Source organism: Tinamus guttatus, unplaced genomic scaffold, assembly GCF_059628265.1.
Source record: "Tinamus guttatus ecotype Peru unplaced genomic scaffold, ASM5962826v1 Tinamus_guttatus_pri_ptg000107l, whole genome shotgun sequence".
NCBI lineage: Eukaryota > Metazoa > Chordata > Aves > Tinamiformes > Tinamidae > Tinamus > Tinamus guttatus.
Window position 1 is genome coordinate 79,987 of NW_028288641.1, and position 144,179 is coordinate 224,165.

At 40.6% G+C, this 144,179-nt stretch overlaps 6 protein-coding genes across 10 annotated transcripts; 1 reads left to right on the plus strand and 5 right to left on the minus strand.

Annotated features, from left to right (window-relative positions):
- Positions 1-3,494: 3,494 nt before the first annotated feature.
- Positions 3,495-34,401, minus strand: KCTD5 (potassium channel tetramerization domain containing 5). Of its 3 annotated transcripts, XM_088520968.1 has the most exons (8): positions 34,337-34,381; positions 34,124-34,195; positions 25,770-25,878; positions 24,547-24,638; positions 22,768-22,863; positions 19,466-19,582; positions 13,635-13,760; positions 3,495-5,727 (listed from the first exon to the last, which is right to left on the minus strand). In XM_088520968.1, the coding sequence occupies exons 1-8, from the start codon at positions 34,364-34,366 to the stop codon at positions 5,698-5,700; spliced, it is 672 nt and encodes a 223-aa protein (XP_088377094.1). In that variant the 5' UTR covers positions 34,367-34,381; the 3' UTR covers positions 3,495-5,697. The 3 variants fall into 3 exon arrangements, with proteins under 3 accessions (XP_088377094.1, XP_010220364.2, XP_088377093.1); XM_010222062.2 differs by having other exon boundaries at positions 34,124-34,401; XM_088520967.1 differs by lacking the exon at positions 19,466-19,582 and having other exon boundaries at positions 34,124-34,401.
- Positions 34,402-38,754: 4,353 nt separating this feature from the next.
- PDPK1 (3-phosphoinositide dependent protein kinase 1) lies at positions 38,755-67,412 on the minus strand. The gene is made up of 14 exons (XM_088520959.1): positions 67,290-67,412; positions 53,879-54,148; positions 51,129-51,171; positions 50,806-50,943; positions 49,461-49,605; positions 46,308-46,405; positions 45,288-45,363; positions 44,626-44,694; positions 44,019-44,115; positions 42,623-42,796; positions 42,095-42,312; positions 41,431-41,488; positions 40,174-40,326; positions 38,755-39,620 (listed from the first exon to the last, which is right to left on the minus strand). The coding sequence occupies exons 1-14, from the start codon at positions 67,311-67,313 to the stop codon at positions 39,513-39,515; spliced, it is 1,671 nt and encodes a 556-aa protein (XP_088377085.1). The 5' UTR covers positions 67,314-67,412; the 3' UTR covers positions 38,755-39,512.
- Positions 67,413-74,294: 6,882 nt separating this feature from the next.
- On the minus strand, positions 74,295-79,703 carry LOC148595371 (interleukin-9 receptor-like). The gene is given in 9 exon segments (XM_088520952.1): positions 74,295-74,324; positions 74,327-74,848; positions 75,850-75,934; positions 76,757-76,871; positions 77,140-77,314; positions 77,396-77,532; positions 78,143-78,336; positions 79,098-79,206; positions 79,622-79,703. Coding segments are annotated over 9 exon segments (1,446 nt in total). The 5' UTR covers positions 79,701-79,703.
- An 8,204-nt stretch (positions 79,704-87,907) lies between these two features.
- IL21R (interleukin 21 receptor) lies at positions 87,908-97,360 on the minus strand. Of its 2 annotated transcripts, none has more exons than XM_088520966.1 (8): positions 97,273-97,360; positions 95,507-95,612; positions 94,668-94,864; positions 92,827-92,978; positions 92,253-92,430; positions 91,643-91,736; positions 91,336-91,417; positions 87,908-88,835 (listed from the first exon to the last, which is right to left on the minus strand). In XM_088520966.1, exons 1-8 carry the CDS (start codon positions 97,325-97,327, stop codon positions 87,921-87,923), a joined length of 1,779 nt encoding a protein of 592 aa, XP_088377092.1. In that variant the 5' UTR covers positions 97,328-97,360; the 3' UTR covers positions 87,908-87,920. The 2 variants fall into 2 exon arrangements, with proteins under 2 accessions (XP_088377092.1, XP_088377091.1); XM_088520965.1 differs by having other exon boundaries at positions 91,643-91,739.
- Positions 97,361-109,036: 11,676 nt separating this feature from the next.
- Positions 109,037-120,046, minus strand: IL4R (interleukin 4 receptor). Of its 2 annotated transcripts, XM_088520961.1 has the most exons (9): positions 119,921-120,046; positions 116,175-116,310; positions 115,246-115,397; positions 114,037-114,191; positions 113,319-113,475; positions 112,413-112,512; positions 111,748-111,817; positions 111,546-111,622; positions 109,037-111,446 (listed from the first exon to the last, which is right to left on the minus strand). In XM_088520961.1, the coding sequence occupies exons 1-9, from the start codon at positions 119,988-119,990 to the stop codon at positions 109,097-109,099; spliced, it is 3,267 nt and encodes a 1,088-aa protein (XP_088377087.1). In that variant the 5' UTR covers positions 119,991-120,046; the 3' UTR covers positions 109,037-109,096. The 2 variants fall into 2 exon arrangements, with proteins under 2 accessions (XP_088377087.1, XP_088377086.1); XM_088520960.1 differs by lacking the exons at positions 114,037-114,191; positions 116,175-116,310; positions 119,921-120,046 and having other exon boundaries at positions 115,246-115,394.
- A 5,399-nt stretch (positions 120,047-125,445) lies between these two features.
- NSMCE1 (NSE1 component of SMC5/6 complex) lies at positions 125,446-143,618 on the plus strand. The gene is made up of 7 exons (XM_010222056.2): positions 125,446-125,610; positions 130,905-131,026; positions 139,173-139,250; positions 140,512-140,658; positions 141,861-141,977; positions 142,752-142,872; positions 143,362-143,618. Exons 1-7 carry the CDS (start codon positions 125,493-125,495, stop codon positions 143,430-143,432), a joined length of 774 nt encoding a protein of 257 aa, XP_010220358.2. The 5' UTR covers positions 125,446-125,492; the 3' UTR covers positions 143,433-143,618.
- The last annotated feature ends 561 nt before the right edge of the window (positions 143,619-144,179 follow it).

The following is a 144,179-nucleotide window of genomic DNA, read 5'->3' on the forward strand; positions in this document are numbered from 1 at the left end:
GTCACATCCACTTCACAGAAGCAGCTGAAAATAGGTGCCATCTGATACTTGCTCAGTTCAGTGATCTCAGTTAAGTTCCAAGCAGAGGTGGGCAATACTTGTTTTACAATGTCTTGGCACTTGCTTCCTCTTAGCAAGCCAAAGGCTAAGTTAAGTTAAGTTGCACATAAGCTTTTGGAAAATCTTGGAAAGGAGCAAGAACGAAATACAAAGATTCATCAACTCATGCATTTCAAACAAACAGACTTTGGAAATCTTATCAGCTGTTAAACTGGGTCCCTTCTCTGAGGGAAAGGGAATGCTGTTTCAGAACCTTCACCCTTCCACAGCAGCCAAATAGCTTTCTTTTATATATATATATATGTATATATATTCTTCATTATGGTAGTGATTAACACTGAAAACCCTAAACAGAACCCTTTTTGGTAGAATGCCTTGGTAGACTTTGCCAAAGGAAAGTAAAGTTAAATAGCAAAGGAATATTCAGTGATTATTTCCCGGAATAGAATCTTCCTAAGAATCTATCTACTGCCAGTTCTGTTCATAGAAACCATTAGATTTCAACACTGGATATAATAAAGGGACGGGCAGGTGCGTTCTCTTTCACTGTGTCCCTATATACACATATCTGCAATTGGTTTAGCAATTTCAAAAACAATTTTAGTGTGAGTTACAGGAAAAATGGAGTGTCTCCTTTTCAAAACTTATGTATCTGAAACTTCAAATTAGCCCTGGAAAGCATTATAGCCCTTAGTATTTCTGCCCCACAAATGGAGAGTTATTTCTGTTAGACAGTCACTTAAGCAAACTGAACAATAATAAAGTGACCTATTTAGCCCTTTAAAGCCTCAGTTCAGTGAGAAGCCTTTAAAAAAACAACTCCCAATTGCTGCAAGCCACAAGAAAGGATATATTACACTGATTTCACAGAGAACCTCGTCTCTCTCCTTTTTTTTTTTAATGGAATATTTATGGTACATTTAGAATCTGTAGTTCTACACACAAACCCAAGTAAGATCCTTAAAGGAGGGAATAACTGCAGTCTAAACCAGAATGAATCAAATAGGGCGCATCCTCAGACCTTGTGTATTTCAAAATTGCTGTGTTAGAAAATACACTTCACCAGTGACCTCCAGAAGTCTAACTATCCTGCTATGACAGGTACTATTGAATGGGTGGAGAGCAAAACCAAAATCCCATCTCTCCTCAAGGGCCACAACTTTCAGGACTGATTAAAGAGGCTAATTTGAAAAACCTGAAAGAGATTTTTGATGAGAATAAGATTGGAGAATGACACTTCCATTTTTATCATATCTCAAGTGAAAAAAAAAAAAGCGCAAGGTTCCGCTCTACACACTTTTTCACTTGACTTTGATCTTCACAAATAATCCAGTACTTTTTGTTCTGTTAGTATTTCTCAAGACATGTGCTCCAGTAACCCTGAATGAGTGGACAATATACATTATAACAGTTTCTAGATAATTTCATTCAGGGAGATAGTATTATATTTTTCAGCCCAAACTAATTTTCGTTAACACCAATAAAAATAGAAAAATTGTAATTAACATATTTTAATTTTCTGGTGGTAGCTCCCTACAATGTTTCACTGCTTGAGACCGGCAACTTTCAACAGCCTCAAGAGAGGTCCATGGAACGCAGTGCTCTGTTCTGAAGGGTGGTTTTGTGGAAACACGTCATCCAGTAGGACCCGGATGGAACAGACCTGTTCGGTTATCGTGCCTGTAATCAGGTTTTATTTTGTTTTGACCACTGCTAATTGATCATGACTGTGTACGCACTGTACTGGAAATGGAGCTACAGCTGCAATTATCTGAACAAGAGCTGAAGACCAGAGGGGGAAAAAAAAAAAAAACCCACTGTACAGCTATCTTCAGCTTTATTTGTTCAGGAGTATTTTTATTAAAGCTAAGGTGAAAGATGAAAGGAACTTCTATCATTACCACAAGCCTGGCTGGATTTGAAGAAACATGGTACTTTTTCTCTAGTAAACGGAGCATATGATGCCGAGGACTGAGAAGTTCCGTGGAAAATCAGTTTATGCTTCCAAACACAATTAGGCCTTTGACACATGATTAAGTTACCGTGGAATAGCAAGTTAACATTGGCCATAATCCTTGGTAACCTGACAGCAGACAGGATAAAATTCCACATAACCATGTGTCTTTCACTAAAAGAGCTATTTCATATTTACTGTGAGTGGCTGAGTCAGGCTGTATTTTTGGACAGTTATCATGGACCAGAGGACTCGGAATGAGCTGTTCATCAGGACAACAGATAAAATTCCATTTAATCACTGCTTGAAGAAAACCAAAAGCATTTGATTCACAAATCAATCATCTCCAATATCAAAAATTATCCTCTGACTAAATTAAGCCAACAGTACTACCTGTTTCCTAGCTTAAAGCAAGAAATTGCTATGGTAAATTTGAATTTTTCATTTTTTAAACAAAGTTATAAAATACAATTGTGTAAAAGTCCATAAAGATTTCCACTGAAAATCCCTTAATCATAATGATCCCATAATCATTAACCTCTTGTTCCATCAACAACATTTAACAACTTCACCAAACACAGACAGAAGAATATTTATATAGCAAAGGGGCATAAAGTTAAACTTTCTATAGAGTTTATATTTTAATGAGATGTCATTTCTATTAACTGTAGAGTAGTATCCCACCTTTCTGCTTTATTTCCTCCTGCTGTGATCTCTTCATGCTCGGGATCTTAACTTTTAACCTGGCATACTGTTTTGATTTAAGGATAGAAAAAAGTGTATAAATCCAGAGTCCACACTTCGCCTCGAAGACTTTCACAGTGGAGCTCTTCAAGTATGCTCTCTTAATGAACGTTTGCTTTACATAGTTATATGCTGTTCTCCTGTGGTAAACATTCCCTAAATGATAGAAAAGAAACAGACATAGGACTCCTCATCATGCAAAATGCTAACCAAAAAAAGCACTGTTCTGAAAACTTGATGTAGATCCAAGTCTAATGCAACTACCTTGTTAGTGTAAGTAATTTGATTAGAAACTACATGATGCAAATAAAGAAAAAAGAAATTTCTCTAAGGATCAACACCCAGTGCCCTGAAAAAGGCATGTGATAATACTTCAAGCTATCAGAAAGATTCAGGTGTGTTTTTTTTTTTTTTTTTTTTTTTAAAAAAAGACAATAGGAGAGTAGTTAGTTCAGGAGGTCTCATGCAACAGCATATGAAATCATTTACAAGCTCCTGCCTGTTAAGGTGGGATTTTTTTCTTGGTGATGGTGGTTTTTTTTGCTTTGTTTAGTTTTCTTCTTAAGATCTTCTTAAGATGAGGTATTGGAAAGAAAATGCAAAATAATTAACCCTTTATTTCCCCCAAGTTTGCTACAGCAGGGATGCAGCATAAACTAGATTTCAGGTAATCCCACCATAAAAGCACGTTGTTGAACTAATGATACTCCAGTGAAAAAAAGCCATTCTTAGAAAAAACAAAATCCTTTTACCTACTCTAAATTTGTTCAGTTTGCTCAGTTTGTTACTCATGCTTTGCTGTTCTCATTCTTTCAGCTGATGAATTAAAATGTTCTGTCTTTTTGTGTTAAAGAAAACAGAAGACAAAAACGGAGATTCAGAAGGATTACTATACAGTTATTTTAGGCATTAAAGTCCACTCGGGCCAATGCTGAATTACTCCGTAGAGCACAGCAAGGAAAGAACAAGAAACCTAGTTGGCTGCACATCGACGAGCTAGAGAGCCCAGAGAATATGATGGAGTCATACTGCTTAAAAACGCAGCGACTACTGCAGCAGAAGAAATGTTTTAATATGCAGTTAACATAGACAACCATTATGCTTATTTTCAAATACACAAGATTATCTGTTACTCTTTAGGGGAAATTTGAGTGCTAAATTGAAGCAGCTAAAATACGGGTGCCTAAAAAAGTATAAAAGTATAAACATTTTCCCCCTACATAATTACATTTTAGTAAATTCAATTCAGTTTTAACATCTTAAAAAAAGACAAACATTTTATGTATTGTGGAAAGGCCAGCAGCTTCCTGTGCAGACCACATCCAAGTGGCAAAATGCACTAATGCTTTCTAGCACTAGATGCATGGACAAAAACATTTAGCCCACTGCTTAACCTGCTTTGTAGAAATGTTTTTACAAATTATTTCTGCCCAACTTTTATCAATATACAATAAGTTTAAAAAAAACAGGCAGACCCTAGGTGCTTCACAATCAGGTTTGTATGTAAAGGATTACCTACAGTATATGCTTAAATTCCAAACTTACTGAGAATGAAAGTGGTTTTTTTTTTTTTTTTTTTTTTTTAGAATTCTAAACAATCTTACATGTTTTTCATGTTTTTGAGACTCATTTCTTCTGCTTTCAGCTACATATGTTAATGAAGCTGAATTTTATCCTATTAATTATTTCCAAAATGTGCTGAAGATTTTGCCTAAAACATAGTATATTAAAAAGCTCCAGTCTGGGTATTAGCCTTTATCAAGGACATAACCTAATAAAGCTGCACCAGATGTTTTCAAACAGTGTTTTTTAACTGCATAGTTGAAACAGTATAGAAAGATGGACTGATTTTAAGTATCCTGAATATCCAAAGCAATTACGATTTTTAATTGGATGATCTTGTGTTCACACTCAATGTTGATCTTAAACCCCCTCACAGAGATAAGAACCTAGGACTAGCCAGTCATATTTCTGCACAATCTCCAGTTCTCTTAGTAATCTTTACCAAAATCCATAGTGAGATCAACACCTGTAGCCATTCTTAAAAATATAAACACACACTCGTCTACGAAGATTTCAAAAGAAACAAAATGCTCAGTTGTTCGTTTAAAGCGAATTTTGATTCCCCTTCCAAACACCTGGCTAAGACTGGAGCATAACTTTTACAGGAGAACACTTTTGACAGGAGGAGTATCAAGAATGACTCAAATGAAGGACATTTTCTCTGACTTTCCTCTTCCCTTTGGGTATTAAAATATGCCATAAACCCAGTCAATAAATCAATATATACATCCTTCCTTGAGAAAGAAACACTTCTGTCTGTGGTGTAACATTTTATGTGCTAGTTTCAGTTGATCTCCTAGGTTGTTCTGCTGTTGTTACATGAGAGAATATGTCACAGAGCCATACGGAATGTGCAGTGTAAGAGTCACCTGGGGCTGCCACCGATTCCAAAACAACATAGGCCCCAAAATTTGCATTTGTGGCCTGTAATGTGTGTGTGTGTGTGTGTGTGTGTGTGTAGCACCAGTTACATTGTCCTTTAAATGTTTACAATGACTAGTGAGAAAAACTCTTCAAACTGATCGACATTGGGTCATCCAGCACCAGGCATTAAGTGCTACATGTCTCAGAGAAAAATATGAGTGCATGGTCACTTCTATTCAAATGACCAATGTCAGTCAGCCCATAAAAGAGTACAACCATGCACTACAACCAAAACTTAACACACACTCTCACACCATCTATTCCCACTAAGTAATCTTGCAATGCTTTCAGCCAGTTTACACCAGCTTATAGGCAAAAATGGTTGAACCCAGATCAACAGAAAATTGTCTAAATCAGATTTTTTTTCTTTTGCAGCCAAGCCTCTTCAATGTGACAATTCACTGCTTCTTGGAATAAAAGAGAGAATATATCTTCAGCATTCAATACCATCTTCACATCCTGGAACCTCTTTCTTGCAAAATCTGGAAGAGACCAATAAAAATAATATATGTATATAAATGAAAATTCCCTCAATATTATTCCTAAAGCATGGAGGACAAAGTACAGCATGATCACGACTTTAAATAACTGATGAATTGTCATGGAGCTGGTTCAAGAACATTCTTGAAGCTTATGCTGTAAGGCTGAAAAAAAAGGAAGATTGATACATACAATATCCCCTAACGAACACCACTAAAACAGATGCAAAACCTCTAGGAACCGAGTCTTACTAATATAAGCAAATCTTTAGTGTTGGTATATATAAAAGCTAAGCCACTTCACCTCATCGTAGTTCTGACAATACTTAGGTCCCTATATGGTAAATGAACTCAGTTATTTCATTAAAAATTGGGATTTAATTTTCATTTACCCTGACCTAGTAAAATAGTCTCAACTCTGTCATTTTAGCTGCTGTGTCCCATAAAAACAGTACTGAAAACATAAATTAGCAATTTAAAATATGCACTTAGGATAAGATGACACAAGTACTTTTCAAAGGCTGATTATGAGTCTACAAGAACTAAACCAACATTTGGAATAGATGCCTAAGCTTGATGTCTTGCATGAGCTAAATTCAGCCCACTACATTTCTTCAGACTTTTGCTATACTGTGTGATATATAAGGCTTAGCTGTTGAAGGCTTAGCTATATGTGAAAATAAGTACTACGTTGAATTCGGTTTTAAAATACTTTTACGTGAACATTATTTGGTCATGCAAGATCTCGTAAGTCTGCTAAGCATCCTTGTCTACATGAAAACTGTGTCTTTGAAGTCAGGACATAGCATGTTACACTTATCCCATATTACTTCATCCAACATTGTCCCTTGTATTGCCCAAGACAGGGAGTTGAGAGGCAGTGAAGGCTGTGATTCATAAGGAGGAATAGGTTTCTCAAAAGTTCCGTCCATGGAATTTCATCTTCCTATTGAATTGAGATTTCCATGACAGCGAATAAAAGCATCTGTTAAGAGCTTTTTGATTGATTTTTTTTTTGATATTTTTGGGGGTGCTAAAAAGAGTCAGTTTGTTAAATAGTAATTTTAAAAGGCATATTTTAAAAAGACTAAAGTCTAATAGAAAAAATATGCCCTTGAACAAACAGGAATCCTCATCTATAGCATCTTAAAACATGGAAGGCCACCTAGCCTACTTCTACCTGGACTATTTTTGCCTTTTCTATTTCAATTCTCTTCAGTTCCTCCAGTGAGGAAAGGATCAAATGCTTAGGACTAACTAGCAACCACATTCTTGGTTGACCACTCTAAATTGAAAGGCCATCAGCAATAATGAGATTAACTAATGCTGTTTATTACTAACAACGAACTACAGAACTATAGTTCTTTATAAGCAAACTATAGAACAAATCATGACAGTAGGAAAAAAAAAAAAGACTAAGCGAAGCTCCAAAGATACTGAGCATAAGCACTGAACAACATTCACCAGTATGTGAAATTATCTAAGACACTGCATTTTATTTTGTTTCTTGGCTGTTTTCCTGATGTTAGGGCAGAGCTCTTGATTTCAAAAGCTGAAAGAAAGTAAATGCATGAACGTCAAGAAATGCTCATAGTGGTCTTCAATGTAGAATTTCCTTCTATGGTGATTATCATATAGTTTTGTAATAAAACAAAAACCTCATGCTAATACCCAGTGGTACATTCCATCCCAAAGGATCCAGTCTGATAGTACACACAAACTCTTCCATCTTTGTGCCTGTGAGGTAAAAATTAGCAACCACTTAACATAGCAGTTTCATACAATTTTAAATGAAAAAAAAATCTAGGGTTTGGTTTTCTTTTTATTATTATCTTTTTATTATAAAATGTTGGTAATTTAATCCCATCATCCCTTATTAATCATCAAGCCTAGTAAGTCTTTCATCGGGACTGTAGTCAGGTATAGAGTCTTCCCTACTCTGCATAGCTATATAGGATTTTTCAAGACTTTAGTTCATGAAGACCCTTGCCACCATTTGTATGCCTCACAAACATTTGAGTATTAACTTACTTCCAAGAAAATCTACTTTATCCCTTGCACTTCCTGCAGTACTTGGATTTTACGTTGTAGCTAGGAATTTCTTTTTCATCATAATCAATACTACTGGCATTCAGAAGTTATGAAACCAGATGACAATGCAGATGCTTTGCTAAAGTTCCAACTGTGAAACATTTTAAGGCATATATTGTAGCCAATATTGCTTATTTCATGAAGATAATTTTCTGTGTGCACTAAATGACATGCATTTTGATAAATGCTTCATACTTGAACTCTTTCCAAAAATATTTGCAGTTGGCCACAGCTGAGAACAAGTATTGGGGTAGATATCCATATAGTGGGTATTGCTCTGACATAACAAATACAGTTGGCAAGTGAAACAGTCACTAAGAGAAGCAAAAACATGGCTGAAGCAAGTACCTGCACATTAGAATATAGTACTGGTTCAAATCATTTTATAAATCTTTCCCATTTAAAATGCAATATTTGAATTCATTCTTTCCTGGAAGATAAATAATATTTTAAAGATTAATAGAGTTAGAACTACTTTTTTGTACTTCAAGAACACAGGAAATAGGATAAACCCAATCAGATCTAGATGCTGCACTTAACACACTTTGCTGAGCCTGCAATCCAACGTAAGGCAGAAACCTTCATCAGATCAAGATATATTTTAACACACACTTTAATTAATGCTTCTTCTACAACCTCAACCTTTATTAAAAAGAAAAAAAAATCTTTTGATTAAGAAGGTCTCCTGATAAATATTCCCTCCATGTCTCTTTAGAAACTGAAAAATGATCTCTTATCAAGAATAGTATCACTCAGGCTTATTTCTTAGATACTGAAAAGATGATTTTGTCTCTTTTGCAATTTAAAATTTCTATTTCTTTTCTGAGAGAAAAAAAAAAAGAGAGAGAAAAAAAGAAAGAAGGCTATTCTTGAAAACACTAAAGGCTTATCAGACAAAAATGTTGAGAGATGTCTCAACACTTTACATGTCACTTACATTTGAAAATAGTTATGGTAGGTCTTCCCCTAAACTGCCAATATCTAGGACTGAGCAGTACAGTCTTTCCCACCTCTTTTTTTTCTTCTTTTGTAAATCTTTTCCTCAAAGCTCCAAAGCAGAATCAGGTACCAAAGAAGTCTTTATCTGAGAATGTGCTCCACACTAGCGAAGGCCTCTGTAATGTTCCCCTACCCTTACATTTTAGACCTTTTGCCTTTGGAATTTTCTGTTCTTTTTTCCCTCCACGTTCAACAGGCTCAAGTTGACTTAGAAGTACTCACAGAGCTGAATAAACTCTCAAGTTCTAAGGGGCCTGAGTGCAACTGCTTTTTAGAGAAGCGAGCTTGAGAAGACTTCTTCCCATTCTGAAATGATTTGCTGCTAATCAAAGAGCTTCTTAAGAGACTCTCTCTCTCTCAAGCAGCCTAGGAATCCTGCGTTCAATTCCACTACAGGACTAGTTTACTTCCCCACCCACCCACCCTAATACAGGTTCAGATTTTTGCCCTTCCTTACAGTCATTCCTGAAGGCTTGAGGGAAGAGCACACTTTACCTCAAAGTAGTTTCTACTAGTACTCATTAAGACAATAATTTAGCTTTTTCTCCAACCATGTTGAGAAAAAAAGAACTTCAGAGGTAAGTATAAAGCTGCAATTATAGAAGGAAAAAAAAAAGTGTACAGATAAGAAGCTGAAACACGGTCTCATGCAATTACAAGTATATAGAATATATATGGATTCCAGTGACTATTTGTCCATCGTGTCATTGAACTTTCAAGGCTAAGTTATTCCCCAGAAGCTGAGTGGCAGGACAGATGGGAGCAGTGCTTGTAGGCACTTTAGAAAAAAGTTGTGGAAGTTGTTCTTTCCAATCCTACTTTAAAGGTCACAGCTAGAAAATCACATAAGTACCTTGATCTTCAATAAGATTAACTAATCTTAACAGTAAGAATAACTAATCTTAACTAATCCTAACTGTAAGAATAAAATCATTTCCTTGTATTTGTCCGGCCTCAATTTGAAAACCAGAAAACATTTTGATATAGCAAAAACAAGTCTTATCAGGTAAGACTTTTGATTATATTGGACTTTTGATCAAAAAACATTTCCTTTCTAGAAACTATAGGAAGAGCTTTTCTCAGCACAACTGTAAAAGACCTGATCACAATACAAATAACAGCAGCATTGACTCAAGTCTGTCAAAGAAGCGACAAGCCAGAGCAGATATTCTGTCATTACTAACTGTGCCGTAACTATAACCACAAACAAATACACCACCAGGACTAGCCAACGGACAGCACTAGTGGGGTAAAGATTGGATGGGGCTTGAAAAAAAAAAAAAGCATGTGGGTAAAATCCTAGGGCAGCTAGTGCTCACCATGACATTTAAACTTAATCTGAGTCATTCATATCGTAATCCGTCTCTTCATCCTCGCTCTGAGTAGCATGCAGCATGCAGCAAGTATAGAGAAAGGAAGGGAAAAGAAAAGATTGCAAGTGAGTCAGAGCTGCAACGAAGTACAGTCCACTTAAGCTTGACGCAACTGAGGTGACATTTGCTTATTTTTAACTAGACACCCACTCTTCACAAAAAAATAACACAGAAGACTCTTTTAAGCGGGAACATTATAAAATTCATGAAATTTTCCATTCCAAGATATCCTAAAGTCAGCAGACAAAAGTCAATAGTGGTAAATAACATAACACAGGGTCCATAGAGACAATTTAAATCCAACTATGAAACTGGCACCTTAACTGTGTTTACTCTCCACACACATGGAAGGATAGCACTTGAGAATCGAACTATGGATGAAGGAATATGAATTGGCCTTGGTCATTCCTCCCAAGAGTGGTAGGTCAATAAAGTAGAATGAAAGAAAGTAATGCTCTTGGCAACAAAGGTTGTCCTGCTAGTAGCAATGACATCTCAGAAGAAGGCATTGAAATGCTCTAAGTCAATGTCACAGAGGGGTTAATTTCCTTCTTGATTTTCAAGAAGGGAGTATACATTCACCAATGTATAGTACAGTTAAGCACTGTACAGATTTGCCAGCTGTTACAGACTGCACAAATCTTCCACGGATTCTGATTACTCAGGCATCCCATGTTTCAAAGTTTTAATTGTTACCAATTCCCTACACTAACCTACAAAGGCAAACTGTTCCCAAAAAAGGAGAAAAAATCTCTTGGAAGGAATGAAGGTGAAATTTGATTAGATGGTCTGCTCAGAAAATGCTTTTTCCTGTTTTGAGAGTCGAATACTATTAATTGAAATATTAGTATCTTGTGATACACACAAAACTGCGTTCTCATAATAGGAATGATTTCAGAAGCCATGGCAAAATCTCACTAACTACTACTTCTGCACTAGCGTGGGTTACTATATAATTTTAATGAGACGTTTCAATTTTAATCACACGATGTTCTTTAAAACCAATTCAGACACTAATAAACAGACCACAGATTGGAGGATTAAAGCTGGCTAAGCAGGAAACTACTGAGACAACTGCTCTCAAGGATCAGTCAAGATTCGTGTTCACAAGTGTAATGAACTTCTCAGTCAAAAAGGGTAGATGGTCATCTTTTGTTTGTTTGTTTTGTATTTTTCCCCCCAAATGTATGATATATAAAGGATATATTAAAAACAAAATACATCAAAAATGATTCTTCAAGTGTTTCCAACTCTTCAGAGCATCCCTTTAAGACATTCTCTCTCATATTGCAGGTGATGAGCAAACTTACACATTAACATACGTTAACGCATTAACATTACACATTACCACAAACTTACACACAAGATTCCAGTAAGGTGGGGTTTTTTTGGTTTGTTTGTTTTTATAATGAATTCCTATGTTTGGGTGTTATCCACACACTGTTAAAGAGATTCTCCATGTTATACTTCCAAATGGTATATAACCAGCCAATGTCCGAGGATAATTTAATCCATTTGCTTTCTAAGGTGACTCTCATCACAAAGAACTTGAGATTGGCAAATGAAGTTTCTCAAACTTTGCAGACATGCAACCCTTTTATTCTCACAGGACGCTCCTATCTGCCGCTCTCTCTCTCCCTGCCCACCCTTGAAATACAACCACCAGGTATTTCTCTTTGAAAAACAAATACTTCATTTTACAGCTAGCAAGCTGCTTGTAAAGAAACAGTTTATACTAATACCAGACACAGTTCCAGGTAAACTTGACCTTTCAATATACCACCACCTCATTTACCACCTCTTTGCTGAGAGAGCAGCAGTGCAGTTCCTTCTGCCTTACGGAGTGAAATGCAGCTATAATTATTGATTATAAAAAGTCTCTATCACACAGGAAACTGCTTATTGCCATTATTTACTAGCAACAGCTCAATTATTCCAGAGTGCTTATACCTGCAACTAAAGCTTAGCACTAATTTTTACTCTTCACCCTGATCCCAAAATGCTCTCATCTTCTCCGAAATGATGATCAAGAAGGTCTAAGATTTAGTTTTATCTCAGAGCCACTGCATGTAGTATGATAGGAGTCATACTTTACTCTGGACTAGCTTTTTTGTTCATCCTTTAATCATTTTATTTTCTTCATATTTTCTACTAATTTAAGGATGCAGTACAGCTCTGGAAATTACTCTAGTGCTTTCCTGCCAAAGATTACAATAATTTCTTATGAAGATGTATATTACATTCAAGAATTACATTTTTTATTTCAGGTACAAATCCCAGCCCTGAACTATTACCATACACCTCTAACTTGGCAACTTTTCATTTTTCTTGTAGCATTATAGCAAAGGCAGACCTGTCTGGGGTTTTAGAAAAAAAAAAAAAAAAAAAGGCACCATAGACCAAGTTGACTGTTCACCCTTGACTAAATTAATCCTTCGTAACTAAAGTTTTGTGTATTTTTATAATTTCTTTTGCAAGAGAGCAACACGATCAAGTGATCAAGTTACAAGACACAGAAAATACTGAAATGTCTGAGTACACTGGAGGTCCCAGCAAAAAGACCCAGATTATGTTTTAGCATTATTTGTCTCTTGAACCTGAAGATTTATTTCTTAGAAGGTGATTTTTGAAAATGCAACCCTTTATGCTTAACCAGTTGTTTCCCCTTTAAACATACCAAATTAAAAGCTTCTAAGAAGCTTCTACAGAAGTAGCCAATTTGTCTGTAGCCTTCTCCTCACACAAGGCAACAGTATCATGATAGAAACAGTTTGATACATACGGAAGAGAACAATATAATTCATTACAAACAAAACTAGGCAAACTTCCTACAGTTCAATTGTGTCTTTTTTTTAATCTTTTGCTTTAGAAACACTGAAAGATGAATGATGAAACTGCTAAGACACTACACCCATTACAATCTCTTTGTAAAGCTGGTTACAGAAAGAAGAGAGAACTAAGTGGAAACCTGAAAATAGCAAGCAAATATCTTCATTAAAGAGGAACATATCTTATAAATTATTGCAGAAGACTATTTTTCAGAAGGAGTATATTACATTGGCATTCTTGATAGTGAAAATTCTTCAGTTGAGCGCAAGCAAGAGAAATGTTTTTGAACTGTTTAGGTGGCAGAAAAAGAAATCTCTCAAATGCGTGAGAAATGAAAGGTAGATTCTCAAATGGAAACAGCAGATGTTTACCACTACTCAAAGAACACGGCAGATATCAGGAACAGTACAGAGTAGTCCATTTAAAGAATCTATTTTATATTTACAACAAATGCATGTTGACTGTACCATTTATGTTTTTTTGTACATCGAACCAGGAACCATTATTCCTCGAGGGGAAGAAGGCAATTAACGGTCCAGAATACAGGTAGGCCCAGCATGACTTGGCCAAGTCTGCCTGCTTTAACATCATTCATTACTCTATTGTCTAATAACTTACCTTTGCTTTTTCACTGGGTTCACTGGTTGTGCCATACGGAGTGTTATGCAATTCTTTTGAGACAACACACAGAAATTCAGCCTGATCTTCGTTGCCATAGTTATAGGAAGAACCAATACTAACCAGCTGAAAGAAGAAAAAAAAGTCAATTGCATTTCCACATAGAATAATTTCTATCAATTATCCTCATTAACACAAACACCCCTCATTCTTCAGACTGCTGACTGTGCCTGAAGCACGATTCTCCACTTCAATACAAATATATTTTAATATTGACAAATACATTGACATTCTACTGCTAAGATAGACATAGTTTTTCTTTTAAAACATTTACAAATTGAATAGTTTAAGCTTATTTATGATTGCATTGTCAAAGAAGAGGCTACAGACGTAGGCCAGTGGAGAAGCAGCCTGTGTCCCGTGATTTCTTGGAAACTTTCCTGTCCTCCAAAGTTAATTTTTAAAAGGTTTGTATAAGGTGTCTCAATATGGTGTGATTTAACATGTAAATGGCTACATGCACGAAGCAGTCTAGCCTAAAGAGACACCCACCATTTCACTTGCAGAACGATGGTCCTTCTATTGGAATATATTTGGAGTGGACAAAGCTGAAAACAGCGTTTGACTGGAAAATAGCAAGACACAGCATGGTGGGACACTAAGACTAACACTGGAAATTCATGTGTGCTCCTACAGGGAAGTTAGTTAAAGAAGCATTACAAGCAGAAGCCATGTATAATGAAATGTGACTTATTTACAAGCTTCTGGAAATCTCAGTACTGAACGATAACAGTTTATAGAGAAAAAAGTATATGCTCAACACCAGTATTACATATGTATCATGTTTATCAACTGGTAGTTTTATATAACTTTCCTTACTTTACACACAGTACACTTGCCTAATGCTAGAAGTTTTACATAGCCTGCCTTCTTCAGACAGTATCAATCCAGACGTAGCTACCTTAGTTTTGTAAATGTTTATTTCAAAAGTATGACAAGATTATCTATGGTATTACAATTACTGACCCAAATCAAGAACCTAAATGTCAACCTGTTGCACAGACAGTGCATCTAAGTGTTATTACCACATCTACACTAAATCTACTTAACAAGCCACCAGAGACACATAAGGCTGTTCTACTCCCCATTCTTCAGTTCACATACTAATTTCCAAACCCTATATGACAGAAGTTATTAGTCCAAAACCCAGATCAGTAATCAGTCTCAATTATCTTAATACTGTGCCATAATTTTAGGTCCATAGAGAAAGCTGTCTAAAAGCAAACTGAGTACTTACATCAGCCTAGCAGAGCAAAAAAGAGAGTAAAAGACTTCTTAAAACAGAGAGGGTGCAACTGTAGGATCCATACTTGAGGGATAAGACTATTTTTCCAAGTGTAAACCAAGGTTAAAAGCAGCTTCCACGGAAGCACTGTCATGAGAGTACAAAGTCTCACGGCACTTTTAAGAGGAGATACAGGACAGAGATGCTCAGATACAATACTACAGTAGGACAGCCACGCAAGCATCTCAACAGATGGATACAGACCATGCGTACGAAGAGCAGTAGGCACTATGCCTACACAATGAACCAACTTGATGGCAGTTCTAGGCAATGCTGAAATTTTTGGACATGATGATCTTACAGTATCCTCCAAATCAGGCTTAAGTCCCCCTCTTCATTGCCCAGCCTCTACTCCTACTGTATCCTGCTCAGAGCTAAAGCAATGTTATTTACAAGGCCTCTCTTATTAGGGAGGGGGAAGTAAGAGCTGTCGGAGGAAATCTGAACGCTTTGCAGTCTCCACCACAATGTATTTGTCTGATACAAAATCACAAACCCCATAAAATAACAGTTGCTTAGTTGCACAAAATGGACTAAGAAAGTCTACCATGGGTGAGAAGCCAATCCAGAATTACTTAATTTATAGAGATGATTTGTTGATTCTCTTCCCTATCAGCAAAAAGTAATGTACACAAATTTTCAGGAAAAAAAAAAGCTGCTCAACTAGCTCTAAGTCCATTAAAGCAGCACAAAATTTAGATTTAGCAATATACAAATATATCACTATATGTCTGCATTATATAGCAATTGTCAACTATATAATACAATTACAATAATTACTTCAATTCTCAAGGTGAAATGTAAGGAATATTTTAAATGGTATTTTTAACTCATTTAAAAAACAAAATAATAATAAAAAGTTGGATAGGTGTTTAAATAAACCCCCAAAATGTATCTTCACCTAAGGGAAATTTGAAAAATAAAATTCAAGCATATGATTTAGTTAATAGTCACCTTTTTTTCTTGTGAAATGGCAAGAATTGTATAGCAGATAAACTATGATAATTACTATAGTAATTATACTACCAGAAGGAGGAAAAACTGGACTTCACTCATTGACACTCAACACAATTACATGATCTCCCTCCAAAAAAGATACAATACGAGCCTTATTATCAGCCAAATCATGAATCCCAATTTTAACAATGAAACGTATTGAGTAGATAGCTACTTAAAACCCTCCATTCATGCTTTAGTTGACCTTTTGGGCATGACTCTTTTTAGGAAGCATGGTAAGCTATTAGCTAAACTGTAGGCTGTTAGCTAGCAGAATAAAAGCTATTAATTTTTCTGGCTGTGGTAAGTCTGGACAACTTTTTTTTTGATATTATTAAGCAGTTGGTGCCTTTGAAAATACAGTTCCCTTTGTAATGTTAAGTAACATTTATTCAAAATTCAGTTTCACTATCAATTCCATACACCTACAACTGAGAATATATTACTTGTATAATGTCAATAGTATGCTTGAAACTGTTGTAGCTTCTTGAGATGCATCAGTAGCAGAAAGGGGAAAGGCAGAAAAAAAGCAATGGAAAATGGTTGCAACTTAGAACTGAATTGTAGTGCCAGAAAATAACAATTAGAAATGAAGCGATTTTATGCGTTGATATTCCAAAAGTCATCTAGGCATTCCCAGTATCGGTAAGCATGCTTTGAAAAGGATGCTGAAAAATGACAAGTTGTTACTTAATTAAAAAACAACAATAAATCAGAGTAATCTGAGGTCTGCATGTAAAGCATGTATTACAATAAATAGCAAGAGGCTCTCAAGTTATCCAGCCCAGCGTGCCTCAAACTTTCGGAAAATACAAGCCTTTTCTGGCTCATGGGTCCTAAGCAGCAGAGCTCTAGCGACCAAGAACTTAAGGGAAAAAATTATGGATTTGGGTGCTATTTATATGTATTTTTCCTCTTTTAATGTCTATGATATTTCATTATACTTTTTACTAACACATGGTGATCCTTCTTGAGGCCGCTGTGAGCTCCAGTTGTGCCCGTAAGTGAGTATTGTTATGTTAAATATCAAGAAAATTCACTTGATTGAGATCTATTAACTGTTTGTGTAGAATAATGTTCCTGACACTAGTAGGCTGAGAGCTGCAACTAACAAAGGCAGTGATGGAAAGCATTTAAGTATTTTTTTTAATTAACAGAAATAGAGTTATTTGCATTACACTGAAGATAGAAACAAGTGGAAAGCTCCTGTCCTCAAAAGCTTGAATTATAAAGTAAGATAAAAGATAGTCATCAGAAAGGTCCAAGGAAAAAAAATGGCCTAAGTGATGATTGACAGAGACCACCTTATTTTCAGGCTTGTTTTCAAGAAAGTAAAGAGTTAGTAACGATTTGGGATACAATAATGAAGAAATTTTTGAAGATATTTCCCGAGTCTGTAAGAAAAAAGAATGCGTTTTTAAAATGTAAGAAAAGCAGACAAAAATTGGTATAGCTGACAGAACAATTCAGCTACAAGTAAATCATTCCTGCATGAAGTTATCCAATGGCAGCAGAATATATAAATCTCCTCCAGTCCTACATCAATGACTGCACACCAGAAATATCCTTATGAGCAGGCTCTACCTGAACAAAATGGTTGGTGCCTCACCTTACTTCTGAAGCGAACAAATCTTATGCCTGCTTGAATGCCAGAACTAGGTCTCAAAGCCAGTTACATTTGATAGCTTTTTTTTTAGTCCAGAATCTACATACCACTTCAACTTTTACAAACAATGTGTTTCCTACCTGCCTTTGCCTTCTTACCACAGGAGTTACTTAGAGTAACTATCCCTTCTACTTTCTGACTACTAATGCCCTCCTTTCTCTGAAGGTCTGATTCTCATACCAGGGAAAACTCAAAATTATTTTCAAATTTTATTTAGCTTAGACAATTACTGCTTCTATTTCAGACCTGGAGAACTGCTTGTATATTGAAATGCTCATCCTTTTATTATACTAATAATAGTTGACAGAACAAAATAAATTAGTTCTCTCTTTTTTTTTTTTTTTTTTTTTTTAACCAGATCAAGTTATATAATACAAGAACAACCTCCACTCCTTAGAGATATATTGTCTTCATTCCATTGCCTTTTCAAAGAGTTTGCAAAAGACTATTAAAATATGTACACATCAGCCTTTAAACTTAGCACTGATGACTGACTGAGGACTACAAACACATCGATTTCAAGTCTCTTATGGATGAAATTTACCAACTGTCAGACCTCAATCGTAACAGGAAGGACAGTTTATTCCTTTCTAGAATCTTACAGATTTTATATTGCCTTCATTTTTTTCCTGCCTTCTGCAATCTCCCATTTGATTACTTAGAATTTTACTTCATGCTCTCTAGGACAACATCATGGTGCCTGTACCCTAAGGCATCTTTAGAAATAGCCCAGGTACCCTTCTTAGTTCCAAGAAGCTGACAAAAACATTGCATTAACTCCACATTCCAAATTGTACCTATACAATTGCAAGAAACAGAGCCTCCTTAGTGAGTTGAAAGTACATTTCAGAAGATACTTAGGCAGCAGTTTAGGTTTAAAATTTAGAATTGCATGACTTAGTGACCATGTAAACATAGGCATGTTTCTGCTCACAGAGCCACTTCACTGACATGTTATCTTAATGATGTTTCACTAGCTTCTCAGACTGAAAAACATGTAGCAAGGAAAATAAGAAGTTTTCTCTGAATATTTTTCTAACAGAAAATGCTACAAAACACCAGTTTCCCAAATAGATGCACATAAGGCACTTCAAAATGACGCACATCAAGGTAAAGAAATGGGTACTGCTTTCAGTGTTACTGCTTAGCAAAAACAACCCTCCCTGGGAAGTAACACAGCAATTTAAAGAGCAACAACTTGGTAGTGAGGGGAGCAGAAAAGATGAGATAGCCTAAAGAACAAGTGGGTGAGCTTACTATTCTTAAGATTTCAAGAAAGTTTCCCAAGGAAAAGAACAGCATATTTTCTCCTCTTGATAAGGGTTTTAAAACAAACTGCTGTTTTTGTTCTCCCCTCCCTCCTGTGCCTTTTCAGAAATAGAGAACTTAGTCAAAATTTACTCGGTTATTAGATGTATGAAACATATTCAAACTAAAACAATAAATACCAGAAATGTCTTTTTTTTCCCTGAAATCAGTGAGCTCAGAGTTACATTTGCACAGCTCCTGATGTTTAAACTGTACATCTTTTACACAAGTACGGATCAAAGGCTGTTAACTTTGGAGGAAGATATAAGAAGATAAGGATTCTTATTAAGAAAAATCATTGACTCAAAAGTTTAAATAACTACGATTTTTTTTAAACAACATGAACATTTATGATGAGTAATGAAATACCATGAAAATAAATAAAAGCCAGTCACAAACACACACAAACTACTATGTGCTGTACACCCAGGAATATAGTGGAATGATTTGAAAGCAGCAGAAATGCAAGGAGGCCAAGCATATTGGTGTGAGGGCAAAAAGAACGGTGTGACACACCTCACTGCAGCATTTCTGGAAGCATCTCTCTTCCCCTTTCACTTCCCGTGACACTATCAGCAGATACTCTGCCTGCTGGGCCCGACCACAGCCATACTGGGAACCTATACTGACAAGCTGGAATAACCAATCAGAGCAAAACAAAAAAAGAAACCTTTGTAAAGCTGAAGCACAGAACCATTACCCACATTGTACAAATAACAAATGAGCTCAAATGTTCAGGTAATATTTACTTGCCACTAGAACAGATTGCTATCAAGCCACAACTTTAATCCCAACATACTTGGATTTTTATGGAGGCAGTTACAAAGTCCTTTTTAACTTCAAGGCAAGTCAGAGTTACTGACAGTAAATCAGAAAACTCCCAATACCATTGTGAAATTGCCAACTATTCTGAAAAAAAAAATCTAAACAAAAATTATGAAAGCACTATTTTCCTGTCATACACACCAATTGCAGAAGGCAGCATATAGATAGAAGACCATAAGATGTTACATAAAGCACTGAATCCAGTCTAGGTATGCAAGAACCTTGTCTTGTTCCAGATGCTGGTAAAGCAAATATAGCTATGGAAACGTATGGTCAATTAGAAGAAAAAGTTGAGAGTTTATAAACTGTTTTTAAAAGGGATAATTTACAGAAGAACCAAGACAAGATCTCTAGCGTAAAACATTGTCTGTCTTGTTTTCAAGAAAGTCAATATCAAGAAATTTGTTCATAATTGCCAAATCACTAATTATCTAGAAGTTCAGAACAATGTTAGTTAAATTTCTTAGCTTCTCATTACAAAAAGTATTTTATCTTAATAATATGTTGCAATGTTTAACCCAAATTAAAGCACAGCCTGGCAGTGCGCTTAAGATCAGAGCTTTCAATTAAGAACTGGACAACGAATGCCTAAACAGAGTACACTTTAGATTAGTGATGATGAAAAGGCTCATGATCAGTGAAGTTATTTACATTCTGCTACTGTTACATGGATAATTTTGAGGGGAGTAGCTAAATACTGTCCTCCTCAGGTATTTAAGACAGCATTGTAGTACCAGACTCAGGCTACATTAATCATTACATTTATATTACCTTATATGACAGGCCTATCTAAAACCTCTGCATTTAGAAATTCTGTATAACCCACAGTTTCTTATTAAGCAGTAATGCCAAAATCATTATTTCCAATTTTCCTGCGGAGGTAACAATTAAGGCTAAAGCCATCTGCAGAATAATTCAATGAAATTTAAAAAAGTGGGGCAGTATAGCCACTTTTAAATACTTTGTTCAAACAGAGAATATTTCTTTGGGCTAGATTTTTGACTGAACTGATATATAATCATAGTTTGCTAGCATTACTTTCACTCATTTATCTTCTCTGGGAAAGTATGCATCCTTGCTAGGGTATCAGAAGTTTAACACGCTCTTGTTTAATTATCACACCCAATTGCATTTTAAGAAAACATTTTCAATTGTTCTGAGGGAAAGAAACATTTTTAATCAGAATCAACCACAGAAACATGTTACGTGGGCCGCAGACCACAAGGACTCTCAAATCACAGAAAAAGTCTTCTCTGAGAAAGTAGGTAACTTCTGTCCCACCAGTGATATATATACTGCATGGTAGGAGCCATCACAGAGATTACTTCTGGAGAACACTGCTAAGTAAGAAAGATCTACTTAGGGGAAGAAAAAAGGAGGAGAGAGGGGAGAGGGGAAAACAGAGAGGGGAGAGAATGACAGAAATGCCACCCTGCTCTCAAATATTTACAATAAAACCGTCTGGATGATAACAAATATTCTAATCATGTTGCAAGTGAATGATATCTACTAAAATCAGGCCTGCTATACAACCAAAGCAGAGAATGACATAGATTGAGGTAATGAAGTTGAATAATAAGGGACCATACATCTGTTGTGTTTATCAACCTCAAACTACACACTCAAGTGAGAAAAATGTGGGGAAGAGAAAGAAAGAGAAAGCTAGATGAAAGAAGGAAATAGTACTCAAAAATAAAAAAAAATAAAAGGGGAATTTTCCCAAAATGCAAATTCCAAAAGGGGTTGTAATAGTTCTTTCTACAGTTGCACTGTCAAAACAATATTACTCCCAAATACAATACTCCCCCAAAATACAAGTTTTTAGGACAGGTAAAAGATATAGTACTGTTTAATCAGTTAATAAGTGAAGAATCTCCATTTCTCATGACTAAGAAAGGCCCAGGAAACTTTGTCAATGCATTGGTCAAAAAATGGTCATGTGAATTAAGTGAGTGCTTTTTTCAGTGACCTAAACAATATTTAGCTCTAGCATACCAAATAGATCTTTAGTACTTGAGGCAGGAAACTGAAGCATAAGAAGTTTTCCATGTACTGGGGTAATTTACTCGATCATGGCCTTTTCTATGACATGAGTCCCTTACACATTCCACTAAAAAACAAAATGCTCTCAAACATATTTGTGCTATTTTTTTCATGTCACTTTGTGGTTTTATTGGGAGACAACTGCAGAGGATAAAAGGTTTGTGTTTACTCCATTCTCTCCTACCAGAGAGGCACTAGTCATTGAGAACAACATTTGTTGGGCCCTTGTGTCTCACTCGAGAGTTAACAGATTCATTGTTCTGATGCAATTTAGATATTCTGGTAAGTTATGATCATGAAGGGCAATTATGCCATATAGCTAGTTTCTTATTTACAGTGATTATCAAAGATAATAACAGAAACTACAGATTATTCTTACAATTTATTCTTCAATATACAAACATATATTTATGCAGTGCAGAGAAGGAAAACATTTACACAGCTCACATCCATCCAGCTTCACAGTTGCACTTATTAATTACTCCCTCTGATGGGTATCAGTCCTTTTCCAAAAGAGCCATTATTTGGGCCTAAAACACATTTATTTTCCATGATCCTCTTTTAACAGGAGGTCTTTATATCTGACCTACCATTAGCACGTACTCATAATAGGAGGGTCCAGCCCTTTGGTTTATTCAGCTTTCAAATGTTCCCTTGTAAACCCTTAGGAATTACATTTGAAACATGCTGTAGATGTTTTTCTAGAAAGTCATCCAAGTAGAACTCCAGGAGACCTACAGATCTTGTGTTTTCTAACAAACAAGCATACAGATAGCAGATTTTAATTTAAATACATATCTTTTTATCTGTCGAGTTTCTGATGAGAATTCTAATTTTAGAACTTTCTGATAATATTCTAAAAAGAACAAAATTTACTTTCTACTCTTCTTTCCAACCATAACTGCACTTTTTGGAAGACTTTGTAATTACACCCTGTATGTTTTTGTTACCTGTTCAAATTTCCAGCCATCAGACATTGTGGAGACCATTTGAGTGAGCTCCTCTTCCTGGCACTGCAGCACCCTGTACACATGCTTGACTGGCACCTTCAGAAAGAAATATAAGACACTCAATACAGAATAGAATTCACCATCTTTGTAACTTATCTGAAATCTCTCTCATTCTACAGAAATAATAAGCAGCAACACCTTGAAGAACACAAGATCAGTGACTGCTTATTCCTCAGTTATGCAAGTGTTATGTTTTAGGCCAACAACTCCTTTCTTAATTCTGGGTTCAGAATCTTGCAAAGAATCTGCAGCTCCAGAATATCCTGAAGTAAGCTGCAGCTAGGAAATTTTTATTATTATCGTTTTTGTTGTTGTTGTTTAGTTACTGTTATTATTAGAACTTGTGGAAATGTGATCTGTTCAGAATGACATTACAGAAGATTCACATACAGTAATGCTACATGAATGTTTCGGGGATGTAAAGAGATAAGTTATGCAAATATTTTAGTACCCAAAATAAATATACTCATCAGTTATAACAAAATAATCTTAATACTTATTTATAAAGGGATGACCTTCCTACAGTGTTCCAAAAAGTTCAGACATAGTGTCTGCAAAATAGCAAACCGCATCATTAACACAGGCATCGAAGCTACTTAGCAGAGACTTAGCAAGTTTTCTAGTTTTATGGACTGCCTGACTCTATTCTAAAACGTCTTTTATTCTCCTCTCAAAACTTCCACTCCAAAGCAATAAGTAGAACTTTGTCAGCTTTTAGAAAATGCTAAGAGCAACTCTGTTACCCCATGACACAGTCTCAAGAGAAATTGGCAACAATAACAGTTTGTAGTATCTTCATGAGGATCCAGTAACTGGAAAAGGCCAAAGCAGAAGAGTTGGAGAACCATCACAAACTTGGCCACTTTTCTTAATTAACAGTTTCTCTGTTATATTCACTTCATTATTATGAAGACATATTCATGAGCTGAATTGAGGCTGTCTTCTCAACTACAGGTCACCACAAATAAAAAATAACTTTACTACAAAAGTGTGCAATACAAGCTAGAAAAAGAAATACGCAATAGACTGTATTAGAAGAGTGATTTGTACATACACTATCAACAGAGATTTGAAGAAGAACTGAAAGGATAAAATCTTGGGCCACTGCAGTATACATAATAATGTTTTAACCTGTAAAGTTTTCTTAACTCAACTGCAGTCTAATGTTTGAGGATGTATCTACTTCCATTGGGAAGTGGCTTGAAAGAGGCAGACATCAAATACCCTTCCTGCTATAGAATAGTTTATTTTAGGTAATAATGCTCCAATGGCTGAATGTATCCATTTCAACTCTGGATAAGATTTCGAAGATAGTAGTTATGCTACAGCTAGGCAATCTTTTCATACTCAGACTATTTAGAAGCATATGAGAGTATTACATGCTACCCAACCTGTTTTCTAAAATGACTATTTCCAGAAATAATATTGCGATAGATGCCAATATCATTAGATATTTTTTTTACCAATTCTTCATAATGTTTTCAGATTTTGAAGAACTAGGGCTCGTGCCCTACATGCTGCCAGGTACTGAAGGTTAGAAACATCAATCTTTGTGTACTAAAGGTTCCAGCTCAGTTTATGAAGGAGACAGCCATTTAGTGTCTCACTAGGGAAAAGAGCAGTTAAATGCTCTTTTCTGAGCATTCAACTCATCCACTGAACTCATCCACTACTTCCTATAGAACAAATAATCAGAAGCACAGTAGAAAATAACCTCACCTGTGAAATTTTGCTGTCTCTTTCTCTTATTTTGTCCTTTACCAGTTTTATTAGTGATGTGATGTTGTAAAATTCAGCCTCTTCCAGTACACCTAGTATGAGAACATTTTTTTAAAAGAAAGTGTAAACAAAGGTACCAGGCCAAAACCACCAACCTGTTCCCCCAAATCACTACAGGTGTAGAAAATGATTTATTTTACAAGCTGGATTCAGACCCACATATTTCAAGGCTTAGATCATTCTGAAGAACTGTCCTAGGAAAAGTCTGATGAAAACTGATACCATTTCACATACAGCATTAGAGGCAAGAAAGAAAGAGCAAAAAGGAGCAGAAATGCCATTGCACAGCAGACTGATGGACCATCATAGTTCAGGTCCTGTCTCAGGCAGAAATCATTAAGAAAAATTCAAATACTCTACTGAATAGCTCTGCAACAACCAGCATGCAGAATGTTGTTCTTCATAGCTCTCATTTGAGATCTTACACCCTGAAAAATATCCTAAAAATTCTGACTGCTACAGTACACTACAGTCTGCACCAACTTATATGTTCAAGCCTTATTTGTCCTCCTTTACCCATACTGTGTGTTTAGCAATGCATGTTCAAACTATATTTCACAATATTGACTGCTAATATTGTTAGACTGTAGTTTTCTTTGACCAATTTCTTCAATATCTTATCAGCACAAGCCTTCTTACTACATGGTTTAAAAGTCTTCCTCAGTAAAACTGATACATTGGAGTCAGACAGGAAAAAGCTCAGGGAAGAATTTACTGTTTGAAAGTGTATTTCACACCTCTGAACATCTCAGAACTTCACTTATTTTGCTTTACATCTTCTAAAACCTGTTTTCCAGCCAGCATTCTTTTGCTTGAAGAGGACTGAAAGCAACTATTTCACAGGGTTGCACAGGAAATACGCAAGATCATATAAAGAATCTGCCCACATGGTTGAATACTCATGCTTTTCTTCCAATTAGGGCCTGCATCTGTACTTTTGAAATTAAAATCATACTCAAAACCTTCAAATAACAGTATGTAGTAGAACTATGGCATACCAATCATCTCTACCTGAAAACAATTGAAATGCTAAACTGAATAAGATTAACCAACAGATGAGTTGCTATTTGGTTGTTTTTTTTTTTTTTTTGACTTGCAAAATTCTGAGAATGAAAAAGTGGAGGAAAAAAAAAAAAAAGGCAAGAGAATTAATATTGTCCTACCTTCCTCAGCTAGGTCCTTGTTAATAACCAGTTTCCCATGTCTGAGATAATTCAGCACTGGCCCAAAGTAGGTTGGGTCTCTGTCTATTAAATAGGCACCTGTTTCATCCTATATTCAAAGAAAAACAAACAAAACAAAACAAACACACACACAAAACATACACAAACACAGCCAGAAAAGCATAATGATTTGAATGCCCAAGCAGGTGTTCAGATACAGTTATGATACTTAAAATCAAATTTAAATCATTCAACAAGGTATATATCAAACCAGTCACTGAAAGAACTTATCACCTGCTGGATGACTCCACCTGATCAATAGCCCCCTATCAAGAGAACGAGCATGACTAACAGCACAAAAAGGAACAGAGATAAGTGCTCTCTCATTAAAACACCCAACCATTGTTAGTATGAAAGATATAAGCAGTAAATGAGAACACTGAGAAGTAGGCTTAAAAGCAATACATAAAAGCAAGGAACTAACATTTCATTTGGAGAGCTGAAGAGTCAGAACAAAGATATCCCAATGAGGTTCACAGGCTGGCTGTCTTCTATTTTTTTTTTAATTAAAATCAAACAAACCTACCTTTTCTTTTTAACTTCAACATTTTGTTCTATTTTTTTTTGTTTCTGTCTTATCTCAGAAGTACAAAATCTAAAAAGGTACTGAGGACAGCTGCATACCAAGCAGTGGCTCTAGATTCAACTTCTAAATAAATAAAAGCTGCAATTCCTACCTCATGCAAACAGAGGAAGAACAGATCAAACTGGAACTGGATTCTCAGTTTACTGAATGTAATAAAGCATTCAACGGAATACAGAATGCAATTCAAGATGTTCTCCTAGTACCTGACATTACTGACAAGGAGATGGAGAAGCAAAACTTCTTTCTTATAAAATTTGAAGTTTAAGTGTGATCAAGTGTGATCAATGCAGCACCGGCATATCTTGTGTTGACCAGAATTTAAGGAAGATGATTGGTAATGCAGATGTCTAACAGATCCATGAGTCCTTCTTACTATCAAGTGGATCACATTAATCCTTTAGTTCCTACAGTTTCACTGTAATAGATACCTTACAAATAAAAACTGTATCGTTGTGGCAGCACCTGCAAATATTTTTGTTTCTTTTAATATTCTAGTAAATTACAGGAGACAATCAGCAGCTTCAATGCAAAGAATCCTAGCTAAATTTGAATCAATCTCTCTCAGAGCTATATGTGATACAAGAAAAATTGCACTGACCCAATCCCCTGCATTTGGAAGTTAACGTTGATATGTAAACATCTGATTACTGAAACTGTGATAACTGAAAACTCTCCTTACTTAAGTAGATGTACTTTCACCAGGGGAAAAAAAAAAAAAAAAAAAAAAAGACTGTGGATACAATTTCAGGCATGCAGATCTAGTTTCTGGAGAGCTGTGTTTGTCTTATCAGGCTTATCAAAAACTACATCACAACCTGAACTATCCCAAAAAAACAAAACAAAACAAACACAAATAATTAAGTGAATAACTAAGTGAAGGGATGCTACATTTTACATAAAACTCACTATTTTAATCTATGAAGACATTCAAGGAAATGTATAAAAACGTCCTGACAGTTAGCCTATATTCAGAGCAGACACAGTTTTTTCTACAAGATAAACTCAGTCTCACAGAAGTGAGACTATGCACTAGTCTGTGCATCAAAACCAATAGATAGATGACATTCATAAAATGGCATTTTTTAAATGCTTTCTATTTAAATATATTTACATTATCCAAACACTTCAAGAATAGATGATCTACAAACATAACCTAAAGAAATTAAATTAGTTGATTATTGTATAAACTATAAACTGAAGTGCACTATTTAATACAGGACTAAAAACCAGGTAAGTTATAAATGAAGAACTAAAATGGATTAAAAAAAAAGATTTTAGTCAACAGTTTGAAACAATTTAAGAAATACATGGACTTACAAAAATCAAAAGTGATCTGAATTAGAACTATTTTGTTCTCTTACACTATGGTGTTTTTCTCATATCACTCTCTGAAGCAATATTGCCTTGGGTTTTGACTTGACATTAGAGATAAACAGGTGGAACACACAGAAGAAAAACACAGAAAAGTTTAAGTGAAACTTCAAATAACAACAGTTCCTTCATTCCTTGCACAAAAGACATAAAAATCTTTTTTTTTTTTTTGTGCATATAAGCCATAGCATCTGAAACTATTCCTAACAGAGTAGATTCTTCTACACTAACTAGCTGCCAACAAAACTTATCTTTTCAGAAACAGAAAAGGAACAAGCTATGTCAAGCCTTCTCTCTCAATTCTCACCTAATGATTGGCCATCAGCAACCTGTATAACCTGAGTTAATTATCCTAGCGTACACAAAGCCCATTAAGAGCACCAAACATGCTTATGCCTACGGGCAGCATCAAGTCTATGAAACATTAGACATAGGGTTAAAACAGCCAGAAGATAAAAGCAACTTTTCTCATCATGCACAAACTTTTTTTCCATTCTACCATTCATCACCTCATTTTCTCTCCGCTATTATATCCATTAATTTCCTAACCAATTATCAATGGCCGAAGTTTAAAAACTGTTAACTTCACAGAGCGGGCAATTCAAATTCTGTCAATAGGAGAGATTGGCCTTAGTATAAAAATTCCATGCAAAATTATGAAGAGACTAAAAAATTCAGAATAACTGGCTGCCCTCTTACTTAGCTTACAAATATGAAAAAAATGCATTCATAAGCATTATCCCAATGAAAAATATATGTGGCTTGGACTTTATTCCTATAAACTCCCAGGTACCACAAACTAGTGTCAGAGTCAAGACTCAAGACGCAAACCATTTGATAAAGCATATCATAACCATACACAAAAGATGCATGGCTGAGAGGCATAAAACTGACTTCCTAAACTTCTTTCTGCAGAAAATACCTTCTCGCTCCTTTAGAGCAAGCTGCCTTCAATGTTCTTCAATGTGCACTGAGTACTTGATTTTGAAATCTCTCCAAGAAAAGCAGCTTACACTAAGACTTTAGGGAAATGTACACAAACATAAATCAGACCCTCTAATACTGCAGTCACCTGACTCACCTAGAGCTCTCAAAGTATTGATCATAAGAGTGCTCGTTCCACACCTTCAGAATATTAGGTCAGCACTGGCTTCATCCGCGTGCAATGAAAACGCTTTCATACTCCCATGTGCAAACAGTATTTTGAGGAATCTTTCTAAAACAGTTTTAAGACGAGAGAATAATACACTTCGTACATGGCCCAGACAGTTCAAAAGTGTTACTACTCTTTGCGTAGACATAATTCAACCAGCTTTAAGCTTGCTAGCTTGAATGTTAATTCTGTATAGTCCCACCTTTACCACTTTATTTGCTAATGACTTAAGTATGATTCCACCAGCTTTGGGCAAATTTGAATCTTCACTCTGTCACAACCAGAGCAGGTATTTCGAATTTTTACCTCCCAACTTTCACAGTTGCCAGACCAATCTGTATGGTCTCAATCTTGTTTCTTGTAGATATACTCTCAGTATTCACACTGGCAAGTCCTAGCTCAAAAGCTTTTCTCCAATATATGTCCTAAAAACTGATATTATTTATATCTATTTGTATTATTTATATCTACATTGAGCAAGCAGAAGTTCTGCTAGTGGTAGTGATATGCCCTTTAAAACAGAAGTATTTGGCACCTTAATTTAGGACCCTGATTCAGGATCTAGAAACAACTTTTCACTGGCTATCCCACCTTACTTTGAGCTAGATGTCCAGAACACAATATTCTCAAAAGATGTGCAGTTGTTCCAATGCCCAATTCACAATTGTTGTATTGGTACTGATCAAAACTGCACTTATAACACAACACATGCTCACCCAACTAGTCAGAAGTTCCTTTAGAAATAAACATTATCTTAGTTATATCTTAAAATAGTGACTACAATTAGGGTACTTTTCTTTCTCTGATTATTTAGCACTAACGGTTCAGGATGTGCTGCCAGGAAGATCCTGTTTCTTTTTCTTAATATTCAGTGCTTCCTTTCCCCTTCCTTAACAGATTATGCCTCACTACAATCCCTAACTTTAGAAAGACTTCAAAAAAAATAAAACATGAGCACTGATGCCAAAACTATTAAAAACAGTCTCTTGATTTGACAAAAGTTTAAAGAATGATAAAACATTCTGCAAAGCAAGAATCGGTATTCAAAGAAAATAAGAAGGTACTGAAATCAGCAATTATCTACCAGTAAATCAAACAATACAAATATTAGAGAAGTTAAACAAGGATGAAAAATTGAGCATTGTTTTCCAAGTACTCAAACGCTGCTTGTTTATTTTTGTGTGTTCATCTCTAAAATAAGGTCTAAACACTGAACACAAATGCCATTGTGAGTAGTAGGTATGACTGCTACCACTTACGTATTTGTTGAAACGAGTAGTTCTTGAATCCTCCTCTTAAACTGAAAGACACATATCATTTTGTGAAACACATGGCACTGAGATTCAACACCTCACAGCCTCATTCCAAACACTACTAAATTTACCAAGGCGTGCCCATATTAACCTTCCTTCTGTTGCAACTGGAAGCAGATCTAATTCTAGAAAACAGGCTGCATGGCCTTGCTCAACATTAACACCTGTAGATAATTTGATGACAAACGTGATGCCTTTCTTTAAGCCTTTCAACTCCTTTTAGAAGCAAGAATTGAAGAAATATTATGATTTATGTAGCTAAACAACAAAAAAGTGTACAAATAACAGCAGAGAAAAATCACTTTATACACCAATTACATTTATAAAGCATAATCTATGAGTAGAGTCATATTTCAGTTTCCTATCCCCACTGCTAACAAACCCATCTAGTTATCCTCTTTTATAACTTCTTAACGTACCAGTGCTATCAATTTTTACATGCTTGACACATTTAGGTAAAGCCAGCTCTCTTATTATTATATTTTGATACAGATATATTCTCATATATATTCTGAGATAAATACTTTCCAAAGCAAAAAGGAATGTGAATCACTTTTTTTCCTCAAAGACAAATATTTACTGGTGCATGAAGTAATTTAATTGTTGGCTCATCTTGCTCTTACTCCTAGATACGCAATCTCCCTCTCTCCCTTTTGTCACTTGGAATAACATTACAACTTTCAACAACTTTTTCAACTGACTTAAGTACAAAAAACAACACCCCTCCTCTATTTTCTGCTGACAGCTTTCAAGTTTAGAAGTAGGTGTTTAAATCTCTTATGATCTTTAAGAGGAAAATGCAATGGAATCAAAAACAGGGAATCATAGTTCGGAGACCAGCTCTAACATTTCAGGTTTTGAGAGCAGGATCTTAGTATTTTAGCTGCCTCCTTGAAAGAGCTACTGTTTTATGAGCACAAAATCACACTGCATAGCACAGTTGCCATGATCAGCCTTTAGTACACGGTTATGAGATAGTACATCTAATCGCTATCAAGTTACAGCTCTTAAAAGGATCCCAATGTGAACCTAGAGGAAAAAAAATCCATCTCTACCAGGTTTTGATTTGCATAAATAGGGTTAAAGAACTGAATCTGAATCCAAGATGTGTACATAAACATCATGAATAATTCCCTTGAAATATCTGTGGTCATCAGTTGGAGATATTTGATATTTCAGAACTAAATCAGACAGTTATTGTATAAACATGCTATTCTATCAAGATACTCTCCACAGTTTGGTGAGGTGTCCCTTAAAATGACATCTACAATATTGGAGAAAAAGAAAATAAAAATAGAAAAAAAAAGAACTACTTGAATAATTATTTGTGCTTTTCAAAAAACAAAGAGTCTAAAGGCAGATTCTGAATCAACCCCCTAAAGGACAGATCCCATGCATTTAAGTAAATTTAGGCATAAGTATTAATACAGTATGATAATTAGACTAAAATATAGACTTACTCTCTGTGTCTGAAACTCAGGCATGACAGTTGACTACAGAGAACAGGTTCTGAATGAAGTGAAAAACCAGGAACTGGAGTACAGATGGTCAAAACAACAGGGCTTGAAAATCTAATGAATGTTGTACTATAAATAAGTCTATAGAGAATATTTAATAAGAAAAGCCTTTGCTTTTGATATGTCAAACTGAGGACATAATGGTTCATATACCCAGAGAATGCATCTCCAGGATTTTCCCCAAACTCAGATTTTTTACAAAAATTGGCAGTTTTTTTTCCTATATCAACTGCTTGCCTCATGTCACCTATCTGTGAAATAATCTACTACAGTTGTCTATACTACCTACTAAATTATGGAAATATGAAAAGAAAGTAATATTGAATCTTAAACAAGGCATATTTACAACTACCTCCCCCCCCCCCCCCCCAAAAAAAAAAAAGGTCTAGTTATATAACACTGGACAGAGGGGCATCATGCTATATTCCTATCTTGCATTGCAAATCAGTTCCAGTCCTGTTCCACTTTGGGTTCAGCCAGGCTACTCACAATTACAGAACAATGCAATCTGCTTGCAACGCTTTACAGACCTTTCTACTGGCCAGAAAGGAGACAGCTGGAAATATGTCAGCAGCTCTGATAGTATCAACATCTTCCCTTGAAACAGAGGTACATCTTCCTACACCTGTGACTGCAACCCGCTTTAGGTTTTCAAGTACATTGTTACAACTGTTACAATTATAGTCTACTTAAGTATAGAAACTCAAAAGGAATACACCAGGTCTCTCCATACCCTACCAAATAGCTCAATAAGGTTAGCATAAATTTGTTTTTTTGTGATTTACGATCCACTGATGTAAATATTGTTGTTTTTTTTTAAAAAAGACTAGTAGATGCATGCACTTTTGCAAGCTATAAACGCTTTACTGATTATTCTTGTTAAAGACAATTTAGATATCAATTGATCAAAAAAGGTCAAAATACTTCATTTAAAACTAAAGCACATCTTCTAAAATGCACCTCCTCTGTAAAGACATCAAAAAATAGCAATTCACAGCTTCTTGCAGTACATTAGCTGAAACACATGCCTGATTTATTGAAAGTATTATTTTTTATTTAAGAAATTTGAAAAAGCTTTCCCTTTCCCTACTGAGTAAAAACAGTTGTTGAGTCTCAAGTCACCTAGACTTTCTTCTTTTATTAGCCTGAACTAATCCTCCCCAGAAAAAAAAATAGAAAGAAAAACAGAAGCAGCAAAAACCAACATCTAAACTGCCATACTGTAAGTTGTTGGGTTTTTGTTTTTGTTTTTTTTTTTTTCCCTGCAACCCTAGGAAGTTATTTAGGCTCCATTCTATATTTTCTCAACTGTTTCTACATCTTTTCTAGAAGCCAGGAAGAAGAGAATGAAAAGATTTATTACTGTTCTCACTTACACAGATGATACTTATATTTACAGATGATACTTACTATCATCTCTATTCTTAACTATTCTTAACATGGTGTTTGTGTGTTCAAGGATCACAACTTACTCCTTTCTCTTTCTTAAAAGTGCTACAGTGTAAGTCAATTTTTAGTCCAATATATTCCAAAATCTCTTTTGGAGCCAGTGCCGTCGAAGATGGTCCTCTGTACTATTAGTATATTTAGTATTCTCTGTTACCAGATGCATGACTTTGCATATCTATCCGCTCAGATCATTCGATGTTTGCAAAGGGCCAGTTTTCTAAGTAATCATGATTGCTTATCTGAATACTTTATATGTGTTACTACTTACTACCACAAATAAAATTTCAATCAGTAGCTTTTGTTTTCCTATTAAAAAATATTCCCAAAGAATATACAAATACCACTCGTGATCCAGCCCATGCAGCATATATGTAACACTCCCCTGAAAACCTGCCGAGATGCAAAAGACTACAAACAAGCAAGAGGTATTCTTCTATCATATTGAATGTCTATTTCACGCAGCATTCTTTAACAACAAGCAAAAAGACTCATACAGAAAGATAGCTTGATTCAAACTGAACCACAGAGTCATGACAGTGCAGAAATGGCATGATATCAATGCAAGCACAGTCCATCAAAAAGCTAAAACTACACCCATAAGGCAAAAAAACATGCACTTTAAATAAGCACATCCTACACTCCCTTTGAAACATCCACGTAAACGTGGTTATTACTCAAGGACCACATCAGCCTGCACCCCTACAAACAGCGACTGCGTGGGGGAGGCGGCTGCTTCGGAGAGCCCCGTAGCGGCAAGAGAGCCCGGGGGTCCCGCGGAGCGACACTCGGACGAGTCCTCGCCGGCCCGGGCCCGCCACCCCTCCACGGCCCCCGCCCCAGCGGGAACGCAGCGGAATGGGGGCGGGGGAACCCGGCCCGGCGGCGCCGCGCGGCGCCTCGCTCACCTTGTCCGAGTCGAGGTCGGGGTCGGCCTGGCAGAGGCGGAACAGGAAGGACTTGGGGTCCCTACAGAGCGTCTGCCGAGTGGTCAAGAAGCAGGTGCCCCCCACGTTGAGCCGCACCCACTTGCCGGGCACGGCGCCGGGGGGCGGCGCGGAGCTGCAGCGGCGGCAGGGCGCGCCCGGGCCGCCCAGGCTGAGGCCGCCGAGCGGGGGCACCGCGACATCGCAGTGGTTCTCCGCCGCCATCCTCGTCGCCGCCGGAAGCGTCCGCCGCGGCTACGCGTCCCCACACGCACCTCCCACCGGAAGCGTCCCTCAGGGAATCGTTCCCTCTTCCCCCGCCACGGCCCCCCGCGGCCCCCGCCCCGGAAGCTCCGCCCCACGGCGGCCCTCGCTCGTGCCGCCCCGCGCGTTGTAAGGAGGAGGCGGAGGCGGCCGGACCCTACATGCCTTTATTACAGACTACCGAGCAGAAGTGAAATCCATCATCCAGGCACTAGCTACACATCTACAGCACAGAGAGCTGTCGAAAGGAGGATAAACAGTCATTAAATTATGAGATATGATTAACTCATCGACCAATAGAAAATTTATAATAAAGCCAGAAAAAGGTGTAAAATATAGTTTACAATAATTATTCACATTCAAGGCTGTACATCAATACATACAACACTATGGCCCCAAACATGAATTCAATCCAAATAATTCATATATTAGAATTTAAATAACACAGACTGCTAGAGGCCAACAGGAGCCAGCAAATAACCTTATAAGAATAAAAATACAAAAGTGTGCATCTTACCCTTGCATTATTTGTTTCCATTTTCATAGGTCCTGGAGGTTGGTAAGTTTTGCAGGTGGGGGTTATTTTGGGAGGTTTTATTTTTATTTTATTTTCTAAACACTTTACCTGTACATCACAGTTACAGCTACAAACCAGATAAGAGTATTATACACAACTGACTGTCACCAACCTGAAAAAAAGCTAGCATACAACTATCAAAATGGATTTTTTTTTTGTCAGATACAGCAATTGTTAGTTCTGCCACCCTCTAGAACATTTGCCACATCCAATCAGAGTTAGTACATGGTCAGAAGAAGGTTGTCAAGTGATAGCCATCCAAATTCACTGTCTAGGTTACTAGTCTAGGTTACTGGGTGCTTAACGTTACCCTTTTCACTGTAAAAGTCATAGCTCTAATACAGAGAAAATTAATTCCTATATTAATCACAGTCCTCATCTTAACTGAGACCTTTGGGCCACAGAATGCCTTGCTGCAAACTCACTTGATCAGCAGATGGGCCATAATGTGTGTCACGAAGTTTTGGAGGAACAATTCTTTTTGATTAATAGAACACTTGCCTAAAATACTACAGACATTCACCAAAAATTCAGATATAAATACCACACCTATTTGTATAATTTCCCTGTAGAACAAATAATCAGAATCTGCAGACCACATCTTTAAGCAGCTATTAATACAGAAGTTCTTCCCATAGATGAGGTGTTCAAATCAAGTGTCAGACCAAAGAAAACAGTTCTTTTGCTTTCTTTAGAAAGTTTTACTAAATCATTCAGAAGAAACAGTTTAATTTATGTGTGGTAAATTCCTAAGATTCTTTAAAGCTCTCAGTACAAAATTTAGTGATGTCAAGCATATTCATTAAGTGCGTTGAAAAAGGAGTAGATGCATTTTTTTTTCTCCTTCAGTTTACTGAGGTTCTTCTAGGATTATATATAACAAATACCCTTTGCAGTTAAATCATGGTAGGAGGAGATAAAGTTTTAGGAGCGCACTACTACTTGAGAGGTTACTGTGTCTTCAGCATTTACCCCTTTGCAAATGGAATTGCAGCAGCCCAGGTGGCATTTAGTCTGCTCACAATGCTTTTGCATCACATCTGAAGTTGAAAGAGGTACAAAAATAAGTCTTCTTTAAAATATGTCCTGCTCAAAACTGGACTTTAAGGCCCATGACAATAAAGTAATTTCTTCATTTTTTCAAAGAATTTTTAGCATTTCCTTGACTGGGCTAGAAACTGAACAGTATGGCTCCAAACTCCTTTCAAACAATAGTACTTTAGTCTATTAGTTGGAACTTAGAGACAACTAACACAACAACCAATTTCCTGAATTTTGCATCCAAACAAAACATGAGTCACATCATCAACGACCAGAATCTTTACAAATGATAGATATGTGCTCAAATTGCAACAAACTGAATTATCAGACTTTAACAGATTTGCAGTGAGGAGCCTGAAGTGTCTTTCAGTGACTAATAACCCTTCTCTGCTCTGAAAGGCCACAAACCACAAGCAAAGAGATTAACCAGTTTGCAGCTTTGAAGATTTTGATTTCATGAACTCCCATGAATCACTGGAGTAATCTTCAAGGCAATGTTTTGAAAGTACCCCATCCTTCAAGTATACACATCTAAACTAGGAACTTGACCTTCACAGAATGCAGCACCTTCCAGTAGACATTTAAGTGAGCAAACTGAAAACCTACTTAAATTCAATTTTTTTTTTTTGTCTTGCCTTACCCTACCCACTAAGCCTTTCTGCTATCTTCCCAAAACTACAGCTTTCACCTAAAGTTAGAGCAAGACAAACACCCCTCCCAGGAAAGTTTTGGTCCCTTCCCCACCCACCCAGCACCATGCTCACCCCCTCGTCCCCTCACCGCCCCCCCAGCTCCCCCCCCCCCCAAAAAAAAAAGCAGCAGTTAAGGAAGACTCAAATTGAAACATTTAAGTTCTGAGGGGAAGGATGCCAGTAAGTGAGGTCCACAATGATATTGTCCAAACCTCTTTCCCCACCCCACTAAAAAAAATCCCAAACCAAACATGCACACACACCATAAAAACCCACACCCACTAGAATACAGACATCAATTTCAACTTCTGCAGCTTACTGCTGTGAAGATTTCTTTGGCTGAAAGTTTTTAGGGGTAGGTAGGGACAAGGAACAGCTAAACAGAGGATTTTCCAGTGTGAAAAGAAAAAGGAAGTATTTTTTTTATGGCAAGATGACTTCACATCTAAATGTTACAAACACATGTTCTATAATTCCACCTATTTAGCTGAAGTGAGCAGGCCAATAGAGATCACTTTGGCTCCTCCTGAAGCTAAGGAATTCACTGTTAGCAGAACTTTGCCAGAGATTTTTGAAAGCAATGTTTTGGCACCCTGAAGAGCTGCTGTAGCATCATGAAGCTCATCTCTGCTAGACTTTCTGGTATGAAGCTGGGAACATCTCTACATCTCTATAACAAAGGCTAAATCCAGATATGTAGAATTCCCTCTAGTGAATCTACTTATGGATAGAATTCAACAGCTACAGAGTAAAGGGTAATTGGGTAATACCACAACAAATTCAGAATGCACATCACCTTGGTTATGACAACTAACTTTAATAAAAGGTGTACTGCGCTATTCAGATTTCACTGACACGGAGTCTGCCTTCTATGTAGTGAAGTTTCTTATGATAGAAAGTGAATGGTCTGTTTTCCTCATCTCAGTCACTTTCAAGACACCTTAGCTCCACTAACAGTGGGCACTGTAAACTAGTGATTGACTTTTCTCAAGCCTGTGTATATGGTAGGATAATATAACAGATGACTGCAAGAACATATTTTTCTCTAAAGAGAAAAAGCAATTGGACTCTCCTTTAAAGACTGGAAGAGACTAAGAACTGAACTGTCATCAAATTTAACCACACAACACCATTTTGTTTAAAATCCACAATAAATCTCCCTCTCCCAGCACAAGTAAATCCATCATTCATGCATCTTCTGAGACACCCCGAAAAGCCACAAAATAGCCCATTAGTTTTCTTAATGTTACAGTAGAACTTTTTTTTTTTTTTCTTCCCTCCTTTGGTGGAAGGAAAAACACTTTATAACAGACCTCAAGAGGCACGCAGATGGTATTTGCACAAGGTTAATTAATAGGTGTGATGTTTATACTGCATTTAAAACAAGGAAGGAATGCCTTTGCCCATACCTAGGTCATCCCTCTCCGCAACGTTCACAAACATGAGTGTGTTGAAAATGCCATTAGGGAAGTAATTTTAGCATGTAGAAAGTTATGCCTTTCCTACATTCTAAGAAACGTGTGACCACACACACACAGAAAAATCTTAATTTGAAAAGGATAAAGGAGACTGATATGAAAAATATTTTCATTTTATAGATATGCCTTAAGTACCATACATTTTTCCCTTTGTATCAACATTTTCATTTGAATCCCATCCAGATTACTGTATGGATCTAATATTTAAACTGTTTTAAACTTTTTTCAGAGTTGCTAAAAGGTCTGAAGTATTTTCCCAAAGAACAAAAATAGGATTATTTGTACATCTCATTATACAAAGAGACAAAAATCATTGTACAAAGTTTTCATACTTCCTTTTCTACCCGGGTAAATATGTTGGCCCCACTAAAATGCACAATACATACACACCCTGGAAAGAAAGCTCCTAGTCCTCATCTTCTGAAAAGGTGAAAAACTATTTACTACTTCAATAGTAACTTTTTTTTTTTTTTAAATAACAACTGGTTAATTTTTTATTTAGCATTAGTTAAAAGCATGCTGCTAAGTTTGTTGTCCCTTGATTAAACACACATATGCAAATTAAAATTTAAAGTTTTAAACTTTATATGCTTCAGAAGCCAACATTTCAATTTTAGAAAAACTTTCAGTGCCAAGTTCATCATTTTACTTTCTCACAACCTTTATCATCAGAGTCTGTCTGCCAGGCACATACATCTGATTCATTCACATAATTATTAAAGTACCACGTAAATCCTGCAACCAGAACTTTATCAGGAGTTATGCAAGGGTGCAACTGACCTGGCTACAAGTGCCATATACCAGTAAGCTGGGGAACAGCAGGGAACAGAAGAGAAAATGAAGAGGTGGTGCTTAGGAGAGGCATATAAAAGCTCCCTGATGAAATACAGTTTAATGATAATTTGAAAGTCACAGAAAACACCAGCCCATAAAATGGAAGGCTGGTACATGATTTGGGGTGTGTGCGTGTGGATTGGTTTTAACTGATCTTAAGTGAAGCTGGTAATGCAATGTCTATCCACTAGTTTGCAGCAGAAATTGAGCTGAAGTGCACAAAAGCAAGATCTTCATTGCAATGATATGCATGTGGAAGCCTCAACAGAAGCATAAAGAGCAAGCAAAGCAACCCTGAATTCCATTAGGTTTTTGCTTTCTTAAAAAAAAAAAAAAAAAAAAAAAAACACACACAGAACAGAGTATTTCAGACATATGCTTCCCCTTGAGATGGGTAATAGGTGGGTTGGGAAGATTCCTCTGATCGGCTGCACGTGGAGTTCTAGCAGCAAGTAGGGAGACTGGGAAATTTTGGATGAGCTTTACTATTTAGCAGCATTCTGGTGGTATCTGTGCCGCCAAACTTCATGTATCTTTTTGCACCATTTATGAGCATTCCCACTCGGGTCCATCAGGTAATATGTCCTGTTTGGCTACAAGTGAACAACATTTCAATGAGTATTCCAAACACAGTTAAACCAAAAAGCAGCAAGTATTCTGCATCCACCAATGAGTATTTAGAAACAGAATTCAGAATCTTTTCAAAGGTTAAATGTAATTAAAATCATAAAACAGTATATATTAGTGAGATACAGAGTCAAAAAGTTTTCAAATTGAAATATATTGTTGGCATACTTTTTGTGTAGAGTTGTGATCCACTCTATATAAAAAAGGCTATATTTCAAGAGTCATTCTTAAGAACTTTTCAGATCACAAAATCCATTTGAAACACTTAAATAAAATGTAAAACTTATTTCACGGAAAAATGTTTGCTCTCTTTCTTTTTTTAATTATCAAGACTAGTAACCTACAGTCAAAGTAATCCTGCAATTAATACCTGTATTCAAGGAATTAAAACTTCCCTTAGTAAAAGAAAATTTCCTTTTTTTTTTTAATTAAAAAAAATTAATTAAAGAAAAAAAAAAAAGAACTCACAAGAGTTTTCCAAGAATCTTAATGTAACCCAAAAAAATAATAGCCACTTACTGTGTGAACAAAAAAAGTCTTAAAATTCTTGGCTTCTGGGCGCAACTCTAAAGACCATGGAATTTCTCCTTTTAGGACTTTGTTGACAGGATCTACATAATATAGATGGGGCCCTTCTGTGAGCAGCAATTGGCGTCGACGTGCAAACAATCCCTAATGAGGAAAATAACAGCAACACAAAATGCATAGAATTAAAGAATAAAACTACTTTAAAAGAACAAATATGTTATTTTACAGTCCGTGGGGTATCTGCATTTATACTGAAACTCCTAAAATGAGGCTTACCATGAGATAGATAGGTTATTTAGTGAGAGAGATCTATAGACTGTAAAACCAGCAAAATTAACATGCTCAGTTTCACAGAACAGACTTTTTGTTTGACAGGGAAGGCAGGGGAAGGTGCAGATGTAAAATCATAGATCTCTGAACTTGAGAAGTAGAATTGAAACAGCTTAAAGGATAGTTTCATTTTGCTACAATTTCTTTTGCTTTACATATATGACCTCAATCTTTTCTCCTGCACATCAGTGCATTTAATACTATATGGCAATACATAAGCAGTATTTTAAGAAAGCATCTCTGAGTAATGATAAGGCAAAACTAGTTGTACAGTTCTTTATACAGAATGAAGAAAAACATCATCTTTATCAAAGATTCCTGCGCAGAAATAGCCATGGTTTTGTGTACAAAATAAGGAGGAAAGTGGTAATAACTTAGACAAAAGACAACCCACATTTCTGTAAAGTTGACAAAAACTAAGCCTATTGTTGCTCCTATGTACCATATTATAGTTCATATCTGAAGCTATTCTGATACCACCGTCTCTGCCTCTGTCAGGATATAGGCACTAAGATGATCCAGGAAAAACAAACAACAATTCAAGGCAACATTTAAGCTCCAAATATTAGTTACTCAGTCCAGAGGCAGACATGCATCCCAAGTATTTAGTGGGTCATCAGAAAAGGAAGGGGGGGTAGGGGAGGAGGGGAAGGGCAAAATACTGCAGTTTACAAGTGAAAGCACCAATAAACACATTCACTTTTTGCCTTATCTAAAAAAATCAAGAGCATATCACAAAAGAAAAAACATCTTACAGGAAAGCACTACATCTTCTATTAAAATAAATTAGTTTGACACTTGCAATTACAATAAACAAGGAAGTTTTAGAATAGATTCCTCGTTGATAGAGCAATTGTAGCAAAAGTTCAATTGTCTCTTTCACAGGGGATTTAAAAACAAACAAACAAAAAGCCTTACCTTTCTTTTGTCTACTGGGCCCATTTTTAGGATTAAGTTGTTTTCTACAAATTGATGCCTTAAAAGAAAGAAAATAACTATTACTCCACAAGTATTTCTTCTGCAGTACAGCCACCATTATTTTAATGGAGTAGTTTTCCATGTCTTTAGTGATTTTCTTTTCCCGCAGAGTCCTGAACAGCTTTAATAGACTGATTTATTCCATCTATACTCTTCCTATTCCATCCTAAATAGCTATTTGCTAAAATCTGCCAGGAAAGTCACAAATGGGAACTCTTCTCAAAAGTCAAGTGCTACTGAGCACAAGATCTGAAGTTATTTTGGTTAGGCATCAACAGAATAGCTTCATTCAAAAAAACACTCTATCAACTGTAAGAAAGAAAGAATCTAGCTAGTTCTAGGACTCTGTAGAGGGGCAGACTTCTCAGCAATGGCATTGTGTTACTTCTGTCTATTCTGTACACATATTCCATGTCTTTTAGAACTTGCAAAATTCAAAAATGCAGTATTACAGTTTATGCTACTGCTTTAAAATTAGACAGGAAAAATTTAGTTGCTAACTGCTCACTTGAACATATCAACGTTCACAAAAATGTGAATCTAAGTAACTTTCCTCAATTCCTTACTTTGATGTAAATAAATAACTATATTTCAAAGATCTTACCAAGGGTTTCCACCAGCTTGTTTTGCCAGAAGTAACCTCTTTTCATCCTCAGAAAACTGCAAGTCCAACTCAAAGGAATTGTTGTCAAGATCATGAATATACTGTTCAATGTTGCCTCCTGATGTCTGTGGGGGACTTGTTTCTGGGGCAGACAAGGAATGGGAAGAGGCAGAACCAGAAACTTGCATGCAACCAAACTGACTCAGGAGATTGTCATACTAAAGAAGGAAAGAAATGGAAATTAGTGTGGCTTGCTTGCTTAGAAGTTGCTTTTGCTACAATAACAGTGGCTTTTAGTTTAAGACATTGATATGTTTCAGCACATTTCTGGGCACAAAGTCAGCCTATTCTATAGATGACAGGTGCTTCAACCTTTGCCCAATAATATTTTTTTTGATTTCCATTAATGGAATCTTTTCATTAAAATATAACCAAAGGTAGTTTTAATGCAAATATTTGATAAATTAATAATTAAGCTTTATGACAATCTCAAGCAGCAGAGCTGATTATAGCAAAAGACAAACATACATTTCCATAACAATCTTCATCATCCTCTGACATGGCAGGTAGGTATGCTGTAAGTTTTGGAGGGGTCTGAAGATGTAGGTTCTCCCATGCAATGGATTCAAAGAAGGGATGAGCCTTAAGAGGCTCATACCCTCCCATTTCTTCACATCCTAGTCTGTTGGTAGCATCCAGAACCTGAACAAATTAAAATGAAGTTAGTGTGCCTAAAATGAAAAACAAACAAACAAGCACACCTCTTGAATAAAGACTGAACACTATTCGCATTTGTGCTGCTACAGACAAAAGCTCTTAAGTTGCTCTTACTCCCTTAAACATACAGGTATGGAATATGAGGAGACTGATTAAAATACAAGATGTTACTTGTCAGTATGCCTTGTAGACATCATTTGTGTTGGTTGAATCAGCTTGCACAGCTAGAAAAAGGGACTTTTTTTTTGGGGGGCGGGGGGGAGAGCAAGGAGGGCGATGGAGCACACTTTTTTGGCTTTGTTTTGTTCATAAAGACAAAGCCAACAGACTAGGCCTAATGGAGCATTCCTTTAAGCATGGCCTAGTACCACATGCTGGTGATGCAAGACAGCTGTTGCAGCGGTAGGTGGTGCCAAAGACTAACTTCTCAAGCACCTTAAAACACGTTGACACAACCTGAACCTCACCACCCAGGATGCACTACATCGGCCATAGAGCTGGCATGGACACAGGAACCCTTTACAAGGACTGGGCTCATTGCTATCCACAGATGCAAATCACACGAGGACTTTTTTTTTTTTTTTTCCAATGCTAATACAGCATACTATCCACCTTCAAGAAACTTAAACCTGCTGAACTGTTTTCTGCATACTCATTTATTCATTTTAATATCACTGCTATATCTGATTAAATCACAACTTTCCCCTGTCCCCACCCTCATTTTATGTCAAACATTCACATGGACAGTAACTATTTGGCTGATATGGTAATGAGGCATGGATTAAGTGCTCTAAAATGCAAAACAAGTTGATTTCTATTTTGACAAATATATCCCCATGATATAGAAAACACTGTTTTCAAGGAAGTATAATGTGTTATACAACTGGCTAAGAAATAAGCTGAGTATTGTGTAAGCCTGAATATTTGAATCTTAAATTTTATAAATTCTATACAGTACTTAGAATAATTTGTTTCCACTTCCAGAAGACATATTTTCTGTTCATACTTTAGAATTCAGATACAAAAATGTAAGTGCTGCTCAATCATAGGCATCAACTCCCCTACCCCTATGCAGTCAGTAATGCTAAGAGTTGATCTTACTATATGCCTTGTGATAGAGGCGATAAAACTTTCAGGAAAAAGGAACTACATGATATGTTGAATGTACTCAGTGTCATCAAATTGTTTGACATGAGCAAATATTTACCAACAGCTTTTCTACAAGGTCTTTAGCCTTGGGAAAAAATTTCTCTGGAAAGTCATATTCCAACTTTATTATCTTCTGGAATATAAGATACTCATTTCTGCAAAAGACAAAAAAAATAGCTCTAGTTATTAGTTCTCCATGATTCTTTCATCTTAGTAGCGCACAGGTTGGATAAATATTAAATAGGATATCTACAAGCTATAAGCCAAGTTCCCATAAATCTCTCTGGCATATAATAATGGGAAGCAATCTTCTAAAAATGAAACTGAAAGCATTAGATACTTTATTAACAGGGAGAAAGGTTTAAACAGTTAAACACCCCCATTTGAAGACAGTTTCATTGATTACAAACTATAAAGGCAATCTTAAGATAAATTCAGGAATATCTCCCAGAAGAAACTCTATCTATATTTGTCTTTGCATTTGCATTAATCCAGAAAGGAGTGTATGGAGAAAGAACCAAATATATATGTGTGTATATATATATATATCACACCAATTAAAGCAGATATGTCAGTAACACTGAAAGTATAGTGTAGTAAGTTACACTTCAGAACTGGGAGTAAGGTAAATAGCACAAGTCAGCATATTCAGGTAACTCTCTTACCCAGCTCTAAACGGAGGCAATCCAGCTACAAGCTGATATATTATACATCCCAGAGCCCATAGGTCAGAGCTTTGGAAGGAGAAAAAAAAAAAAAAAAGAGGGAGGGGAAAAAGAAAATATAGCAGTTAATACTTTTCTATAATACGCATATAAACTATGCAAAAAGAATGCAAAGTTTCTGCTACTTAGAACACAGCATGAATAAAGCAGACAGACCTTCCATTTATGATAATTTTTTATATAATTTTACTTCACTGCTTGACATTCCTGCATTTATAGCACACATTTCCATATTAGAGCCAGTTTATACACAACAGAATTAAAGGGATGATTTTTATTTTGATAGAACAGAACTACTTTCTTGCTTATTTATGGGGGAAGTGTAATTAAACTTTTCAGCACAGACCACCTTCTCCTAGAAGGACCTAATCCTATCTGTAGGACTTCAAAACGTAGGAATCACTGAGAAAACCAGCATTCAGACATTTAGAACAATATTGGGCAAGGCAAGGAATAATGATCCCTAAGAAAAAAAAAATATTTTATACTCCAACATCTTTACAGTCAAAGATGTTCTTTCTTTGAAATGCTAAATATTCTTCCATTTTATAGTGTCCTGATGGAAGTCAGTACAATTCACTGAAACAATATGCAGGCCTCACCTTTTACAGGCAGATTTCTCCGTCAGCAATTCTGGAGAAACATACTGTGCTGTCCCTACAAATGAGTTTGCCCGTGCTGGGAAAAAAAATTGAAAGAGATAAGTAAACACATACTTACGAGGTAGACAAATGGTGGGGAGGGACAAGGAAAACTACTGAAATTTATGTAATGTTATAAAAAACCAACAGAGTTTCTTTTCCCTCCCTTCCCATCCATTCCTTTCCTTCTTCCCCCAAAAAATCTACTTGGACAAGACAAATCAGTTTCTCATCAATAAGTATTGATAAAAAAAAAGAAAAATTAAAAAAAGTTTAAGAGAAACAAAATAAAAATCTACCAATACAAGCTTAACATATACTGGTTAAAAAAAAGTCTAGTACAAAGAACATTATCTTTCTAATATATCATAATTATCCCATTGCATAAATATTCAGAAACTGGAATCAATCAGTTGAACAATCTCTAAGTGGTGTCCAAGGATAGCAACAGATGCTGCTAGCTTGTATTCCTTTGAAATGACTCTCCATTTCTGCTAGATGTTACTCAAAAGCAATCAGATTTTGCAAATGAAAAGCAGTTCAGCCTTCTACTTTCAGGCACAATTTGCAACATCAATTCTTTGCAATTAACAGTAAGCAATGAAGGTAACAAAAACAAAAAAGCCTAACCTCTATATTTGAGGTACTTCAGTATTAACTAGGGCTTAAATCCATGAGCACAGAGTAAGTCTGCTGTTTCATATAAGCCATAGTAAGTATTTGTTTAGTTTGGAGTAATTAAGCTCTCAAAGAAAATACCCAATAATCAATAGTTTATCTGGCCATACCACTAAACCAAATATTATTTCTTCTGACAATCTAAGCAGAATGAAAATTATTTTAAGAATCCTAAATATTTTTTGTGGGCTAAGGGGCAATGATGGTCAAAGGTTATAATTGTATAAATTCATTTCACGTACATTTTGAGGAACCACTCACTAGTTAGTTATGCCACATGACAAGAAGTGAACAACTGCATACCTTGTCTGCTATCTGCGGATAGAACTTTTGCTGTTCCAAAATCTGTTATTTGAATGTGCATGTCCTCGTTTAGCAAAATGTTCTCTGGCTTAAGGTCTCTGAAAAAGGTTTATAATTTTTTAAATAAAAACAGCACATAAACTAACATTGCAAGACAGACTGGATGCTTTATATACATAATCACAGAATGGTTGAGCTTGTAAAGGATCTCTAGAGATCATCTAGTCTCCAAAATACACATAATCTGTAAGCATTATTATGCCATCTTGACTTGTAGTTGTCAAGATGCAAACTTCTGTTAGCAGATTTTGCAAAGTTCTTCCCCCCCCCACTCCCCCCCCGCAAAAAAGGCCTGAAGCATCACGAAGTATACTCAGTGTTTGTTCAAAATCCAAAAAGCAGTTATTCCCAGGCCTTAATTTAAATTTCTGACAGACTGGTATGGCAGTAAGATATTCTAGACCCAGTTATTCATGGTGCAGAACTCCATTTAGTCAAATGAGGGCAAAAAGCAGCTAATTAACCTAACTGGCTTCTAACAGATGAAATCTGTAACACATTCCCACTCAGAGTGCCACCTTTACCTTTATCAGTTACAAATCCCTATGTAATCTATATTTCAAACGCACCCATAAGATTTGTATATCCCCTGTCCCCGGTTGTGCATAAAACCAAACCTCAGTTTCACACACTCACATGTAACCATGTATAGCTAGATGTTCAGAGTTTCACTTTGCAATACATATATATTAACCCATTAGATAACACTGTTACAAGAATAATTACCTCATACTAAGTTCCCTCAATTGACAAGAGGCCCATGTACTGCCTTCCTAAGGAGGATATTTGGATGCCCCTAAAGATCTAGAGGCTGGCGTGGGGCACAGCTGTTTTTAGTTAACCAATAAGGAAGAAAAAACAAAATCACTACAAGTGCCAGGCTGTTTCTATTGACCACTGTGCAGTATTATTTTCCTTAGATTACATCTAATTACCTGCTGTTATTAAAAAACATTGAGTTGTACAGTTGTAACCAGTACTGGGATTTAAAGAACTGTGAACCAGCACAGAAAACTGTTGGAATAAAGTAATTAAGATACTAAACCACAAAATAACCCTGTTTATTCTCCTATATACCTATATGCCAAAGTTTGAGACTGGCAGAAGGTATACAAACGGAATATCCTTTTAACAGTTCTGTTCAGTTTATTTATATATTTATCACAGAATAGTTGGAATGATGTTTGAAAATCATCTGGTCCACTCTTTCTTTTCAAGGAGGGGCTACTAGAGTAGGCAGCTCAGGGCAGTGTCCATTTGTGTTTCTATTATCTCCAATTATGAGGACTCTGCAACCTCTCTGGGGAATCCTTTCCCATGTTTAAACACCCTAATAACAAAGAAACATTTTCATGTGCTTAGATGGAATTTTCTTGTTTAAGTTCACACCTGTTGCCTCTTGCCCTGTCCCTGGGCACTACTGAAAAGAATCCAGCTCCATCTTCTTTACATTATCCCAGTCAGGGATTTGTAGACACTCAGATGATGCCCACTTGAGACTTCTCCAGGCTAAATCGTTCCAGCTCCCTCATCTAGCTCTGTGTGTTCCTTGCTAACATTATGGCCCCTTACTGGACTCACTTGAAGTCCACATTGCCTTTCTTGTCCTGGGGAATCCAGGACTGGACATAGTACTGCAGATGGGACCTCACCAATGCTGAGTAGTGGGGAAGGATCACCTCCCTCAATCTGCTGGCAACACTCTTCCTGAGGTGGCTCAGGATACTGCTGGTAGTCTTTGCTACATGGGGTACAATGCTGGCCCACATTCAGCTCCGCAAAACTGCTCTTCAGCCAATTGGCCCCCATCTTCTACTGGTACAAGGGATTATTCCTTCCCAGGTGTAGGACTTCACGCTTCATCTTCTCAAACTTCATGAGGTTCCTCTATTCTCAAAATTTTAATATGCATATATGGATAAATATTATACATGTACCTCCATACTAACTTTTTGAGAGGAGGCTGTCATCTTAAAGTGGTTCTGTCTGATATCATATTTCTTTAACAGAAAATGTCAAGAGCTTTTAGGTAATGCTAGTGTTTTGATCTTCTAATTAAACTAACTGTAAAATGAGGTCTCTGATCACACAATTTTACTCCTATTTTGTACTTCTCATGATGATCCTCATACAAGAAGTGTTACATTTACCTTTGTATTATAAAAGATTTCAAATATAGGCTTGGTAAGACTGACAATCATGCTATATTGATTTGGGAAGCCTTTTATACCATATTAGATAGTATAAAAAAGATGAAATTGCACATCTCAACTTTTTGTAGTATATGCTCTATTTCGAATTCCAATTAAAAAACCCACACTTTCAGTGACTTCTATACAAAGCCATTTTAGATTCTGTTCCCAGATAGAAATAGATATTACAGAAAGATAAAGAAAATATTTTGTCCTTTTAAATATAAAGTAGTAAAAATGGTATCAGAATTATGATTAGCCAGCTTTCTGACAACTATCATCAACTGTTCCATAAGCAATTGTTTGGAAACTTACAGATGCAACAGATTATTTTCCAAAGCCCAGTTCTGTGGCTCACACTTCTCAAATTTGCAAGTTCATTTGAATATCACACCAATCAATTTTAATTTAATTTATTCAATATTGACAAAATATGTTTCCAAATATGTTTATTCAGATAATAACATGAACACAGTGGAAAATTTTCAGCATTTACTTAGTTCTTGTCCAACTATGTGGAAATCGACCACTCAGTGAAAACTGGCTTACATTATTTACTTTTACCGATGATGTGCTAGGAAAAAAAAAGTTACCAAAAATCCAATCTCTGTTTTTAGATCATCTTTTAGAGAAAAGCTTTTAGGAATCTAAGTCCTATGACAGGATATTTTTCTTATTTTTCCAGCTAAATCAGCTGGTCTACTAATAAGAGACAGAATCTCCTAATAGAGTTTGCTTTGTTTAGCAATCTGTGTAATCCTAATAGTACCGTTAATAATGAGACACTATTATGTTCTCATTACATTTCATAAAGTCCATGTTTGATTTAGGCTTAAGAACATTTCTAGAAAAATACTTTGTGCACAGTCAAAAGCATGTTGATCTTGATTTTTTAAGTTACCTGTGAATTATTCCCTTCCCATGCAAATACTCCAAGGCTGACACAATTTCAGCAGTATAAAATCTGGTACAATTCTCATCAAATGAGCCAATTTTTCGTATATATTTCAGAAGCTCTCCATTTTTGGCATAACTAAGCCCAAAATCTGAATGTAGGAAGTTAAGGTATATCACTAAGACACTTTAAAACAAAATTAGAACCTCACAGCTCATCCTGAAGAATCAAAATAATGAACAAAATGAAATAAGCAATAGGGAAGTTGATTATTTTGAAATTTTACATTGCAACAACCCCAAACATTTTCTTATTAAATGCACTCCAAACCCAGAACGAGTCCTAAATTAATAGGACAGCTAGGCACTAAATAGGAGTTAAAATTGCAATTTTTCCAGAGACAATCATCTGAATAATTCTTTTAAAATGTATATATAATTGATTAAAAGGTCATTTACAATCATAGTGAACATTCAATCCAAGCTTATTTTTGTCCTTAATCTGGAAAGTTACAAAAAAGTTAGTCTTGTGTACAAGGAGTGTTTACATTACAGAAGACAGGCCCTTTTAGGTCCTGTCAGTGCATGCATACTTGCATATACTGTCGTTTATACATAAAATCTGTTAGCACAGTTAGCAGTATCTGCAAAAACAAAAAAACAAACAAAACCCCAAACCAGCCGCTTACTAACCTCTTAGCTTTAGCAAAGCCAATTCCACACAGGATTTTTAGAAGGAAATTCACATTACAACCCCTTCACAAGAAAAAAAATCATACAAACTCAAAAAAAAAATCTAACCAAACTGACTGTAAATGATAATCTTTCAAATTGAAAATGCACTTTGCAACTACTGCTGGGGCAAAGACTTGCGAACAGTTGCTCAACAAGGTTTTCGGTGTTCTGTAGTTCAGACTGTTCTGTAAGCACTTACAAATATCCAACCTTAAAAAAGGTAATTGTTTAAATGAGAAACAACAATAAATATAGATGGGTTACTTCAATTTTAAATATAAGAATTTTGGTATTTTAACATATGTATCAGAAAAAACTTCACACACATCCCAGGAAAACCCACTCCTTTATATGAATTGTTACAATTTCTTCTTTATCATATGCAACATGAACAGAAATAATTTCTATTCATCTTTTCCCATGCCCACCATTCCTGCTTCTCCTGAGGCAGCACACTCATTCTATTCACTTAATTTTTATTATTAAAAGAATGACTGCAAAAAATGCATCTCAAATATTTGTCTCTTGAATACTTGATTTTCATTGTTCCAACAGCTGATGTTTTAAAGGATTTTCTAAGAAAGTGTAATAACAAATACTTGAACTCAAAAGGATACAGAGCTTTTCATCATCCTGAAAGGTGAAGTAGAGTTTCACAAAAAAAGGGTGATCCAGACGGGACATTACATCTCTCTCACGAGTCACATACGGTACCTTGTTTTCTTTTATGATATGACGTTTTTCTAGAATTTTAACTTAGAGAAAAAAAGAGAGTGAAAGTGCAGAGGAACAGCAACCAAATGAAGTTCACCTAAGCAATTTTGGGAAACTTCCCCTTGGATAAAATTAGCATAAAGACCTTAATTCTTACTTTAACTATATTGATATACTATCTTATATTTTAAAAAATAATGCTCATGTTGAAGGAGTCAATACTTACTGGCATATTCTCTAGAACTTGACAGTTCTCGAGCCAAGACAACCTGTTGTGATAGCAGAGAAAACACAATGTAGTCATTCAAAGACATATAACAACATTGATTTTGAACTTGCAGTAAGTACTTAACACATTCCTTAGCAAAAATATTTAAGCATATGCGCATATTATGCTGAGACCTCTGCAGAAATTCAGTTGAGCATAAAACCACTTGTTTTGCTAAAAAACCTATAAACCCGATTGGGTAATCACTAGTTTAGATTTTATTTTGTTTTCATAAGACTTCTGAAGATTGCAACACAAGCCACAATAAACTGTGGAAGTTCCTTAAGGAAAAAAAGAGCACTTGAAAAATATTTATAAAAACTCAATTGCCACAGTACTTTTTTTTTATAATAAATGGCAATTTTTTTTAAAAAAAAGTGAAAGATTAAAAGAAAGACAGCTTGTGTCTTGCAAGAAGCAGCTTTTAGCTTGCTTGTAAATTAAATATTGCATACTCTCAGTTTGTCCAGAAAAATAAAGAACTAAGATTTCCAAATAACAAGCAAGGGTGAAAGTTTTAACCAAGCAGTTCTACATTTTAAACGAAAGATTTCTAAGAGAAATACAAATTAACTGTCAAGAAACAGAAATTGCCTTTCAAGAAAGCAGTCCCATAAAAGGCAACTTTAAGAGTCTGAAAAAAAATATCTTACCTGAATTAAGGCAATGACTTAGTTACAACATTACAAGATTTTTTTCAACCCCCTCCCCCATTTTAGATTTGTCACTATTCCAATACATTTTGAGAATGTCAACATTACGCAAAAACAAAATATCACCATACATATACAGCATATACACACACACAGAGCTTGTTTCTAATTCACTTCTCTCAATTATATCCTAGCCTCTTTTTTCTAAGGTGGGGCGGGGGGGGGGAAACGGGAGGGAGGGGACACAGACAGACAACACGCTTCTAAATAAGACCCTTTCCAGAGGAATTTATTTTTCAAGGTAAAAAGAAGTGCATAGAGTTGCACTCTTACAGGATTAGATAAATAGACAATTTAGTTAAATTTCTCAAATTGGAAGAAAGCAAGACCTCCGATTTGGAAATTTAATAGAACCCTCAAGAGAAGGTTACAGAAAATAATTGCCAGGATATCTGGAAGGCGACATCCAAGTCAAATTCTAAGCTTGAACAAATATTTTAGTATTTAGCCTGAAAGTCTCCAAGGAAAGACCCTATCAGCTATCTAGGTCTTGAGTAGGACAACACGTACATCTAAGCACAAAGATTTTAATTCTGCCATGAGAGAACAGATACTAGTCCAGGAGGAACTGAGCGCTGTCTACAGATCAGGCAGATTTTCACTACTTTATAGAGCAGAGCAACACCTGGAGGGCCCCAAAGCAGTGTTTGCCTACACTGGTATAACCAGCAATAGCAATTGCAGGTCTAAGGACAGTTCCTGCTGCAAAACTGCAAAATGCTCTGAAGAAAAAAAGCAGTCTAAGGCCAGGTCACACACATCTCTAATGAATTCCAAATTTAATATTGGCACCACATGGAAACTAGAGTAGTTTAACAAAAGTCCAAGCACACTGAATTGACTCATAATAGTGCAGAGTAAATAAATATATATATTTTTAAATGTCCACGTTACCAAGCTGTCACTGAAAGCATGGAAATATCAAGACCCCTGTTTTTCAAGATTTGGATGAGTTCAGTCAGAGCAGTAGTGAGGATCCTGAGGAGCATCAACAGATCTCTTAATCTGCAACCATTTTTATTAAATAGCTGTCTGCAAGATGTTTTAAGTAGTAGTGTGAAGATGCATGCCCCACAGATCAACAGGAATAAGCTTCCTTCTTGAAGCAAATTTGAAAGCTACTTGAGCTTCAAGTTTTTGAATTAAAAAAAAAAAGAGTGGCTCAAGTTCAGATTTGTCATCACTCCCTCACTCCACTTTTTAAACTATTCTTTTGTAACTTATTCAATGTCCATAAAAAGAAAGCACTAGCAAGCATCTCCTGTGGAGTTATTCCTGAAGAGAATAATTGAAACTGATTTGTCCTAGGTGACATATCAAAACTGTTGATGAGTTTCTAAAAATCATAGCACGGAAACAGCAAACCAGACACTGATATAGCTGACAGAAGACATGATAGGCAGAGCCAACTAACTCCTGACCAACTCCAGCTCTAACTGCTTTTACTAGTGCTACCTAGGTCCTGTTGCCCACCTAAGTGGACACTTGGGCACATGACACTTGCATCCTCTTCAGCAGAGCTGCTACCCAGTCAGTACCTCACCTATATTGTGGCAAAAGATTATGCATACAAAGGTACAGCTGATATTATAAAAATTAAGTCGTATGTTTTGTCTCTATGTCTTCTGTAAGTCCTTGCCATGACAGACTGGCTTATTATCCCAGTCCAGTTCCATTTCTTTAGACAGTAGACTCTTAACATAATCCTTTAAGCTATCAAAAACTTGCATTTGAAAACACTGTCTCCTAAAAATCCAAACATCAAGTCTTTAAGACAGAATAGAACTATTTATGAGTCAAAAAGATACACAAAATCCAGTGCCCATATTCAGTGCAACACTTCTTAATACTTAAATTTAGAAACATTTTATGTCCTTCCTATTCACTCTACAAGCTGTTTTCTCCAGGTGGAAATCTTAGAGGTATACAAGTAATGCCTAATTTGGAGGTTTTCTAGAGTATCTGGCAAACAAGTAGAACTTTTTATAGAGTTACCGTAGAAAAAGATCCTTCACCCAGAATTTTCCCAAATTTGAAGTCATCCGGTCGTTTCTTTCGAGGTTGTGAAGGCTGCTGTCCTGTATGTTGCTGCAAAGTGTTTGAACTAGATCTTGATTCAGCTGCAGTGCCTTCCATGTTAGATCCCTGTCTGCTGCCACAGGTGGAAATGACAGGTGGAGTGTTCGAATCTGTCTGGTTCCTCACCATTGATGGGGATGGACAGGAGCATAATACCACGCTAGACTGGATTGGAACAGCATCATACTGAAAAGAAAAACAGACGATATATTATTCTCAAACTTTGCAACAATTCCCATACACTTGAACTTTGTTTCCATGTCTCAGACACAGCCCTACCCAAAAGGCGACCAGTAAGCATCTTTCTGAGCACTTTTTAGAACATCAGCTCTTGCCTTGTTAAATGCAGGGACAGGTGGCACACAACACCCATATAGCCAGAAGTCAAAAAACTGAAAACTTAAGTCACAGAACAGTCTTTTCAGACTCCTACAAAACCTGTCCTTTACAACAAGCTATTAACTTCAAGGTATGTTCTCCTATGTACAACACACTCGTTTAATTTTTTTTCATGCTTACAGTGTCCTCTGGCCTGAAATTGGTCAGAAAATACAGGAAATACAAGAGCTCTGTTCGACCTTTTCTGATTATAAAAACCTGAAGTACAATTCAAGTAGATGGAATATTTTAGAAAATAAACACCATATCTGAATATGGGTTTTTAATTTCTGTATTTTAAAACACAACCTTTATTTTCCATATTTTAAAATAGCAGAACAAAATAATGACTTGGTATCTCCTCACCCCAGAATGTATGTATTGTACAATTCTGACCTATCCTTTGACAGAATTTGTGTAGCTATTCAAATAGCTATTCAAATTCAAAAACATTTCTGTTTTTTTTTTTAAATCCATTTCATAGACTACATTTTGATTCAGAACAGTTTTCTGCGTTTCTATCTGAATCCACTTTAGAAGGATATTGGACCTGCAATCAATTGTTCACTTGGGTTTAAAGTATGTATCTCAATTTTGGAGATTTTATAAAAATCATTTATACATTTTCTGTGCAGAGCAGCTCTTTTCCTGTAAAACCTCTTCAGTCTCCTCCCACCCAAAAAAAAAAAAAAAAAAAACCCTACAATTCAAACAAATACTTTATTTACTTGCTTACTGACATTACATAAAGAAAGGAGAAACAAAAACTCCTAAGCAAGTATATGCTTTTAAAATTCGGACTAAAGTAACAGGGCCTTAAAAATGTATTATTAAAAATCTTCAAAAAAATATGGTACATTCAATTTGCAGATACCAATTCCTGCAATATTAACTTTTATTAATTATTGGAAAAAGTATCTTCCAAGAGGCACAAGGGAAAGATTTTATTTCCAATCTGAGTACAGCTTACTTGATTCAAGAACTCTACTGCTCCACTGGGCTTTTTCCAAGAACTAAAAGTAAACTGTTAAGAGCAACAGATCAAGAGCAGATAATAGCTCCTTTCATTAAATCCTATCTACATCCCATGATAATAAAATACTGATGAAGAATCTTTTATGATAGCTACTTGTTACATCTTGTGCAGTTTTTGTGAAGAAAAATAGATGGCAGGTAGAAGGAAGACTACGAGATAGATGAGAGGAAAACTGCTTCTGAAAAGTTCACTAACTCTTCAGAGAATTACAAGGACGTAGCATTCTTGTCATCGGCTGAGGTAGCCTCTGAAAAAAAAAAATACATTCATGTTCTTACTGCAAAATCAGTATACATTTTAATCTATGCGAACTATGGCGCATAGTTCCTTAATGCCTTCATCTATGGGGTCTATTTTAGCCGACACTCACAAGTCCAGTCTATCATGTTACTATCCTTCACATTTTTATAACTCAGTTGAAGTTCCTTTCCTTTAGACAGCTACTCAAATGATAGTCTGTAAAGATATTATGCAGTGCCTAGATTTCAAACAGGAGTGTACACTCCTCTTTCTAGACGCAGCAAAACACGCAGCATAAGCAAGGCGGTTCAACAATTTCAGTTATACAGATGTAAGAACTTCCAAGAACTGAAATAAAGTAAATATAAAATATGTACATACAACTGACAAAATATTAGGATTTAAATGATGAAATGGTTCTCATCTGCAGTGTCCTAGATCAACTGAGGGTGTGGAGGTAAACGAAGCAGCGGCACTGTAGAGGATTCTTATTCTAGCAGAATTGCTCAGGAGGACAGCAGTGCCGGTATAACCATGTGCACATACACACAGACCACACCAAAGATCATGGAGAAAATGAAAGCGAAACAGGAGTTGCTGGATATAAAGTACTTTCTGAACAGTATCCGAAATTTGGTTGCAATGAGTATCAAGTATAGAAAAGCCTGAAGGGAAGAACAGAAACAAAGTCAAGGACTACGTAGAAAAACAGTGTGAGCAAAGTTGTCTAGACCCCTGACTTTCTCGAAGAAAAATCAGGATGAGGAACCAGAAGGACAAAAAGAGGCAGAATACTTAATGTAATGATTTATTAGCAAATGACAAAACTCTTCAATTTATAAGCATCTTCATTTGTACAGTTATAGGAGATATCACACCTGTACTAGCTTGTTTTTCCACACTCACCATATTATTGTTCAGTACTTTGTGTCCTGCATTTATTTTAATTTTAGAAGATTCCTAAAAAATGTCTGCAATGAATAAAAGAGCCTTTCCACACATAAGCTCCACACATGAGTAGGTATACAAGCTAGATCACCCTTAACTAACCCAGCAGAGCTACTCTTTGAAAAAAATCAGATTAAAAAAAAAAAAAAAGAAAAAAAAACACTATTTCTTCAGGTTCAAGGAAGTTCTGAGATAGCAAGTCATTCTGAAGAATTTTAAAAGCTTTCTCTACTGCATCTGATGTCTTCAAAAGCTTAACACTGCTCTCCTTTCAGCAAGGATTTACATTTCTCAGCTGACAACTCAGTGAAAACAGACCCTTGCATAATGACAGCAGGCTTGTTTCCTTTATGTGTTGCACACCATGGATCACCATGGACCATACTGCTGGCTGCTGTTCTAATCTTCTTAAATCTACTTTAAGAAATTGGTCTCTAGCACTGTCTCTTTTCTCAAGCTCATGTGGGTGGTTTTTAATTTATTTTCACAGAGACATTGCTCACTTCTTAGTACATGCTGCAAGCTTGAAAATCTTGAAAGGGAGAATAAAACGAAGCTGTTGAAGGCAAGAGGAATAACAGATGAAGTCATACGAAAATCTTCAGTATCTAATTTTTGCTAAGTCACTAGTAACTTTTATTTACAGAGCGCGTGGAATATGTGCTTACACAGTTTCCCTCTTTCTTGTAAACAGCACAAATAAACAACAAGAAAACATGAATCAATGCAAAAAGGCAATCAAGTTACAGAAACACCTGCAAAAACACTCATACAAACTGGGCCTTCAGACACTACCAGTATCCCTTACTCCTACGCTAACATGTTACTGAGTACTGAAGGTAACTGACAATCTCCCCGCTACTCCTGAACCTATACTAGCAAAATCTCACTGCTGACAGTCAGTGTGATTAAGGTCCTAACCTATTGCTTATCTCCTAAACAAGGCTCAGTTTACCTGCAGTCTTACTGAACTCTCTGGGCTGCCTGAAGTCACATGGCAGCAATAATTCAAAAAGCCTTTCCATCCACTTACCTACAGCCGTTTTTTGGGGAACAAATCTTGCTACCAGAAATTTCTATTTACACAAAACATGAGCACCTCACCGCAACTGGCATCCCTGTTTTGATTATAAACAATGCTGATGAGACTGAATATACCAGAACATTGGCACAATGCTCTCATGCATATGTTTTGTAGTAAACTGTATTACAGGTCTACTAAAAAATAATGCAAATGGAACCCATGCAATGCTAGGTTTAGCATTATGTAACACCTGAACTGCACACTACTGTTCAGAAAAAAAGGTCAATAGAGAAAAAAATTCTAAGTCAAATTGGTTAACAACTGGTTACAACAATTGGTTGACTGAGTAGTCATCGGAAAACATGGATCTCTTCCAGCAACCCCCGGACATATTCTCAAAACAAGCACACAAACAAACAAAAGCTGAAAGAAAATAAGAATAATTGCACAAATTTAAAGACAGGAGAAAAAATGCATACCATTTATCCAGAAAGTACATCTCAGCCTACATTCTTTGAGAAATTAGACAGTTAGCAAGACCTTGCTATTGTCTCTACCAATGTATTACTACAAATCAAAATATAGCCCAAGAATTTAGCAATCATAGCAAAAACCAAGTAGACGAGTATCCACAAAGATCATAAGCTAATTCATCCCTGAATATACAAAATTAGAAAGCAGCAACTAGGAGAAGTGAAGTCTTACTGCTGCTATTTACTAGGCAAGCATGACAGAGAAAACCTAACAAAACCAGTTTCAGAAGAGAAAGATGCTGAACCCCGGAAAAACATCTAATCATCTGACTAGACTGAGCTCATTAAATCTTTGTTTATTAAAGAGTACAACACTCTAGGCCCTGTGGTGCAAGAGAATACAAAACTCTAAAGCAGCGGATGAGGATCACCTATGATTAAACCCAAGTCACACTGATATAAGAATTACTGAGTGGTCTATGCTACAAGTGTCAGGCTAACTCATAGGGAATTTAAAGACTATCAAGAAGATGAACCAATCCAAACATGTATGCCCTACATCAGCAGCAAAGTCTAACTGACAAATGATCCGATTCAGAAAGCAATATAGCTGTGCTCTAGGATCTATATGAAATACTTTTACACTTGAAAGCCTCGCAAAATCCACATGAAAAGTGATACTACATGATACAGCATAAAATCTTTCCCTCTCTATCACAGTATCCTCTTCCAAACACAGTTTTCACATCTCTGCCACCCATAATCCTTTGATGGAAAAAGAGATCTGAGATGGATACTCAATTTACATATAAATAAGCTGGTCTTCAGATCAGAATATGGAACTCATCAATTTATTTGTGCATCTAAGAAGGGACAAAGACCTTCATTTCACGTGGAGAGGAAGTTTTTACTTTCACTGGACTGAGATTTTCTTGTTTTAGAGATAAAGCTTACTATATTTTAATACTGCAATTCAGCCAAAACAGTCAAAAGTTAGATAGGCTAAGTCTGACAGGCATGTAAATGTTGATATTTTCATCCAAGCAGAAAAATCAGAAATTAAAGTGTATTTTATATTGCTTATATAATAAACATTGAAAATGTGGTGTGTCCTAAGACTTTATCTGCAAAATGCAAAGGGAAAAAAATGATCAGATAGATAGTTATATGTAACCTTTCTATCACACACTGTTTTGTCAGAGGGTTGACAAAGACGCAGCAGCTGCATCTCTCAAACAGCTTATATCTGAAAAAGAAGATAAGAAGGGGCCACTAACTGATTTTAAGCTCAGCTATCCTACTGGCTTCCTTCACCTCATCCCCAAATGAAAAAGTTTACTTTCCCCATCTTTTCCAATACCTATTTTGGTTAGCCTACACTGGTTAGAGCACAACATGCCCACATCTTCCAAAAAAGAAAACACTCATCAGTCAAAATACTGGGCTTGAATACATATCTTCAAACTATTCTTGGTAGTACCTAAAAAGAGAATTTAGGTAAAAGCAGTAAAGTTCAGCTACAAGACACATGAGTTATAACACAAAGAAACAGAGTCAGAAAAAAAAAAATATCCCACTAAAAGTCTTACCTTCCAGGGCAGAGAAACTGTACATGAGGCACTTTTCCTTATACGTCCATTCCTTCCAGAAGAGATGATGATTGTCATGAAGATGGATATTACCGATACGGATCACACCACCAGTGATTCCTTTCATAACCCAGAACACTATTAGTGTGTTCTCATAACCTGCAGGAAACACTAGTTCCTGCACATTTTTTGTCCACTGTTTTTGTTCTGGACCCTTTGAGTGGAAATGGACTACCAAATATTCGGCAAAGCAACCTAAAGCATCCTCTTCCTATTAACTGATTGCACATGTGTGTCTACAAAAAACAATACAGTACACAATTCTAAATTCTGTTATATGTCAGCATCCATTCATACCCACTTAGAAGTCTGTCAACCAACTTAAATAGGCTTATTGTTAAATTATTTAATCATTACTATTATAACCATTAAGGAATTAAATTACTTAAGAAAAAATAAAATCCATTCACATGCCTTAACAAGTGTTGCTACATGCTGTCAGACTAAGTCTTGTGATTATAATACAAAAGTCAACTATGTGATAGATACCACACAACTCTGAGATTATGTTAAACTACAGCAGTAATTTTGTTTATTCTGAATGTACTGTACAGTTAGAAAGCTATTTGGTTAACTTTGACATTCAAAAATGTACATCCATATAAAAAAATGTAAAACACCACAGGAACCAGGAGATATTGAAAACATGTACTCTGCTCACACTTTCAGCCTCACAGAAGACTATACCTCCCGAACCAGGAAGGCTCATGGCTAGACTGTAATGGTAAGAAAATCAGAACTAGAAGCATGCTTTCAGATTCTGATATCTGACAAAAGAAGAATGCCAAATACTTTAAAGAACTGTCAATCTGCATATACTGAAAGGAAAAAATATATACTTTAAAAAACAGTAAATAAATAGTACATTGACAAATTCCTAGAGCTTTCCTGAAAAGAAAACATTAAAAATCTTACTACTTCTGCAAGTTCTCTGTGCAGCAAAGAACTAAATTAAAACCACTCGTTAAAAAAGGCCATTAAAATGGGGCTATTAAAGCTAAAACAAAGAAAGAAAAAAACGACATCCCCCCAGCTAAAAAAATAAGCGAACAAAACCAACCAAACAAACAATCCCCCTACACACACACACACTCCACAAGGTGCTTTTGAAAAATGTACTAAGTGTCAATTACACTTCCTCCGGACAATAGGATTTTTTTGGTCTAGAGAAAAGTTGTTTAAAGATCATACTAAGCTGAAGTCTTCAAGTTGCAGGAAACAGAGCCCATTTCAAGTTTCTAGCTATCAGTCAATATAAAGCAGCATAAAAATAAAGCATTGGTCTTAAACATAAAACCACTGTATTATCTATGTTGCGGAAAGCTCCATCAGCGCTCTCAAATCCATTCTCCATATGGTATGTAAATATCAAAGAGAACTCAATCGAGGTCACAATCAAATTGCTTATTAACCCCACGTATCTTGAAAACCAAAAAAAAGACTGTTGCAGCTAAAAAAAAAAAAACATTGATTTGTCTACAGCTAAACAATTTACCAACATTTATAAATTTTCATCCAGATTCAACCCGGAAGGTTTATCCATAACTGACAATTACTGCATTTAAAATAACAGCATAGAAATTTCATGCTTCAATTATAAAAGCTATTGTAACACAATTTGGTTTTATAAAGGAATTAAAGTTGTATAAATCTATCCAGAATTAAATTGTTCAATCTCAGAAGTTGTCACATGACAAATACGTTGCTTAAGAATTCTTACAAATAAACTATACATCTTTCTATACATATATATCAGTTACATAAAAAGGAGACTGTCTTATTTGATTAAGCTGACTGTCATGACAACTGCCTGATGAAACAAGTCCGGGCTATGACTCACCAGAACTGCTACACTCACCTTCACACACAGCGTCAGTGGCTCAACTGAAACCACTCAAACACATCGAAGATAAGCATGCAGTGAAGTGCTAACACTGTAAAAATCTGGTCCAATTTTTTTTCTTCAAAAAATTTTGATTAAAAAAAAAAGCAGCATTTAAGAGAAAAGAACATTTAAGAACTTTTTTTTTTTTTTTTTTCCTGAGAACAATGCCCTAGTATTACCTTTCAAGACGAAATATTACGAGCATTAATGAAAGCAGTAAGCCTGGAGCAGACAGTTCTTCAAAGCCACTGATCTACCTTAACTGTCTGGGAACTTTGATAGAAGAAAGCGGAGCTTTGGGAAAAAAATTATCAAGGTGGTATAGTCTCCTCAATATTTTAACGGACCTGATTAAAGTTTAAGAAGTTACGGTATTATGAAGGCAAGGCAGAGAACACTTGCAATTACTGTATATTATGAAAATGTATTATCTCGATATATAACAATATATATTACAGTGTGTATATTATACATACATGACAATATATAACCCTTAGCTAAACCTGAAATAATGTCACGCTGCAACCGCTTATCAGAAATTGTTCAGAAAAAAAAAGTTTTCTCGGGGTATTTTCTTTGTTTTACTGTAGGGAACAAGCAAACAGTTAGAAGCCTTTAATAAGCAATTGTATCTCATGTTTAAAACTCAGGCTTAGAAGATATGACAAATCATAGATTCATAGAACCAGTAAGGTTGGAAGAGACCTTTGGAGATCCATCTAGTCCAACCCCCCTGCACACACAGGGTCACCTGGAACATGTTATGAGACTGCATCCAAACAGGTTTTGAAGATCTCCAGAGAAGGAGATTCCACAACCTCTCTTGGCAACCTGTGCCAATGCCCTACACTACCCTCACTGTCAAGAAATTTTTCCTTAAGTTCTTGTAGAACTTTAGTTTCTTCAGTTTGTGGCCATCCTCTTGTCCTATCACTGACCACTACTCAAATCTACCCATTCCTCAAAGTACTCCACAAGATTAATTTTGAAGTGATGTTTCAAATCTGCAGAGGCTTTTTGCATATATGCTCTCAAAGAGTTCATGGGGTGCAAAGGAGTGGCTTTAAGCTTAGGAAAACATACTCTACTCTCATACAAAAATCCTCCCCCCCCCCCCAAAAAAAAAAAAAAAAACCAACAAACCTCATCTCTGACTTTCATATTCTTAATAACTGAACTGATCACCTACCACTGAGCCTTTACTTTCTACTACTAATGCATAAGGCAATTTATCTGTAAGCAGGTAATGAGGAAATCAGATTCACATAATAACAGCAGTATAACTCACGGAAAGAAGAATTAGGAAGCACCAAGAATACTCATACTTTGCTAGAATTGTTTTGGTTTTTCACAAAACTAAAAAAGGTATTTTATCCACAAGACTGATTATGTTTCTACGAAAATGAATTTGTTCCTTACAAACAGAGCAATACTGACTCAAACTTCTTAGTTAAGGCAAATGTGTCTTTCTAAACTTGACATCCTTACATATATGCATGGTATTTCCTGTCACTGATTTCCAGGATTCTAATTCCTAGTTCAGGTAAGGATTAAAACTAATGAAAGGATTTGTGAGAACCAACATACCAATCATTTACCCTCTAACCTCCTCTACAGCTAAGCAAAGCACTTAGGTTCCAAGCACGTTCAGGAACAGGGACTACTTAAGGCCCACCCTCCAATCCTCAAAACAGATCTGAAACAGGAAACCACAAAAATCTCTAAGCATCTCAAGTCAGTCTACAGCCCAAATAGCTATATATGTAAACAGACCATTGAGAATTCATTTCACACAAACAGATTCTGGCCAGCTCACAGGAAAACAAAAGCTATCTAGTCTCAATCACATCCTACATATTAAGTACCTGACGATACATGCTAATATTAAGCAGGTGTGGTACAGCATGGACTGGGGCTTGTGCTAATAAATGCTAAAGATTTCCTACCCTCAGATGCTTGCTAAGATTTAGGAGGTAAAGAGTTTTGGGTCAGGAGTGGATAAACAATCATTACCAGAGGCAGCAGTAAAAAGACTGGAGAGTACAATAGAGGATTGTAAATGAAGTGCTTGAAGAATTATTAAAGAACTAAGCATCAAATTTAATACTTTCAGAAAAAAATGCTATTCAAGTTACTCCCTGTAACTTTTCACCATAAAGTATTATAGAATATTTGCCAGGTGACATATTTATAGCTCATCTTTTAAAGCAGAAAGACAGTCTCAATTTCAGTATTTCATCTAACAAGCCATCTTATTTCTTAGAGCACTATTGCATAGATTCCGTAAGGTCCCAAAAAGTAGATTCTACACCAAACAACAGAATTTTTCCATGTTGTGCCTAGCAGTATTATATCTAGGCCTTTCACGCACCTTAGGAACTTTTGATAAGCTTTTCTGCAAATAAGGGAGGGGACAAAGAAGAAAACTCAGCTCCTTCCCTTTTCTTTCTCCTTTATCAGATACACATGACATACCTTTACTACCAATAATAAAAAAAGTTTTTCCTTTTTGCTGTATCAAGCACAATCATTCCTTGGCTCCATAAAATTCTTGCAAGTTTCTCATATTAGAGCTTTTGAAAGAATTTGTATCTTCTAAACGCAGCATTTTACAAATTAAAATGATTTTTTAAAAAACTTTCCATATTAAAATTTCTCATTTGCATTTTTTTCCTGTTGCTACAAACATGCTAGTTCTACATAGAGTCTTCTGAGAAGAATTGTAGATAAACTTCAAGTTTAGTATTAAAAAAATAAATGCTTACAAGAATATTTCCTGACTTTACGGAGCAAGCGTATTTTTTATTACTTTGCCAGCCATACCAAATTCTTCAGTCTAACAAAGCAACTGCACTTTTGGTTTCATGTCTTCTGTACTGAGATTCATGCAAGCACTTCAACAGTCAACATCCCCTTCTGATTTCATCCTGCAATGTTACTTTTCAACTTTCCTACTGATCTCCTTTAGAGAACTGAAATCATCCTCTGAAAGTCTGCAGGGTGTCACAGGAGGTTCAACACAGCAACAGCTACATGAAAGAGATATCACTTCTAATACTGTAAGTAATAACTCAATTATTCAAAGAATAATCTGAAATAAGCCAACCCACAGTGTTCAGTAGAAAGTTGCCATTACATTCAGATAATTCTCTGCATGACTGTTTTCTTTTGACTAGCTACCAGTACTTCCTATGTTAGAAATACTAACACATGATATTGCTTAGGCTTCTTATACCTTTTTCCTTCCAGCACTATCTTCAACTCGTGACAGCTGCATCATTTAGTATTTTCTGTTATTTGAGTCTGTTTAGAATTACAGAATTACAGAAGAATTACAGAAAAACTACCACAGTTAAAAGCTTATGCATAAGTGATGAAATTAGCCTCAGCCTTCTGATGAAAACCTAAGAGCAGAAAATGTGAAACAAAGAGGCATGTAGGAGAAAAACAAAACAAAAGCCCTCAAAAGCTTGTCTGAAAGTTTTAACCTACATCAAATTACAAGCCTAAGTGTTACCATGGCCTACTTTCTAATGTAGATACAGAACTTATTCTGTTTTATTAAGAATCCAGATCTTTCAAGAGCCAAGGTTTATATTAGCTACACAGGCAACAATAGCATGCGTATATATACACACATGTATATAAATGCAACATTTTTGTTCAGACATATTCATAACTATACTACAGATTTGATCAGCACAGAAAAACTAGTAGCATGGGACATGTCTTAATAATTGCTAGAATAGCTAAACTTTCTACTGAAGATGTTGCTTAAGCTGAAGAGCTAATGAACATTTTTCCTACTGTTCACTTCAAAACTTTTTATATTAGTGAAATCCAATACTCTTATAATTAGCAGCAAATAATTAAGACACATTGATACCTGTAACCAAAGTAGGACTAAAGCTACTTCCTTGCTAAAAAATGGGGTTCTCAACTTCATATCACATCCTCAGAAAGCAGTTGAATGATCTAGGTAATTCCCCACAACACATGTGCATGCACACAAGAAAATAGTTATTTTGGCAAAGGAAATGCTGAAATACTCTGTTCAAAGCTGGAGTTTAATTTCTTCTCCGAGTCTTTTGGATTTCTAGCAAAATAATCACAGAAGTCACTACTACAAATGTCACTACTTTCATCACTTGGGCATTAACAGCACCCCATTTAGAGTTTCAGAACTACTCAATTCTCCATATATGATACAATCTGAATTACAGAAACTTAGCTGAATCAAGCCATCTCTGTCCACTAATACCTGTCAGTACACTTGCCTGAACAGAGAAATTGCAAACAATATGGAAAAATAAGTCATTTTTTTCTTTTCGTAGATGTGATGGTTAACTCTCTTCTCTATTCATCTCTCTACATATATCTTTTGCAGACAGGAATCTGATCTGCATATGAAAAATGAACAGAAATGACAGTGTTCAGAAAGAAAATCCTAGAAAGATAAGTAATGAGCAAGAACAGAATAATAAAGGAACAAACACATGCCTCTCTTTGGAAGCATCTATGAGAGAAGTCATCTACCATGTACAGAAACAGCTATATGGATCTCTACAGAGTGGCAAGAAAGAAAAGCTAATTCCTTTCTTAATCAGGCATTACTTTATTTCATAATCCTTGATACAATATCTCATATCCTCCCCTGCAAGGCTATATTACATACTAACTGTCATTTCTGGTTAACAAATATAAACATTTAGAACCCTAGATGGGGGGGTGGGGAGGAGCACTGTACGAAGAGGGCAGTGTGCTGTGAAACTGGACCTTGAGAATCAGCTGAACACCACCACAGTCACCCTTTGCAAGGCTCTCCTTAGCCAATACCAGTTCACAAAAGAAGAGTTTAGGTGCTGCAAAACAGAACCTAGCAGTTTTCAAGAAAAAGAAAACACAAGCTGGGGGTCGAGGGGAAGAGAGAAACTCAAGAGCACAACATACACGCAGGGATAAAGAGTGCTTCACTGCCAGCTGGCCATACTGACATCACTGAATGCTGATAGCTGTTTCAGTTAAAAGGGCACTTTTTTCATAAGAGAACTTCTACTTCAACTAAAAGGTGTTGCCTGCTACATAAAGGAAAAAAGACCATTCCCACCTCTGTGTGCAAGCAACGTTCATGTGCTGCATTACCCAGCTACCACAAAACACACAAATTGCACACCGTGAGAGGGGACAGCTCTGGTTGAAAGGGGCCGGCGCAGCTTTCCGGGGTCGCTGAGGGCACCGACCGGCGGCTCCCCTGGGACAACGCAGAGCCTCGGGGTAGGACGAGGAGGGGGAAGAGGCGGCGACTCGGGGGAGGCCGGCAACGCTGCGCACCCGGAACCGCGAACCGCCTGCGCAAGGGGCCGCGGGGCGCCCACCCGGGCCCGCTCCGCTCCCTCCCTCCGGCGGGGCGTGCTCGAACCTCGCCGCCTCAGCAGGCCCCACCAGTGCCCGGCGATCGGCGGAAGGAGGCCAGGAGGGGCAGCGCCTGCCTGGCCCCGCAGCAACCAGGCGACAGCGACTCCCCGAGACCGCAGCGCGCCGTGGGGCCTAACCGCAGCGCGCAAAGCGCTGGGCGCCGTCCCCTCACAGGCGCTCGCCCGCCCGGGCCGGGCCGGGCCAGACCAGACTAGGCCGGGTCGGGCCGCACCGTGCCTAAGGTCGCCTCCCCCCGGCGCGGGCCCCGGCCGCACTCACCAGGGGGCTGCTGGTGCTGGCCATGGGCCCACCCGGCCGGCGCGGCCCCTGCTCCCCTCGCCCTTTAAGAGCAGAGCGCACGGCCGCCGCGCCCGAGCCAATGGGGCACCCGCATCCTCCGCCCGTGACGTCACCCACAACAATGCCCCCCCCGATATGGGCGGGACTTCCGCGCACCTCGCCCTCCCATTGCTGCTGGCAGCTGCCCCTCAAGCACCCGCCCGGACAGAGCGCCTGCGCCATCAAGCTCGACGGCCTCAGTAGCTTTGAGCATGCGCAGTGGCGGGGCTGACGCCACCGGCTTCACTTTCTGCCAGGAGGCTGAGCGGGGCGACGCAGATAGAGGACACGGCCGTCTGGTAGCGCGCCCGCGCCAGCCGCCATCTTGCGCCATATCCGGGCTCGTGCCTCGCCTGAAGGGCATTGTGGGAGTAGCATCATGGCAACGCCCATGGGGGCGCTGCGCGGGGCCCGGCCCGCTGTCCCGCGGGGGCGCCCGAGGGCCGCGGGTGCAGCCGGGGCCGCGCACGGCTCTCGCCCCCCGCGCCTGCCTGCGGGCATCTGCTGCGCGTGCTGCAGCGCTCGGTCCTCCGGGGCTTTCTGCTGCGCTTTCCCTGCCTTTGCGGCCCTTGCATTTGTTCACTGGGGACATTCGGTCTTCATTACAGCAATAAACTCAAGTGCACAGTAAATACAATTTAATTACAAATGTAATTAGAAATCTGATTCTTCTCAGAAAACAATGTGATTTCCCAGTGTATCTTGAAAGTATTCCCTAGATTACATGCAGATGCCATCACAAGGCTTTCCTTCGCAGTCAGACTAAATGATTATTAATAAATACGACCAATAAATAAAGCACTTGACGCTTTGTTTTTCAGTTAGTGCATGGTATAGCTCATGCAAATGTACTTCTTTTGGATACGTGCACAGGACGCACATGCCCAGCCACTCTTCTCACGCAGCTCTTCACCAATCGTAAAAGTTTTTTGTCGACAAGAGTCAGACAGACCCGGCCCTCACCACTCACGTCTCTGGCATGCTGAGGATGGCGGGCTGTGTGCTGTGTGCGCAGCACACTGCCCCAAACAACTCAATCATTTTTTTTTTTTTTTAAGATTGTTTAAAAAAAAGCAAATGCTGACAGGAACTCAGGAACCTTCTGGTTAAGGCTAACAAACCGAAGCAGAATCTACAATATACAGATAACTAGCTTCAAACAAGGGATTGGGATCAGTCATAGTGTGTCCCAGTGTTGAACTACTTTAATTTTAGAAAGATTTTCTTAATAGCCACTCTAAACCATCTTTTCACATGATGATTTTGCCTTTGTGTTCTTCAGGGAACAAAGAGAGTAACTGACAGTCTTTATAATAATGGGTTTTTTTGATTGCTTGTTATTTGTTTTTTCTCCATACATTCACCCTTCTTGTTTTCAGACTATATCCATATTCCTGGGCTTTCTCATAGCCTTTTTTTTTTCCTTCTATGACTTTATTACAACTGATTTATATCTTCCTGAAGGTGCAGTGCCTAGACCTGAACGTACTATCTGAAGTCTCACTTGTGATAAATGCAAGGACGTAATCACCTATCATTTCCAAGTGATGTCTTTTAATATGTGCAAGTATAATTTTGCAATTTGCAGTAGCACCTGTTTTTTAGCTCATTATTTATCTTATGGTCACTACAGCTCTCACATACTATTTCTATATGTTTCTGCTAAACTAGTTACTCCACAATGTGTATTCATGCAGTTTCATTCGCTTTTCAAGTATAATACTTTGTACTTTATTGGCTTTCATCTTATTTTAACAGTATTTATAATTTCTCAAATCATCCCCTCCTCTGATTTCTTCTTCTACAAAATGATTCAAACCATTCCCACAACAGTGTCACAATGCTACAAGTATATTGTATTTCTTCACCACAAATGTTGAAAATATTGAGGAGGACTATAGATCCAGCCAGAATAGAGTCTCATTTGAAATGCCCTTTCAGTTTAGTGGGGAATTATTAATGATCAGTTGCCAATGCATTTTACAAAAAGAGTGTAATCACCCTTCCGTAAGTCTAGGTGGTGTCATTTAGGCCAACTCACTTCCTCTGTTTTCTATTAAACTGTGTCAAAAAAAAAATACTACTAGAATTATGTAACATTTACAGTTTCTCCTCCATCAACCAGTCAGCTATCTTGTCAAATGAGGAAGCTGATGAATCACTTTAGATTGGTTTTCAGCTTTTAAACTTCCAGAGTTTTTAAACATTTTTTCAGTAAGTTAGTCCAGAATCTTTTTTAAGGAATTAAGTTAGGCAAGTTGATTTATCTTTCTTTTGGAGCACATGTTTCTAATATTTAAAAATGTTACTGTTTATCCTTCAGCAGTCCTCTGGATCTTTTGTTCTCTGTGTCTTTTCAGAAATAACTTCCATTGTTTCTGAGCCTGCTGCAGGTGGTTAAGTTTTGTTTGTTTCACAGGGATGCTTTAGGGTAAAATACGCCTAGCCCTGTAGAATTTAGTGTACTTGTGTAAGCTGTTTAACACAGATTGTTTCTGTCTTGCTGCCATGAGTCTTATTAATTATCTTAATAATTAAACTATTTGGTGCTTTTAAAATGATAAGAAGGTGCTCTGTCCTTCGATATATTACATCATTGTTTATTCCTTCCCTTCCCCATTCTGCTCTTCCTTTTCCCACAGACTGCTGACATGCTTGTAGTGTTTTTTGTTTTGTCTTTTTCTATTTATTTTTATTTCTTCAAATAGTTTTCAAAAAAACTAAATTTTGTAAATAAAAATTGCCGCTGTGCAGGTTTTCCAAACACTGCAAGGTGAAGCCATGGACTTCTGCAGCAGTGTCTCCCACTCAAAGGTCCCTCAGTGCTCATCTCTCCCAAGGGAAGAGGAAGAATTCCAGGCTGAACAGCTGTTTGCAGTGGTGAAGCAGTTTGAAATACTATTGTGCACTGCACTTAAGAGCCATTCCTTGCTTTTTTTTTTTTTTTTTGTAAGGAAAATGCTATGGTTTGTTTTGTTTGGTGTTGCTCAAGCAGCATAATTCAGTAAATAGTGCCTGAAGTGATGCTGTTTCTTGTTTGTCACTCAGGTTTGCAGGGCTGATTCCAGACTAGCATGGTAAGCAGTGACACAAATGCATCAGATGATGCCCATCTAAGTTAACCTTACTGCAGTGTGGAGTGAGTCTATACAGAACTACTTTGGTACGTAGAGCTTAAGTGAGTAAGCGAGTAATGTTATTATAAGCCTGCTCTTCATAACATCTTCCTTTTCTTTTTGTTCACAACTCACAGTTGTATAACATTTGCAATAGCTGTAAATGCATCCCTGCGAGATCCATAACTTTTCCTAGTTTCCTCACTTTCACTAAGAACCATATATTCGGCATTGTTGTTTTTTCAAGAGTACTTACTTTTCATTATTCTTGTTTATTAACAACATTTTTAAAATAACATAAATCTTCAGCCCAGCCTTTATGGATCTGAGGTGGTTCTTTTGCCCACCAAACTGAGTAGAACTCTGCAAGACTTTATACCCTCAATGCTACCGCTCAGAAAAATGTCTAAGTAATTTTCCAACAGTCAACCCTATATTCAAGTGCAAATCCTTTGCAGTGCTGGGCAGTCTCCTTCATCTGCCACAGAACCTCCAAATTGAGACAGAGTTTAGAAAAATACCTGTGCTAGCCTTATTTGTGCCTGGACCAAAATGCCCATAAAAATGTTGGTTTACTTTCTGACAACTACAGTTGATTTCTTCTGGAGTGCTTTTACTGAGCACTTGACAGGTATTATTCATCTTTCACAATGCAATCGCTGTAAGCTGTGGAGGTCACGCTAACAATATAATCTAACTACTACTTTTCAGATGTAGTTTTATTTTCTTCAGTTTCAAACATCTTTGGAAAATAAGCAGTGTGTTGCAATCTACATCAAGAAAATTAAAATGGGAAGCAAGTTCTCTGCAAAATACAGAAAAGATTAAATCAACAGAAGCAGTAGTAGTAGTGCAAATAAAATTCACAAAGCAGGTGTAACTGATTTAGTCTTTCACCTTTAAAATTAATATAAGAGCACTTGTAAAAGGGAGACAAGTTAGGTATCTCCAAATTATCTTTCCTTTTCTGTCTGTAGAGAGCCTATTTTTAGGGTAATTTAAATTCCTATGGTCCACAGTTTTCAGCTGGGAGCATAACTATGGTTTATGATTATTCAAGGAGAGTCAAGTAAAGTATGTCATCTCACTTTTGGTCAAAAAAAAAAAAGTAAAGAGAAAAGAAGGGTGTTGCAGCATCAATTATTGTCAATACTATGGGTCACCAGAAATTTCTGAATATACAGTATTTCAGAAGTATATAAATATACTAACTCTCCTCCTAGAGCAAATAACAAACAGCTTACTGCAGTGTTCGGAGAGGGGTGCTGCTCAGCTGGACACGTCTCACCACAAAATAAATATTAGGAGCCATGTGCAGTTTTGGTGACAGGCACTAGAGGACAAGCACATAAATACTAGGCTGAGGAGGATTGCAGGCGTCAATCAGTAGCTCAGGCATGACTAAAGGAAGCATTTTGGAAAGGCCTGTGGGATGGCCACCTGCTGCAAAGCAGTGGGAAGCAGCCCATGCAGCAGGGTAGTGACAGGACAGGTTGCAGAAGCACCCAAGCCATTTGCGTGTGTGTGTATGTTTATGTGCCCTTATGTATGCAAATGAGCATCTGTGTATGTATGTGTGCATACATCTGTGTGGGTATGCATGTGCACTTGTATATGTGTGTTCATGCATGTGCATGCGTGTGTGCATGCACGTGTGCACATGCCTGCTCGTGAGAGAGCAGGCCCTGGTTTCCCTGGGGACGGGCTGAGGCAGCATCCTGCCCCCAGGACACACCAGCAGACTCCAGCCTGCGTGTCCGCGGGGCTCCTGGCACACGAGGGCAGTGAGGGGTGGTGGAGGCCCGATGAGGCTGCTGATATGCATGGGGCCCTGACCCCAAGTGGATTGCTTGGGGCAATTCTCCCTGGGAAATACACCTCTGCTATGCTCTTGATGTCATCTCCACATCGTGTGGCTGTAGAAAGCATTCCTACAGCTGATTGTCCAGTTACAAAAATCACAGTTATTTTAAGAAATAATTTGCAAATGAAAACAACTACATTTCTGTAATGAGGAACCCTTGACTGTAACAAACATGATAATTCTGAGAAAGACATTTAACAAAAACTAGGATTTCCCTAGTCCATAGGCAGTCCAAGCAACTTGTGATTTCCATGGTCCAGCCAGCCCAAGTCCCAAAACTCTGCTGCACCAGCTGCCACATATCTCAGGCAGGGATGGCAGCTCCCTGTCTCCCTTGTACATGGTGGACAAATTTACTCCTGTCTGCAGCAGACATGAAGGTCACTCTGGTTGTGGCAGTACTATGTGGCCACAGCCAGGCCAGCACCAGGTGGGGACACTGGTTAGACCAACTCACTCAGCCGTAAAATGGTAAGTTTGGCACTGGCATTGGGGATTTAGTCCCATTAAGTTGCTTTTCTCATGGATGTGAGGGAAGAGGCAACCCAAGTGCTGCAGTTCCACACTAAAAATCTGTCCCCAACTGGCTGTGCCTGGAAAAAAAACAAACAAACCTGAATGCACAAAAACACACCCTTCCCAGTGCTATCACCATGCAGAAATCTCTGTAACATCAAGTATTATGGGTCTCACTTCAGAGCTAATGGCTGAGATCCGAGTATGTGATCAGCACATCTTTTCAGAACTGCTTCAAAGCCTCTAGCAGGAAGTGATCTGTAGATTAGAGTAAAATACAGAAAACGAAACGGACTATTTTTAACTTGCAGCAATGCTACTGGCTGCAGGAACACATGCAGGAGCTGCACAGGGCAGGAGCTGCTGGGGCCATGGCGGGCGCAGGCACCTGTGACTGCCATGCTGCATCCAACACACACCTGTCTCTTGAAACGAGCACCGAGATGGCTCAAGTGTAGGGAGATGCCTCCATGGCCGAGTGCCAGATGGAGATGCAGTTCCTGTCCTGTGTGCAGGAATGCACATGTTTTGTAGAGCAGTAGCTTTTTATTGGTAAACAAAGATGCTTTGACCTAACTGCAAAGAACTAACACTTTCTATGGCACTCTTTCCTCTTCACACTTGTCCCAATTTGTAAGTAGGACCATAAAAATAGAGAAGAGAAAGAAAAAAAAAATCAAAGTTATTAGAGCTTCACCTGGAGAACCAATGATGATACAATCTCTCTTTGGCCCTTTTACCTGTTTTCATCTTCAAACTCTGTTCTTATACTGTTTTTAAACCGGCCTGAAGAACACAAGCATCAGAGCTTTTGACTTATCTCTGCTAAGTAATTCCCCAGCACCTTCAAGATCTCCAACATCTTGCTGTTGCTTCTCTATCTCATTAGTCTGTGTTTTATATTCTCCCTTTCCTAATCTGGTTGCTGTTCTTTGCTCCTGTATCTCAACATAGTGGTTCCCACTCTCCTCTTGCCAGTCTGCGGTAGCTGTTTCTTGTGTCTTCCCAGTGTTCAGGACACGGGGTCTACAGAGGTCTGTGCAACTCTGGCTTTAGGTACATGGGAAAAGCGTGAACTCCTTAAATCACCCCTTAAAATAGTAAGGGTATTTAAAATGGTATGACTTTTGTTGTTGTTGAGAAATAAATTGCAGTTAAAGAATGCTTTATATTGGCTTCGCTTTCGTACCAATATATTAAGTGAATAAGATTTTATGAAACTGGTGCAGAAGTTCTTCTAAAGAGAAGAATCAATTTGGCAATTTCAGGAAGCTTTCCTTCAATTCTGAAAATTTGGGACACTACAGTCAGACCAGACGAGGGATAGAGAAAACTGGAAAGCACCAAGAGTCTTCACAAGTGATGCTACAAAAAAGTCTCACAAGGGAATCAGGGAGATGGTGTGGAAAGTGGAGAGGACAGTGCACACACCTCTGCAGGCAGCGTTCCTCATGGAATATCATTCTCTTCATTCAGATGTTACCTGGCAGACTGTTGCCTTCAGAGAGTTTCAATAGTTCAGCAGGAATCAGAGCTCCCGTGCTACCATTGTCAAACAACGTGCAATAGTCACTGCGGTTGAAAGATACATTTTCCATCTCCAAAGATTCTTGAAGCATAGGGAAGTCACCCTCTAGATGCTGTAAGTGGGAAGAATCATTCCTTTCCATGTGAGGACTATCAAGATTGCTTTTAATTATTTCAGAGATTTTCAGCCCAACTGTATTATCAGCATAGATCTGTGCAAATAGCAAGGTCAGCCTCACTTCTATCTCTTCTGCTCTCACATACCTGCTGGGGACATACTGCTGGCTGGGACTAGAGGTAAATGCATAGTCTTCTTCTACAGCAACCAGATCTGTGCTTTCCATAGACTTCAAGGAGATCTGGGAAATCATTTCTTGAGTGCTTAGTGCAGAAACTCTATCAGCAGGTACTCTGTTCGAGTTGCTGGCCTCTTCTCCTCTGAGATGGCCACAGGCCTCATCAAGTCCAACCCAGTCCTAGTGGGAGGATTAATACATTCAGGACATTTGCTTAGAGGTGGAATTTGCAAAGTAAAGCGTATTTCTTTATGGCTTTGGCACAGTAACCCAAAAATTTAATGCAAATCTACAGGGAGAATTAGAGTAAGAGCACAAAGAATCTAGCTTCTATTTGTCCCAAGGGAAGATTTCATAACAAGGGCATTTTTCAAGATATCAGATTATACTGCAAGCTGCTTATATTGCTTTGGTTTTACAAAGATACAGAGCATTTTTGCACTCAGTATGCATATCAGGAGGTGGTGGATGAGAATGCAAATACGATAACGAGGTTTCTTAGCTTTTGTTTATTCTGTGAATTGCACCTATTCTGTGTTTTTTGTTTGTTTGGTTGGTTTGTATCCCCCTCCCCCTGCCTTTTTTTTTTTTCCCCTCTTTGCTTAGTTTTACTAGATTATCTTTAACTTCAGTTAGAGCCAATTTTAAAAGAGGATCTCAGTACAGGGAGAACAAGATCGGTCCCTATCCCAGACATAGGTAGATGGGAAAGACTGGCAGGGAAGAAGGGAGAAGCTATCAGGCAAAGAGAAGGGGACTGGGACTTTTTTGGCCCTGTTTCTTCCACCCAACAGGAAAATACCTGCCTCTTTATGAAAGAGAAACTTGATTTAATGAACTAGAGTAAGTACTTTCTGCACAGCCTGTTCAGGTACCCCATGTTATCTGGCTGTGCAAAAGAGAAATTGGAAGCAGTAGTTACTGGTTCTGTGTAGAAAACTCCTGTGTGTATAGAACAAATATAGACAGTGGATAAGGGACTGAGCAACTGAGAACTCTAAACAGCAGCTCTGCTGGTGCAGTTTGCAAGTGAAAGTAGGAAACTGAGTGAGAAATAGTAAAATTCCAGAAAGAGGAGAGCCATGTGTCAAAAACTCTGCTCAGCACCTAGATGATGAATCTTAGGAAAATGTCCTCCACTTGTGAACTGAGTTTCATAAGAAATTAAGTTTACTTCTTACCTTAAAATTCCCATTATGCAAATTGTAGAGTGGCTGAAAGAAGGCAGCTGGTGTGGGAATGTTAAGGCAGGAGAGGCTTTTTGCCCTGAAATAAGAAAATTACACTTTAATTACACATCAATGTGTAATTACACATTTATGCAATTGTTTAGCAACTTATTTGATCAAACCACTGTTTCTGGAAGTGCTTTCAAATGTGATAGTTTCATTGTGTTTAGATAGAAATGTTCTACCATATACTGTAATCCTGTTACTAGAGGGTATTGTGTAACACCTCTTACTGTCTGCACACCACGCATTTAGTTTCTCTCAGTGCTACCTCTGCATGCAGCATCATCATGTATGTCAAGGCAGGGAAGAAAGAGGTGGAGTGATCTGCCTTTGGTCTACTAGCAAAAGGCTCTGGGCAGAATAGTTGAACTGGGGCGTTAAAGACACTTCTCTCCACACAGCTCAATCCCAGAACCTAAGAAACACTGAAACTGAGTCTGTGAAGTTTTGTGCTTATATTGGTATTTTACATACTGACTTTTGACACATGTGTTACAAATGGTTTAACACCTACATCAGTTTGACCCCCTCTATAGATTACCTGCATTTTCAATTTAGCTATGCAAAACTTAAACCTACGGAAAATTTTGGTTAAGTGCCTTTAAGAGGCCATAGCCTCGGCCCCAATCTTGAGCTGAGTTTGGCTACCAAGCACTTCACTCTTCTTAATCACCAAGTTGTGGTTCACTATCACTGGCCAAAGAACCTGCCATTTCCTTCACCCTGAACCTTCAGAAGAACTTTTGAGTCTCACAGTGCAGGAGAAGCAAGAGGCAAATTGGATATAAGAACACTACATTTACCTTTATTGGGCTATAAAAGTCACGGGAAACCTAGTCAAAAAAATATGGTGTACCTTGAGGAAAGCTTGCAGTTCCAAAATACATAGAGTACAGTAACAAAACCCAGAGGAATGAACAAGAACTGCACAGTTCTGATATTAAAGAGCTTTTCAGGCAGTTGTGGAATACCTAGGGAGAAGAATCAGCACAAAAAGTATTAGTAAAAAAATAAAGAAAAAAAAAAGAATTAGTCAAGATAGGTCCCTACACAACCAAGTAATGCAAATGAAACAGGCTACTAAAATCTTGAAAGTGGTTTGATTACAAAAACTAGAAGGAAGCCGATTCTGATCTAAAAAGCTTCATCTTACTAGGTATCTCTCCCTGCCTCCCCCTTTTTTAAAAAAATAATTTAGACATGATAAGATGTGAACTAATATAAAAACTTTCTTCATACCTGCTCTTTGAAATAGTGCTGTCTGGCTCCACTCACTCCACTGACTATGGTAAGAATCCTCATTTTCAGAAACTTTGCAGCGAACTCTTGCAATGTAAGTGATACCATTGCGAAACTCTGTGGCTTCAATTTCTATCTGTGGCAGTGAACTGGTTGGTGTTTTGTTCAAGGCAATCTGCAAATTATTACAGAATTAATTCTATTAGTGAGGCTGAACAAAGGGTTGGTCTTTGAGTGACTGTTTTCTCTCCCTTACCTCCCAGGATGTGCTGTGTTCTTTGTACTGCAGCTCATACTGAAGAATTTCTGCAAGGGACCATGGTACACTCCACCATATCTGACACTTGGTGGCAGTGATGTTGGCCTGGAGGTTTGAAGGTGGATCAAGCTTTACTGCAAATGGAGAGGTATGTTACTCATGATATTTGGGATTGGAATAAAACAGAAGGATGCACATGTTCTTCAGCTGACTGCAGTCCTGGAAAATAAACTGGGCTTTAGACAGCAGTACTGAGAACCTGCAGTAGGCTGCACAAGTTTACAGAGGAGGTTAGAACAGCCACAGAGCTGACAAATGAATGGTGGCTCTAGGAGCCCTGGGCATAGTCTTGCAAGCACGAAAGTGCTTTGGGTGTCACATGCTGCTTTTCCAAGCAGCAGGGATGGGCCAAGATTTCAAATGCTAGAGCTTCTCTCTGGGGTATCAGTCCATGACCTAATTTCTTAGGAAAAAAACAAGCACAGAGAAAATTGAACTGTACACAGAAGACTAATCACAGTACAGATACACCGGATGCAGACAAGTATCCCTGAAAGCTGCTCAAGAGCCAGCGCTCTCCAGAGATACCTCAGGACTGCTTCCTCACAGCAAAGCTTGGCAAGCACATTTTCTGGTTGGGGGGAAGACTGCCTTGTTTCCATTATTTTCTCTTGTAGCATTTGATACGTCCTTCTGCAGCGAGCATTTCAGACCGCCTCCCCCCGGCCTGCAGCCCCTACTTACTATGCTGGCGAGGGCTGTACTCCGGAAAAGGGACAAACGTGAGATTGCTGCCCAGGAAGACTCCTTGGAGCGAGACCCTGTAGCCATCTGTTTCCAAGATCTGGCCGACCAAGTGGATGGTGCAGTAGTATAGATTCTGCATCCCCATGCTAGTTCTCAGTTTGCAGCTGGCATTTTGTCCCTTTGACCAGATGCTGGAAGAATGAAAGAGCTGAGAGTTTCTCTGGTCATGATTGATTTGTGAGATAGAAGGTAGCTTAGCACAGCACTAGTCTGGGGCAGCACAAGGCCCATAGCACAGACAGGGCGAGAGCAGTTCCAGGCTGGCTGAGAGGGGGTTGACAGGGCTGTTAAAGCCCTGCACTGCTCGTGCCGATGGGCACAGGAGTCCCCAGTACAGAATGTGCATCTGGCAAAAGGCGCATTAAAATCTCTTTTATATGAGTAAACCAGCACTGACAGCAAACTTGTGTCCCAAACTGATTTGTTTTCTGCATTCACAAGCTTCAGCACAGCAGAGCAAGAATAATGATGGAATGAAAAGATTGTTTGGGGGAAGGAACTACAACAAACAATCCTTTAATGGCAATCTGTCCAGGTAACTCTTTATGAGCAAATTATCCATTTTGCATGTGACCCCACAATAAACTGGGATACAATAACTTAACAGCTTGGTGTTATTCAGTGCATCTACAATCTGATGTCAGAGTGTCATCACACTATTTTTCACATAACCATATGGTAACAAAGAAGGCATCTAATATCAGTGCCATGCTTCACGTAATAGTCACTAGCTGTCTGCAGTCAGGATATGTTTAACTATATTTTCTTAAATTAATATATCGCAAGGCTTATCACCCACCATGCTCTCACTGTGAGGTTTGTCTGCAATGGAGCAGAGTCCACTCACTGCCCCAGCCCCCTGGCTCCCTGGGCACTTTCATACAGCTCTTACTTTGTGAAGTGCAGGTGGAAGGGTCCCTCACCCATGGGCTCCTCTGCCATCCACGTGCAGCTCACGGTGTTCACATAGTTGTTCAGGCAGCTCAAGCTGCCAGGGAGCTCTGCAGAGGAAGGAGATCAAAGCTGTGCCTACCAACTACCCAGAAAGACTTCACTTGGTTTCCCAAACATGCATAAAAACCACGTTTTGTTATCACTCCCTTTACAGATTCCTCATCTATTCTTCCTCATGATAGCCTTCCGCTCTTGTGCTGCACTTCACTGCAGTAGATGAGTCTAGGATCTCAGGTCCTGAGCCATGGCTATGTTTTTTCAGCTTCCCGGCCTATTCTGGAGCTAAGAATAACCATACATCTTCAGCTCTCTGGGCATGACACTGCCCAGAAGACGTGTCAGCTCTGGGCATCACATGACGGGTAGTCACAGGATGTCGTATCGCATTCTTCGGAGGTGTGCACGCAAACGAGAGCACATATGTGCATCTTCTGCATGCATCTGTCCCAGATCTCCTCTTACCTCTCCCTCTTCCTCCACCAAGGAGCAGCAGAGCAATAACAGACAGCTGGACACCAAACTGATGCACATCCCAGCCCATTCCAGTGGTATCTAGAAAATAACTGAGAGAGTTTTTGTCAGTATTTGTACCATCAGGTTGAAGCTTCAGCTACAGGCTTCGGAATTCTGGGATTTCCCTCCCCGCCATCCCCTGCTCCAACAGGCAGAAACAGAGGGAACGGCTGATGCCCTGCTGGTCAAAGCACTCACCTGGGATGTAGAATGACCAGATCCTCGTTATTACCCTCAAAGGGTGTGTGTAAGAGAAGTTAGATTTTCACTTTATCTTCTGCAATAGAGAAGACTATTTCTGTCTACAAGGTTACATTGGACTTCTGAAGAAGTCTCTTCTGTGAATTTTTCTGATGAACTTTTCATTTAAAAGGAATACTTTTCCAAAACAAGATTCTGATTTGATGATTTTCCAGCAAAGAGAAGTTTAATATGAAAAATCCTGACCTGATCGACTCAGTAATAAAAGCTGCTTTTGCAAGATGCCTCCAATTTGACATTATGACCTAGCACTGGATGCAAGGGCAGCACCCACCCCACAACGCTGGCGGGGGCTACAATCACTCAGCTGGGGGGTGGAGGGGGAAGGAGAGAGAAGCAGAAGAAACGGAAAAAATACTGATAAAATACTGATCACATTAAAAAAAAAAGAATCTTCTGGCTTCTAGATCACCATCTCTTCATTTATGGGTTTTTGGCAAATATCCTGTTTTGCTGCCAAACTTATTCTGTGTAGGGGCTGCAGAGAGGAAGTGCCCCTGTTAGCTGATTTTAGCTGAGGGAGGCTGTGTGGCGTGAAGCATCTCCCGCTTATCATTCTAATCAGAGCTGCTAACGATCCCTGTGATAAATACAGTAAGAGTGACTAAATACGAAATTGATAGGGCTGCGTAAGTACATGCACAAATAGAATTGTACACGTGCTTGCAGGAACAAGCTGAGGCACACAAATAAACATAGGTCAAGACATCTAAAAACAGGACAATATTTCCTGGTCATTGCTGCTAATCTGATAAGCCCATAATGAGGGACCTTTATCCAACATCTTCCACACTTTATAGCACTGATCAGGTCACACTGGCTCACCTGGGAAAAAACCACAGTATTTTAAAATGCACATTTGTGCATTGGGAACCATGATGATGGTCAGAAATAGGTATGGAGGAAGTTTTTTCAGAAAATTATTTGGTGAAAGAGCAGATAACAAAAGTCAGCAGCACAATGATGCAGTTAGGGCTGTGTGTTAACTTCTCTTCAATGTGCGTAAATTAACAGAAGTGCTATTGAAGCTATAAGAGGCATTGGTAGTGCCATCATTATTTTCTGTCTTTGGTGATCCATAATAGTAATAATAAAAAAAGCTGAAGAGCCGAAAGTGGCTCAGAGGGTTAGAAGAATTATTTAATCCTCTATAACCTGTTTTAGAAATGAACAAGAAAACTAAATTTCTTTAATGTAACAAAGAGAAGGGCTAAGAAGCAATTTTCAACAGACTAAATAGCTACCTGAGAAGACTTGAAACAGAAAAATCTTCCTTAAAAATCTAATAGAGAAAGATGGTGAGAACCCAGTAGTCACATACTGAAGATAAATACAATCAGGCAGAAATCAAATGCAGAATTTGTTCTAAAGGGAGCTACCTATACTGCTGGAATTTCTTGCCAGACATATGATCCACCACTTGCAGTCTATAAATCCTGATTAGCTATCTTAAAGAGGCTTGACTCAGATGAAGGTCGTGAGATCGATACAGAACTTATTAGTTATAATTATCTAAGGTGATCATGATGGTGTTTTCCTTTAACAACACCCAGCCTTATGAAGATAAGTCTATTGCAAGCCCTAAAGAGCTAGTTGGCAAACAGGTACTGCTGCTTCTCGATATCTGCCAAGCTTCCCACTCATGGAGACAGGGCATAACTGTGCTCAGGGAAAATGCCGAGGACAGGCACAGAGACATTGATCAATGAGGTCATCTGATAATATCTGCCAATGTCTATGATGGGCTAAGCCCTGCAAGAAAATAGTTGTTAATTTTGCTGGAATTCTAATGAAGTTCCAATGCCTTTTTTTTTCCACACCCCACATCATTCTTAATATGCATTTATGCTTCCCACCTCCTTCACACTACTCAGCTGCAGAAAAGGAATTACCATATTAGCCTGAGGTAGGTTGAGCTGATGACGGCTCTCAGTATGGCCCAGCAGATAAAGTGCCTTGCCAATTCCCAGCAGAAAATACCTGCTTTGGTGAAATCCGCTTACCAAGGCTAAGACAAAGGTTTGGACCAGCCATGTGGCTGCATGGACATTGCCATTTCAGTTGTCAGCTCCTTGGTCCTAGATGACAGGCAGCCAGACAACAGGGCACAGGTAAGACAAAAGAGGTTTTCATGAGGGAAAGGAAGGCTGTCAGTGATTTTCAAAGTGGAGGACAAGGAGCTTATATTTGATGTGATGGAGAAATGGCGTCAGCAGAATTGTGTAGACAAACAAAACATACAGAATGCTAGACACAGAAAAGGACTTTGTATCACTGACCTTTTAGATGGCTACAAATAAGGTAAATTCAGTTTTGCAAAGGCAGATAAAACATGAAATTGTAGTGTCATACAAGAGCATAAGCAAGGGTTTCATGCTGAGCTGCGTATGAAGTTCTTCCACATACTCAAGTCCCTCTGATGCATGTAGTGATATTATATGCAACACCTGCAAATGAGACAAATGCTCTTCACATGAGATACAGAAAAGGGAGCCAGGACTTCTATGTTCTGTCCTACCTCTGCCACTAACTTTTATGATGAGCAGGTTGTTTTGTCAGTATAATTATTTCCTGCTAAAATTTACAATTCAGTCTTACGGTCTGCTGTGCTCACTTAAACATCAAAGGAAACGCAAAGGCAAGGGAGGGGGGTGAGGGGCAGGTCAGGGCTGCATGCTGCTCCAGATCGTGCTCTTCTCCCCCTCCTATGCTAAGGCATCAGAGGTGGCACGCAGTGGAAGAACGCACAACAGATCTGGGCCCTCAGACACTCTGCTTCCCCTCCTTACGTGCTAGCAACTAGTTAACGGTGACACACAGGCAGCTCTTCCCTCACTTCAGTCTCTTCAAGAGGCAGCAGCAACACACACTCAAGGATGGCAGGATGCTGAACTGCACCTTGGAAGTAAAACACTAACAGTTGATAACGTGTCTGCAGCAACATGCACATTCCCCCATACCCGCTAAGGGTTGTCTCCAGTCATTCTTCAGAGCACCCCACCGTGCTAAGAGATGTGATTATTTATCTTGGACACTCCTTGAATCACCTCTGCCTACAAGAAAACACTTTACATGTCCTTTTAGGCTAACTAAGGGTGGATATATACCTCCCAGGCACATTGTATAGCACACAATCAGCCTGTGAACATGAACTGCTGGTGATTAAGGAAAGAAATAGAAATTCCTCATGCCTACACATTTATGCTCCTCATAGCCAGTGTTTTGTGTCCTTCACCCCAAGAGGGACAATTACCTGCAATTTGATGCTCAAAATATGTACTTTCAGATTTTGTAGCTTTGCATCCCACGGTCTGTAAAAAAAGCTGCTACAAAAGAATAGTATGTGATACACATGAGCACACACACGTGTGTACGTAATGTTATATATATATATATATATTTATCTTCATATCTTTGTCTGCAAAGTCCCAAACGCTAACTGGATTTACTTAAATACAGATGTTTCACTCATAGAGGAGTCCTCAAAAATCATTTGATCAAGCTAATACTTCTCCCACTACAGAAAGCACAGTGCAGCACAGCTCTTCCAGCACAATCTGCGCTCCCCTGTGAAAGGCCATCAGATAATAGAGTTAATGCTGCAGCATTATTTCTGCAGGACAGAGGTGCAGAGACCTTCCTGCTGGTTCTTGTTCCCAGTATGTGGAACAACACAGAACTTACATTTCAGATAATAAATATTTGTTAACATCTTAGTTCAGTAGATGCATCCTATCATTATTTGCTGAAATGCAGAGCACAGAAATAGGTTAAATCCTCTTACCAGCATAAAAGAAACTTCACTTTTCACACCTCTTCCGTCCCTTGCTCATTTAGGCTGTGTGACTTGAAGATCAGGCAATAGCAGCAGGGGTGTAATAAAGTAGAGCTTACTCTGCCTGATTTTATAGATAATCTCAAGAGCCAATGACAACCCATTCAGAGATTATCAGATCAAGTTAAAGTAGCCACATCTGCAATTTCTAATTAGTGATAGAGAAAGTGAGGAATTTTTTTTTAAGGGTTAACATTTAGAGGGGCAAATAGTTTGCCGACTATAGAATTATCTTCTCAGAACACTTATGTACAAACAGCTTTTATGCTGCCACTTTAATGAGAAAAACAGAAAAGCCTAAAGCTATTTCCTCACTTTGCCTGGGTACAAGCAGAGACTCAAGGCCTGGATCCAGTAGCGTTCACACAGCAAGAACATCCTTGCCCCAACCTCCATCTACCCTCTGCTGTGCCCCAAGCAGCTCTGGCAGTTTGTGCGAGGACAGGTTTTCCCATGCTCAGCTGCAGTGTTTTGGCAGTGGCAGTGCAGTTGGACCATTGATTTGTTTGTGCACACAGTTCTAACATGAGAAAAGAGGAAGAGGGAGGCAGGTGCAGCACGGATTGAGCAGCAGTCTATTAGCGCTGTCACAGGGGGCCAGGGACTGCATAGGATGGAGACAGATGTTTCCAGAGTGGCTTCTGAGCTGCTGCTGAGTGGGTGATGATGCTTCTCCAGGACCTACTGCCAGACCCTTCCAGCCTAGCAAGACCACCACCAACTCAGAGTATCCCCTTGTATTAATATTTCAAAACAGAGTAGTATTTCTGACAAGGGCATCACAGTTTGCTGTAAGTTTCTTCCATACTTCCTACATTCCTCCAGGCCTTTCCCATCCCAGTGACCAACAATGGGACCCTCTGCTCTCTACTGCAAGATCCCTTTTATACTTTCTAGTGCATTTTCCACCTGCATCTCCTACAATTAACCTCATCAGGCAAGCAGTGTTTCTCAAAAGGTGCCCTAAGGCATCTCTCACACTTGAGATGCTCACACTTTCCATCCAAAGTATTCCCTTTGCACAGACAAGGTCTGTCCACCCTCACCAGCCCAGCACCCAGTACAGATGAGCCTGGAGAGCTCTGGTGCTCTGGGCATGCTGTGGAAACATGCCACAGCAGCAGACAGGAGAAGCAGGGAGAGCTGCTGGGGTAGGTGGCAGTTGCTCTTCCCTTGGCTTGTAGAGGGATTCACATTTCTGCCCCTGAGACAGCGTCAAACAGGCTTGTCTAGCACAGGATTCTCATGCTTGCCTGCACCTGTGCTTGGATAGCAAACAGTGCTGGTCTAACAGAGCACACAGTCAGTACTACAGTCTGAGACTGGTGCTGTGCCCAGATCATGCTGTGACTCAGAAGCATGCAGGACTCAACTCCCTCTTTTCTGCTGCCCCTTCAGTCCCTCTCAGCTATGGAGAGGCACAGCACCACCCATCCAGACCAGGTGTGCAAGCCAGCAAGGTCTCAACGGTCTCCAGGCCATCATGTCCCAGGTCATTGTGAACACGAGGCAAAGCACAGCAGCCCCTGGCAATTGAAGGACTTTATCTACATGGCTGGTCTGCATCTTCTTGCTGCCTCACACCGCTTGCTCACCTCACAGGCTCAGGATGCAATTAAGCCTCCCTCTGCTAGATATGCTGAAGTGAGAGCACTGTGCATGGCAGGAGCGACTAAGTGGATTACCCTGAAGTTGAAGGGTTAGGAGGCTATTGCAATTTCTGGTTCTTTGAGGTCTGCTTCACCAAGCCTTTAAACATCAAATGCTTTTATCATAGGTCCTTCATCTGCCTCCCGCTGCTGTGGGAACCTGTTGCTCAGTGTCCCCAAAAGGCAGACTGAAACCTTCTGCAGAAAGCAGATTTGACAGCAGAGAGGCCTCCAAACCCAACAAAACATTGACTTTCAACACCACCAATAGCCCTAGAATTCTTGAGGAAATATATTTTTTCTAAATTAGATATTGGTATGCCAGGTACAGTCCTAGAGAGCATTCAAGCTGCCAGGAGATAGGGGGAAGACAGAAAAGTCACCTCACAAATATGAACAAAAACCGGGCAAAATTTTAACTGCAAGAGCTTGCTTCAAAAGGAACAGTCTCCCTTACTTTCACATCCTTGTGCCACATACAAAGCAAGCTGTTCTCTGCCCACAAAGCCTGCCTCTTGAGTGGCCAGAGGCTTCTCCCAGGCCCACAAAGCAGCAAACTTCTGTTAGATGGACAGCTTCAGATGGCGGAGCTGCAACAGAAACCGCTCCTTCAGCGGTTCTAGGGCTGATGGTACCAACAGAAGTCAGGACCATGAGTGTCAAAACACCCCAGAAAGACTACCCAGATCCTGCTCCTCCCTGAAGCAGCCTGGGGCTCGTTATTGCAGCAAATCTAGTGCCCAAAGCACATATAGCCATGAGATGCACCTGCAGGAAACGGTGTTACAGCCCATGAGCAGTGCTCCTGCCGATAGGCATTTGCATGGACACAAGCACAGGCAAGCAGGGCACTGTTGTAGGACAGTGCAGGGCAGTGCCTGATCGCCAGGGCTCACTCCTCTGCTGCCTCATGGGTACCGCTGCCTGAAGCGCAGCATGGAGGATGCATAAACACGTGAGGACAACACCTCTGACAGCTCACCACAGAAGAAGACAAGAAAAAGAAAGATATGAAAACAAAGGGGAGAAGGAACTAGAAGAGTGACATCTTGGGGAAGAAGGAAGCCCCCAAGCTAGGGGTATGCTTGAGGAAAGCTAGTGTCTGTAGGTTCAAAAGCAACATGGTAGAGACTGTGCCTACTCTGGATAATTAAACCAAGAATGTGGATGAATAGAGAAGTTCTAACAGCACAGTGGATCCCTGACTGCTCCACCATTCACCTGTGAATGAAAGAGTTTTTCTTCATTGTGGTGCCCCCTCCTATCTAGGGGCCTGTGAACTGGTAACATTTTTGAGTAAGAAGAGATAGAGGAGAGGGAAGAGAGTTTTTTAGTATCACAACAACAACACATTATTACTGAGCTGGAAGCTCACACTGTTCACCAAAAAGTCCTCTGAGATTTTTCTCCAGCAGCCAAACATCCGTTGGATTAGTGGCTCTGAGTCCACATAAAGAGTAGGTCTTCACATTCAATATTACTACTATATTAACTTTTAAAGACAATTATCCAAAATAAGACAGAGTTACAGAAATATCAGAGGGAAACATTTTCACAGTTACATCACAAATGGCAGATTCATGGTTGGCTTTACTTACTAGAAGAATTTTCCCAGGCTTTACACTACTGACCTTTTAACTGCAGCAAACACAGATCCAACACAGAAGCTGCAGGCACAATCAGGTAAGACAGCATTCCTTAAATTTCTGTTTCCAGCTCTAAAAGTCACCAGGTGTTACAGTTAACATGTTCAGAATTTGCAGAAGAGATGCTAGTTCAACAGGAAGCTCTGGTTGAAAGCATTTCTCTGGAAATATATATGTTTTGAAGAATTTTCATTTTTGGACTCTGACAGCAAAATCCTTCTGGAACCAGAATTCTGTTTGGTTTCTTGAGTGCTCAGTTCTCTAACAATGTGAGAATTATTTTTATATGCTCATACCCATAGACAGGGCTGAGACCATTCACAGTTAACGTAAGTGATTACTGCTGGGTTTAAAGAGCCAATGATTTTGGTAGAAAAAGTAACACCACCTGTGCTGCTAGGACAGAGTAAAAGAACTTTAATGTAACAAATACAATCACTGTGGATTATACTTCAAAGGCTCCATACACCACCAAATTCTCAAACCATGTGAGAATGGCAGGGAAAATCATTTTAAAGTTTTCTATTCTTTATAAGCTTACTTTCAGAAAAAATACATGTTTATCTAAGGTAAAGGGCAGATTTCAAGGTGCAGTTTTTTTTCTGCTTGAAAGAAATGAATTTTTTCTGTTCACTACAAAGGGGTTTGACCTGAAATGCTGAAAAAAAAATTGGTCACGCCAGCATGAACACGACAAGGCATACAGAAGTAGGCATATAATTCTACAGACCTAACAGTTTTCAGCGGCCTATAATGCAACTTACATTAGGCAAACTTTGTTTTCTTTCTGAATTTTGCTAACATGTCGCTACTGGCGCATATGGAAATTGTGTTGTCTGCAAGGCAACACCAAGACCTTAGTTAGTCTGTGTCCCGTTGGCAGGACTGTCCAAGCGGCAGGAGACCCACTGCTTGACGTAGCTCCGTGGGAAGTCCTCTCCCTCTTGTTCAAGAGGGATAGACCCACAGTTGGTCTGACTGTTTTGGTCAAATTCACAGTCCACTGGACTCCCACAGTCTGAGTCCACAAAGCCACTGTCGATAGTGTCCAAGTCCAGGCAGATCATAGGATAACTGTCACCAGGCTTTGCACTCTGAGGGAAAAAGTCACAGGAACCTTCGCTGTAAGAAACACTTTCTCCATCAGGAGAAGGCAGAGAAGCTGGATTTCCCAAATCCCACTGATTAGGATGCAAGCAAAGGGCTTCTAGGATACTCCCCATCCCTCTTTTCAGAGCCCTTTCTACATGCTGGGGGGCTGGGGAGCTTGTGCCTCTCGTGTGATCTGTGGACACAGAGCCCGAGGCAAGTACTTTGTCCTGTGTGCTCAGGTCAGCCAGAAGCAAGTCGCTGGATAGCTCCGTCTCGTCATCATCAATGTTAACCTTCGGATAACCAGTCACTCCAGTACTACCATCCTCATCGCTGATATACTTGTGTCCCCTGCATACATGGTTACAGTTGCATTGAGAGTGACAAGGTGTAAATTCATCAGCCACAGTCACAGTATCAATGGACAAATGCCCATATGACTGATCCTGAGTCCCACTGCTACTGTTTACACTGGACAGAGGAGACTGGTTCTCCTGACCTGGGGCAGTCAGGCAAGACATGCAGGGCTTGCAAGGTGGATCCTTTTTCAGCTCACTCAGCTCCTCTTGTGAGGTGCTATTGGGATGATGCATGCTGTAAACTTCTAGGACTTCCGGAAGAACAATTCCCCATTCAAAGAAATCGAGGCTCATTTTGGTATGAGAGGCACCAACCCACTTCTGCATAGAAGGAAAATACAGGGAGAGAGATGTTAGTATTATTCTTTGGAGGTTCAACAGAAATACCCAAAGAGCTTATGTCAGACTCTAAAATCACTGAGGGTCTCAAAGTGGCAAAGGATTTGATGTTGTTGCTATTGGGCACAAACTGCTGCAGAATTGGTTCAAATAATTGAAAATAACTAGCTCTAACATCTTTTACATTCACAGCTTTGCAGTTAGTCCTATCTAGATATGAGTGAAGGCACTCTGCATTTCTTTGATCTAAGAATAAGATGCTCAGACCTCAGCAAGCTTTCAGCAGTGCAAAAGCCAGGGAGTCCTATTAGAGAGGCCATGCTGCCCAGATGCTGGGCACAGCAGTGAGATGCGGGTCTGGTTCCTGTCCCACACTGGCTTGCTGGATAAGTTGCACCAAGGCTCTTGTTCTGCATGTGCACCACTTTCTGCTCTATGTGAAACAGGTGACAGTGCTGACTCCCATGAATGATGTGAAGGCTTCTGGCCACAGCTTTGGAACTGAATGCTATAAACCCCCATCCCAAACTGCACGCACTGTAGCTAGACTAAAAAGAATGTGGGAAGAGAGCCTGATTCAGCTTGTCATTCTCACTGAGCATGGAAAATCCTCCTTACAGCAGGAAACACCAAGTATATTTTAATTTATTTTAAGCCTAAAATGCAAAGAGTGTATTATTAAAGCTGCAGAGGACAGGAAGGTGTCTAGACCACAAAAGGCCATTTAAAGAAACAAAGGGGAACCCCTTCCAGGACTGAGCAGGCAGAAGATTGCCAATGCTCTTTTGACAGTTCCCAATATAAACACAAGAACACATGTACACACAAAGAAGACAATGTTCCTCTGTTTTCTCTCTTCTTTTCATATCTTCAGTTTTCTCTAAAATTTCTACTGCTTCCTGACTGGCTCAAGACTCCCTGCAGGGCATTGTCATTGTCATTTGCTGATCATTATCCACAGACATTTCTTAGCCACTTGCTTGATGCAGGCAGGATGCAACTGAATGCATCCTAGATGAATTGGCTTTTTGCCAGCTGATAATGAGGACTTAGTTCGCATATTAGTGAGGCCACCACATCCTCTTGACATCCCCTGCCTATGCATCTTGTGCTGTGGCGGTGTGGGTGATTGTTACTTTAATTTGCAAATTTATTGAGTTTCCCAGAAGTACTTCAGCTTAAGCATTATTGTAATTGAGGCTCATTCCCTCCCAACAGCCCTGAACAACCTAATTAGAAACTAGCAAAAGTATCATTCCAGCTAAGCAGGATGAAGCCATGGAGTTCCTTGAAAGGAGCATTAGAGAGTGGTTTCATTATCAAGTGATGGGCTGATACAACATACAAGTATCAGCCCATGATTCTCAGGAATTCCCACACCAACTCCATCTGATTTTAGCACCTTTCCCTGAGAACAGCTGGTGCCAGCTGCCTCAATGGAAGGTGGAAGAATCCTCGTGTGCAGATGTGGGAAGTCATGGTGGGCCTGAAAGGGGAAGACAATCAGGAAGTGAGACAGGCTGCAGTTTGAATGGTGCCTATCCAAGACTTTGAGAGTTTAACCCATTTGCAAACTTTGGCCATGCAGCATGGGAAAGTACATGACGATCATTAAGGCCCAGCTAGTGTTCCTCTCCCAGAGTGTCAAAGAAAAGGCAGAAAGAAAAAGCAGACACTGAAATGTCTCTGATCAGAGCTGCTGCAATGACAGGAACTTGTTCAGAAAGAAAAGACAGTGATGTTCACGCTCATGTGCCACAACGTTTCCAATTTGATCATGGCATTGAGGGTTGATATCAGCTTGATGTGAAAAACGTTGATGTATGCTTGATGTTCTTTTGCTTTTGTATCCTAGGAACTCTAGCAAACCCTCTAGTCTTTGCAAGGCATTTTGCCACATGAGCTGGTGTTAAGGGGGAAGTACATTTGGGAGGGCTAGACGCAGTTACTCACTTCACACAGACACTTCCCTAGCAGGGCGGCAGCTTTGCATACAGAACCATCATGAGCTAATTATTAGCCCCCGAAGCACTAACCATGTTTCCAGAATGACTCTATGAGGGACTTTCCAGAGAGGACAACAGGGGCTAGTTCTGAGCTTGTGTCACTGCAGAAGCTTAGAGGAAGCTCAGGCCTGCACCTGATGGCACCATGGGACTGAAGCTTTGAAAAAAAAAAAAAAAACAGGTACTGTTCTGAGAGTCCTTCATCCATTCCCTTGGGAAACCCATGCTGCATACATTACACATGAAGCTCAGCTCACCCACCATGCCAGCACCTATGGGGGGATGAGCAGAGCAGGTCTGGCTAGAAGTCCTTCTCCACACAGAGTAAACACTGGATGGCTCCAGTACATTGGCATTCCCCAGGAGTGATTCTTCCTTCCATGCTCTTAATGAGAATCCCCTGCCCAGGATAGCATGTTGGGCCTTTTAGTTTATCTTTGTCACGTGCTCCACAGACATACGTAGCCCATTTATACCTTGAAATCTCCATTATGCACCAGGTAAAGGGGTTTGAAAAAGGCAGCAGGGTCTGGGATGCAAGCCATCTTCTTCCAAAAGCTGGAAGGAAAAAAAGAAAAGCTTTGGAGTTAAGTACACATTACATGTCCAAACCTAGGCATTCCCAGGGAAAAGCAAGGTGCCCTTGGCTATACAGGAAACAGAAGCCACATTTTACTGGCAGCTGTGCCTGGTTGCACGAGATGCAGACGGCTGCATGTGAACACCCCATCTTGATCAAGACAGAGCAAGAGCATTTGCTCTAGCTCCCTCAAGAGCTCTTACCTCTGCTGCTTGGCCAAGAAGGCTGTGATTGAGGCAGTGACCGTTGCGACAACACCAAACAGCAGCAGCCATCTTGTGTCTGCTCTCTGTGTCACTACTGGACAAAAAAACCTGGTCATTCAGATCAACCCTGAGTTTCTACCCTGGTCAATAAACAGGAGATGGTGAGGAAACGTGATGAAGCTTTTCACCAGACTTTTCCTAGGACATGGAGGCTTTCATCTGGAGCTAAGCCCTCCCCACAGCTGACAGCAACACTAAACCCCAACAGTGAACTACCTGCACCAGACCTTTCCCATCTCTGACAACTGTAGCCTGTCTGACACTGCAAAGGGAACCAGAAGATGTGCTCCTGCCATGGCAACCAAACCTAAAACCAGCCCCCAAAGCCTTCCTCTGCCGGGCCTTCCCGTAACAGGGTGTGCAGCATGATGGGAAGACGAGTCCAGTGAGCACATATCAGCCCAAGCCAGGAATTCGTGTATTCAGTAAGAAAGCCAAAGGACACACATATCTTCACTAAGTTATTTAGCATTTGGCCTAGTTAGTCAGCTTTGATTAGATTTCTGGAAGCATTCTCTGACCAGCAGAGCGAAGAGGCATAATGTACCGTCAGGGCTGGTGGTCAGCATCAGCGGATGACTCCAGTCGCTCCAAAATCCGCGGTAGCCAGTGTCCTCTCGGGGTTTGGCTCGAACCTGGAACTCATACTCAGTGTTTCCCTGGAGTTCCTGTGATAGGATCACCAGTGTCCGCTTATCCTCATGGACAGCTTTAGTCTTTTGAGTCTGTGAACAATCAATCACCAAACAGTTATGGCTGCAGCAATGATCTCACCATGCTCCTGCTTATACTGCACAATGAGGATCCTGCTAAGGAATCCCTGATGCCTGCAAACCCTTCTTGTTGGTCATGTTCCTGTGGGCCAATCTGCAGCTGCACGTGGCCCTGGTGCAGGATGGCATGGGAGCAAACAAGCTATCATTCTTCCCTCTCAGCACCTTTCCATAGCACCTCTCAGATAGCCTCTGCTTCCCAATTTCCTCTTAGTTTTGTCTGCTTTCAGTTCAGACAAGCAAAGAGAAAACTTTTATAAATCTTGAAAACCCTTCTTCCATGCCAGGGCTCCTGCCCTCCCCTTTGCTGGTACATCCTACTTGCTGGTAAACCAACATCTCACTTACCTCCCAGGTGTCGCTCCTTTTCTTGAAACGCAGCTGATACTCCAGCTCCTCATTCAAAAAGTAATAAGGAGAGTTCTGGTAGATGGTTTCCCAAGAAATATTGTAACCCTCTGAGAACACAGCGGTGAGATTGAAAGGAGGCTGTGGTTTGACTGTGGGTAAAGACAGGGTGGGTTACTCTTTGCAGTGTCACTGCACACACAGGAGACAGCCTTGCATGGGATCAGCAAGGCAGAGCAGGATGCTCCATCCCTGCCCCTGGGCTGAGCAGTCCAGAGCACTGCACAGAGCCGCAGACATCGGGAGCGCAGTTAAGTCAGGCCTGCATTTCCCTGAATGTGCCCAGTGCCCCTCACTGTACCCCCTCACCACCTAACAGAGCAGGAGAAGGTAGCAGGAGGGGCTGATACCTCTAGCATCCTGCTCTGTTCATACCACAGGAGGACTCCGTGCAGTCAAGGTCACTCATACCATTAAAGAAATACCCCTTAATGAAACAGAGACATCAGGAAAAGCTGAAGCTAGAGGACTAGTGCCTAGAAGAGCAAACTTTTTTATTCCCTGCAGGGTGTTTTCACATGGTGCTTTTGTATGGAGAAATCAGCATGCAGGAGCATGCAAAGCACCACAGCCAATCTGTGCATTGAACAGCTCTTGACTTTTCTGAGATGTTCTGGCATTTGTCAAAAGGGATAAGGTTTCCCACATGGAGTTCAATTTTCAGAATTCAGGTAGAAAAAAAATTCACATATCCCTGTGCTGCCTGCTGACCTACCTGGCTTGGCTGCCTGCCTGGCTCATCTAGTGACTAAACACCCATTTTCTTTATTGTTTACTGCCTAACTCAGAGTGAACAAGTGTCCCACCAAATCATCAATATGATCACGCACAGTCTCCCTGGCATGCAGAACAAGATGGCTAAGAATTGCCTCAGAAAGGAGAAGCGCCACCTTCATTGTGTCTGGGACCCTTCCTGCCCTCCTCAGACAATAACATTGTATTTGTTCTGGTGTCCTATGCCTGAGGCTCATACGAGGACATTAGTGGCATTTCCATTTCCAAACATTTCCTCTTGCTCTTCTGGTTCTATCCAAGAACAAGCACTGTCACAGTCTAGTCTAGATGTGAGACTGGCCTGAAGTGAAAACATATCACAGAATGCTCAAGGTTGGAAGGGCCACAGGAGACCATCTGGTCCAATCAATGCTCCATCAGGGTCAACTAGAGCATGTTGCCCACAACCATGCCCAGATGCCTTTTGAGCATCTCCAAGAAAAGAGACTCCCCAACTGCTCTGGACATCCTGTTTCACTCTTCTGCTACCCTCACAGTAAAATGGTTTTTCCTCATGTTCAGGTGGACCTTCCTTTGTTTCATGTTGTGCTCACTGCCTCTTGTTCTGTTTCTGGGCACCGCTTAGGAGAGTCTGGCTCCATCTCCTTATACCCTCCCTTAGACTCCTCTGAGCCTTCTCTTTGCCTGTCTGAGCAATCCCAGCTCTCTCAGACTTTCCATTCCAGACGCAGTCATCTTAGCAGACCTTCACTGGCTAGCCCATATCACCACCTACTTCATGGGGCAAAAGGATTTTATCTATTGGCCAGGCAAGTTCTAAACTTGGCCTTGAGCATGAATGTTTCTGTAGTTTGTAAGAGCAACAAAAAGACCAGTTCTCTCTGGGGAATGAACAAACACCAAACATAGTCCCCATCCATAGTCCACAAACACTGAACATAGTGCCCAGACATTGAGCATAGTCCCCAATGCTCTCTCCTTACCCAGGATGTTGGATGGACATGAGCTTAGTCAGTATTTCTCAAGCCTGCCACTTTTGTACTTACTGTTCTCTCCCATATAAAAGCCTGTGGAAATCATGTGTTGCCTATCAGCTATCTCTGTAACATCCACCTGGACTTTGGTATCTGCCAGGAGTTCGGTCATGTCAACAGTGCACATATATTGTGTATGGCTGGTGTTCCTCGTTGACTGCAGGAGACTGCAGGCAGCCACAGGATTTTCTGGATCTTCCTCAAGAATCCTAAAACAAACAAACAAACTAATTCATATCTGCCACATGCTGTAGTTGGGCTAATCTGTTGCTGAACAACCTGGATAAAAAAAAAATCTATAAAGGAAAAGGATCAATGAATGTATTCAAATAAAAATGATTTTTGAACCCAGAGAGATCTTTTTCTTTCTATTTACTCAGCTTAGCATCTTTCTGAAAGCAATGAGAGATTGAAACAGAGGTGTTTGTAGAAAAGCAAGCTTCAAAAGCCAGGTGCTCACCAGGGCTGCAAGGCCAGGACTGCACCCACCTCCTGGGTAAAGTGGAGAACCTGCCCTGTGGAGCTTGTATAAATTGTGAGAGCCCTGCCAATATATGGAGTGACAGTTCATGGTTAGCAGCAGCAAAAAGCAAGGCACTCTGCGACTGGAGAGGAACAGTGCAGAGGAGCCAGAGGCAGTGCAGTGTCCAGGGTGGGTAGTGCAGCTAGCACAACCAGGCACCTTCTGCAAATGGGAAGGTCAATTGGCAACTGGAGCATGAAGAATGAAGGAAAACCAGCACAGCAGCAAGCACAAGAACTCTGTCCAACAGAGAGGCAGGACACCAGCATACTAGGGCTATGTTAAGAGTTCCTGCTGACTGCACTTCACTCTTCCTACTGAGACATACCATGTTGCGGTGAGGTTGTATGAACCAGCACACAGGTCATTCTTCAGGATGCAGGACAGGGTCTGTACATAGTCCACAAAGCAAGTGAGGTTTTCACAATGTGTAGCTGTAGGTTTGGAAAGACAGAGCAAAATATTAACTTACATGCATCGCATGTATAAACATTTTAATTACAGCATTTCTTAAATTTATGCTGCTCTTTGCTCATTTAACATTCATTTTATGTCTCTCTGCTTACAGATTTCTGCAGCTTGATATCTGTAGCACCAATGCACATATCAGCACCTGAGATGCGCCATACAAACAGGTCATTCCATACAGAAATGACACTGAGGATATCTCCCTGGATTTCAAGGCAAGGAAGATTGCAATACAGAGATAAACCCTGCATTGGGAAGTCCTCTCCTGACACGGTCCTGTCACCAACAAATGCACTTCAAGTCACTGTGTACAGGTGACAAGTCCAGAGGAGGGAGCAATCAGTTCCAGACCAGAATAAGTCCAAAGGGAAAAAAAGGCCAAAATTTTCCCACCCAATCTGCTCATCATGAGGTCCTCTGCTACCCCTGCTGCAGTAGGGCACCTGCTGCTTTCATATATCTGCTGTATATGAGCTCTGTTCAGGGCTCAGCTTTGTCGACAAAACCCCCAAGAGTTACTATGGTCAGAGAAGAGGAAGAAATTTGGGGATACTTGTAACAGACTCTAGCCCCAAGGGTGTACATAGGCTTTTTAAAACTGTGAGTCAAATGATGTGGTTGTTAATTTGTTTCATTTTAACTATGACTACAGAACTTTGTTCTGAAATTGTAATTAATTTCATTTTTGTTTTGTTTCAACTTTAACTTTTCATTCTGAGCCCTCAGCAGGATCCCATGAGGTCCCTGGCACATCCACTGCTTGTTCCATAGTCCTGAACAAGATACCTTTTCTCCCTTAGCCTGACTATTTATAAGTGTTGCTAAGCTAAAAACATTGCTTGTTAGTTGCATTCTTGTGCCCTACTTTGATACCAACCAAAGGCAACTGGTAAGCTGAAAGCATTTCTGTTTGCATAAGGATCTGCTACCAAAATTCAGAAGAGGATGGGTTTTTACCAGTAAGGGAATAAGTAAATGCTGGCACAGCTTGGACAGGTCTATCATTCTCCATCCTTGGCAACCTCAAAAGCAAAGGCTGAATATTTTAGAAAACAAGCTCTAGTCTAGTCTGAACTGAAATTGGTAGAAGGGATTTCCCTGGGCTGTGTTACACAGAATTAAGATTGAGCAATTGCAGTGAGACTTTATGGCAGGAAGGGGCAACTCTGAATTCATCTTTTCTTCTGGTTCAGGTATGGACCAGGTCTCAGGTTTTGACTAGGGGCAGCAGGTGGAATGGCACTGTCATGCCTGCTCCCTGCTCCCATCATTGCTGCTGGCCTGCTCAGAAGGTCAGCTCCGTCTTGGCTACCCTGGGTGACAGGTAGGAGCTGGCACGAAGGGGATGGTGGCCTTTGCTACTGGTGGCGCTGCTCTTGGCCACTTGAGCTTTTACTACAATCCTACCCTGGTGTCCCAGGCCAAGCTGGGTTCCAACATTACTGTCTCTGTGTGCTCCCAGAGATGGATGAGTCTGCCTGAGCTTTGCCTGCTGTGCACTCAATCCTTGTCTCCTTCCCGGTGCCTCCCTGTGCTTCTGTGTCCCCATGACACCCCTGAGCCATCAGCAGCCAGCAAGATAAACCTTGTGGGTGCACAGCCTAGAAAAGATGTGTAGTGACTTACTGTGCTGGGATAGAAGGAAGAAGAAAAGACTCCAGGGCTGTGGCTTGCTCCTCATGTTGGTTCTGGCTGGATGTCCTGAAAAAAAAGAATTAAAGTTCAGCTCAGCCACCTGCATGTGTTGGAGTTTGAGGCACAATTATTCCTGCCCTCATTTACCTGCAAACTAGTCCAAGTGTCTGATTTGGCAGGAACCTCAGCTCTCCTGTGCACATCTTCCTCAGGGGCTCAGAAGGTGGCCTGAGGACACTTCTAAAGGGCCAGAACCAGGTCAGAGGAATTGCTGTTCCTTCACAACAATGTGCCTGCAGCAAAGTGATGGCAGCCCTCTACTGCTCATGTAGCAGGAAGACACTTGGGTTAAGTACTAACCCTTTGACTTTGTACAGGTTTCTTGCAACTAGAAATGGCTTACAGCAGGAAGAAGTGATGTTGCTGTGGCTTAAACGTCTATGCGGTGAATTTGTCCAAGGAGAGTCTGAATGTCATTGTGTGCCCACGAGCTGATTGATATGATTGATCTAACCTCCCCAAGGCTGAATAACCCAAGCTTCCTAATAAGGGTACTCCAAGAAGGCAGAAATGGCAGTCTCCCCTGTGATACTGAAGGGAACAGCCTGTGGCACCCTTTCAGGGAACAGACTGGTTTGTTTCAGGGAACCTGTAGGAGCATCTTCCCAGCAAGGGTGCAGCAGGATGTTTTCAAAATTTGAGAAAACAGTGTCACCTACAGACAAAGCTCAGTCCTTGCTCCCCAACCAGTCACGTAGTCCGTTAACCCTGTGCTTTCATAGTGTTTAGTATTAATGGAGATATGTAGATAAGCAGGGAGGACAGAGATGGCTTCTGGCTGCTGATGACCAACACGGACTTCAGCCCCTTTTGCTTGAGCACTCAGAATCAGTCTGGGCAGGTTGGGCATGCCGAGCTTTGTCCACCAGCACTAAATTATTCATGGTGCCTGGCTCTGTTGGAGCCCAGAGAGCAGGGGATCCTGCCGTGCCAGGTCTCTGCTGGCTCCAAGCACGCTCGGAAGAAGCCAGTGCCAGAGCTCTACGCATCCCTGCACCATGCTGCACCAAGACACTGCAAGAAGGGGCTGGGCTATGACTGGGCCATCAGCTTGCCAGCAGCACCCGGGCAGTGCCGGACCTCATCAGCAAAAACTCTCATGATGGTGCAGCAGAACACATGCCAGCAAGGCACTCCTGCCCTGGGAGTATTTGTAGTGTTAAAAATTTTCCAGGTTTACTCAAATAATGAAAGTAAAATAAATTTAGCGGCCACCAGAAAGCCCCTGCAGGGCCTGCTCTCGGCCTGCGTGCAGGCGCTGGGGTGCGGGTGAGATCAGCAACGTTCTGCAGGAGGTGGCTGCAGCGGCTGCGTGTCCCTGCACCACTGCCCCTTTCCTGCTGGACACTCCCAATGGAATGTGTATTCCACCCTGCCCAGCAAGCCGCCCCGGAACCACGGCCCTCACAGGACAGGGACACCCTTCCCTCTCTCCACCTCCTCCTCCTGCACTGGATGTTTTCTTGCAAAACGCCTTTCCTCAGCCCCAGTCCCAGCTCTCCAATTTTCACCTGTGCCATAAATGCTGTGGTGACACTGCTTCTGCCAGGGCAGCCCTCATGTGCCGGCTGCCGAGCCTGCACTCGCCCCTCCACGGTCCGTCCCAAGTCCCTGTTCCTCTAGGAGTGGCCACGGGAAGCTCACTACCCTGCAAGTCCTCCTCCTTCCCGGCACCTCAGCAGTGTCATGTCCAGGCTCAGGGCTGCTCAGAGGCCACTGCTCTCCTTTGCTGCCGCTAGTGGGACTTCAGCATAATGCCCCGTGGGCCTCTGCTTTCCCACACCGGGCTCTGCTGGGGCTCCCATGGGAGCAGCTGGCAGCTCCTGGGGCAGCAGGGTGCACTGGACCCTGCCTGTCACAGAGCCGTGAGAGCAGCCCCTGCATTTCACGTTCCTGCTCCCTCCCTGCCAGGGAGGACAGCACAGGGCCAGGTTGACTGCTCTTGGCTCTTGGCCCTGCTTGAATGAGCTGCTGTCTGTATTTCCCCTTCCTGCTCTGAGCATCGTCAGCCTGGGGCGCAATGAGGAATGACCCTGCCAGCAGCTCATCCAGAAAAAACTCTTAGCGGCAGCAAGGGCAGTCATCGCACACTGGGGAGAGGCAACACAGAAGGTGGTAATGCAGAAGAAAACCCAGAACAAGCCAATGGTGTTGAAAATGAGGCCGGGCAGCAGGAGGCCCTCAAACACAGACCAGGCCACCAGCCCCCTCTCCCTGACCCATCTCTCACCCTTGCGGCCCCCCCAGACTGATCCCCATTTCCTTCCTGCCCTGCTCTCCTGCCCCTGTGCAAGGGGCTGCTCTGCTCGGCCTGCGGGTGCCACAGAGGCCTGTGCCACATGCTGTGCCATGCCATGCCATGCCATGCCGTACCACGTGCCCTGTGCCAACAAGGCACAGAGGCCGTGCAGAAGAGGAAAGATGCAGCTCTACAGCCACATCACTGCATCCTTACAAGCTGGAAGAACTCCCAGCTCACAGGAACATGAAGTGCTGAAGCCCCCTCCAGTGAGCCCCTCTGCAGCCCCATCCCTGCCCTGCCCTCCCCATGATGGGTTTTTCCCACTTACATCCACCAGCTCCCTGCCCCTGGGCAGCTGAGGAGAAGAAAGGCAGTGGGCAGCCATCAGAGGTGGGAACTTATTGCCTGCCTAGCTCTAGAAAAGTCCCTTCCACCATTTTATTTCAACTTCCCTGTCTGTAAAATGGAAAATTTGAGGCAGCTTCCAGAGTGCTTGAAACATCATTACTTAACGGTTGTAAAACGTCCAGTGCTCTGTGGCTGCTCTCCAGCCCTGCTACAAGCTCTGGTGCCCCACGGAAGAGTATGTGAGAGCATGGCAATAGTGAAGATGATGCTGCAGTGTTTTAACGTGCCAGAAGAAACAGATCCAATACAAAACAGGTATTTACAAAGATTATTCTTGCTAATGGTCTGGAAGTATGATGATGCTATAAACTGCCAAAGGCTAAATTATCCACCTAAAGTTTGCACTTTGAAATGCCTCCATGGACTGCATGCATGTATCAAACTCATACACACGTACAAAAGTGAAGCACAAAAACAATAATTTGGATATTTCCAAGCATGAGAAAGTTCATCTTGCTGTTACAGTCAAGTAAAAGAGTAGAAGGTCTGCAGAGGTCTTGCTCCACTAGCTACATGCAAAAGCCAGCTCTCCTCTTAGGTGTCCTCTAAGGAGCTTCACTACAGCATGCAGTACCACAGTGTTGCAAGCCCAAGCAGCGGGGAGCCAGGGGAAGGCTCTGGCCATGTGGTGAAGGTCAACGCGAATGGCAGCCGGGGCACAGGGCCATGTCTGCTGCAGAAAAGCTTTGCAGTGAACTCACAGCTACCAAGCAGCAACAGTTGCAGCAGAGAAAGCGGTGGGAACAGGGACATTACCTGGCCCCATGCCTTCAGCTGTCCATGTCAGCCCTCCAGCACCTCCAGGGCTGGCCTGGCCAGGCTGCTCTGCGGGTGGGGGGGTCCCGCCAGCGCCGTGAAGCCCCAGCCTGCCCGGGCGGGCCGGACTCTCCGGTGTTGGAATAGCGGCGATGAACGGCAGCTGACGTCAGCCCGTATCAGTATTACTGTGCCGATAGAAGGATGTGGTGAGCAGAGAGGGGGCAGCAAGTTTGGCTTCCAACACCCACACAGCGTTTGCTACTGTACTGTTCCGGTCTCGAACTCTGACGTGAGAAAAAGGTGGGAGAGCAGATGACAGCTCAGAGGCTGCAGCTCTGAAAGGTCCCCAAAGCGGATCAGGGAGCTGGTGATGCAGCTTGTGGTGATGCTGGACTTGCATTGGGGAGGCATCAGCAAGGGCGTGTGCAGCCGGAGGGACCAGCTCTTGCTGGGACCCCACACTACACAGATAACCGCAGGATTATCTGGTGCTGTGGCTGCTCGGCCCGAGCTCAGCACCTCCCTATAGCAGGACGGAAACAAAATAAATCCCACTTAGGACATGGACAAGGAAGCAGCCAGCAGTTCCATATTAAGCAGCTTTCTCTTTCCCATGTACTGATATTTGAAAAACTATCGGAAGTTTCTAGCCTCCAGGGTACATAACATCCGAGTTTGAGCAGACCTTGAGTAGACAAAAGTCAATCTTAAAAGCCTGCTGCTCTCAGCCCAGAGCAGTGAATACAGAGCTCCAGGGAAGCTGCTGATGGTCCTAAATAAGAGGAAGCAGCTCTGGACAGTTTCTGTGCTGAGACACAAAAAGGGAAGGTGAGGTGCCTTATGTTAAGGGTATTTGCAGGAGATCAAAAGAGTATTTAACAACATGCCAGCGTCTGAATGAGCAAACAGAGTTTTGGGAGACAACAGGGAGACAAAAGTGTTAAATTAGAAAAGCTATGGAATTTGTTTAATATATAACAAAGGGATAACAGTATAGAGTAATTACACCCTTAACAGTTGAATGGAAATTATGTGGGGAAAAAAAAAGTGATTTCTCATGAGTTACATCTGTAAGAAGCAAGCATTTGCACATGTAATATAAAATGCATATTGAAAAATGTTTTAAAAGCAGTGTGTTTTGTGTCTCCAGGACAGTCTGCAATATCTCCTCTCCTAGAGATGGGCTCAGGGCATGGAGAGGACTTTCCTGCAGAGGACAAGGAAACAGCCTAGGCTGAAGGTAATTAACTAACTAGACTAGTTAATTAACACTTACAGTTACCAAGTTCAAGGCATAGAAAAGCAATGCTATTTCTGTAATTGCTGCTTGTCACAAAGGAATGATAACAAACTCCCAAGCATCCTCAAAGACACAGACCTGACATTACGACTCAAGATCCACAGACACCTTTACACGCTGGTGACATTTAGCAGGGGGATAACCATGTATTACCATAAGTAATGAGTCAAAGTTACCCAAGAACAGCTGAGACCAGAGAAACAGCCTTTACCGGGACAAAAAGCTATAGAAGAAACCACGTCAAAGCTCAGGAAATGGAATAAAATATGACTGAGCTGGGCAGAAAGCAGAGGCGTTAGTCAGCAAAGCGGCAGGCTGAAAAACAACCAGGGCAGGAGGGCGGCTTGTGGCCAGCACAGGATGCTGAAGGGAGAAGGAGAAAAGAGCGGGCAGCCCTGGCTCACGCAGCGCATGGAGCACCAGCAGCGCCCACCATCTCTGCACACCCCGCACGGGCGCCGCCACCTTCGTTTTATTTCTGCTGAGACACATCAAGCCTGACCCTGGTGCAGCAAGGTCGGGGAAGGGCTATGTGCCGAGGTGCAGCTGGAGGAGAGGGCTCCCTGGGCCGCGCTTGCACGGGGGCTCCGCTCTGCCTGGCGACTAGGAGCAGGAACAACAGTGCTGAGCTCCAGCCCAGCTCTCTGGAATAGGAATCTGCTGGGCGCAGGCTGCCAGGCACGTGTGCCCAGCCTCACCCCAAGCCCTGGTCAGGTCTGGGCCAGTGCATGTCCAGCCTGTGGGACACTGGAGCTCCTGATGCAGCTGCTGCAGCACACCTGAGCATGGCTGCTTGGGCAGCCCCGGCAGGATGCCCCTAGTCCTGTTGCACAGCTGGGCACAAGCCGAGATTCAGCTCCTCACTTAGTCCACCTGCATGGCCCCAGATGAGGCACCTCTCCCAAAGCCTCTCGCTGCTACCCACCCCACACTGGCCTGGCCTGTCTCAGACCTCTTTTCTGCATTGCACTGGCCCCACGCATGGCCAGCGGGTCCTTCACACACACCACGGCACTGGCCCCGCACGCTGAACTCTCCAAAGTTGGTGCAGACTCACCTGTGTGGAGTCAGCACCCATAGGCTTGTCCCTGCCCGCAGGGATGCGCCAGGTTCAGGCCATGCTGCTGCACGCTGCACGTTCCGCAAGAGCCTCCCATTCCGTGAGAGCCTCACCTGCGCCTGGCACCGCCGTCCTGCTCCCGCGCTGCAGCCTGGGCGCCTGGCGCAGCTCCTGGCCTCGCTCGCAGAAACCACGCGGGCCACCTGCAAGGCAGCGAGTGTGGAAGCGCGCTCAGAGCGAGCCTAGCGGCTCGCCCGCTGTGCTGCCTCCCTGTGGCAGCCGCAGCCGCGTTGATGCGCTGCTCCCAAGCCTGCAGCGCGGGCACCGCTGCCCGCTCCCACATGGCTCACAGGGACGTTCCGTGTCTCTGGGAAAAAAGGCGGCATGCAGAGTTAGTGCAGAGAAAAAGTTTATGAGAGGCAAGCACTAACACACCTTGCAATATGTTGATGTGTATTGGCACTATGGGATATAAGAAGGGTTTTCATGGAAACAGCCTGGTCCAAGCAGCAGTCCTTATTGCTGGAAGCTGCATCTTAATACAAAACCGGTGGCAGTTCACTGCAAGGCAGTAGAAGACAGGAGGCTGAAAAGACTGCAACATGGGGTTGTTGGCTCCACCGGAGCACAGGAACCAAAGCAGTCACAGCAGTGCCCTGCACCCCAGCCAGAGCTGCCGAACACTCAGTGCTGCCCACTCAGAGCAGGAGGACGCGGAGGCTGTTTCTGTAAACGCTGCGCAGGGGGATTCCGTGCCAGCAGCGGCTCTGGCTGGTGTGAGGCTGCCGCTCAGACGAGGAAGCTGCAAGATCCCCGGTGCTGCTCTGCAAGCGGGGAAGAGCTGCTGCACACCCACTCTCCTCAGCCCGCGCCCTGCTGCCATGCGCTGCAGGGGCCGTGGGAAGCCACAGCAGCGATGGTATCACACAAAACAGAGCTGGTGCGCTCAGCGGTGCCCGCGTTGGCCCTCCGCACCTAGGAGGCACAGCTGGAGGCTTTAAGACGAGGTACGAGAGCAGCACAGTTAGGTACCAAAGCAGAGGTGGGGAGTATCCTTGATGTGCAGGATAGTCCCTGCTGTGAGGGCCCAGCACAGAGGCGAGCAGGGCTATAGAGCAACACTGCCTAGACTGTGGAGTCTATGGACTGCAGGTCCTCATTGCAGCGGATCAAGTCGCCTGATGGAGATGCTGTTGCAGAGGAGCCTGCTGGGCGCCCTGGGAGCCCCTGCGCTGGGTGTGTGATGCAGACCACCCTACTTGGCCTTCAAGCCCAGAGCACCATTGCAGGCATGAGCAGACTCATACTTGCAGCACAACACGAGGCACCAGGGCCACCTCCTTGAGGCCTCTGCTGGCTACTCGCCAAGCGCCAGGCATGTTAATGCCAGGGCCAGGCACACCCTGCTCCTCACAGCTGCACTGGGAAATAGTTGGGGCCTTGCTGCAGCCCTGCATCAGGTGTGGAAACTCCCTGGCCCCCAAAAGCAGCCCAGCACTTCCCTTGCCCTGGTGTAACTCCTGTCACTGTGTGGGTAGCTCGCTGCAAGTGAAACCAGCAGCAGCTGAGAAGCAGCCAACCTCTGTCTCTTCAGCTCTTGCGAAATTTCCCCATGTGTAAGAGCTGGGGAAACAGCAGCAATTAGGAAAGTCCCAGTGATGTGTTAGTCACCTTTCAGCAGAAAACAAATCCTACACTACTTCGAATGCCACGTTGTCCTGCAAGGGAGCGCAGGTGGGACCAGCAGGGCCAGCATCCACTGCAGAGCCGGGGCTGGAGCTCCTAAGGAGAGCTGCCCCCTCCACGGCGGGGCTGCTGGAGCAGTGTCCCTCTGTCACACACAGGCCGCAGGTCGTATTTTGCTGCTACAACCCTTGGCATTACAGTTGCCTTTCTGCTCCCAGGGAGTGGATGTTTAGGGCTCCTCCATAGAGAGCCAAAGGCTTATACACAGCTACCTGGCTAAAAAAGAGGAGAAAGCTGCTCCTCCCACCAGCAACTCAACCAGCAGCCAGTTCCCCATGGTTTGATCCTAGGCCGCAGATGGTTCTTCTCTTTCATCCTTCAATCTTACTAGAGGGGGAAGCAGGGTAAGTGGAAATCACATGTTGTAGGAAGCCAGGGAAGTGCCAGCATGAGGGCCAGGCAGGCCAAGACAGCCAGGATCGAGGTACCACAGACTTGAAGTTCCTCTCAACATCGCTCTTCCTGGGCTTGTCAAAAGGAGACTTGTTTGTACTTACCCCAAGCAAGCCAGGGGTGCTGGTGAGGGCTGTTACTAGGAGAACTGGAAAAACATGCAGAGGGCTGCCAACTAGGTAAGCTTTAGCTTTGCTCTAGGGTGTTAATGGGGCATCTGGAAGGTGCCCTCTTCCTCACTTGGCTATTTTGTTTCCTGTGTTTTGGAACAATCTGCTGTAAGTGTCCCGCACCTCAAAACCAGACTGCTTCACTGCTACATTCCTCTGATCAAGTATCAGCAGCTTCCCAAGGAGTTTCTGCCCAGCTTCCCACCCCGTCACCACAGCTGAGTCAGGGCCTTGAGAGCTCTGCGCAACTGCTGCAAGGTCTGATGCAAGGCTGGTGGCATGACATGGCTGCCACAGCATGCTGAAGAGATTAAATTCCACGTAAAATGTCATCATACGAACGTTACTATGTGGGCGCCTGAGGCAAAATTTAGTAATCTGCAGAGGTGGGGAAATGTGTGCATGTGCACATGCATGTGCATAGCTCCCCTGAGAATCAGTCAAAAACGAGTCAAAAAGTATCTGCATACAAAAATACACATTTTAGAAGCATCTCTGTCAGAGCTGGAATAAAACTCCACAAATCATGCTAAGGAGTTTTTCTATAGAAAAGACATGGCTAGGAAAAAACAAACAAACAGTTCTCTCAGTCTGTGTTCACTGAGGACTTTAGTTACATCATCCCTCAATAAGAGATAAATATAATCGAGCAGGGTAGTAGAAGCCACAAACCCATTTGGTTCTCTCACCCCCTTTGCCTACTTCTCTGCTAGAAAGTGACACTTACAGGAACTTGTTTTCTTAGGTCAAGCTTGTAGTTCATGATAGATGAGTGCTAGGACTTTCCTCAAGTCTGTCTGGAGAGCACAGGGTCCCAGAGAAAGGTGCAGGGCAAGTTATAAGATCCTTTCTCCCCTGCTCCAATTAACTTCTCCCTTTCCCCAGGAAATTGCTTCACCATCTGTTTAATCTCCCCATCTTCACGACCCTGCTCTATCCACTCCCACCTTCTTCTTGTAGTCATTATCAGCTTTAAAAGGACAATGACGAAACCTGTGATAGATGGGAATTTTTCAACAGCTACTCAGCACAGGTGTGTAGGTCTAATGAGCTAATATTGCTCATACAGAAGAGTAACAGTATCCCCCCCCCCAAAAAAAAAAAAGTCAAGGACATGACATTTTCTGCAAAGGAAAAGCATTTTATCAGAACTAGCCCTTCCTGTGTAGAGAACTGACCTGCTTTTCTCAAGAAGGCGTTTCATTCATACCTGAGAATGACTAATCAGGTTGGTAAAACTTGGGAGATGGCCAGATAAGGAAGATGTGGAGGTGGAGCGACTGTAACAAGCAGCCTTAGAACTTGCACTGCCATCTTATAAACAGACTGAAATTACACTGAAAATACATTTATCCAAACAAATAATTTTCTGAGCAGATAGGAACCCTTCCCAAGGTAAGGAGGCCAGGCACGGATGGTGCCCACCTTGAACTGCAGTGTCTCACTTGGTGAGGAGGAGTTGCTTTGCAAACAGCCTGGTCCTTGGAAGGTGCAGTTCAGGCCACTGCACTGCATCCCCCCTCCTAGAAGGCCACACACTGCCATGGATCATCACCTTACACCAGAAACTTGTCATTCAAGGTACATATAACTTGGTTATAATTCTGTTTCCCAAGAGCAGAGGAGGAAGCATTAACTTGGATCAATCTTCAATCACACAGTGTGCCTACTATAAAAGGGAGAGGTGAGCAGGCCAGCTAAGCCCAACTGTTTAACATTGGTTCTGAGTTCAGCAAAAGCATAAGGATCCCTTTCCCAAAGAGAGGCTGTTTGATTTGATCCACGAAAGAGTAAAAGGAGGAAAGGGTAGGACACACGAGCAGAGTGAAATGCAATGAAAATGAAGGGGCAGGAGGACATAGCTATGTAGAAAACAAAGGCGATGAAGAGGGTGAATGAAGCTGCAGCACACTACAGCAAGGAACTGCTGGAGCCACCAGTTTTCCAAACCCCCACCTGAGCAAAGCTCTCCTGGCTGCTGCAACCAAGTGCATATGTCCAGGAGGATTCCCCCAGTGGGGCAGGAGAAGAAAGCACCATTTGTGTCCTCACGCCTCCCTTTACAACCTAGTAAACTACAGTAAAAAGGGGGTAACCAATTACACATAGCTGCAGCAACTAGTTGCAGGTTTATGCTTATACTTGATTTTGTACAGCTTTAGGGAAGTTAGTTAGCACACATGAAGCTCATCGTGGCTCTTTGCATGTTCTTGATCCACCATTTCAGTGAAGGTTTGTTTGATAGTCCTGAAAAGATGCATTATCTGTCAGTGCTCACAGCTGTCTCACATCACAGAATGTGTGTGGATTTAACTATAGCTGACCACAATCATGAAGATGCAGAGTATTTCTGATGGAATTAAACCTCATCTGAAAGAAAATAAAATTTAACCTGTTATTTTCAATGGCTATTTTTAATATGCTCATCAGAAACTGAATTATGCATAGTAAGATCTATTACTGTCTCCCACCTTAATGAAAGTGGGCTAGATACCAGTGCCTATGCGAATGTTAGCTATTACTTCTGCATACAGACACTTCACCGTATCCTTCCAGAGCTTACGTACCCTTTTTAAACGTGGCAAAACCAATACATGAACCTCTACTACCTTACCAACCTGAACTTTGAAGAGAGATTTGCAATAAAAAAATCCTACTTACAAACATGTCAAACCTGTTCCAGTGCAGCAGTTACAGATTTACTCGTAGAGCTGCTCTTTATCTCTTCTGTTTAGGAGGTGTGGAAATAGGTTTTTCTACGTAATCAGAACTGGCTTGAGATACAAAATGATTTTACCAGTCCATAACTATTTTGCAATACTGCCAATACATTAAGGTGGAACACAATGCCAAAAATGTATACTAATGCCCTAGAAAAGTTCAGAGTCATGAGTAAAACTTTTCAAACAATTACCCAGCAAGAGACAGACTATTTTCAAGCTTGGAGCATAATTCTCCACTCTGTCTGGGCAGGACAAGACACAGAATAATGCTCTATCAATTCAGGGGAGTTTGACCATACACTAGATGGGCTTTCTGTGAAGAGGGAGTTTAGAAATATCTGATTCCATTTACAGCACTGGAAGTATGAAGTAATTCTGTTTACATAAGAATGGCAGGTGTGCACCCTATAGCTTGTACAAGAAACTAATCCTGAGAAATGGTCAGTCACACATGGCATCTTTCACTTTTCCAGCAAGTAATTTATGGGAGATGTGTGATGCTGTCAGAGGAACTCAGTCACTTCCCTTTGCCTTGCAATACTTCCGATTTCCAGGTGTATTAGCACCTTCCACATCACCTTTGTGTGCTTTCCAATCATATACAGAGCCAGAGCAATTATCACGGGATCTATACTGAGTAAGAACTTCTATTTTATGCAGCTGCTGTGCACTTTTTGAAGTGGGATCAGGTCCAGAGAGACCTTAGCTTTGGTTCTACTTTCTTGAGAAAGGTGTTGCTGTGACAGTTAGCTACCAACTGCTGAGTCCTCTAGGGGCCTACATCATACACTTGTTGCCAGCTCTGTAGCACATGAGTGTTCAACTCGGTGAATCCATGTCTGAACTGAGGGCGCTGGCCCTCATTTTAGACAAGCCTGGAAAAAAAAAGCAGTATTTCAATTTGCCATAGAGTTTATTCCAAAGGCTGGTTTGGTTCAGCCTTGGCGAGTGTGGCTAGGTTACCTTCATATAATTATCCTCCTGGGCAATGAGTTGTAGAAGTTTGACTTTTTTCTCATTCTTTCTGTTTTTTTCCCTCAATAGCTCTGCTGTTTTTTTTTTAATTAGAGGTGTCAGTTTGGATCCCTCATTGGGAATGGTACAAGAATAAAAAGGACAGGAGCTATCTACAGAAAGAGGGGGTGAAAGTTTGTCTATGACTAGCAATTCCAGAGAATCTGCAGTTTTTCTTTTTAAGCTTCGCACTCCACTGTCCAGTGATTCTTCTACTAAGCTAGCAGCCGAGCCCAATCTTCTGACTGCCACATGCTGCATCACCTCTTTATTTTCCTCTGTACTTCCAGGCTTCTTCAAATGGGTATCTGTGTGGCACTGAAAGCCAGCATTTAGTCTGTTACAGCTGCTCTCTTGCATTCCTTTACTAGCACAGTCAAAACTGTCAGGTTTTGCCCCCTTCATAGTTTTTTCTCTGCTTTTAAAATCTTGACAGTTCCGCTCTAACAAACGCAAAAGCTCTAAGACTCTGATGGCCTTTTCATCTTTGTTGTCACTGGACAGCTCATTAGAGTTGACAATCCAAATCCTGTTATCATTGTTCTGTGAGACATTCTCACTAGTGGCTAAATCTCGCACAATGCCACTATCAAAGTCCTGTAAAATCAAACATACATGGTTGTCTGTCTTCTGGTCGGGTTCATGGATTATGATATCCTGAGGTGCTTCTCTGAGGTTATTGTACAGAATATTAATAAAGGATTCATACTGTGGCCTACAGATAACCTCATTGTCAAAGTATGTACCACTGCATTTAACTGCAGCATCAAAAGATCGATAACCAGATTGTTGAGGTCCAACAGGGCAAGAAATTATATCTGCTTTCTTCTGAACATCTTCCTCTGGTAGCAAAACTGAAGCTCTGTCATTTGCATGTGTGCAGAGAGATGGAAAATCAATATGATTTGAATAGGTGCTTTGAAAATTGAGCTCAGTACAGGGGGATCTGTAGCTGGCATAACATCTCTGATCACCACAGGATTGATAAATTTGATCTCTGCAGCAAAGTTTTGGATTCTCTGAAAACCTCATCAAAGGCAGTGAAGAACATACATTTTCAAAACATGGAGTCAGACTATTGCTAGACTGAGACAGAAGAGTATCAAAGCTTTTGTATGCTGAACTATCGGTGCCCACAGATGGAGACATGAGGGTGTCAAAACTCTTGTATACAGCACTACTAGGTTCTGTGGATGCAGACACAAGGGTGTCAGAGCTCTTGTATGCAGAAGTGCAGGGGCCCGTGGATGCAGACACAAGGGTGTCAAAGCTCTTGTATGCAGAGCTGCAGGGGCCCGTGGATGCAGACACAAGGGTGTCAAAGCTCTTGTATGCAGAGCTGCAGGGGCTCGTGGATGCAGACACAAGGGTGTCAAAGCTCTTGTATGCAGAGCTGCAGGGGCCCGTGGATGCAGACACAAGGGTGTCAAAGCTCTTGTATGCAGAGCTGCAGGGGCTCGTGGATGCAGACACAAGGGTGTCAAAGCTCTTGTATGCAGAAGTGCAGGGGCCCGTGGATGCAGACACAAGGGTGTCAAAGCTCTTGTGGGTGGAGCTGATTATCCTATCCTTGATTATATCAAAGGCTGATCTATTTGGTGATTCCTGAATGAGGACAGACAAGTCCTGCTGCATTTCAGAACTGCATAAAGAAAGACTTTGGTCAAGCATATCTAGAGAATCTCTTGCCTCCAGAGTAGCAGAATTCGTGTTGGAGCTTTGATAGCCAGAATCAAAGGATTCTTCTGATTGTGACGACTTCTTGCTGGCTGTACTGCAATTGTAGTCACTTTGTGAGACTTCAGAGAAAAGGGAGTCTGTGTGCAAAATACTACATAGTTGCTGACGCAGGTTTGCTGTATTTTGCTGTAATGGGTTTTCTGACTCAATTCTCTCAAAGGTTTTATTCTCATCTGTGATGATGTCTGCATCTTTATTGTCTTGCATATTGTTTTCATCTTCCAGGAGTTTAATGAACATATTAGCCAGTGCATCATTGTGTTCAATGTGTTCCCTGAAAGGATTCGCACTGCCCTCACAAGGCTCAAACATGGTGACCTGGTTAGGAGTCTCTTCTTGACTCTCTGCCTCAATGCCTGGTGAACATTCACAGATTTCAAGAGACTTTTCGACCAGAATTGTTTCAGGGGTTAAAACTGCACCACAGCCTTTTGGGAACCAGTCTCCAAACCTGCTGTGGTCACTGCAAGGTTTCTCAATGTTTATGGTGGTATCTTTTTCTTTGAAGCTTTGGCCTGACAAACTTTGAGCCAGACAGTTCCCGCAACTTCTGTTTTGGGGAATAAAAACAAAAGTACAGTTAATGTTCATATAGTAGGAAAGCATTTCATGCTATTAAGCAGAGTTTTTTCCCCTCTATCTTACTTACATATGGTTTTCCATATGACTCTGCTTTAAGCCATGGAAAGGGAACTTAATTTCATCAACGTGGCAAAAAACTGAAAACTGTTAAAGATACAGACAAGATTTAGGATTTTGTTTAGTACCCTCTGCAATAGTCAGTCAATAACAGTTACTATATATTCTGTTTTTAAGAAGGAAAAGGCATCTTTAGCAAAACCTTACATTACCTTGACATTTTTTACAAGCAAATGGCTCTTGGCTGGATTTGGAATTTGGTCCCACCATTCCTTCTTCACCCTATAAAGCAAGGAAGAAAACTTTTTGCTTTGACTGCTTTTTGACTTGATCTCTATATATTTCCTTCCTCTGCTCTGTTCTCCTAGCTGACTGCATTTCAGGAAGTGCTGCTTCTGTGCATCCCCAAATGTTTTTTTTTTTTAATTAAACTAGTATAAATATGCTTATATATTTGGTGGTAACTATTCTGTACAACCATAGGCATATGTTCTTCTAATCTTGTATGAAAAGATGAATGAAACACATAGAACTACACTTTTGTATACTAGTACTGAAAAATGCGAAGAAATACAGACATTTAACTTGGATTTCTGCAATGATTGGGGGCACTCAAGTGAGACACCCTAACTGCAGTTTGATTTGAATGCCATAACAAACCCATTTTAATAAAACTGTCCGAGAATATTCAGTTGTCCTTTAAAAAAAAGGCTGAGTGCAACTGATGCATGTTATTAAAAAATTGCTTGTGAAGTCTGAGATAAAGGTACTAAGAAAAACAAACTGTTAGATTCCTGTACTACATTCAACCAATCTACAGCAATACTGATATCTGTGTGAACTGCTACTCTGTAAAACTTTGAACAGTTATACATACTTGGTAAAACAGAAGTAACACATCACAGCTACTGCCATTATCAGTATGCAGGATACAGGAACTGCCATCTGCAGAATGTCTTCAGGTGTTACTTGATAATCTATTAAATAAACATATACATTTGCAGGTGTACCATGAATACCATATCTGTTGCTTTTTTGTTTTTGCACCTTCTGATAAGGCTAGACATAAAGTCTTCAGACAAACATCAAAATACACAGCTGCCAGTGGCAATGATGTGTCTGAAAGACCAGTATGAGTACTGCCCTCAATTACTGTGAACAAGTTAGGAGCTGGGAGGACCTAGCTGTGTCCTGAAGCCATTTGCCGGCAATTAGACACACTTGGCATGTAATGCCAAGCACAGCATGACCAGCTTCCACAGAAACACAGGCACGCTTCTCATCCTCTCTGTTAGTCTTCAGAGACTTTTCCAAATCCTCAGCTCTCTCACAATTGTAAGTATTGCTCAACTTCAAGCTTAAATCTTACAGGTATTTTATACTCACTTGCATTTACATCAACATTGCCCTTTAGTTTAAGTAGCTCTTCTCCTTCCTGGGTGTCTACTTCCTGAAACACTTGTAGAGAACAAATATATCCTCTTTCAGCCTTTTTTTTCCCCCCCCCCCCCTCCTGATCACAGTGCTAAACAGTCCAAGGTCCCTTCCTCAGATTTTTCAGGAGTTGTGTTTTTGCACTTAGTCTCCTTGGAAACCTTCAAGAAATCTTCATAGATTGGTTCACAGTAGATTCAAAATGATGATGATGGCTTTATTTGCAGTTATTGCAAATCACAGATTCCATTACTCTCTTCTGGCAAACAAGAGGCAGTGGGACATACAAAATGTGGTCCACAAAAGCCTACTATCCTTTTACCAAGCCACTACTTGTAACAACACTTACCATAGTGAAATTCAATTCTGTCACTCCAGTCACTCCAGTAGGCTGGGTAGTCTGTGTAGTTACACCGTATGCTTACAATGTAATCATACCCTTTTGTCAAAGAGCTTGAAATAATTTCGAAACTTTTTGTCTGATAGTTAATTGATTTTATAGAAACCTGAAAAGAAAGTGAAAAAGTTCATTTTGATATTTTGGGGTATGAAGGGCTGATGGTAGCAATTAGGTACTAGTACTCTTATGTGCTTCATTGGCCTTTCTCAAACGAGCAGAAGAATGACTGTACATATGATCCGCTGTGATACTGTGTTTTGCTGTCATTAGCGGTAACGTTTATGATACACCATTACGCATGTTCTTCCCCTTCCAAAAGGGCCTGGCCTTGAAGTACTGTAGTACTCTGGATGATACCTAAAATGCCTCAAGGCACCACAGTCATGGGCTGTCTCAAGCTTCCTCATGTCCAGCGAAGGTCCAGGAATAGAAATGCTGTATTTTGAATCTTTGCCCAGCTGCAGGCCAGTCAAAAGAGTTTCAGTCCCTTAACCCCAGTTCAAAACTCTCTGTGGCAAAGTGACATGTGACAAGGATGCTCTCAGTGAGGACCCTTGCCAGCCCTAACACTATTAATGATGAAATGATTACAAAGTCCTTCAAGATTTTTCAAAGAATTTAATACCTGAAAGCTGCAGAGATAGAGAATAAAGAGACTATCTCTTACCTCTGTGGGGTCCTGCTTGCTCCAATATTTTACTTCATAGATCACCGGCTGTCCAAAGAGCATGGATTGAGAAGAATAGCTCTCTTCCCAGCTCAGATTGTAATTACCATTTTCAGCTTTCTCAATGGCAAGATTTTTGGGGGCCCTTGGCTTAACTGTGTATTTAAAAATACAATTAAGAGCACTGCAGTGGGAAAATACTGACGAAGAGAAGCAGAGAGACAAATAATCACCAGAGACCAGAGTCTCATCACAGTAAATGCACTTAGCCCTTTTCACTATGCTCTAGCACAAGGATATAAAGGACAAAATAGAGCAATTGCAAGGTTCATTAATGAACATCAGGTCTTCAAGTTAGCTGAAGAAATTTCACATTCTACTTTATAGTATACTGAACGCAGTTTCCAAAATGGAAAAATGGGGTAAATCTGTGCCCTCAGTAGCAGGCAGTGCCTTGGAGTAGACATAGATCTTATGACAACTTCTCGGACAGATTATTCTGGGTAAGTGTCTCTTCAACATTGATGCAGATTCCTGCTTATTCTGTTGATGAGCAGAAGCGACCTCAAGTATTCTGAAATGAACTAGATCACTGGTGCAGATGAATGCCTGCCTAAGACACTTGAATGATTTCTTTTAAGTGTTTGAGGTGACATGTTGTTCTAAACAAGATAAGTGCTTGTAAAGACAAGTATAAACTAAATCTATGCTCTGTTCTGAGAAAGTGAAGATTCCTAAACTTTTTATCATTGGTTCTTACAATCCAATAGTATTTACCCTGAAAATCACCAGAGGGATGCTTTAACTACCAAGAAAAATATGTGATGATGACAAAGACAGAAGCACTAAACTGCAGCAGGCATAGTCTAATTTCTTCCTCGAGACTAGGAGTAACCTCAGCATCTTCTACAGCCACAAGCAAAATACACTAAAGATATGGCTAAGCCCTCAAACTAGTAATTACTGGAAGCTCAGAGAGTACGGCTAGAAGAAGAATCACTCTTTTTGCCCCATTTTTTGTTCTTTCCTTAAGAATCTGCTCCAGAACCAGGTTACTAAGCCAAATGAACCTTTGATTTGAGCTAACAGAGCTTTTTTTTTTTTTTTTTAACCTCCAATAAGGAAAAATTCTTCAGATACCATTAATAGAATAGGATTGCAAGACTGTAAGCAGAAGATATCCTGGTGACAAAGTAAATGGTTTCTTACCAACCAAGGCTGGTGTAACACTGTAATTCCCCATATTAGTCCCATTGAACTGCAGAGCTAGAATGTAGGTGAGGCCTGATACAAAAATATCAGGATATATTGTGCAAGTGCATGTGGAACTCTCTTTACCATTCTTGGGGATGCACACAAAACTTCTGAAAAACAGACAAAAAAAAAGTGTGACATTTACATATAGTTACACACACTGTTCTTCAGAATGTGCACTCAAGATTCCCAATGTGTAGAGCTAATACAACCTGAGAAAAAAATGCTTAGTTCCTAGAAACACTTAGCCAAATCTACACAGAACAGAACTACCATCTAAACCTTGAAGTAACCCATCCACCCCCAAAGACTCCTCAGCTATCTTTCTTACACTAGGGAAAAACCCGATGGAAAACTAAGGATTTATCCCAAGAAGAAAAGTTGACACCAAAAGCATCCTTTGTCATAGTTCGGCCTCTGAAATAGCAGATTAATGTCTTGTTAGCATGGAAAGAGTTTTACTACTTGATACAAAACAAAATACAAGGTTACTTGGATGTCTCTGTGAAGAAATCATATAGAAAGAAGACCAGATGCATCTTTTACACAAGCTAGAGACAGGTAGATCAGGTAAATTTCTCCTGAAGAAAGTAAAAATTCTCCTGAAATGAAGGTTAGGTAAACTTGTATGAGACCTAGCACTCCTACAAGTAATACTTGACCATTCCTTTGTACTAAGAGCACAAAGAGAGGCCTGCACAAGAGTGCTTCACTGAACAAAGCATGCTGTTTATAGCAGCATCCCATTTTTCCTCCTGGCAAAAAGAATAAACCCAGTTCCTCTTTGCCCCAGGCTCCTGTGGCAGGGGGAAGAAATGAAAGCTGCTAATGACTATAGCATATTTTAAGGTCCAATAATGATAACTGTTTTATTAAACACTTACTGCGGAGATGGATATTCATTCTTGAGCAGGAATTCTTTGGAGCAGTTTGTCTGTGCAGGCACCTTCCAGTGACAAACCAGTTCTTCAGCATAGTCAGTGAAGCATGCAAAGTCCTGCACATGTCCTGTAGCTATAACTAGAGGGAGACAGCGCATGGTAAGAATCAGGAGAATCAAAAGAATAATTCAGACTAAGCAGGAACATAAAATCCTTTCTTCTACACAGAATGATCAAACCCTCACAAGGGAAGTGAAAGCACAGCCATTTCTCATGTTCTGTGTAAAAGAAGAGATACATGACACCAAGTATCTCCAGAAAGGTGAAGACAACCCCTATGCTTTTAAGTAAGATAAGCACTAGAAATACTGAAATAAAAAGCACAACTCATCTAATAAGACTTTTAGGCACAGAAAATCTGACCTTGATGAGCTCCACCTAAAAAAACACCAACTTTAAAACAGTATTATTCCATCTGTTACACAAGTATCAAAAGAAAAAAAAAATGCAGATAATTAATGGAGTTGGATCAAGATCTCTGTCTAAAGGCAAATGATTTATCTACTCTGGTCCCAAGTCCTTGTATGAATGGCCCTCTGCATCCCTCAAACAGTGCCTGTTGCCCAAAGGATCTTCCTGTCACAGATTTTAGTACACAGCTTTTCTTCATTTCATTCAGTATTTCCTGTTATGGTTTGTATTTTATTTTCTTGTGATAGTGGTTCAGAGTATTGATCAGATCCAAAGTTACACTGTCCTGGCTATTGAGAAGGCAGAAAAGAGTCCTAAATCCATGTGCTCCAACATTATTAACAGGTATCTCTTTTATTGGTGCTGCTTAAGAACAAATGAATGGGGGGGGGGGTTAAATCGGCTCTGACAGAACTGAAAAATGGAAAACAATCCTCAGAATCCTTTCTAGCTCCATTTTCCTACTACACATAGGGAAACAAGAATCAGAAACAGTTATGTGACTTAAGATTGCGCAGTTACTAGAACTAACAGTGTGCTAAACCTACCTATGGTACTGAAATCTTTCCCAAATGGAGCTGTCAGAAATAACTAATATCATCCTAGACAACTCTTTCCCTCCTTCCATGTTTGACCTATCAAATAATTGTAAATATTTACAATAACTCCCTTTTCTTGCACAGTGCTCTCTATCTCAGATCCCCATAAAAATTTAGAATACCTTTGATTATTAGCAACCTATTTATTGATACTTTTCTGAAGAGATTTTGCCAGAAGTATTCCTGCTGCAGTTACATAAGGGTCATATGAAGACATGATTTCATTTTTGTATAGCAGACAAACAATTCTGCTTATGCAGCCTAGCACAATTGACTTGATTCTTATCATTTATACTGCAAATTCAAGTTTGTCACTGATCCACATCCTGTAAGGGCCTTTAGACACTGCTGTTTTGCAGGCTTCTTCATCCCAATAAGCATCTACATTTCAGATTATTCCTACACACCCACACACAAAATGCTTTCACTGACAGCAACATCAGGTTGCAAAATTTTCTTCCTTTTTTTTTTTTGTGGATTTTTCGTGCTTTTTTTTCCCCCCTTACATAAGACCTCCTGCATACTTTGCTGTAGTACTGCTTCTTCAGATAAACATTCTGGCACCTACCTTTTAGTGTGCCTAATGATACCTCAGATAGAATTGGCCTACCATCAAGTCCAGAGTCACTTCATTAGAAAATTGATTCAAAGAAATAGTTCATTGTTTTGAACTGTCTCTTTTGGTACCACATATCACTTCTCTTTTAAAAAGGCCTCCCATAAAACAGGCCATCTAAGCAGATCTGCATCACAGTTTCAAAGAACCATTTTTAAATTCTGCAAGAATTGATCAGTTTTTTTCTGGTATATTGGCAGGCTTTAAACCTAGAGCTACCTGTAGTTCATAGTGGCATTATTATTCAAATATGTGAATATGTTCAAAGTATGTTCAAATAGTGTCTTGTATTTTAGTTACCAAGGATAGATGCATGCCTTACAGAAAAAATGAAGCACTCAATTTCTTTCTGAATGACAACATCATATTTAGTTCCCTTTTGTCCTGCATTGCCCGTTTTTCAAAAACAACCAAAACAAGAAAAAAATAAAATACACAGAAAAGTAAGTAAGATAAAACTTTTGCAATCCTCTAATGGCCACATCGCTCACTTTATAAGAACTGTTATTTATCTTGTTACTGTTACTTATATTTGTGTTATTTATGTTTTTACTGTTCATTTTTATTATTTTTCACCTGAAAATGGATTTTAAACTACAAAATATTAAGCCCTTTAAAGATGGACTTAGCCATTTTTTTCAGTGTGCTAACGACCCTATACTTTCAAGACCCCTTGAAATATATGAAGCTCTTCGTGCTGTGCTGTTACGATAACTTGCAGCTTTATTTTGCCTTTTAGTGTCCTTATGTCTTTCCTGCATTGTAAACTATTCCTTGTATTCCTTTCCTGTGACTTTTTCCCTTTTCCATCTCTGGTATGACATTTCTGTAAATCTCAGACATTTACAAATTTCCTTTTGAAATCACATGCAGTATGAAGTTTGCTTTCAGTTCACGTAGTTTAAAAAGGGAACTAAAATAATGGACTTTTTTCATCCTTAGCAAGAATAATATGATGAAGTGTGGTAATCTATGAAAATAAAACTTGATAATTTACAGAAAATCTGGAATCACCTAGATCAAATGACCAAGCTAATGTGCACTTATAATGTTTGATCATTGACATTAATCTAAATTGCAGCATTCCTTCCAGCATCATATTCTGAACTCAGAGCACATAAGGGAATAGCTATTAAACTTATTTTTTTTCCTCCTCTTTCACGTTTTTTTTTAAACCGCTTTTCTTAAAAATAAAGCAGATATGTAGCTACTTAAAATTTATGGAAAGCAAAATAAAAACCGATTTTCCAGAAAATAAAGACATGTTCCCAGAAGATAAGATTTTGTAAATCTAGCTTCTCTTTATAATGAAATATCAGAAAAGATAAGGGGGGAAAAAAGGTCATATTCATCTTCTGTCGTGACTTTAAGAAAATAGCCATTTAGTAACGAGCATTAACATTTACATTAGCTTAACATAAATATACATCTTGCCAGGCTGAAAGATGTGGTGTCCTGTGTGCTCATCATTGCACGCCAGCCCTCTGCCCTTGTACAAGCCACAGTCACTGTACGAAATGCCTTATGGTGAGTGCTTGCAATATTTGTTCAAATCCACACAACTAAATTTTCTAGCTTAGTAATTCTACACACCTGCGAGAATGCATGCTGACAGCAGCCTTTGACCACAGCTCTATAAATTCGCTCTTTTTTTTTTTTTACAATTCCTGGTCTACTGCTTATGATTCCTTTCTGCCTCTCCCAGTGAACAGTGGCAATTATGAAAACAAGCAAATGAGAGATAAGTGGGCTTTCTACCTTACAGAAGGCTTACAGAGATGTCTCTGAATCATTGCAGAGAATTCTGTTTGTAGCAAGGTATCCAAAATAGATAGATCATGGGGATGCTTCTTGCTAATTCCTACTTATTGCCAATACGAAAAAGGTCAGTAAAAAGAGAAGATCTGAGATTTTATTCTAATATATGTATATCTCTAATACACAGTTACAGTTTGTCCAAGTCAATTAATTGTAGTAACAAAGTTGTGTACTAGTTATTCTTACTCATAGTAAAATAATGTAGACAATTTCAGTATGATAACATAAAACATTAACAAACGTACTTTCATTTGTTGCATGTGAAAAGAAAAGGATCCACAGAGCATGCAGTGCAGAACTTCGGATTCTTGCCATCACGGACTCCGGGCAGGTTCAGCAGGACAAGCTCTGCTGCAAATCTGCCAACAGAAAACATTGCAAGTTTATATCAGTGTCCCAGCTGAGGGAGGGCTGTAGCTCCTCACAGCACAGTGCTAGATGTCAGGATTAAGATTCTCTGAAGCCCCCGATCCTCCTAAAGTTTACTCTTGGAGCAACGTGAACTGCAGGAGAATAAGGGTAACACACTAGTTAGAAGATAGGAAAGTAACTGACAACATGTCACCAAGGCCACATGATTCCACCCAGATCACTGAAAAAAAAATTAAGAATGAGGTGCCTGAGCTGATGTCTAATCTTTTTCCACAGTCCTATCACCATCACCCTAAGTACTGAGAATTACCAACCTCCTAGTGGAGTTTTGAGTAGAGTTATGCAAAGAATACAAACAGAATGCAAATTTATTAAAAAAATTAGAATTGTAAAACATCTACAGTTATGAGACCACCCAGCAGAACTTTAAAAAGTTATGCAGCTTTTATATGTTACAATTCTTGAAGCACAGCCAAGTTCAGTAAGTAAACTGAAGCCAGATGAAATAATCCATTTAAGACTTTTGAACAGCTTTTCTTTTTCTCTAGGGTTTTACTGAAGACACAAAGTAGCCAAGTGTTAGACAATGCGATTGGGAATTACATGCAGCCACCAGCTTGTGCATCGCTAGAGACAAACGGGGTATGGTGACAGCTAGGTAAATCTGTATGTAAAGTCATGCTCGCTAATATGGGGTGACTGTGACTTGCATTCAACATAAAGAGGGATAAAGCTTCTTCAGAAACGCACCATCTGTTGGCAGAGTGCTTTTATACCTTCCTTTTATGCTGGTATTTTCTAGTCTGGCGGTCTGGATGTGGTGCTCACACTTGCTACTGTGTGCTGCAGCTGCTCTGCTTACACCTGCAGAGCCTTGCACGGTATCTTTGTTGCCAAAACCTCACAATTCACTTTGTCCAACTGAGTAAGGAAGATGTCCTAGTAGGACAGAGGTTTTTGGCTTTTGGGAAAAGTTCTCTTAAGTTTTGAAGTAGAAGAAACCATAAAAACATTTGTCGCTGGTGGCCGAGTACCATCTAGCACTAACCTAACTGCAAACGTAGAACACCCCTTAACACTGCTACCAAACTTAGGATTCACCAGGGCACCAGGCAAAAGGACTTGACTGAGGAATCAACAACTTTGCTAGGGTATAAACTTCTAAAGTGATTAGTTTTGCAAGAATTTAATGTTGTTTTGGGAATATGCCAGTGGGCACTGCACACATGGAATAGTGGGCAGTCGCAGCAGCATGCTGCCGAAGCCGTATTCCTTCAAACTCCAAACACCAGCAAGAGTCAAGAACAGCTGCTCAACGTTTGCTGCCGGCTAGAATAAACACACTGCCGACAAAGCACACAACCCTCCCAGTTGCGTAAGGCACAGGCAGAAAAGTAACCCTTTTTTATGAAGAAGTCCATGCCTTTTATGGATGAATTTATCTATGTAAATCACAGCAAAGTATAGGGACAGAATCTTAATTTCCACAATACATTTAAAATAACTGGCACTTCTTTTACAGTGCATCTTTACTTCAGTGATAGCCTCAATCCAAAGCCTCACTATCCAAGCTGCTGCCCTTTATGATGCTGCATTTTCTCCATTCTCACCTACCTGATTGGCCTTCTTTAAAATAAGCTTCTACAGATTAAACATGGAAAATTTCCAACTTAGAAGTTAAGCAATAACAATAATGCGAGCACAAATAAACTAGAACAGAAACTGTTTTGTGACCTTCCCGGAAGCAGTTACTGATCATGTAGTAATAAAGGCCCTACTTTAAATACAAATTTCTCATGAACATTCAGGAACGCTACTACTCAACAGCTGAGTTTTTCGCATTTGGAAGCGGATGAAATGTGATCAAGCATTCTAATAAAATTTTTGAAAAGCACACAAATGCTTTTTTTGTAGTTTAGAAAACAAAAGAAAAAAAAAGGGTGAAGTAGTCCAGCAAACAAAATCTTTCTTCTCTCTCTTTTTTTTTTTTTAACTGGCATTCTTGAGAGGAAATGTTTGCTTTTCCAGTCCATTGCTGAGTAAGAGTCCCATGACTGCAGTTCCAAGAAGCTATAAAAACTTTTGCCAAATAATCCTGTATCACATAAGCACATATGAATCAGCAGACTTCAGAGCAAATATCTCTCTTCTTTCCAGACAGGAAAGCTATTGTCACTTCTAAATTTTCTCCCTAACTTGCTACTAGTTTTATAATCCACTATTCTTATTCAATAAAGAAAAATAAAACCCTCACTTTTTGTTAGAGTTGTAGATTAAATCCACTTTCATCGAAGTGCCCAAATCTTCTTTCTCTCTGTGGGCTCTTAAGTTTTTCTTAATATCGAAAAACATTAAGTATAAAAGATCTATAATATAGAAGATATATAGACTATTAAGTCCTTAGCAAACTATAATCCCAAGTACTACTAATATAATACTGTGCATTTGAGGAAAATAAGACCTAAAAGACCTAAGTGACTTTCCCAAAACTATCGAAGTAATCATGTACCACTGGCAGTAATTCTTTGTAATTACTGGCCCAAGTTATATGCCTAAATCGTCAGATTATTCCTATCTTTTGAAATAGTAATTAAAAAAAAAAAACAAGATGTAAGTGAAAATATTTCATTTAACTTTAAGAAAAAAAAAATCTAGCCTGGGCTTTTAAATAAATTTGCATCACTGTTAATCTACAGGAATAACCTACAAGATTATGCTCAAAGGGTAGCTCATGCTCAAGATACAAGTTACAGTTATTTCTATGTAAAATTCTTTAAATTTAACTTTGCTGCAATTGTACAATTAGCAGGCCACTCCCCATTTAAAACTGTGCTGTTAATTTTAAGGGACAACTTATTCTTTTTGATTAAAATCAACCTGCTATAACTGCAGAACAAAATCCCAGAATCCAGGGAGCTCCCGAGATCCCCCAGCCCAGCCCTGCTCCAGCAGGGACACCAGAGCAGGGGCACAGGGTCCATCCAGGCGGGTTGGAGATCTGCAGAGCAGGAGCCTCCACAGCCTCTCTGGGCAGCCTGTGCCAGGGCTCCGGCACCCTCACACCAAAGAGGATCTTCCTCACATGGAGATTAAAATGCTCTCCTGTTCACACCTAAAGCCCCTCGCTATCAGTCAGCTGATTTTATATCAGCATTTCAGAAGGAAGTTCCTTGTAAAAGCCGACCCAAGGCGCTGCAGCTACAGGGACCAGGGGCAGCCGCCGGGCACCGGGGCCGAGGACGGGCTCTGGCCAGGGCCGCGCTACGGCTGGGGCGGGAGGACGGACCCCGGTCAATGCCAGGCCGGGAGACCAGACCCAAAGGCTCCCGCGAGGCGCCGCCTGGACTCCCTGAACTAAACCGGGCCCGCCCGCCTGGGCGCGGCGCCGCCGGGCCGGGCAGCCCCTTCGGAAAGCGGCTCTTGACGAGGGCCTCGGTCCGCCTGTTCCTTCAGGGCAACGCGCACACATCGCCACGCGCCTAGCGCAGGATTTCCTGCTGCCCACGGAAGGAATTCCATTTCAAAACGGGGAATTTGGAAGGGAGGAGACACTTTTATCTTTTCAGTGAGTAACTGCACCAATGTTTCAACGCCCTCCTCGTCGCCCCGCGGCCTCCGCCAGGTCCGCACCACTCGCCGCTCGGCCGCCTCGGGCGCCACGCGCAGACACGTCCCGCGCGCGGCCCCGCCCGGCCCGCGCTCCCGGGACGTGCGGCGCGCGGGGCCCGCGAGCGCCACGGCAACCGCGGCCCTCGAACGAGCCGAGCAGAGACCGGCTTTGCGGAGGGACCGGGCGGGGGCTCGGGAAGGCCGCCCCGGGGCGCAGCGGCACTGCCGCGGCCCGGCGCGCCAGGAAGCGCTTTCAAAGGGAGCGGCCCGAGGGTGCCGCGAGCCCGGCGGCTCCGCAGCCTGTCGGGGAGCGGCGGCCGAGCCGGCAGCCCATGGAACGGCGGAGACGGCAGCGGCTGCCGCCCCCAGCGAAGCCCAAGCCCTCCCGGCCCCGACACCGCGACGGGAGCGACCGACCCGAGAGCCGCGCGGAGGGATACGTGCATCGAAGCGGTGGGAAACTCACGCGGGCCGAGGCGGCTCCCGGCGAGAACAGCGACCCAAGGGAGCCGGGCGGCCCCGGTACCGGCCCCGTCCCGGCGCGCGGCCGCGGGGAAGCGGCGGCAGCGGCGCGGCCGGCCCCGCCCCGCCGGTGCTGACGAGGCGCGCGGGGCGGGGCCTCGGGGGCGGGGCCACGCCAGGACGGGAGCGCTCCGCGTGGGCGGGGCTGCCGCGCCAGGCGGACGGGCACTGCCGGGTGCTGGCCGAGCCCATCGCTCGCAGGCAGCTGTGACGATCCCCGAGTTGCCGAGCGCAGGGCGGGACGGGGGGCTGTGGCGGCCGGCCCGGGCGTGAGGCGAGATGGCGGCGGGGGCGGCGGGCCAGGGCGGGGAGGGCGGGATGGGGTGCGTGCAGGGAGCCCTTTGGGGCGGGGAAAGCGGGAGGCGCTGCGGTGACGGGGCCCCATGGCGGGGGCACTGACGTGACGGGGACCCTCGTGGCGGCTCCGCGCGGGCCGCAGCGGCTCCTGGCAACGTCCCTTCGAGGAGGAAGTGCCCGCAGCCGGGACCCCTCGGTCTGGTGCTGCCCTGAGCGGAGGCCCGAGCTGGAGCTGCCCGCCAATCAAGTCAAATTTATGGGGACCGTCCTCATGTTCCCTTCCCGGCTGCTTCCCCGCGCGCTGTAGCCGGTGCTGTAGCACAGCTTCGCCCGCCGGCGCTGGGCTGCGGCTGGATGTGTGCACCCGGGGAGATGGGAGCACCCGGCACAGCTGCGAGCCCCGTCCCGGGCCTCCTGCGCCGGCTTCTTGGCCTTGTTAGAAGCCCCGTCTGCCCCCCGGCATGGGGAAAGCGTCCTACCTCTTCTGGACTTATTCGGGTTTATTGGGCAGGAATGTCTGGAAAAGCTTTTACTTAGTGTTGATATTCTCCATGTAGAGGAGGATTTTCTGTCCAGATTAAGGTGCAGTCTAATGAGATGAGTTACTTGGATATGTACTAAACAGAAGTATTTAACGCAAAACTGTGCAGAAGGTTCTGTTGAATGTAATAGACATTAAGAGCATTATTTTGGTTTTGGTGGGGAGTATGATGCCACAGTGTCTATATTATTTTATGCTGTAGCTGAAAGTGTTAGGAAAAATTGGTCAGATTTTGGCTTTTGCCTTCTTCTCTAAAAGCTCTAATGTTTGTCCACATCTGTATTTTAAAATCAAGCTGGGGCATCTTGTTTTTTGCCCTGATTCAATTTTATCTCGCTGATTTGTTCTTTTTTTAAGTATAAATTTATTTGAAAAATTACATATGTTTGGAATTGATATTTTTTAACTTTCATGAACATCCGTATTAATTCTATTTTACCCTCTTTTCAGCGTCTGAAGCCTGGTGGAATATTGCAATGGCAGCTCAGATGACTGATAGTCATCGACGGTTCCTGCAGGTCCTGATGTCTCATGGGATAATGGAAGGATCAGAGGCTAGGAAATTACACAGACATTGCTGTGAAATGCATAAAGGTTTGTCTGACTTTCTGAGAAAAAGTGTTGAGAATAAGATGGGAGAACATTTTTTTTTCTGATATTCTGATATAGTTTACAAGTAGTTAGATTTTTAAAGTTATATATTTAAAATTCTATTAATTCTCGCCAAGAATAGTGTTATATCTCCAGGATGTTTTCCTATATGCTATATGTATGCTATATTCGTATGCCATAACAAGATGGATTTTATGCTATGTAGAACAAAAATTTGGTTATATGCTTTCAAATTTGTTAGAGGTTCTTCATTGAACAGAAGTACTACAGAAATGTGTAATCAACTCAATTATGATTTTTTTTCAGAGATCGACCTGTATCTGTAAGTTTGAATTTTCACTAATTTTGAGAATGTAGTGGGTACAAACTGGACTAAACTTGAAATGAGCAATGCAGTTAGTATTAATTAATCTGTAGGTTTTAGTTGTAAGTTAGATAGTAGAGCAAAAAAAATGCTAATTGTCATTTCACAGAAAAAAAAGAAAGTAATAAAATTCCCATTTTTTTCTTTTCTACATGATGAACAAAATTAAAAGGAACAAGGAATGTGTAAAAACAAACAAAAAAAACCCTGCCATGTGAAGGGAAATGTTCAAATGGTGCATAAAGTAGTAATTTTAACAAATTACTGTTGAAAGTTGGATAACTCCAGAAAGTATGTTCCTTAAATCACACGTTATAAGAAGCGATGTCTACTGAATGTACACCTCAAGTTATTCCTCTTGTGCTCTAGTATTTAAGGTTTTAAAAATAAAAAACATCACAACATTTATATTTGAGGGATTTGTCAGTTGATGCTGTTTATGTTAGCCTGTTGAGAGCTAAGCCAATAATCGTAGGGGAAGGAACTGAACTATTCAGTGTGTTACTGAAGTGTTTAGGATAATAATCTTAGCATCACTGTTGCTAACTGTGCTTTTCCCCTGTTAGAGAGAAGAGATTATAGTCAGCGATAGGGACAATTACTCATTAACCAAGACTTGAGAGTCTTTGCTAGAAGAGCCCATTACCTATATATTTTCCTTAATTAAAATGTGTCAAGCAGATTCCATAGATTTATTTAAACTTTGCTGGGCTTCTTTCAGCAGCTGTGCAAGTTCCTGACTGAAAAATAGAAATTCCTGACTACAGAAATGGCATGACAAATTCCAAACTAGAAAAATAGTGTTTCTCTTAGTTGTTTTCCTCCTGTTTTTGTGAGAAGTGAGTCACTGAAGTGTTTGGTAAATGCATTTCGTAAGCGGTCTAGATGAACAGCTTGGATATAATCAGTTGTTTGTTTACAACACTTGTGAAAAGTGTCTAAAGAGAAAAATTTTACAGCTAGATCCTGTATTGAGTATGTAAGATCAGGGGCTAAAGTAACATTAATTAGAAAGGATTATTTATTAGGAAGAGTTATTTTGTTTAATAGGTCCCTTGCAACTGCTGCCTACTGAGTACTTCATTTTTTTTTGGTATAGTGGCAGCCAGTATGCAATGGAAAGGATTGTGAAACTACTCAGATACGGCGTGGGAGTTTAAAGTGTAACAATTTTATTAATGCTCTACCTGGGAAGGCTGTGTGCCATGTTGCGAGACAAAGGGATGTTCAACTTGACTCATTGAATGGAACATTTTTTTTTGCATCTTTACATCTGTTAGGAATAAAAAATATATTTTACAGATCATCTTTAGCAGGGCAGAGCCACCACAGTCTTGTGAGTAGTGATATGAGGAAGCTCAGCCTGTTTGTAGTATTTCTAGAAGTTCTGTTTTTGATGTATATTCTTCAAATACATCTTAATAACGCTTACTGCAATCAGAACGCATTTTGGCTTCCAGTCAGATCAATGCTAACATACCTAAAATGTACCTAGGATGGCATAATTGAATTAATTTATTTCCCCCACAGATTGTGTTATATAATGAGGCTGTCAACTATCTGATGATAGTTTCCTTAAATATAAAAGAATAAATAAGCTTTGTCTGCTGAAGCCAAGTCATACAGTAACTCATCTATATAGCCTCTGAGCAAAGTGATCTGGCCATTTTCCCTCCTGGTATTTAGCTTGTTCTCTTGTTCTGTTTTATTTCAAAATCACAAGGCTTTTGGCCAGCAGACACCTTCTTGTTGTTTGTGCAGCACATCAGTGTTTGCTGTTAGCAGTCAAGTACCTGTACTAATCTGCCCAACACTGCTAGAAAACATGCAGTTCAGTTAGAATACATATTGAAGGACTGTGAATTTGTATCTATTTATCCATAGAATTTAAGGCAGGAAGGAATTAATGCAACAATCTATTTTTGTCTACCACCTAAACCAGGCCATATTTTTTAACCAAAAAAAAAAAAAGAAAAAAAAAACATTTTTTTTTCCTGCATTTCAGATGACTGGATTGAAGCCTAAAATGTGGAGAAGCTTATTAGGTGTTTGTTGAGATGTATTCTCCATGTTGAAAGAGAATATACAAAGAAAATACACAAAAAGAATACACAAAGAAAAACAATGACAGAAGATTGGGTACCTGAGTCTGTACTGAACCACTATGGTAGCTTAGTGTGTTAGCTATCCCCTAGGAAGTGGTTACACTTTAAGTCTAAAGTCTTCTAAAGTCTTTGCTATGACTGATTACTGAAGTTTGTCGAGAAATTTTCAAGAGTATCTGCCTTGATATGTGGGTGGAAATCCAGCCACCCAGTTTGAGTAACTGGATATTTTCCCTGCCTGAACACCTTGGCAGTTTGATTGATTCATTCTACAGAGTTGCGTTGCAAAAACACTCTTAGAAGCAGCAACTTCTGCTTCTCTGTGATTCTGTTTTCATAGGAGGCCTGAAACATATATTGTAGGTGAGTGTGTATAGTGAGGTTCAATGTGAATGGTTCTCTATAAAGATAAAATATTTTATATACAAGTAATATATATAATATTTATATATGAATAATATTTTTACATAAAATAATATGTTTAAATAGTATATTTAAAATAATAAGCAGGACATACATAAAAAATAACCATGAATGATGAAGTCTAGTCCATAGGTAAAATGTCATTCAGCAATTTGAGGCAAGAATCGCCTTTTTATTTCTTTTTACAGTATCTTCTGCTCTTAGTTTCTAGTTGTTCCCCAAATTAACAAAACAAAAAGATTTTGCAAAAAATACCATTATGAAGTGCAACTAAGACTGTTTTGATTTTAAAGGACTTCAGACAAGCTCTTCGATTCTCTTACAGATAATGGTCCCATCTCATTTTTTCCTAGCTGTAAAAAAGCTACCAGGCAGAATATTCAATCTCCATAGGGAGCTTTTTATATAAATCTTCCTGTTGACTACTAAAGGGAATAAGTAAAGTAAATTAAAAAAAAAATCTGAATGTCTTCAAAACTGAGGAGTGATTTAAAGTCCAAAATAATTTGTCATGTTATTCTTTGCGTATACTTCTAGTTTTAGTTTAATGCTGAAGTTCCTAAACTGATGAATTGCATGTCAGAAGTTGTATAGAAGGAAAACAAGAGCAGCTCTGCAGACTAGAACTGCACTTAATCTTCTGCATAATCTGTTTACAGAGAACACGGAAACTGAAGTGCATAGACGTGATAAATTTATGTTTGGGTATTATACGATTAAAGGTTCCTGTCACTTTTCTTTTAAAGCATTTATTCAGCTTATTTGTAGTCTTTTGCCTTAAATGTGGGAGCCCTAATCTTACAGCAGTCTGTGTGTTTTTGCAGTTTATCATGAAGCTGTGGCTTCTCTGACTGACCTTAGTAACAAGATTCCTTATGTTTGCTTGTCTTTAAAAAAGAGGCAAAACAGTGGCAGTTTAAAAGGCAATAATTAACCAATATGCAAAGTGAGAGTTAGTATGCCCTGGTACCTGCTGCATGTAGTTTGCATAAAGATGTGTTCAGAAAATATTCTGGTTTCTCCTAGCACCTTTACATTTTATCACAGCCAGGGACCTTTTCTGTGGAAAATATTTGAGTTTAAGAGTTTGTCTAAATTAAAAAGCAAAACAAACAACAACAACAAAAAACTAAAACCCAGTATGATCTTCTATCTCTCTGTCCCTGAACTAATTTCTTGTAAAGAAAATGTTCTCAAGCAGTGTCCTACACTAGTGTATAATGAGCTCTTCTTCTAATGCAGCCACATGCTGGCTTTATTGAGTGTTTGGGGCTGAAGATTGTTTACTGACAGAGGATAAAGAACAGAAGCTGGTTCCATGACATACTTGGTTTGCAATGCTGTGCACAGCTTTGTTCTGTGCATAATTGGAACTGAAAACTGGAATAGCTATTTGCTTTAATTTTATTTGACTGAAAGCAGATTACGATAAGTAGATCTGTGATATGGTATTAATTAAGATTACACTTTTTTCCCTAGAGAAGGAAATAATTTATTTCTGTTACAGAAATATCATTTACAGCAACTGTTAGTTAGGTTTAGGCTATTATTTTTTAAACCGGTACATTTTGCTGGAAAGCTATCAGAAATGAAGACCTTTGAAAAAGTTTAATATTCTGGAAGTAGAGCAGTCCCAGCTTTAATAAGCATCTAACTCATTCATATCACAAATAGGCTTTTTTAACTGCAGTTGTTTGAAGCAGTTTTAACACTCTGAGCTTTCTGACATCTTGCCCAAAGAAAATGGGCAGATACATTCCTCTGTATGTGGTGCCAGAATATGAACACTGTTGATAATTAGGGCATTAATATCCACCTTTTAGTAATATCACATTAGTTTGTCCTATTTTTCATGAAATCTTTTACAGTATATTGCTGGGTTTTAGTAGTAATATGTTTGAATAAACAGTTTCTAACCAATTAGTTAGATTGGAGGTTATTAATAATACAGCTTCATGTACAAGAATTGTTTCATAGAGAAATCACAGAAAGGTTGATCTAGGAAGGGCCTGTCGAGACCCTCTGCTCCAAGCTCCCCCAGGGCCACCTCGAGCACGTTGCCCGTGACCGTGTCCAGGCGCCGTCTGAGCGTCTCCAAGGAAGGAGGCTCCACGGCCGCTCCGGACACCCTGCTCCAGTCCCGTGTCACCCTCCCAGGAAAGCAACTTCTCATGTCCAGATGGACCGTCCTGTGTTTCAGGTTGTGCCGCTGCCTCTTGTTCTGTTACTGGCACCACTGAGGAGAGTCTGGCTCTGTTGTCTTTACACCCTCCAGGTGTGAAGGGAAAATCAGGAAAAGGAAAGGTCAGCAAAAAGTGTTTCAGGAGAACATAAGAAGGTCTGCATAAGACTTTTTTCTTCTTTTTTCTTTTTTTTTTCCCCAGTCTACTATGCACATGATAAATTGGATGATTTCATCAATACTATTAACGTCCATCTGCAGCCTTTGTTCATGCAGATCCGGAAAGGAATGTCTGAAGACGACGGGAGAGTGCGTTATGCCCTGGTAAGTATGTGACCTGCTGCCGTCTTATGGTGTTGGCCTCATGATGAGCGGATAAACTGCTGCATGGAGCAGGGAGGAGAGGTCACCAGTGTCACTGATGTAGGTAACCTTGGTGGATAATGTGCCAATGAAAGGTACAGATGGCTTCTAATTGTCAACTGCATAAAAGTCTTATCTCTATCTGTGCATAATAACACAAGGTTACTCTAAGTGCCAGCTTGGGATGTTACGAAGTGTGAGCTAACTGTGATTCTTTGTTTACTTATAAGAACTGTGCCATTCACAGAGGACATGCAAGTGAAGGGTGCTCCTTACTCTCAGCAGTGTCTTGTTTTGTTTCTGCTGGGTTTTTCCCTTCTTAGGCTGACAGCTGCTGTATAAGCTACACATAGAATAGGAAAGTGGGAGGATACCTTGTCAACACCATAGGTGTGTGGGAGTGGAATGGCACTAAGGACCACAGTACTGTCTGCTTTATGTACTGTAAACATTGCCTAAGGTTGAGAACTGAAGATTTTTTTTCACAGATTTTTCTTTCTCAAGAGGAATATTTCAGCTAGAAAGCAGTGAGAGCTTTCTAATATTAGTTTTCTTTTTTGCTTAACCAACAAGGTACCTAACATAAAAGGTTTGCTAAGCAATAACGTAAATATAATTTCCCTGAGTGCTCTGAAATCTAGAGTTCAAAGAGGAAAGGTTATTCAGTAATGTAAAAAGACCATACTGGAAGTCTTCTAATGTTAACTGCCACTTTTAACCTTTATGTTGGGTAATTTTGCCAGTTCACTCGGGTTAATGTTGAAGAGCAGTAGCAAGAACAATACAAGTATGAAGTATGTTGCCTGACATTGGCAATCGACTCCGTCCGCCGAGGCGGCCAGGCACGTCCCACCCGTGCCTGGGCCAGAGAGCACAGACACCAATATGAGGATGCTGCAAATGGCGTTTAATATACGCAGGCTGGATCTTATAAAGGTAGCGAAGGCGGAAGCATGCCTATATAGCCAATAAGCGTTGCTCTTTACCTAATATGGCATATGCCTTAGTTCCCTATTCTTCCCGTACATCGCGAGATCTTCCGAGCGCCGTACCCTACATCTCCCCCCCCCCATGTTAATCTAAATATCCTAAATATCACACAAGCTGCTAATAGCGTACATTGTGACTGCCTTGTTTCTGTGAGCGTCGTAGCTGATGCAATACATAGTGGATTATACATGACAAAATAGGCATGCTGCAAAAGACACCAATCAATACCATAATGATAATCAACCCAAGCTTCCACAATCAATTCAATTGAGCCAGGATAGTAATCATGTCCAGATACTGTTGCCTATGTTCTCAAGCCATCTCCAGTTTCCTGGGTTACGTCTTATCATCTGTAGCAGATCTGATCCTACGTTTTGAATGTCCTCCGACCTCTTGCCGATCTTCTCGTAGTCTTCTGTGGTCAGGCAACAAAATTTTAGGTTTTTGAATGTTCTGGACCGGCCTCCCCCCACCTGGAGAATCTCGAAGATTACGTTGATGGCCTCGTGATGTGCTTTGAGTATCTTGTTGACATCCCTAAAACCTGCCGCTATCTGTTGAGGCAATGTGTTTACTGCTTTATTCGTCCACAACAAGTGACAGGTCGAGCTTTGAATTTTGTATAGCCCTGTTGATCCTAAGATCGGGCCGAGGCAAGTAATATTAGCATTCACCAGGACGAGGAATGGTGCCTCGCTCATATTACCCGGTAAAAAGACATCAGGTGACATGGGGGCAAAAAAAAATTTTACAAGGGTTGGGGGTATTTTGTCTGGTGGTAGGTATGCAGCAGCCAGCAAGCATAGCGCGCTAGAGCAGGAAACGTTTCAGGTGGGGAGAATTATAGTACCGTTCGTCCATCTTGTACCTGAGTGTCTAAACAAGTCTTCGGGTATAATCCACTCCCTGTTTCCTTCATCATCCCCGCAGCTAAATCTTCCCACACCTCTGCCTATATTTATTGTATTATAACTTTCACAGGTGGCAGAGGGGTCTGATGTAATCTTTCTCTCCCATTTCTGAGCCTTCTGAGTGACTATCTCTAGGTACCCTGTGAAATTCACATGATGGGAGCGGTATGTCACATTAACATATGACCCATATGGTGACCATGATTCCCCATACACTGTCCCACTAGGCAGTATTGTGAGATTTGCTGCTCTTCGTGCCATTAATTTGCATAAAGCGTTATCTGTTAGCGAAGCCGCAAAACTTACAAAAGCAAAGCATGTTAGTGAATTGTGTGGAAGGAGCGTTTGTAGAAGAATTGTTTGAAAGCAGGAACTGAGAGGAAAACTAGGGCCTCACATAGCTCTGGCATTACAGAGGCCTGCTTGGGGTGCTACACAGTTGCCACTTCTAGGATGGTTGGTGCGCACGGACTCTGCTCCTCCACGGTTCCCTGGGCAACGCAATCTGCCCTCCTCGCAGCTGCGAAAGGGAGTAACGGAGGACGGAGCGGGGTGAAAGCTCCACGGCCAAACTCTGTTGCACTCCCTTTGCTGGGCTGCTGATAAGCTGCACAGTGGCTGTCTAATGAGAGATATACGATAACATGTCCGGTGCTGTGCCAGCAAAAGTGGCAAATGATGAACTTTGCTTAAACTTTGCTCATTATAATGTGAAAACCGTACCTCCATCTCAGAAGTTACCCGCCTCCGAGGTACGACCACCCCTCACTGAGCATGCGCTTTAGATTTTCGGTTGACTGTACCTTTAAATGAAAGCGAGAAACTTTGCCACCAATCAACAACAAGGTTAAGTATGACTTTAGTCACTCAAGCTCCACCTGAATGTAAAGAAAAGTATAAAAGGTGAACTAAGGATGAAAAGTCTGGAGGGAAGAATTCATCGTAACTCCTGGGTCAGTTGAGAGGCTGAGCCCCCATCCCTCCCCCTGTGCCGAGACGCTGCCCGAGGAGACTCGAGACTGGACGTCTTCTCCCATTTTCTGGGGTGAGTGATGATTGCATATTTGTACATCAGAGCTAGCTAAAAACCCCATGCTCTAGTAGAGAATTTCCTTTACTAACATCGAAACCTGCTTTGTAAATGCTGCACTTGAATAAATCACACTGTTTGTGAACTCGACTATTTGTTTGCGGGAGGGCAATCGGACCTGCAGTTGACAGACTGTTCGTGAATCCGATACCTTTTTTGATACCTCCTTCCCCCCCCCCACCACCATTACCACTACGGCTTTCAAACTGCAACATTTTCAACACAGGTTGAGGTCAGGACTTTCCCCTTTTTCCACCCCAGTGGGGAGGCAATAATGGGATGCGCCTCTCGCCCTCGCCCATTGTCGGGCCTAGGATTCTGTGTTTCCTGGTCGACTCCATACAACCTGTATCAGCAGGATAACGCAAAGAGACCCTTTCCTCGTCTTGCCATGTCGATCGTTTGTTTTGCTGTTCTCCAATATTTCCTTTTCAACCGGACAAGGTGCTTTCTTAGTAGGTCGGGGTCCAGTCGAATCCTCCATCACTGAGGTGTATGGGTTGTGGGGGTCGTCCCACCAGCTGTTCCTGTAGGGGTAAGCTCATAGTTGCCATGAGTTTTGAGGTTCGGTCTTATCCACCTTGTGGGTACCCATTTCACTACCTCCTGCTGTCTTACGGCCGCGTAGCCCCTTCCCTGGGTTACCAAGTTCCACCCAGACTCCCATATCCCTTTCTCTGGGAACCTGACCAGAACTGGGGGCCCATCCTCTATAGCCGCGACCGCCCAATGCTTATCCACTGGTGCCTTGTTCTCATTTCCACGAATGAAATGATTCAGCGAATATAGCGCTCGCATCAAAATTTCTGGTTGCTTCATACTGGGAATTCTTTGGGTATGACCTTCCCCCTCCCCAAGGATCTTGATTTTTTGTTTGAGGGTTTGATTTGCTCTCTCTACAATTGCCTGTCCTTGGCTATTATGAGGAATTCCGTGTTGCAGTTTAATTCCCCATTTGTCAGCCCAGTCTTGCGTAGATTGGGCTGTGAAGCAGGAGCCGTTATCTGTTTTGATTATTCGCGGAACACCTAACCATGCTATAGCCGTTATCCAATGCTGGTGAGCTGCACGGGCAGTAACCCTCTGGTGTTGTGTGGCTATGATCAGTCCACTGCATGTATCCACTGTAACTGCTAACCAGGGTCGTGGTTGAATAAAGGGCATAATGTGAAGTCTGACTGCCAGATTTGATTTGCCTTTAGGCCACGGGGATTCACCCCAGCACCCCATAGAGTCGATCGTTGGCAATACGGGCAAGTGGCTACCACATCCCTGGCTGCTGCAAGGGGAATGTTGCAATGCTTTGCAAGGGCTCTCGCTCCTATGTGGAGGTGCTCGTGTATAGCACGAGCTTGTGTTATTGTCCATACACCCTTGGCTGCTGCATCAGCTTTATTGTTGCCTTCCTGATAATATCCCTGTATACTGGCATGACTTCTCACATGGACTATGGAGGCTGTGGTGCTGCGCTGTTGCAGCGCCTCCTCCAGTATGATGGCTATTGGCGTGCCCGCCCATACATTCTCCTGTGTGCACTGATATGATGTATTGAGTAGGCTATATGGATTCAGGTCTGTCCAGTTGCTTTGAGGAATACCTAACACCAGTGCATCAATTGATCCGCTGTCCCACAAAGCCAACAACTCTTAATTTGGGTATAATTAACAATACGCCTAAGTAGCATAACATATCCATTAGTGTTAAAAGTAGCATCAGCTTCTATAATAGCGTTAAAAGTAATGTTACCTCCTAAAAGCCACAATATACAGCTAATAATAACAGTAACACTTCTTCCTCCCATGTTGTTCTTCTGCAGGCTCACACTTTCCACAGCTAGGGTACCAGCTGCCTGCCTGCTATGTTTGATGTATGCGAGTTTGCTTCCAGCCAAGGTCTCGCCCATTTTTGCTGGCACCCATCTGGTTCCAGTATCTGTAACGATACAAGCATACCCTTTTCCCCAGGTTATTAAGCCCAAGGGTCCCATCCAGTTTCCCGTGTTCCAGTCTCTCAGCATCACCTTACTCGGACCCGACTTTACTTCTGTCAGGCCTCCCTTTAGCCCAGCCCTGTGTTTGACCATCAGAGGGACTAGGCTATCCTGGGGCAATCTCAAAATTTTAAAACATATTCTGCTCTTGCCAATTTTTCGTTTTTCGTAGCTGGCGTTTCAGCGTTTGGTTCATATGTTCCACTATGTCATGGTCCTCAGGATGTAATAGTATGGTGAAAAAACAATCTTTTAAATCGATTATTAAGATGTCCGAATCATTTTGAAAGGTTTTCGATTTCCATTTCTATTTATGTTTGCATAGCTTCAATTTGGTTTCCTCCCCAGAAATTGCTTGGGATTTCTGTATATTAAGGAGGCGCCCGCTCCAGTAGCATTGAGGCTTTTACAATTTGTAAGGACTGTTGCAGGTCCTTCCGTGTCAGTTGCACTGGAGCTTGGCCATCGCTTCATTCTTGTTTCCCATGCTGAAGTACTTCCCTAGTCTCTTTCCAAGGATACAAGTCAGAGTACGGCTCCCAGTCCTCCACTGGTTGGGGGGCGGGGGGGTGCCATAGTCTGAGTTATTCCTGACTTTCCCACTTTCAAATTCTGGACTTTCTTGTTGTGCTTATTTAGCCCTCTCTGCTGATATATATATTACACAATAAAGATCTAAAAACCACAGATACAAACAGCACAAACACAATTTCCATCCAGTGGCACGACCTCACGTAGCTGTGCGCTCCACTAGTGAGTTCCACTGTCTCAATTGCCTAATCCCATCCTCGCTACCAATTAGGTTGCGAATGGGTTTGGGATTCGGCAATAATCACACAGAACAAAGTGGCTACGGCTATTCAGGTGAAAGCACGTTAAAGAAGCAAAGTATGCCTAATTACTCGTGAGGTAATACTTGTCGGCAGGACACTGAGACTGAACATTCTCTTGAGTTGGCAGATGAGAGGGTTGCTGACAGGCTCCCAACTCAGCGGGCGTCCCCGCAGAGACAACGTGGGTCTCAGTGTTAGGAGTCTCACCCCCCCTTTCTCTCTGCACTGTCTGTTTATGCCCGGTGCATCCTGCCACGTAGGGCCAGTACGTGCCAGCAGGCAGACCAGGGGGCGGACAAACTCCGCCTTCAGTCACATAATCTTCCCTCCTGGGTGCGCAGGTGCGCATGTCAGTAAATTGTCCCAGTCGTCAGTCTGAGGGTCCTGCCTTTCTCATCTCCCTCCCTCTCGGGTGTTTGACCTTCAAACTAATTTAGAGGATGTTTGCAGTTAAGTTGGCTACAAGCCCGGTCGAGCAGCCGCCTTCATCTGCTTTTGGAGGAGGTCGGCTCTGAGCCTGGCTGGGCAGCCGCCTCCGCGCTCCTTATCGCTCAGCCTGGGCAGGCAAACATCTTCTTTCTCAGGGTCTTGGATCCTATTTTTCACAATAGTTTTATGACTCTACAGATCATACAAATTTCCTCCTTTCAACCATACCTCGTGTCGGCATCAATATACAAAGGCCACAACACACAACAGAGATGAACATAGCAAATAGAAATAATAGCCCTAACAACGGTTTCCGTCCTCACCCAAAGCACCACAGTTCTTCAACCCCCACCCTTAAAGACAGATCAAATTCCTCTGCACCTCCCTCCTGGCCTCCATCAAGCCCTCAGCAACACAAGTTTCCTTGATCTCATTCGCCTTCTCTTCCCCAGCCCCGCTTTCTCCTTTTTTCAAGGCGATCTAACAAGCGGAAGCGGGGGCACAGACAGTGTAGGCGCCGCAGGTGCAGGCACAGATGCAGGCACTGGCGGGGGGGTTAGCGATGGATCTCCAAACACCAGCGGTTTTCAGTGGCGTGGCGGTCCCGGTCCTGAAGTGCTTGCAAAGGCTGCCGTGGCTCCGATGGCCACTTTGCTTTTGGCTTTCACATCGGGTTTGAATACTAGGTGGTGTTCGGCTTTGAACCCGTTCTCTCTGCACCAGATTGAAAGCTTGCAGAGGGTCTGTTCATCAGCCTCTGTCTGCACTCCCACTGCTTCGCTCTTACCGAGCGCCTCCCGTGCTGCCCTCCAAGTCTCCCTCTCCTCCCTTGCTCTCTGGAGGACCTGCCGTATCACTCCCCACGTCTTTAGATCTTTCGCACTCCCTTTAGACATACCATATTCCGTTAACGCGGTGGTACATCTCTGCCAGTGCTGGGGGAATAAAACTTCCCCGGCACTGTTAACCGCCCCTTCTTCAAGGAGCCGCTCAATGCAGCTCTTAACTGCGTTCGATTTCATAGAAATCCCCCATTCACGAGCACACGATAATACGACCTTGACTATCCCTTCCATGATCCGCGGATCCCTCGACCGCCTACGGTCCGCCGCCTACGGTCCGCCGCCTACGGTCCGCCGCCTCGGAGTATCACGTCGGGGTCACCACTTGTTGCCTGACATTGGCAATCGACTCCGTCCGCCGAGGCGGCCAGGCACGTCCCACCCGTGCCTGGGCCAGAGAGCACAGACACCAATATGAGGATGCTGCAAATGGCGTTTAATATACGCAGGCTGGATCTTATAAAGGTAGCGAAGGCGGAAGCATGCCTATATAGCCAATAAGCGTTGCTCTTTACCTAATATGGCATATGCCTTAGTTCCCTATTCTTCCCGTACATCGCGAGATCTTCCGAGCGCCGTACCCTACAGAAGTATCAATAACTGTGTTTCATAATGAAATAAAAATATGCATTATAAAATATTTACCACTATTGTCTGGAACAGTATATTAGTTCTACTGTGTGACTTTGTATCTTGTCTCAAAACCTGGCATTTTTTTCTAGCAGCTTAATACCAACTTAAGGCACAATTCTTCTCTGCTTGTCTGTCTCCATTTGTCCCAAGTTTCTGCGGGGCTGGAGTGCTCAAGAGAGAGCACAGAGCCTGCTGTGGAGATTATGGGCTGATCAGGGTCTGCAAAAGGAGGGTTTTGGTACTGGCTTTAATGAGTGGCTTCCTTCAGGCTACTTCAAGAACTGAAAATTCTGTTAATTTTAAGATGATGTATTCTTTTCACTGGAGTATCTTTAATAATTCAGAATGTAGAAATACAACAGCATTTTGATCTCAGTATTATTTTATAGGTGAATCTGGCAGAGACTGAAATTACTAAAATGGCCTCTGATTATGCAGAAAATGAATTAGAATTGTTCAGAAAAACAGTAAGTATGCTATTTATTAGTTAGCAAATTATATTATTTGTGAGGGTATCTTCTTAAAATGAATGGAAAATTGAAATGCTTTTCAGCAAGTAGTTGCCATTTCATGTAAGTTTATAATTCTTAATTTTATACCAAATCACACAGGGGGAAAAAATAATATACAGAAGCAGTAATTCCCTGTTAAAACTCAGTTGTTGTTAAACTGAAATCAGTAACAGGGGAGTGCTCCTTGGAGTGAATGACTTGGTATATCTGCTTGTAGTTAAGCAGACATCCTTCAGCAACTTTATTCTAGAATTTATAGCTGGAATTGTTGAATATTGTTAAAATAGAGGCACATTCTCACAGGTTTCAGCATTCCACTAATATACATTAGGTTTTAATGGTAATAATATAGAAATTGAATTTAGTGATTTAAATTGAAATATTGTGTATTATTGTTGCGGTAGCCAATTCATACTGGGTTTAATTACTAGTCAGAGCAATTTTTAATTAGATCTACTTGATCTGGATACCAAGACATTCTGCGTCCAATTTCATACCTGCACCCAATATTTTGAGTTACAATTTTGAGTTAATGATAGCTATGGTAGGTTGTTCTCATAATGTTTTGAAATTTGAGGACACAGTTTATCCAGCCATTAGACTTTCTTGGTTGCACTATAGTCCCTAAAATACAATTTTTCTATATAAACTGGAAATAGTAGTGTATCCACAGATGCTGAAGTCTCATTTAAACTGACGGTATCCAGGAATTTTTTACTATTGTTGTAAAACCAGTACAGTCACAGAGGCAACATTGTCATGCACATATTACTACTACTATATAAACTGCATATTGCTCTGTGATAATGAGCAGCAGGAATGTTCCCATTGAGGGAATCTCTGAAAATTGGTAAGATTGCTACAACATCGATGTGCTGGATAGGTTCAGCAGTACCACTGATTCCAGAGGGGACAAATTTACTCCAATAGCTAAAGAGCCTTCCTCAAAAGAGATGTATCAGACCTGAATATGCTTAAGGGTCATTGCATGCAGCTTTGTTTAGGAAACACTGTACATGTTCTTGGCAAAGATTAAAATTGACAAGGCAACTATGATTGTTCTAGCTTTTGACCTGAGTTTTACATAGTTCTGGTTCAAGCCATACACTGTAGCATATACCAGTATATATGTATGCAGGAAAAGTGGTACATTACTATAAGGGGTGCCTAGCTAATTGCATGCTTTTTTAATAGATGAAAATATTTCTTCCTATAGATGGACCTAATCATTTTATCAGAAAATGGCTTTGCCTCTTCCACAGAGATTTTAAACTTCGTTGACCAACTGAAGACAAAGAAAATGAAGAAAAAGGAAGCAGAGCAAGTGTTGAAACTTTTTGTGGAGGATAAGTGGCTCTCTGAGGTAACAAAAGTTTTTTACACAATGTTTGTATTTTAGTAGAATCACAGAATCCTTAAGGTTGGAAGGGACCTCTCGAGGTCACCTAGTCCAACCCCTGCACACGCAGGGTCACCTGGATCACGTGGCACAGGACTGCGTCCAAGCGGGTTTGAAGATCTCCAGAGAAGGAGACTCCACAACCTCTCTGGGCAGCCTGTTCTAGTGCTCTGTCACTCTCACTGTTAAGATTTTTTTCCTTAAGTTCCTGTGGAACTTTTGGTGCTTCAGTTTGTGTCCATTTCCTCTAATCCTGTTGGTGGCCACCACTGAAAAGAGGCCGACCACATTCTCCTCACTCCCTTGAGGTATTTGTACACACTGATTACATCCCCTCTCAGCCTTCTCTTCTTCAGGCTGAATAGGTTGGGATATTGTTTTTTTTTTTTTTTTCATGGATGTGATGGCTGAAATTGGAGCTATTCTTCAATGAACATTAGCAAAAATCATTTTGTGGATCCTGCCCTTATTGTCACCCCAGTCAAAAATTTTTGAAGGTAGTACATTTACAAGCAGGAAGTCCTTGGGCAGAACATACTTAAAGCTTGGATCAAGAGGAAGCTCTTCAAGGTCATCAGTGCTGCCAGTAACATTTATGGTGCCTTGGAAAATGCAGTGAGGTCAGCTGTTGAAAACTCTTGTACCAGCAGTCCCTTCACCACTGTGGAGAATTTTTTTTTAATTTCATGAGCCAGAAACTGAGTCGATGCTGCAGCTGTTTGTTAGGATTGCTGAGACCTCAATTCCTTCTCTGCTGGATGCATCCTATCCTAGATTTCTAGCATGCCATCACATTTCCTTATGTTGCTGCTTTTTAGCAGAGAGTCTCCAAGACTCATCAAGCAGCAAGACTTTGCTGAAAGCCAGCAGACGTTTCTATAATGTGTAAATGAAGGGTCCCCAAACGGTCTCTGTTTAAGGAAGGCATGCTTGCATACCTTCCAAAGACTATATCTCTTTTAAGGGTGTGGGATCATTCTTTTGATTCTAAGTAAATAAGGGTCTGCCACTTCACAAGTATTTTGTCTTTGCCTTTATCAGTGTTGGCATGTTTGTTTCTCTGTGGCAAAAAATGGATGCCAATTGTTTGGTGAATGGTGGTGAGCAAGGTCAAAAGGGGCAAAAGGAACTAAAATAAACTATCTCACCAGTTGTTGTTTCCTTAGAAAAATGGGGAATATACACTGCATACTCGCTGCATAATGGAGATGGAGCAATATATTCTCAGCAACTACCAAGGTGTAGCAAGGAAGTGCAACATCTGTCACAGCCTTGCCATCCAGGTAACACAGTTGTTTGGATAAACCTAGCAGGCATCTGCTGATGGGCTATCATGGTCATAGCTGAAGTGTGTGATACTTTCCTTTGACTGTCAGTCAGATCATAACATTTCTAGTCTTGTAATCTAGTAAAAGTGTTCATGTATATTAAAAAAAAAAAAACGCTTTTGTCAGCTTATCTATTTTATTTTCTGCCCTTAAAAAAAAAGGGGAAAAAAAAAGTATAAACTTGGAGAAGGCGAACAAATCGCACTGCCCTGCTTTCTAAGCCCAGCAGGCCAGAAGTGAATCCTTGTATCCTTATCCTTGCACAGTTATAATAGTAAGGGTTAGCTAGCTTGATCTTTGAACCTTGCAAAGGGCAACTTTTAATGTGATACATATCCATTTTGGTTCAGAAATTACTTGACTCCTGGATTTCAAAATGACTCCGTGTGTGAGTGCTCATGTGAGTGTGACCCGACATCTCTTCTTCCCAACTAACAGCTTCTGCTTTGTCTTCTATCCCAATCACTCTCCTTTGTTACAGACAAATATCTCTGAGTTGTTGAGCTTTCAAGTTAAATTTTGCACCATATAAAGAAATTACATTTCATAGTTTCCAGGAAAATGCCTGCTTTTAACTTTACTGGTATTGTTTTTTGAGTGTCTTCCAACTGTAATGTGTGAAGCATTCTTTGGCATAAAGCATTGTATAATAGCTGTAGCCATTCTGACAGGTTTATATTGAAATGAAGCAGAGAATAGATTTTTTTTTTTTTTTACTTCTGATTTTAGAGCCAAGTATGTGAAACCTGTGGAATTGGAATGCATTTACCTTGTGTTGGAAAGTACTTCAAAGCTCAGACTGAACCACACTGTCCTCACTGTAATGATTTCTGGCCTCATGAGATTCCAGGTAAAAAACAACCTATTTAAAAAAATGTATGTAGTAATACTAAGGAATAGATTGTGCTATTAAATGACACTGCTTATGACATTCATAATTATGGTTGAGTGTATGTTATTTCTTACTTTAATCAACAGTAAATCACCCTTGGGCAACATGGAGCACTGGAACTGCCAAGAATATGTCATGGGGTCACTGGTAGATCTTGTGAATAGTGTTCCTGATAGTATTAAAGTTAAAAACCCCGAACGCCTCAAAATTCCCACAGAAACTAAAACTCCTCCAAAACCTAAAAGCAAAATAAAAGTTACAACCAAAAACCTTTGGAAATACTGACTTTCTACAAAGAGCACAAAATCCTCAGATTTCATTTAGTCAGTGAAATCAGATGTTATGAACAGAAGCACAAGATTATATAAAGCATTTTGAGAAACTGCAGGTCATGCTCCATCATCCTTTTTGTCATTCGGTAACCTTGCTGTTTTGTTTTCTTGACAGAGGTGAGTCGGATAGATTCCCAGGGGTCATCAAAGAGAGAGAGAGGAAAAGAGCTTCATTCTCAGCACTAGATAGTTAAGACTGCTTTCAGTGATTTTTTTTCCCCTTTCTCTTGCAGAATAGTCAGCTTGCAATTGTATTCCTTAACAATGTAATTTTAAGTGTTTATTATTTCCCAACGTTTTTAAAAATCTTGCAATAAAATTGTCATTGACCTTACTGCTCTCCTGAACAGTTATGTCTGCACATCTTTTCCAGAGGCAGAAAATGGGTGAGCTTGGAGGGATCTCCAGAGATTATCCAGTCTGAGCCCCCTGCTCAAGCAGGGTCACCTAGCGCAGGTTGCCCAGCAGGTCTGCCCTCTTTCCTGAAAGGATGTTCTTCCTTGTAAGAGGGACTTAATAAAGAGACTATATTGCCAAATGCTAGAGCATTGAATGACAATGTATCTTCAATTGGTAGAAATGAAAAGAATTCAAGACTTTCCCAGAGAAAGGAGGAGAGCCAGCAGTTCAGCTGATCATTAACCAAAGTATGATTAAGTTTCAATTTATTTAATTGAACTATGGATTAACTACAATTGATTGTAGCCCTATTCCTTAATACTATTCTTTTCCACATCAGAGATTGGTATCATACTTCATGTTAGCACTTTAACATATTGCACTAGTGGGCAACATTCTCCCTCACTGTTTATGTAACTGTGAGGGAGTTAACGATTTCCACTGTCACTAAATCCAAGCAGAAGGAAACACTCACTTGGTTGTATACATCTTTTGTTCCAAACATTTTTTTTTTTTTGCCATGGTATCTCATCA

Coding starts and splice junctions, on each gene's coding strand:
- NSMCE1 (XM_010222056.2), top strand. CDS start 125,493: ATGGCAGCTCAGATGACTGATAGTCATCGACGGTTCCTGCAGGTCCTG. Junction 125,611..130,904: donor TTGCTGTGAAATGCATAAAG/GTTTGTCTGACT, acceptor TTTTTTCCCCAG/TCTACTATGCACATGATAAA. Junction 131,027..139,172: donor GGAGAGTGCGTTATGCCCTG/GTAAGTATGTGA, acceptor ATTATTTTATAG/GTGAATCTGGCAGAGACTGA.
- KCTD5 (XM_010222062.2), bottom strand. CDS start 34,366: ATGGCGGCGGAGAACCACTGCGATGTCGCGGTGCCCCCGCTCGGCGGC. Junction 13,761..19,465: donor TCCAGAAATGCTGCAGTGAG/GTGTGTCACACC, acceptor TTCTTCTTTCAG/CTGGTTAGTATTGGTTCTTC. Junction 5,728..13,634: donor AACCCAGTGAAAAAGCAAAG/GTAAGTTATTAG, acceptor GGTCTCTTCCAG/ATTTTGCAAGAAAGAGGTTC.
- IL4R (XM_088520961.1), bottom strand. CDS start 119,990: ATGGCAAGAATCCGAAGTTCTGCACTGCATGCTCTGTGGATCCTTTTC. Junction 115,398..116,174: donor AATGAATATCCATCTCCGCA/GTAAGTGTTTAA, acceptor GTTTTTCAGAAG/TTTTGTGTGCATCCCCAAGA. Junction 112,513..113,318: donor CAGAATTGAATTTCACTATG/GTAAGTGTTGTT, acceptor TTTATTTAATAG/ATTATCAAGTAACACCTGAA.
- IL21R (XM_088520965.1), bottom strand. CDS start 97,327: ATGAGGAGCAAGCCACAGCCCTGGAGTCTTTTCTTCTTCCTTCTATCC. Junction 91,740..92,252: donor GCTGACCACCAGCCCTGACG/GTACATTATGCC, acceptor TTTTTTGTCCAG/TAGTGACACAGAGAGCAGAC. Junction 88,836..91,335: donor TGCATAATGGAGATTTCAAG/GTATAAATGGGC, acceptor CCTTCTATGCAG/AAGTGGGTTGGTGCCTCTCA.
- PDPK1 (XM_088520959.1), bottom strand. CDS start 67,313: ATGGCCAGCACCAGCAGCCCCCTG. Junction 44,695..45,287: donor GAGAAATCTGCCTGTAAAAG/GTGAGGCCTGCA, acceptor CTCCTTCCAAAG/CTCTGACCTATGGGCTCTGG. Junction 42,797..44,018: donor ACCTTGTAGAAAAGCTGTTG/GTAAATATTTGC, acceptor TAATTTGTTCAG/GTTCTGGATGCTACCAACAG.